We start from the raw sequence: 129,089 nt of genomic DNA on the forward strand, positions 1-129,089 counted from the left end.
TCTCTCTTCTCTTCTCTTCTTTCTCTTCTCTTCTCTTCTTTCTCTTCTCTTCTCTTCTCTTCTTTCTCTTCTCTTCTTTCTCTTCTCTTCTCTTCTTTCTCTTCTCTTCTCTTCTCTTCTCTTCTTTCTCTTCTCTTCTTTCTCTTCTCTTCTTTCTCTTCTCTTCTCTTCTCTTCTCTTCTTTCTCTTCTCTTCTTTCTCTTCTCTTCTCTTCTTTCTCTTCTGTTCTCTTCTTTCTCTTCTCTTCTCTTCTCTTCTTTCTCTTCTCTTCTCTTCTTTCTCTTCTCTTCTCTTCTTTCTCTTCTCTTCTCTTCTTTCTCTTCTGTTCTGTTCTCTTCTCTTCTTTCTCTTCTCTTCTCTTCTTTCTCTTCTCTTCTCTTCTTTCTCTTCTCTTCTCTTCTTTCTCTTCTCTTCTTTCTCTTCTCTTCTCTTCTCTTCTTTCTCTTCTCTTCTCTTCTTTCTCTTCTCTTCTCTTCTCTTCTCTTCTCTTCTCTTCTCTTCTTTCTCTTCTCTTCTCTTCTTTCTCTTCTCTTCTCTTCTTTCTCTTCTCTTCTCTTCTCTTCTTTCTCTTCTCTTCTCTTCTCTTCTCTTCTTTCTCTTCTCTTCTCTTCTTTCTCTTCTCTTCTCTTCTCTTCTTTTCTCTTCTTTCTCTTCTCTTCTCTTCTCTTCTTTCTCTTCTCTTCTCTTCTTTCTCTTCTCTTCTCTTCTCTTCTCTTCTCTTCTTTCTCTTCTCTTCTCTTCTCTTTTTTCTCTTCTCTTCTCTTCCTCTTCTCTTCTCTTCTCTTCTTTCTCTTCTCTTCTCTTCTCTTCTTTCTCTTCTCTTCTCTTCCTCTTCTCTTCTTTCTCTTCTCTTCTCTTCTCTTCTCTTCTTTCTCTTCTCTTCTCTTTTTTCTCTTCTCTTCTCTTTCTCTTCTCTTCTCTTCTCTTCTCTTCTCTTCTTTCTCTTCTCTTCTCTTCTCTTCAGACAGGGTCTTGTTCTATTGCCTAGGCTAGACTGCAATGGCATTATCATAGCTCACTGCAACCTCATACACTCATGAGCTATAGTGATCCTTGTGCCTCAGTCCCCCAAATAGCTGGAATTATAGGTGCACACCACCATTCCCAGCTAATTTTTCTATATTTTGCAGAGACTGGGTCTTGCTATGTTGTGCAGGCTGGTCTTAATTCCCAGCCTCAAGTGATCCTTCCACCTCAGCCTCCCAAAATACTGGGATTACAGACATGAGCCACCATGCCTAGCCCTCCATTAATGATTTAATGGTCTCCTCTCCATGCCACCCCCTAATAGGGCCTTGTAGTGTGGGACAGTCAGCACCTGGACTCCAGGAAAGGCCCTCTGTGAAGATAACGAGGAGTGGTGGGGGCTGTGTTATGGACGGCTGTGTCCCTCATAGGCCTAGCCCAGGATCTTGCCTCATTTGCCACATCGTGGCCACCTGAAATTTCTGTGGGTCCTCCAAGTTGCCTTCTGAACACTCCGAGATCATGTGGCCAGCTCCCAGAATTCTTTTTCATGACTTCTGATTTCACCTGGAGCCCATGGACTCAGAAAAATGAAGAGAGAAGAGCAAAGGCTCAGGAGCAGTGAGCAAGCTAGGGGAGTGAATCTCAGAAGTCACAAATCCATTCCATGGGAATATGCCTCTCTCCTCCCAATCTTACAGCCCAGATAGGGCCACAGGCACTATCTGAAAACAGTAACGGTGTCTGGAGGGATGGAATTTGAGTAGCCACTGAGCCATCAAGGCTCTTTAAAATCTCATTCCAGTGCAAATGTCCTTATGATAAAATGATTTTTGTTTTCTTCTGGGTAGATGCCTAGTAATGGGATTGCAGGATCAAATGGGAGGTCTATCGTAGCTCAGTTGACAATCCTCAAAATGTGGAAACAACCTAAATGGCCGCCAACCCAGGAATTGATTAATAAGCTATGGTATATGTTTACCATGGAATACTATTTACCCATAAAAAGAGGAAGACTTTATCAGTGGTTCTCAACCTTCTTAATGCCTTATAATGCTGCGACCCTTTAATACAGTTCCTCATGTTGTGGTGACCCTCAACCATAAAATTATTTTCATTGCTACTTCATAACTGTAATTTTGCTACTGTTATGAATCGTTATGTAAATAGCTGATATGCAGGATGTATTTTCATTGTTACAAAGGGGTCATGACCCACAGTTTGAGAACCACTGCTTTATATCTTTTCTATTAACCTGGATGGAGTTGGAACATATCTTCTTACTAAAGTATCACAAGAATGGAGAAGCAAAAATCCAGTGTATTCAAAACTAATGTAAAGCCAATGATCTGATAAATGCCCACATAAGCGGAAAACTCAAATCAATTCAAAGTGGGAGGTGAAAGAATGAGGCAGAGGTCGTACGGCACAATGTCAGGGTGTATGGCACAACTCTTGAGGGTGGGACATAATTATAAGAGGGATTCTACCTAACAAATGCAAACACTATAACTCAATTCTTTGTACCCTCAAATTAACCTGAAACACTAAAAAAAATCTCACTCCAACTTTCATGTTTGTCCAAGCTTCCACTGTTGTTCCAGCTCCCTCTGTGCTGAGCCCAGACTGGACCTCACAGGAAGAGGCAAGTTGAGGGATGGGAAAAGCATGGGTTTCAGGGGTCCCACAGGAGTGGGGCTGAATGCCACCTCCATTCTTAGGAGCTATGACTTTCCCTTGCAGGGCTTCTGCCATGATTAAAAGAGATAATAGATGAACATGTGCCAGCACACACAGTAGATGCTCAGTACAGGACAGTGGTTTGTTTTGATTCGTATGATTACGAATCCTGAACACCCCTGTGCTGGTACCATGCTGGTGACATCCTACCCATCTGTCCAGTCCTAGGTTAACTGATAAGAAGGTAAGATGACTGATAAGAACCTAGAAAGTTCCAGGTTAACTTTCTGCTCCTCCAGGAAACAGCCCTTGATTTCCAAGCCAAATAAGACATCACATATGGAAATATAACCCTGCTATTTCTCTGTTCAAAACCACTAGGTGATTTTCCATTGCCTAGAGAACGAACTCAAAGTCTCCTTAGTGAGAACAACAGGGCTCTTTCTGATCTAACCCTTGCCCCTATTTCTTCCCCCAAACCCGTTTTGCATTCCAACTACACGTGTCTACTGTGCTTTCCTGAATGTAGCCAGCTCCCTTCTAATGGCCTACTGCAGGGGGCTGCACCATCAGACTTAGGTGGCTGAACCTACTTGCCCTTGCTTTTCTGAAATGCAAAGGACTGGTGCTGACTATGCCTATTCATCAGCAGCCTGGTGTCAGGGAGAAGGCATCCCTTCCATGGATCAATCAGAAAGCAAGGGCTCTGCCATCACCCTGTGTAGGGTACCAGGTAAGAGAGTGATCGTTGGACAGAATCAAACTTGGCCCAAACCTGTCTTATCACTTACCAGCAATGTGAACTTGGCCATGTCTCTGAACCCCCATTTCTTTATCTGTGGGAGGAGAATGATAATGATACCTCAAATTGTTATGGGAAGAAGTATTGGCATATAACAAGTGCTCAATAAATATCTACTATTATTAGAACTTCTGGAAGTAGCAGGCAATGGTGCCTCTGAAATACCACTGGACTATATTAAACAAGAATTTTGGTGGTGTTTTATGCAGTATCTGAAGAGACTGATTCATGCACCTTGGTTACATTTATAGCTCAACATTAAAAGGTCAAGGTCATGTCTTCCACTCTCATCCTTCCCCTCCAGAACCATCTCTGTGGATATGACAGAGTCTGGTCAGACGTTTTTCTGGAGGGAAGCTTTTCTATACTCAGAGAACATGTTCATAAATTCTGCCTCTGCAACCTTGACTCTGCAGGGCTAATAATACGATATGTGGATTACAGTATGGAAAGATCCAAGAACCTGGAGGGTGAGGACCTGGATTTCAATCCTGGGTCCTAACCTTGGCCCTGTTGGTTATTAGCTACGTGATTGTGGCCAAGTCACTTAGCCTTTCTGAGCCTCAGATTCCTCATCTGTAACATGGAGTGTCTGCCTCACAATACGATAAAGGGAGAGAAAGCGGCTTATAAACTATGAAGTATGGCTCAGGCCTGAGGTTCTTGAATTTGCTGCTATTTCCTCTTGACCTATTTTATTACAAATTAAAATCTCTTATCTACAATTCCAAAATGCGAGAGGATCTGAAAAGCAATATATTTTGGTAACTCATTTGTTGGAAAACTTGACCTGAATTAACGTGAGTCTATTTATAGATTTTATCCCACTTACGGCGAGTATTCGTATGTTTGAGTGCAGAAATATCATAATAACATTTGGTTTGAGAGTGCTGTCCCAGTTACTTCTGGGGTGTCAAGAAGTGCATGAGATAGTCTGAATTCTGAAGAAGTTACAGACATAGTCTAGGAATATATTCCAAGCTGTAGTCACTCATGTGCTAGTTGCATGCTTTTTGTCATTATTCTTAGAACACCTGTATTATTTCCTTTATACATTTTGACTCAATTTTTTTACTTACTTTTTTTAAATGACTCTATTTTTAAAATGTACATTAAATACCTAATTATATACAAAAATGTTGGCTATGTGAAATCTCAAATCATCCTGGATATCACAGTGAAACACATATGCTCTAACTAACCGTGATCTCAAACGGGCATAAGAGGGTGGCTCTTAAATAGCCAAAACACAAGCAATCTACCTGACGTCTGGGAGGTTTGGACTCATCTCTGAGATTCTCGGTTCTCATAAATAGTCAGCAGTACAATTCCACACAGTGCTGGCTGCATTCCTGCTGTGAAAGGACACCATGCTTAATCACATCAGCTGTGATACTTTGTTGAAAAACCACAACAAAACCACAGCCGAGATGCCCATGAATCTCAACTTCAGAACAGCTTACCTATTAAGTTCTCTCTCACGTTCTTATCTGATTCTCACCTCCACAAATAGGATAGCTAGTATAAATATAATCTAAAACAAAAAGGAAACAGGCCCACACAGATTGAGAGTTTGGCCAGGATCTCACAAGTCCCAGGCAGAGCTGGGAGTAAATTCAGGTCCCTGCTGCTGACCTAGGGGCCTCTTTGTCACATCAAGCCTCAGTGGTAGCTGCTCAGAGCATTGTTTACGCCACTTTCTACCTCTGGTTTATATGTTAATATTCACAAACACTGCTGGGAAGCTGGGCTTTCATAAAACCAGCCTGCTGTCAGACTAAAATAACCCCCAAGGCCTAGTTATTATTTTTTGCCACTTCTTCGTTCAAAGGCTTGGCAGTGGTTGAAGGGATTTAACAAGGCTTTTAGAGGTTTTACACATCTTCAAAATGGACCTAGAATAATTCGTAACTCTCTTAGTATTTTCCCCAAAGTTAGGGGAACAGCAGTTGGTGGAAACAGGATAGGGCCCAGATAATCTCTTCCAAGACCACATATAACATCATAATTTAGCCATTTGGTAATCAAGAATTTCCCAAACTATCAGAAAAAGTAAAGGAAAATCAGAAGTCTCTTCCTCTCTCTTTTTCTCTTTTAACCAGAATTAATTATTTGTGTTCTCAGATATCCTTTTCTCCATGTGGGAGGTCATGAAAACAGGATTGTGCCATGACTTGGGAGGCCTAGTGCTAAGTCCCTCTTTGAGGCCAACTAGTGGTCAGCCCCAGGCAGGCTCTTCTAGAGAGTCGGCCTGCAGAGTGCGCAGAATTCTAGGTGCTGAGGTCTAACAGACATATTTCAATCCTAGCTCTGTCCCTTAGACAGGTTATTTAAATTTCTCTGAGTCCCACTTTCCCCATATGTAAAACTTAGAAGAGGTGTTGATGAGGATTAAAGGACAAAATGGATTAAAACACTGAGCCCCACATGACACAAAATACAAGGTAAATAAATGGGAATTATTGCTGTTATTGCCAACTCAGATAATCTAGGCCTTTGGACCTGGCTATATGAACACGTCTACTGAACAGCTCTTGCCTTCAGTGATAAAGATTTATCACTGAGAACAGAATGGCTGAGGAAATGTCATGCAGCTGGCAGATAAGCTCATTGCAATTTAATTGCCAAATCATGAATTTCTCTAGCTTTGAAAGGCTATTCAAAGAGTGCCTTGAGAAAGAATCAACTAGCATAGCATTAAATACAGCCAGTTCTTGACTGTCAGTGGAAAAGAAAGTCAGGGAAAATGGGGGGGAAAATGACATCAATGAATAATTATGAGTTTAGACCGTACCTTTGACTTCCAGGACAGAACTTTTAACAGTGTTTTCCTGGTTTGAGTTTCACCCAATGACCTTCCCTAGTTGTTCCTTTACTTACTGCAGGGAAATAGCCCAGAGTCAAGCAGCAAGAGCCAAGAGGAGACATGAGGAACTGGGGCCCATATTCCATAAGATGGAGTTGCCTCAACAGTTGCAACATAGTGACCTTTGTGTTAAAATGCACATCTCCTAGCCCCAAATGAATGAGACTATCTGGGGGTTGGGGGTTAAAAATATGCATTCTTAATAAGCATCCCTGATGCAACCCAAACTTTGAAAATCTCTGATGTTAAGCCACATCATAACTGTGCAATCAACGCCCAGTGTCTGTATCACCTCTGTATGACCTCTCTGTCTCCAGTACAAATTCATGGTCTAGGAGGAACAAAAGACAAGCAAGCAAACCACTCTAATAATTGCATAGCCAAATAATAGAAATGAAAACCAAAGAGGGGTGATCGTCCTGCTTGGGAACACGGAGGGACAAGTGTCAGAAAGGTCTTCCCCAAGTGGCGGCTTCACCGGCACATTTTCCAGGTGGGCAAAATGTGTGGAGTTTAGAGGTTAATGGATGGATGGGGAGAGGGAACACAGGCAGAAAGAGTAACGTGGACACCGCGGACAGAAGTGAGAGACCCGGGCTCATCTGAGGGGCTGCGATGACCCTGTAAGTGGCTGGAGGGCAGGCAGCGAGGTTTGGAGGGACAGCAGAAGACTTCTTCTTAGCTACGCAAAATGACAAATTATACTTTTCTTTCTCCAAGAAAGAAAGCAATCTCAAGTTTCTGGCATGGAAAGACATAAACAAATCTCTAGGCTCTACTATCACTTGATTGTTTTTCCCTTCTCCTGATTTTAAAACTCACTCGCATCCCACACTAAATCTCAAGCAGATGTTGGACATAGTCGGCACTTTGAGCCTGCTCCATGCGCTGTGCTGACTTGGTCCTTTTGATTGTGATTTCTGCTCAGAATGTGGCTGAGTTAAGTTAGTCAATTAACTTCAGTCAAACCAAAAGTTTGTTTTTCATAAAAAATGTTTATTCTTATTCTATGAGGTATTGTAATATTTCAGTTACATGCTAAATAATCAACTGCTTTAATAGGGCCAATTTTATCTTCTATTGTTATGTTATAAACCATCCTCAAATTTAATGGCTTAACGTAACTCCTTCGCATTTGCTCACCATCTGCAATACAGACTGGGCTTAGCTGGACAAAGCTTCTGCTGATCTTGGTGTCGGTCACTAGTTGGCTGAGCTCAGAGTGAACTGGCTGGGAGCTGGGCTCAGCTAAGGTATGGGGATGGCAGGACCTTTCTCAGCCTCTTCATATAGTTCCTCTAGCAGAGTAGTTAGACTTTTTCATATGGCGGCTCAGGGAACCCAAAACCACTAAGTTGGAAGTCACTTCTGAAGGCCCAGAAATGGCACAGCATCACTTTTGCTGCATTCAACCAGTTAGAGCAAGTCATAAGCTCAGACCAGATTCATGGGAAGGGAATTATGTAAGGTGTGAATACCAAACAGCATTATTTATTGGAGCCACTGAAAAAACAAAGTGCATAGTTTACTCTCCAGTTTCTCATGGCTCGGAACCCTGCTACATGCAAAATACTCTCAGCCTCTCCCAAGACCCTGAGACTCTCACCCTATTACAGCAGCAGCCTCAGGCTCAAGGTCTAAGATTAAGTCAGATTTAAGTGTATCTGAGGCTCCTTGGGTATGTTTCCTCTGAAACTGAGGACCTAGAACTAAACTGAAGAGACAAATTGCTTCTCCCTGTACACCAGTGAGGAGGAAATAAGATAGTCACAGTAGACACTCCTGTCAAAAAGGACAGTGGAAGTCATTGCTGGCCAATAGCAATTCTGAAATCTATCCAGGGACAATTACACTCCCTGGGAGTGCTTCTCCATGGTCCTTGAACTGTCTTCCGAGCAGTCCTTCTTTTTCCATAAGCAATGGCCTATGCCCCTAGCTGAATAGCTCTCTCATCCTATTTCCTGTTTTAGAAGGACAGTCTAGAGCCCTCTTTATTGTGAATTCTCTGTCCCTTTTAATCCAACTCTTTTTATTTCTGCCAATACAGTTCTTTTCAAAACTATGTAGGATTCCTATAAATCTTATTAAGTTTCGGCCCCTTAAACAGAGCTACACTCACAGATCTCCTTTGACAAGCCTTTCCACACTTTAAGCTGTCAAGTGCTATGGGAAGAGGCCTTGGAAGCACATTTGCCTCACTGTGATGTTCCAGGAGGCTCTACCACAGATCTTTCTGGGGCTCAGTAAGAGTCTTATATACACACCCTTGACTTGATCTGGAGATGTCCCACTTTTCCTTCATACCATTTGGGAACTTTTTCCAGACTGGAAAAGCTATTGTGAGGAAGAGTTTTATTTTCCAACTCAGTAAGTACTAGATTGTAAAGTTTTCCTGTGTTGACACTTTTATTTTTGATCCTTTCCTATTTGCACCTTATCATATGTGGCTAAAAGAACCAGTTGGCATTTTCAACATTCTGCCTGGAAATAGTCTCTTCGTCAGATTCCTAAGTTCTTTAGACGCATTTGCTATCTTCCACAGTCAATATGTTGCCAGACTTCCAATCACTACATAACACAGATTATCTTTTCTCTAGACTCCATTACCAGCTCTTCACTGCACTTCCAGCCTGCACTCACATCACAGTCCCCACAGGCCTCCTCAGCTTCCAAATACCACCCAGGCCAAAAGCCAAAGCCACAAGCTTTATGTTCTTGTTATGGCAGTAACCCACATCCCAGTATTAACTTCTGTCTTAGTTAGCTATTGCTGCATAACAAACCACCCCCAAAATTTAGTGGCTTAAAAATGGCAATCACTTATTTTTCCCACAATTCTGAAATCTAGCTGGGGTTTTAACTAAGCAGTTCTGCTGGTCTGGATATTTATGTGGCTGCCTTTAGTTACAGACCAGCTGGGTCTAAGGACGGCTACTGTTCTCTGCCTCTGTTTCTCTTCCTCTCTCTCCCCCCACCCCACCCCGCCACCTCTTATGTAATCTCAGGGCCTCTCCTTATGTGGATTCATGGGGTGTTCTCTTTAGTGGCAGCCAAACTTGTTCTGTGGCAGCTTAAGATTCCCAAGAGAGCAAGTGCAGAAGTCATTAGGTCTTCTTAAGACTGAGGCCTACCCTGGGCATAGCCCTACTTCTGCCATGATCTACAAGATAAAGCAAGTGAGTCACAGCCTGCCCAAATTCCAGGGGAAGGAACTACACAAGGGAGCCACCAAAGCCAGAAGACACCACAGAGCAATTTTTTAATGTGTAATCTTGAACTTCAGTAGCAATTAGGGACACCTGCCAGGACTTATTTTGGCAAGGGACGCATCTAACAATATTCTTTATTTTCATGCACAGTCGCAGGAGCTGCTTCTTCCCTCTGAGCAACCCACCAACACGCACTAGTTGGTCTGGGCAAACTGACATAGATGTGAATACGAGGTTGGACAATTACATTTGCAGAGTTGTCCTAGAATATCACTACATCACCAGATGGCCTAGAGGTGTACTTCAAAGGTGACTATAGTGATATGTAGCAATGAGATATGCAGCATTTTTTCTAGGGTGAGTTCACGAACTTAATTGTCTGATCTCATAAAGCACTGGGTCCTGCACGTGCTGCTTCTCTTCCTTTTATCTCTCACCAGCCTCTTGAGCACAGGTCAGTCCTGTGACCAACCCATCGGCCCTGGAGTCAGATTGAATTCAAATGCCAGCAAGCTACTTAGCAGCTGTGTAACCATTGTCTGATTTTTGAGCTTTCTAAGCTTCATTTTCCCCACAGATAAAATGGCATGGTGAAAAGTCCTACTTTGCAAGGTTGTAGTCATGGTACGTGTTAAGTGAGCTACTGCACATAGAGGGCTTAGACCAGTGGTCCGTGGGCACTCAGAAGCCATTGGCTTTCGTCATCCTCTCTTCCTGAATGTTCACTGAGCACACCATACTGTCAATTAGGGGCTCCACTCAATACAGAAAGTGCCCAGGTCAGCACTTGACTCTCCCCTCTCCCAAGGGATAAGAAAAGGTTTTGCTATCCCCTGAGCTCAACCTAAAGGCTGAGCAGGAACTTTTCAGGAGGAAAAATGAAATGCCACTCCTCGGGTGGCACCTGTGGCTCAATGGAGTAGGGCGCCAGCCCCATATGCCAGAGGAGGCGGGTTCAAACCCAGCCCCAGCCAAAAAAAAAAAAAAAAAGAAAGGCCACTCCTCCATAAGGAGGTGCAGGGCCAAAGCCCAGGGTATCTTAGGACAACTACAAGAAGACTCATAAACCTTGAACAGGCACAAAGCAAGATTTAGGGAGTCAGGGGACAGGGGAAGCTTGAGGCTGGAGGATGTGACAGGTGGGGACCAGATCACAAAGCACTGAAGCATCGTAATCTGGAATCTGAACATGACCCTGTGAGGCCTTCCTTCTTCAGTTGGCATATGGTGGCATGTTAGGGAATACACAAAGCCATAGCAAGAACAGAACGTGTTTTGGAGTAGACGTTTTACTGCAAGATTCTTGGAGAAGAAACTTTCAACATTCTCACATACCAGTTCGAATATTCTCTGGCCCCAAGCTCCTGATAAGAACATGAGCAGAACAGAACTTGAGTTGCCAATACTACTTTCCCTTCCCTGTGCTCCCTCAGCACAGCCCGCCCAGAAGAACTCTGCCAGGATGGTAAGGAGCAGATTGGGATCCCACGAAGCAGGCTGAATTCGTGGGGAACACCCCCCTGGTTTCTGTCTTCTGATATTAAAACTGTTCACCCTTTGATACTATAAAGGACAGAAACCTTGGTTTGGCTCTTTGTTTGCTGTATTTAGTTGTAAGATCTGTAAAGGAAGACATCACGTCTTGACCTCTTGTAGTCCCCAGTGCAACCTCTCTCCATCCACACTGGTGTTTGAGGCTCTAAGTCCCTCTCCTAATTAGGCCCCAACCTGCTCAGTCATTCTCCTTGTCTGATCCCACTTCTACTCCAAACCTAACTTTTTTTCTTTACCTTAGTCTGCAGGAGAAGGGGCTCCTTTCTTCTCTGGAATGTAAGTCCGCCCACATCCCTCTGTAGTTTGAAGTCTAAACCCATACACTCATGCTGCACACCGGACATCCAAGGTCACCAGGCATCTGCTGTTAGTCTGTCATCGCATCTGGGTATCACTTCCTTTGCTGGTTCTCCCTAATTTGGAGAGTCATTGAGTATTAGGACTGGAAGGGATCTGTGAGGCCATTCAAGGTTAAGTCTCCTTGATTCACTTACATTTTCCATTTGAGATATTTCTTAAACATGGACATTGCTCCATACTTCATCTTGGTTCTCTTAATTGTCTGTACTACCTTATGAGGCAGGGATTATTATGCTTTCTTTACGGATTAGAAAGCCAAAGCACAGAAAGGTTAAGTCACTTGCCCAGTGTTACCTGAGTGATAGAGTCAGATTCGAACTCAGGTCTCTTGGCCCCAAATCTAGTGCTCTTTCCTTTATACTTCCATCCTTACAATCTCTGCACTCATGTGACCAACCTCACTCAACCCAGTGTCCCCAGAGCCCTCAGCTCTGGCTCTTTGCTGCTCCACTCTCTGCCATAATAAATGCACCCATTTGATTCAGTCTACATGTCTTCTCCTCTCTCAAAGCCAGACTCAACAAAATCAGCATGAAAAGTACAGCCATAAACTTGCCCCAGAAGGTCCTCTGTTCTGTATTTATTAAAATACTAACATTTTTGAAACTTCATACTTATATTTTACATCAAGTACCCACGTATGCATCCCCAACAAAACTAGTTAATACTAGTTAAAATCACTGTGAATTACTTTTGCAAGTGGAAGATATTTTCACTCACAGATCTAGCTGTCATTATGTTCTACCCTTTTTCATAATGGGGACATTCTGCTCTGCTACTTCAGTGGATAGGCTGTGAAACCAACATGAGAACTTTTGAGTCTGGCCTGACTTCCCCACCCACCCAGAACTTCCCTGGGACTGAGCAATGGAAGTTGCAATCCAGATTTTATTTTCAGCTTATAACAATGTAAGTTACCAATGTATAGAGAAAGTCAAACTTTAAAAATATTCTGTGTTGATGTATTTTAATTTTTATATCTCCTTCTTTTCAATTTTTCCATCTTTCCTTGGGGCTCTCACTAAAAGATCCCCTCTTTTCAGACCCATCTCAACCTCCATTCTATTATCTTTCACTGACAGTCCCACTTCTGCAGAATTTGGATATTGCCTGTTTCTATAGCTATTCTGTTTTTCTTTCAGCTTCCATGTAATTTTGAAAAATCTACTGAAAAACAATCTATAGAGGGTAGAGAAAGATGGGCTATTTTTATTTAAAGCAAAATCCATCATCAAAACTCCTATCTGAGGTTAATAAAAGACTTTAGGAAGACAAGGTATTTAACTATTTCCATAGCAACAAGAGAATCAGGCATTTCTGTGTGACCCAATAAATGTTTATAGAACTACCAACTCGTAAAACTGGGTTATGAAGCAAAAAGCGTAACATTTAGAGACCAAGGACTTGGTATCAGAGAACCACCTCTGTTGTTTATTGTCTGCAGGCTTCAGGTTTTTGGAATTTAAGTTCCTTGCCTATAAAATAGGGCAAGGGATAAACTGTATACTCAAGCTTATGGTGCTAGTCAATTGGGATAGTCTGCACGGAATGTCTGTGTCAATCAGAGAGCTTTAGACAAACTATGACTGCTGTTTTTGAGCAGAGTGCTGAGGTGTAGGGGTGACAGCATCAAAGGTGAATGATCAAGCAGGGTACACACACACCAACATATGTGTCCATGTGTCCTGGAACATCAAGGGTGGGCAGGAACACAGAGACAGAGCCATCGCAGGTGTGTGAGTCTGTTGTCCATTGCATTCCAACAGCATAGGAGGATCTAGCAGGGCCAAACCTCAAAGACCAAAAGAGAAACCTCAGTCTTTGGGCTGTGAGGCTTTGAAGTCACATGATTGAGAGTACAAGCCCCTCTCAAGGAATGATGGAGGGCTGGGGTCCAGACTTCGTGGCCCCAGTGATATGTGGCAGAACCTTGGCCCCACCTCTATGTTGTCCTCAGCACTCATCAGTCAGTAACATCAAGAGGCTAGATTCAAATCTTGGTGGTTGTGGCTTTATCAGCTTTCAGAACATACACTATTGAGAGGTCCAAATCATTACATTTCAGTGCAGTTATTTTAGGAATGGTAGTGGCAAAAATCTCTTCAAAACTGTGTGTTTGATCTGGGTTATCTTTTAGATGACACTTTAACTTTCATCAAAGATGTGTCTGGTGGAGTGAAAAACCAATACTTAAAATAATTAAATCACACTATAAATGCACAAAGAGAGAGGAAATAGAATGTTTTCTCTTTCCCATTATTCCTCAGGTCAAAATATTCAATAGGCTCCATTTTTTCCTCAAATATTTCATCACCAAATTAAAGAGAGAATGACTCCTAAAAACTACTCTCTCTTTCTTTCTTGCAGTTTTTTGGCTGGGGCTGGGTTTGAACCTGCCACCTCCAATAGATGGGCCGGGTACCCCACTCCTTTGAGCCACAGGAAACTAAAACTACTAAAACTACTCTCTCCACTACCACCTTCTATATGCTGAGCATTTGACCAGGCACTATACACATAGGATCGCAATCTTATAACCCTGTGAGAAGAGCATCATTGTCCCCACTCACAAATGGGGACACTTGGAGAGCTCAGAGCAAAATCTTGTGTGTAAATTCCCACCAAAAGAATTGATTGACCCAGAACTGTTGGACTCCAAATGACAAGTACTTGGAGAGAAGTAAAGTCTTTTTTAGAAAAGCAGAAGACTTCAGCAGAGAAAGTGCTGCACGTGTGGGCTGCCAGGCTCAGCAGCAGCAACCTTTCTCCTCAGAGGCTGAAGGCATAAAAGAGAGCATGGAAGATGGGGGAAATAGTTTAAATCTACCTATTTATTTTAATACGTTTACAACTCTATAATTAAGCCTTCAGAAGTACAAAATTGAAACTGATAGTAATTTTTAACACCACATACATGTAGAAAGATGGATACCTATGATATGGCATTGTGATAAATACTAAGAACACACATTTTCAGAGCTCAGTGTTGGGGCAAACCAGTGTGAACAGTGTGTTAATGGCAAGCCATTATCCACAGGGAGCCATGGAATTGCGAAGAATTTAATTCACTAAACTGAACCAATATCTTGCCCTCCAAGATTGTTGAATTTCGTTGTACATTTCCTGAATTGGAATGATTCAATGTTTTTATTTTAAAAGGTTATTTTTATATTGTCTTACTGCAGAGTGAAGATTAACTAATACAAATATGTCGAATTATGTAAAAAATAAACAAGTGTAACAATGCATTACAAGAACCTGACAGCCACACCATGAACTATGTGGGGTTGTATGTTCAGAACTCCAGAATTCTGGAGTTTGTCAACTACTCCCAAACTGCCATTCTCTCTGACGCCTTGTGATCCTCAAGGAAAAGGAATGGATCTCATGATTCTGGTGATTCTCCTTCCTCATAATTTCGTTCACTGTTGGACTCCAAGCATATAATGGTATAAATGGGTGCAGAAAATAATTGTTCTGAATTGCATTTTTAATTTCTAAATTTTGCAGAGACAAAGAGAAAGGCTGGATCCTAAACTATTTATTAGCTGTGAGTGGGAAGAATATTACAGGAAGATATAAATATAAAACTTGAAAGTGGCCAGGATTCAGCCTAGAGCATTCTTCCTCCTGTTCATAAAATATGCCAAATATGCCAATATCAGATGGCATGCAAAGGGTAATGTTTAATAGCAGATAGACAAAACACTGGCTGCAATTGCTAGAGCAAAGACTAAACCAAGATGCTGTACAGCATACTTTTTCTCTTAAAATCTAAACTGTTCAGATATAGGACTTGCAACAAATGAGGAAAGTTTATTTTAAGACTATGCAGCATTATTCTTCTAAACTTTTTTCTTTTCTATACTGGGAAATATAAATGCTAAAGATGTGGTAGCAACTACCAACATGTTTATTCTGTAAATTTAAAAAACTCTAAATTATCCACCTCTCTATTCAACTCCCTAACATACTACTACCTAGAGTTCTAAAATTTGAAGGGGAGGGGAGAAAGAGCCAGGAATTTGGAATCAGAAGAACTGTATTTAAATATGTGTCTAGCTACTTAAACTACTACTCACCTCTTCTTATTTATAAAATTGGGAATTGTATTGTTCTTACCTTATCTGGCTATAACAATGTTGTTATTAAGATATTCTGACGGCTCACCAATATTTAACCTTTCTTTTGTCTGTTTTAGAGATGAATTTAAATGCTTTGGAATAAATCATTTCTACCCTACCTACACCATGAGGCTTCTTCAACCTTGGGTTTCCTACCTTTTTACTTATCTTTTACTTCTCTTATCATCCAAGAAAACTTCAATACTTATTACATAATCTGCAAGCTCTGTGACAGTACCAAAGGAAATACAAACATGAATAAGATCTGATTCCCAAAAAGTTTGACATAATGGAAGGAATAGTTATGAAAAATGCCCATAAGGCACATTAGAATAGCGATGTCCAGTGAATAATGCCACCCTGTGTCCACATTCCTTTGCAGTATGACACTGCTGTTCTTCACATCAGTAAGGTGGAATCAATTTCTCAATCCCCTTGAATTTGAGCTGATTTTTAAACTTGTTTTGACCAAGAGTTAAAGGTGGAAGAAGTGACAAGGTATATGTTCTGGAGCCCAGACATTATGAGACTTCACACTTCCGCTTTTTCTCACTGGGAACCCAATTGCCACGTAAAGAAGATTAAGTTAAATACATAATATTGTTATCTATGTGTCTGATGTTGTACAGTAGGTCTCTAGGACTTACCTTGCTTAAGTGACTGTGTATCCTTTGATGGACACCTCTCCAATAGATATTCCTTCTCCCTGGCCGCTGGTATTCACCATTCAAGTCTCTGCTTCTATAAGTTTGATGATTTTCACTTCCTATGTGAAATCATGAAGTTATTTGTTCTTCCATGGCTGGCTTACTTCACTTAGAACAATGAATTCCACATTCAACCATGGTGCAGCAAACAGCAGGATTTTCATCTTTTTTAAGGTTGATAATATTCCATTGTATGTTCATAGCACATTTTCTTTATCCATTCACATGGACATTTAGGTTGTTTGCATGCCTTTGCTATTGTGAATAATGCTTCAGTGATCATGGGAGAGAAGATCTCTTTGAGATCCTGATTTCAATTCATTTGGGTATATATTCAAAAGTGTGTTTGGTGTATCATATGGCAGTTCTATTTTTATTTTTTTTAGGAACCACCATACTGTTTTCCATTAGTGGCTCTATAATTTACATCCCTAGCAACAGCATACAAGAGTACCCTAGAAGTGACAGCTAAATTAACGGCATGGCATATGGTGATGGCTTTGCAGGTGTATACTTAACTTCCAACACACCAAGATGTATATATTAAATATGTACAGCTTGACAAATATGACAATCAGACCTCAATAAAAATATTTAAATAAGCAAGCACAGCTATGTTCCAAAGATAATTATAGGTGCTGAAAAAAATATATTCAATTAGACTACAAAATGATGAGACCATGTAGCAGCCTTCCAGACATCTATGCCAAAGCCTCTTCAACTGCACAGCTCAGCATTTTTCAATTTTTTTTTAAATCTCACGGCACACTTGAACCTATATAGTTAAACTTCTGTGGCATACTTAAATTATGTTGGTAAAAAAAAAAATAGTTAAAAAATATATACTTAGTGTGTTTTGAACTTCTTTTGAAAATAATTTAGTTAATGATCTTTAAAAGCAGCACACCTAAGGTCCTGTCGTGACACACTGGTTGAAAATCACCATTATACCTTCTAGCAACTTGCCAGCTGGCTGCAGACCAGCAGAGAAACTGCCCAGCCAATCCACAAAAGTGTGAGAAATAATGTTACTACTACACTTAGTCACTAAGTTTGGGATAATGGATACTTGAGACATCTGATAATAAGAATTAAAAAATTATTTAGGAATAAAGAAAAGTTAGAAATTGTTTTCTGTTCAGAGGATGTGGGGTGATTGCAATAAAGAAAATTTTATACCAGCACGGTTTTTAATGTTTTTCCTCCTTTAAGAATTTTTTTAAAGCTTTATTGCAAATTTAAAGTGTAAAATTTGGTAAATTCTGCACATCTAGCACCTGTGAAACCTTCATCATACTCAAGATAATGAATGAACTCCTAAAAGTTTGTGACCCCTTTATAGTCCCTGCTTGAGCATTGAGACCAGCCTAAGCAAGAGTGAGACCCCATGTCTACTAAAAACAAAACAAAAACAAATTAGCAGGGTTTACTGTTATTTTTAAATAAGTAAATATTTTTGTATTTTGTCAGTTTTCATTTCCAAAATGGTAAATATTTATTTAACTCCCATAGCCAAAAGCTCTTTGGGGACCTCAAGACGGTATTTTTTTCAGAGCGTCAAACTGTCTTGAAGTCCAAAACTTTTAAAATATTTGATTTATATTACTGAAATAATTTGAGCTATAATCACAAATCTGTTTTGTTTGTGAAACACAGGGACAACAGTAAAGTACCACTAATTCCAGAGATGGGCAAATAGAGAGGGTGACAGATGAAAATTATAGATCAATATATTTAATATTAATCCTTAGGGTAAGAAGTAAAAATAAATTAAATAGAATGTAAAGTTGGTAACCATGAGCTCCCAACACGAGTTCACTATGTCAAACCAACGAATAGTTGTTTCCTTGATAATCAGTAGAACAAGGAATGTATATAAATATTACTCTCCATTATTTGATAATCTGTTACAAAACAATGGCCTAGAGAACCGACAGCAGAAGATTAACCAATCGGCCTAAAGCAAAATGTGATATAAGCTCAGAAGTGACATAAAACGTGATAGTGAGCTGACCCTTTAACATGGGTTTTGAACTACATGGGCCCACTTAGACTCTGATTTTTTTTCGATAATTTATTGAAATTTTTTTTTGAGATTTGCAATAATTTGAAAAATCTTGCAAACTGTATGGCCTAGAAATACTGAAAAAAAGTTTTAAAAAGGTATGCTATAAATGCATAAAACACACATGTATACTACTCTATCATTTACTACCATAGAATATACACGAATCTTTTCTGAAGTAAAAATTTACCAAAAATAATGCGCATGCAGTCCACGTATGGCACTGTGTGTGGTTGAAACAAAGCTGTAGTGTTAAACCGTGACTGCAGATTACCTGCTGTACATACTGCACTCCTGCAGTAACTGCATAGTCACCCCCTACTGCTACTGCTGGGAGCTCAAGTGTTGCAAGTATCTGTATCTGCTTAAAATGTAGTGAGATGCTACTTAGCTCCATATGAGCAGTTAGTCTGTCTCTCCAATAAATTCTGTAAACTAATCTCTCAAGGTTCTCACTTATTTTTCATTGTGTTTAGTGCAATACTGGAAAATCGTGGGACCTATGCAAAGTATTACTAAGGCAGGCTAGAAGTGCTTCTAGGAAGGAGGAAAAAGTTATTCATTAAAAAGTTGAATTACTCGATATGTATTGAAGATTGGGCTCTGTAGCTAAAGCTGCCTGCCCATTCAAGACAAATGAATCTATGGCAAGGACCATTGTTAAAAAAAAAAAAAAATCCATGAAGCCATTGGCACAGATATACCAGCAGGCACAAAAACTTTGCACTTTTTGTGGAACACCTTTATCTCATACTGAATATGCAGCTTTTTTGTGGGGGCAGGATTACTATAAGAAAGGAATACCTACAGATTCTAATATGATTTAAGAAAAAATCATTTTACAACAACTTAAAGCAAAAGCAAGCTGAAAGATCTTAAGCTAAAAAATGTAATGCCAGATGCAGAAAAAACATTTGATAAAATCCAGCATCCTTTTCTAATTAGAACACTGAAGAGTATAGGCATAGGTGGCACATTTCTAAAACTGATTGAAGCTATCTATGACAAACCCACAGCCAATATTTTACTGAATGGAGTAAAACTGAAAGCTTTTCCTCTTAGAACTGGAACCAGACAAGGTTGTCCTCTGTCACCTTTACTGTTCAACGTAGTGCTGGAAGTTCTAGCCAATACAATTAGGCAAGACAAGGAAATAAAGGGAATCCAAATGGGAGCAGAGGAGGTCAAACTCTCCCTCTTTGCTGACGACATGATCTTATACTTAGAGAACCCCAAAGACTCAACCACAAGACTCCTAGAAGTCATCAAAAAATACAGTAATGTTTCAGGATATAAAATCAATGTCCACAAGTCAGTAGCCTTTGTGTACACCAATAACAGTCAAGATGAGAAGCTAATTAAGGACACAACTCCCTTCACCATAGTCTCAAAGAAAATGAAATACCTAGGAATATACCTAATGAAGGAGGTGAATGACCTCTATAAAGAAAACTATGAAATCCTCAGAAAGGAAATAGCAGAGGATATTAACAAATGGAAGAACATACCATGCTCATGGATGGGAAGAATCAACATTGTTAAAATGTCTATACTTCCCAAAGCAATCTACCCATTCAATGCCATTCCTATCAAAATACCAACATCGTACTTTCAAGATTTGGAAAAAATGATTCTGCGTTTTGTATGGAACCGGAAAAAAACCCGTATAGCTAAGGCAGTTCTCTGTAACAAAAATAAAGCTGGGGGCATCAGCATACCAGATTTTAGTCTGTACTACAAAGCCATAGTGCTCAAGACAGCATGGTACTGGCGCAAAAACAGAGACATAGACACTTGGAATCGAATTGAAAACCAAGAAATGAAACTAACATTTTACAACCACCTAATCTTTGATAAACCAAACAAGAACATACCTTGGGGGAAAGACTCCCTATTCAATAAATGGTGTTGGGAGAACTGGATGTCTACATGTAAAAGACTGAAACTGGACCCACACCTTTCCCCACTCACAAAAATTGATTCAAGATGGATAAAGAACTTAAATTTAAGGCACGAAACAATAAAAATCCTCCAAGAAAGCATAGGAAAAACACTGGAAGATATTGGCCTGGGGAAAGACTTCATGAAGAAGACTGCCATGGCAATTGCAACAACAACAAAAATAAACAAATGGGACTTCATTAAACTGAAAAGCTTCTGTACAGCTAAGGAGACAATAACCAAAGCAAAGAGACAACCTACACAATGGGAAAGGATATTTGCATATTTTCAATCAGACAAAAGCTTGATAACTAGGATCTATAGAGAACTCAAATTAATCCACATGAAAAAAGCCAACAATCCCTTATATCAATGGGCAAGAGACATGAATAGAACTTTCTCTAAAGATGACAGACGAATGGCTAACAAACACATGAAAAAATGTTCATCATCTCTATATATTAGAGAAATGCAAATCAAAACAACCCTGAGAAATCATCTAACCCCAGTGAGAATGGCCCACATCACAAAATCTCAAAACTGCAGATGCTGGCGTGGATGTGGAGAGAAGGGAACACTTTTACACTGCTGGTGGGACTGCAAACTAGTACAACCTTTCTGGAAGGAAGTATGGAGAAACCTCAAAGCACTCAAGCTAGACCTCCCATTTGATCCTGCAATCCCATTACTGGGCATCTACCCAGAAGGAAAAAAATCCTTTCATCATAAGGACACTCGTATTAGACTGTTTACTGCAGCTCAATTTACAATCGCCAAAATGTGGAAACAGCCTAAATGCCCACCAACCCAGGAATGGATTAACAAGCTGTGGTATATGTATACCATGGAATACTATTCAGCCATTGAAAAAAATGGAGACTTTACATCCTTTGTATTAACCTGGATGGAAGTGGAAGACATTATTCTTAGTAAAGCATCACAAGAATGGAGAAGCATGAATCCTATGTACTCAATTTTGATATGAGGACAATTAATGACAGTTATGGTTATGGGGGGAAACAGAAAGAGGGACGGAGGGAGGGGGGTGGGGCCTTGGTGTGTGTCACACTTTATGGGGGCAAGACATGATTGCAAGAGGGACTTTACCTAACAATTGCAATCAGTGTAACCTGGCTTATTGTACCCTCAATGAATCCCCAACAATAATTAAAAAAAAAAAAAATGTAATGCCAGCAAAGGATGGCTTGATTATTTTAGAAAGAGGTTTGGTATAAAAAAATGTCAAGATGATAGTAAAATTTCTTCCAAGTTCTCAGTCACTATGAAGAAAATCATTAAAGAAAAAGTATGTCTACCTAAATAGTTTTTTGATGCAGAAGAAAGGATCCTACTTGGGGGGGAGAAAAGTCCAGAAATAACTTTTATTACTAAGGACGAGAAGTGAGCACTAGTATTTAAGGCAGGAAAGGATAGGCTAACTCTAGTGTTTTATGCAAACACAGTTAGGTTTATGATCAAGACAACCTTTATCTACAAAGTTGCTAAACTCAAAGCCTTGAAGGGAAAAAAATAAACACATACTGCCAGTCTTTTGGTTGTGCAAGGTGGCCTGGATGAGAACATTTTTTCTGTATTAATTCCATTAGTGTTTTACCTCCAAAGTCAGGAAATACCTTGCCAGCAAGGCACTGCTTCTTAACATTCTTTTGATACTGGACAATCCCCTTGGGCACCTACTCAGAACCCCTGAGTTTTAGCACCGAAGGCATCAAGATGGTTGACTTGCCCACACACACGATGTCTGTAATTCAGCCTCTACATTAGAGGGTCACAAGCACCTCTCAGGCTCATTATGGAAAGGACTGTCAACACTATGGCAAAAAACTCTTTATAGAACACCATAAAATCTGGATTACACCAATGAAAATGTCATTGGTTGTCATAGAAAAAGCTATGAAAGCCATCCAGTCCGAAACAATAATCCCGTGGAAGGAAACTGTCCAGATGTTATGCATGACTTTATAGAATTTATAACAGAGCCAATGAAGGAAATCATAAAAGAGATCACAGATGTGACAAAAAGAAGTAGGTGTGAAGGGTTTCAAGACACAGATTTCAAGAGCTAAAAGACACCACCCCAGAGAAGTTAACAGAAGACAACTTGATGGAGATGACTGTGTCCAAACCAGAACTGAAAGACAGGAAAGACACAGAAGCAGCAGGGCCAGAAAACACACCCACGTTAGACAATCTGGCAGAGGGGTTCATTCAAGACTGCTTCTGACTTCTTTACAGCATGAACCCTTCTGTGCTACAGGCACTGACACAAGCAAACAGTGTGGGAGGCCTGGGACCACATAGAAACATCCTTGGACAATAAAAAGGTAAATGTCAAACAAATTGTGACTTCTTTTTGTAAAGTTACACCAAGTGTACTTGCCCCTCCTGACGCCCCTTCTACCTCCTCCACCTCTTCTGCCACCCCAGACACTAAGACCCACTCTGCCTCTTCAGCTTACTTCATTTGAAAACCACAAGGCTGAAGACCTGTATGACAGTTCCACTTAACCAACAGTAAATGTTCTCTCTTCCTGATTTTAATAATATTTTCTCTCATTTACTTTATTGTAAGAATACAGCATGTAACACATAAAATATGGATTGACTGCTTATGACATCAGAAAGGTTTTTGGTCAAGAAGTAGGCTATTATTAGTTAAGTTTGGGGGGAAGTCAAACTATATATGTGGCTTTCAACTAGAAAGGGGTTGATGTTCTTAACTCCTGTGTTGTTCAAGGGTCAAATATAAATTATTTGCTAATGAATTATCCACAGGCTTTCTGATTTTCAGGGTTGCTTCCCCATCCTTCTGGATTATTTCCTTCTACTGCTTTTAAATATGCAAAGAGTAAATATTAATCTTAACATGTAGGTGTTAATCTTTAGTCTTAATCCAGACATTAGTAACATGAAATAAACAAGACAGCATTTTACAATGCATTCCGAAGTGTGATATAATTTGTATGTCGGAGATTTTCTTAACACCGAGTTTCTAGAACATAGCACAACACCTTCTCTTCCTAGATTTCTGTTATTGTTTATGCTCTTGCTTCTTTCAGGTCTTCCCTGACCATCCTCACTCATGACTGGCACCTTCTATGCCCCTTACCTTGTTTCATTTATTTCTACAAAATCATCTGATATGAAAAATACTTAAGTTCATTTTTGCTTTTCCCCTACCAATGACCTTCACAGAATAAGCTTCATGAGAGTAGGGACGTTCTGGTTATTCCCTCAATGCCTTAAACAGTTCCCAGCATATAGTATACAATCAAAACCATAAAGTTTGTTAAATAAATCTTGAAATTAGGAATATAATTCCCTTACATTAGAGATATGAAAATGACCCCATAAATCTGGAGGTAAAAAGGAACCTAAGAACCCATGTTATCAAGTCCACGCGATTAATGTCCCTATTGCATAGTAGTTAAGAAAATAGAGTTCTACACATGGACAAAGAGTTGGATTCCAGTCCACTTATTAGTGACACAGGGGACAAACTAACCTCTCCATGCCTTAATTTACCCACTATAAAAAATAAGGATAATGATAGCATCAACTTAATGTTGTTATAAAGATGATTAAACCAATACTGTGTGTAAAATACTACAGTATCCGGCAACAAGTATTTAATAAAAGGGGGCTAATACTATCATTATTATTATTACTATCATCATCATCATCTCACTCAGGCTCCACAACCTATTTTCTAATATTTCCCAAACAAGAGCAACCAAAAAGAAAAAGGAAAATGAAAACTATAAAAACTAGATTCCCAAGGTACTACATTACAGCACAATAACAATGTCCATAAAGACGGTGCTCAGCCACCAAGAAAGGGATTACATTATATTATTGTATTTATTATACTGTTTTAAGACGGCAAGAATTATTCTAAAATTAGGAAAATTCACTTCAAAATGGCTGATACAAACTTTTGTGTAAAAGGTAAACTTTCATTACCTTCAAAATTTACTCTCAGAGAAAAAGAATAAAGTAGACGAGGCTTTATCTGTAAAGCTTGAATATCTCTGCTGTAAATACTCATCAGTGTGACTTACGACACTGAATCTCTCTCTCTAATGACGTTTTCCTCTGAGATCACTTTTCTGTCATACTCCAATGTTGTATCTCAAGTGTGCATTTCAGGGAGGTGGTAAATAGTTCCGTTTACTGTCTTATGACATTGTTACTACCTCATAATAAATCTGCATTTATTCATCTTATTTCCTTTAATAACAGAATAACCAAGGCCCTCTGTAAGAAAATCAAATTTCAAAATGAAAAACACATTCCAAATTACTTAAAAGATATTTTTTGTTCAGTTCCTTTGTAAAAACATTGGTCACCATTGAACATACAGTGGCAACAAAATACGCCCAATTTACATGCAGAACAAGTCAGTAAATCGTAATACATGGACAACACAAATTTCAAACGAACAGTACTAAAGTAATTCATGTTGCATTGAACTATAGTTCTTGTGCTCCTAATAAAGAATTAGCTAATACAAGAAACAAAGAGTTCCAGTTTCAACGTGAAATAAAGTCCTTTGTGGCAAGTGATATAAAACAATGATCATAAAGTTTTTATCATAAAGGGAACTATTCTTCAGAAATCACTTTGTTCAAAGGTCTGTACTAGTATAGAACAAAATGTTGAAAGAATCTATACCTTTGGTTAGGACAGACAGGTTTCATTTTTTGAAAATTAATTAGCTTAATAATTCAAATTTTTATTGTGTCCATAAATTAAAATACTATATGTACTATAAATTAAAATATATTCCATATTTTGAAATCTTAAAAATAATCCTGCAGATGTTCAATTAAAATGACAATTCTCCTTGACTGGATTATTTTCAAAAGCAAAAAAAGAAAACTAGTAATCAAAAGCCCTTTCTAAACTCACAGGCAAGGTTTCTGACATGGGGTTTAATTATAAGAAGAAAAGTTAAGCACCACAATAAAATACTTTTTGAGAAAAGAGAAAGCACTGCTATCAATATACAAAAGAGGGACAAAAGTGCTTACACATTTACCAAAACAAAACAACATTCTAATTCTATCAATCTGAATTTTTTTTTAAAGATTATTTTGGTGTCTGTATGTAGTATTATATTGACAATTCAGTTTAAGATACCAAGTTGTATAATTCTGATTTGATCCAACAAGAATATTACATTACTTGTGTATAATAAGATTGTTATAAGGGCCAGGCATGGTGGCTCATGCCTGTAATCCCAGCACTTGGGAGGCGGAGGCAGGTGGATTGCCTAAGCTTACAGGTTTGAGACCAGCCTGAGCCAGAGCAAGACCTCGTCTCTAAAAACAGCCAGGTGTTGTGGCGGGTGCCTGTAGTCCCAGGTACTTGGGAGGCTGGGGCAAGAGAATTGCTTCAACCCAGGAGTTTGAGGTTGCTGTGAGCTATGATGCCACAGCACTCTACCAAGGGTGACAAAGTGAGACTCTGTCTCAAAAACAAACAAAAAAAGATTGTTATATATTTATTTTTACAGTGTACAAAATATTTTCTTTTTTCCCTCAAAATCTATGAGTAAAGGACAGCACTTAATCATTCTCAAGTGCAAAAGAGAATTTATAATAAACTACCTTGTACACTTGTTTTCTTCGGCATATATTTAGCAACATAATTTCAAATACCCAAAATATTATTTTCATTTTCATTTCATTTTCTCTCCTTCAAGATGTGTTTTTATTACTCTGTTACAAGAGTAACTTTTTAGCATGTGTAACAGGCCATAGGCTAAAAAATTTAAAGGGTTCAGAAAACTAAAATTTATAATCCATACATAGTTATACTTAAGTTAGATATACAACACTAAAAGTAATTCAACCTAGAATATGCTTTAAACACCACTAAATAAGACAAAAGATCACAAAAGGGAGAAAAGATTTCCTTTCATGTAACTTTTGACTAGACTATGTAACAAAAAAGCAAAATATTAAATATTTTTCACTTCAAAAGAAATTAGCAAGAAATAAAATACACTAAAAAAGATATAAACAGATTAGGATCATGAGCATGGAACATTCAGACTCATCACATTCAGATGTAAAATTGATACTTCAGAGGAAAAAAAATCTTTCTTAAACGCTACAGTTTGTATTTTATTAACCTACATCACTTCAACTTCACCACTTATACCATAAACCTTCTTAACAGTTCCCTTTTTCTGCTTCTCTTAAAAAAAAATGTTTTAGCCTCTTAATTTCCAAGTGTCACATCAAATCCCTTAGTTCACCCTAATTCCACAATACCCATTTAAAAGATACTAAAATAACCGTCTTCTTCCCCTCAGGAGGCACAATCAACCATGTAAATATCCGAAATTGGAAAATTAAAGGTTAAAAAAAATCAACTGGAAGTAAGCACACTTGTTAGCATATATGGTTTTATGCAGTAAGGAGACAACATAATTGCTCTGATTAACCTCTGCCTCTTAAGACAGTAAGGTCAGAAAATTAAAATGGGAAATGTATACTCAAAATACTTAAAATCTCTCTCTGCATCTATTATGAATAGATGTGAGAGTTAAGAAGATAACTAAAATTATATGATTGTAAATGTTTACTGTGAAACAGTACAAAATTGGTGTCTAAAAGAGAGTAAGAAAATCTTAAGTATCTTCAGGAATTTGGAAAAATCCCAAGGTTGAATTGTAATCATCAGGGAACAACAATAACAAAAACGCTTTCATGCATATACACATATTAGGTAATAAATAAGCAAACCCTAAGTCAATACAGTACATGAATGACCAATACTTAAATAATATATTGATATATAAAGAGAAAGAAAAAATAAAATGTTGACTGCCACTGATGAAAAAGCATTTCAACAATTTACACAAAATGATACCAAACATTTGTTTAAAAAAGATGTCCCAAGAAGATCAAGCCACAATAAGTTAGTGTTTTCCATAATACATGCTGAGTTATTTGATCCCATATCTATACACTGTTACTGTCTTAATTCCTAAATGTTCAGACAGCATATTTTAATAACTGAGGTACATTAGTTTACATCTTTTTATAGGTATTCTAAGAGGATTAATTTTTCTTTTCCAGTTTTTCATCATCTTCTCCTCCTCCAAAGAAAATCAAAGGAAACATTCCTAGAATGCAGCCAATAGTCACTCCAACAGCTTTGCCCTAAGAACAGAAGAGAACATTTTTTAATAGTTACTTTGTCTCTGAAAGAGGTATCCTTGAGTAAGTATCCATGATAACAGACAATTACTATATATTTTAAAATTCAACATGACTGTATTTCTTTTGATAGTAAGAATAGTAATTTAAATATAAAAGTATGCTATAAAAATATTATAAAACAAATAATATTTAAGGTTCAAAGGTTCATATTTGAGGCAATAAAAATATCAAAGAAATATCCAAACAAAAAACTTTTAAAAAATTGTACATATATTTTAATGTCAGAAGAGATAGGCAAGAAAAAAATCTCACTACCTGCTCTCAATATATGTGGATTTGCTATCCTTTGTATATACATGTATTCTTTTTCATGTTTTACATTCAATAATAAAAACTGTTATTTTCGTTGTGCCTAAAACTCCTCCAGAATTTTAATAAGCAGAAATTTTCTTCATTCCAGATATTGATAAAGTTAATCCTAGAGTCGAATTTTGCCTGTAACATGTTTATTCATTTGTATATACATAGAGAAATTATCTTCTATTTAATTTCTATTAGACTCTATTAGATTCCTGACTTTCCCACATCTGTGAAATGACTACTGCTAATGAGCCCCACTTCCACTTCCTGCCCATGCTGTTAGAATACCTGTGATAATGGTGCATGGCAAGCAAGGCTTTCCTCCTCCCTCACTTTAGGACTGGCAGTCAGTGAGTTCTGAGCCAATTATCTTAATGAGATCTTCCCTGATCCAGGACCTAAAACGTTTTTTCATTGTAAAAACCATTAATTACATATTATTATGAGGTCTTAAGATACTCTAGACCCCATAGTTGAACACTGGGGCCAAAATAAAAGCTTGAGGCCATCTGTAATATTGTTTTTAAAGAACATGTTTTTCCAAGTTTCAAACAACCAATTTGCAAATGAGGTTTTCTTTCTTTTTTTTCTTTTTTTTGTAGAGACAGAGTCTCACTTTATGGCCCTCGGTAGAGTGCCATGGCCTCACACGGCTCACAGCAACCTCAAACTCCTGGGCTTAAGTGATTCTCTTGCCTCAGCCTCCCGAGTAGCTGGGACTACAGGCGCCCGCCACAACGCCCAGCTATTTTTTTGGTTGCAGTTTGGCCGGGGCCGGGTTTGAACCCGCCACCCTCGGTATATGGGGCCGGCGCCCTACCGACTGAGCCACAGGCGCCGCCCCGCAAATGAGGTTTTCAAACATGGCTATCTATGTAAACTGGAACCTACATGGATATTTATGTGTATACATATTCTACTAAGAATAAATTTCAGAGTTAAATTATGTCATGAATATCTGGCTGATCACGAACTTCAAATACTTCAGGCTGTGTGTAATCAAAATGTTCTGTTACAGAGCAGAAGATGTTATCCTAACATAAAACAAGCAGAATCAACAGTTAAGAAATAGAATAGCTGCTTCTATATGCTGGTGGGAGATTTATCAATACACACATAACAAATATGTAAATACTAGTTTAGTAATTGAGGTGCTTTTATCATAGAAGAAAGGAAATGAATCTGTTTATGATACAGAAAGAAGAACTATCAATTATGTGAAAAGACCCAGAAAAATTAATTTCTCTTGATTTCAACTATAATGCTAAAATTTTAAGACAAATTGATCGATGTTAGAACATATTCCCTAAAGCCACTTTAATTTACCTACAGATTACAGGATAGGGACACACAGAAACTAAAAGAAAAAGTCCAAAATTAACATTCTACTTCTTAAAAGGCTTTTTATCTTTTATAAAGTAAAAATCATAACAAACACATAGGTACTCATTTTGTTTCTACACATTCCTCCTATATTTCAGTTGAAAAATAATACTTCCCCTGGGCAGCACCTGTGGCTCAAAGGAATAGGGCGCTGGCCCCATATGCCGGAGGTGGCAGGTTCAAACCCAGCCCTGGCCAAAAAGGGCAAAAACGAAAAAAAAAAAGAAAGAAAGAAAAATAACACTTCCTGGCAGTACCTGTGGCTCAGTGGGTAGGGCAGCAGCCACATACACTGAGGCTGGTGAGTTGGAACCCTGTCCAGGACTGCTAAAATCAACAATGACAACTATAACAAAAAAATAGCCAGGTGTTATGGCGGGCACCTGTAGTCCCAGCTACTTGGTAGACTGAGGCAAAAGAATCGCTTAAGCCCAAGAGTTTGAGGTAGCTGTGAGCTGTGACACCACAATACTCTACTGAGGGCAAAATAGTGAGACTCTGCCTCCAAGAAAGAAAAAGAAAAGAAAAGAAAAAAAGAAAAAGAACACTTCCCTAGTATTTTAGTCATCCTTCTATTACTCTTATTTCAAAGGGCAGTAATTATTGAACATTTCAAATTTAAAAAATGCCAAATATTCTCCTTTAAGACAAATAATTACTATCACTAGCAATTCAAAAGCAACAAGAGTCTCAAAACTGTAAATAATATCTGAAACGAAGAACTTTAATATTGTTCAACATAAGTGATTAAAATAAAATACAAAGTATTACAGTATTTATAATATCAAAAATGCTATTTAGGAATTGTCTTTATTTTATTTATTTTATTTTTTTTATTAAATCATAGCTGTGTACATTAATGTGATCATGGGGGACCATACACTAGTTTCATAGACGGTTTAAATGTTCTGTTACACATTAAAGTGATGAGTTATAAATTTAATTCCATTTGTTCAAATTTCTATATTCTGTGAAGATATTTTTCATTTCTATTTACTTCTAACAAAGAAATTGATTTTACTATCTTCACTAAAACAAAGATAGTCTAAGTGAATTTAAAGAAATTAATTTTATATTTTACTCTTCTTCCTCGTCTATTAATGTTTCAATTGATTGCTACTTGATTTTTCCTCTCCTGAAGTCCAATAAGCAACTATATACCAAATTTAAAAAACAACTTCTTAGAAACTTTACTTGATTTCTTTATATCAACAGAAACTGATCATCATCCACTGGTTCTTAAATCTTTTTCCTTGCAAGCTTTCTTAAGACCATGAGCTCTTAATTCTACACATGCCCTCTGGACCGACAGCTTTTGAATTTTAGAATGGAACAGATTTAAAATACAAATTGTAGGTCCCATCTCTGGCATTTCTGATTCTGTACACATGCAGCAGACAGATTTTTTTTTTTTTTTTTTCAACAGACAGATTTTTACGGTGTCTCCCATGATCCTTTCCTCCTGGTATTTGTGCCTTTACATAACCTCTTCCCCTTAAAAGTGGGTAGGGAGCTCTAACTGCTTCTACCAATAAGAAAGGTGATGAGTCTCTGTAATTCTATTACATTACCTAAAGACTCCATCTTGCCAGCAGACTCCTCTCTCTCCTTTGCTGGCTCTGAAGAAGCATGTTGCTGTGTTGTAAGGGGGCCTAATGAGAGGGCCACATGGCAAGGAACTGGAGGTCTAGGTGGTGAGGGAGGCTTCTAGAAGATGACAAGCGGCCTCTGGCCAATGGCAAACCAGAAGCTGGGTCCCTCACAGCCACAAGAAAATTAATTTGCCAAAGACCTGAGTGAGCCTGCAAGCAAATCCATCACTGGATGAGCCTCCAGACAAGAACCAAGTCCTAGCTAGACACGGAGTGCAGCCCTCCAAAGGACCCACCTAAGCTACACCTGGTCTCCTGACCCAAATAAAATGATACATAATAAATCAGTGTTGTTTTTTTTTTTTTCTTTTTTGTAGAGACAGAGTTTCACTTTATTGCCCTCGGTAGAGTGCCGTGGTGTCACACAGCTCACAGCAACCTCCAACTCCTGGGCTTAGGCGATTCTCCTGCCTCAGCCTCCCGAGTAGGTGGGACTACAGGCGCCCGCCACAACGCCCAGCTATTTTTTTGTTGCAGTTCGGCCGGGGCTGGGTTTGAACCCACCACCCTCGGTATATGGGGCTGGCGCCCTGCTCACTGAGCCACAAGCCCCGCCCTAAATCGGTGTTGTTTTAGGCCGCCAAATAATTTTTTAAACAACAATAGTTAGGTCTAAGAGAGTTTGCATTTCTACTAAGTTCCCAGATAACATTTATCTTGCCTGTCCTAGCACTACATTTTGAGAACCACTGCCTTATACAATCTTACTTTCTTCCATGGTTTTAACTAGTACCTGCCTTTCCAGTTAGGCCTACAGTGCTCTTCCTGTTTAATATTTTAATCTAACTCCATTCTGGCACTCCTACCTTTTCCACCTCTGCATTCTCTTTTTATTTCCATAATACTTAAGAACTTCAAGTATAATATAATAAACACCTTCACTTATCAGTTTTGTCTGTCTCTCTGCTGCTGAAATAAAAGATCCACCAGAAAAAAAAAATCTTTTTATTAACCAACATATTCAAAACTCTAAGATCTGTACTTGACACACAGTACGTAAACGATAAAATAACAATACCCATCATCTCTAATTCAGACCTCTTTAACTCTTCATCTTTAATCTAAATGCCTACTAAGTGTCACTACTTGAATGTCCTACCAGCATCTCAAATTCAGTGTGTCTAAAACAGAATTCATTGTCTTCCCTCTTGACTTAATTAGCTGCATCATGATCCACCAAGTTTCCTTTCTATTTAAGACTCTTTCTAGGCTTCCCATTAGGTAGGTCTGAGGCTCAAGCTCCTTAGCATACATAGCACATACAATGCCTTTCCTGTCTGACCCATGCTTACTTCTCCATTTGCTACTTAGTATACTTGGAATTCCCTTATTCATCTAGTGCATGCCTCATCAGTAATTCAAAAATCAGATTCGATCCAAAGAAATCTCTACACAAAAAGAAATTTCTTCCCACAAAGTGTTAAATTCCTTTACTTGTATCATTGTTATATCCTGCATATAATTCTATTACTACATATATCATACTAAGTTATAATTTGTTTATATGTCTGGTTTTCTACCTCAAGGATAACTATACTTGATTATTCATTTTATGTCCTTCCATCTCTAGTACCTAGCAGATATTTAATAGTAAATGATTTGTGTAAAGATTTTTTAAAAAATCAATATACCTACAAAAAATGAGTCAGTAACACAAATTATTGTTCTGAAAAATGAAAAGGCCTAGACAATTTTTGTTAATAACTCCATTCAAATTAACTTTATCCTCAACTTTCTAAAGGGCTTGAACTACACAATGTCTTACTCTGGCTACCAAAATTCATTATCACAAACCATATAAATTACTTACCAAATGTGTACTAACACGTGTTTGCCACATATCAACTTGCTTTGGTGTGAGATCAGGAATTGACAGGCCTAACCTGGAAGCCAACGCTTCGACATAGCCTGCAAGTCTTTAAAAAGAACAGGACAGAATATGAGTTTTTAAAAAGACATGCAAATGTCCTCAGATGGTGAAAAACTAATTATTACAAAGAGAAACAAGATAATTTTACACCTATACTTACTAGCATTCTAGAAATGATGTAAACATTTTTAAACTTTTAATTCTTATTGTATATAAATATATCATTTTAAAATATTTTCATATTGTATTTAATACAAAGATAAATTGACTTAGATCAATTATTCTCTATTATTACTTTAAAAAGAATTAAAGATGTATAAAACATTTTCACAAATGATTACAATTTCATCACTTATTCCAAATTCAAAACAAAGCATTTTAACATACAATATAAACTAATAACTGTCATCAGAAAGCAATAGTTTCCAAAATGCATCAGATTGATAAACTAAGAAAAGAATTTCCAGGCCAATCTCAAGTATTTTAACAATTCTAAGTTGCCATCATTTCCTGGATGCGATCTTACTTTATGAACTGTAAGAAAAAAAATTTTGCCAATTAAACTAGCTATATACTAGCTAGCTATTAAACTAGCTATACAACTATCTAACAACCGTAAGATAACTCCACTATCAGATGTATTAAGCATCCATGAAGAATAGGTAAATGAGAATCCATAAAATGTGGTATTTGTTATTTAATGATACCAAAAAAAAGGAAGAGAAATGGTCCTTAAATATAATGACTCCCACCAAAATCTTCATCTTTAATCAAAAATAATTGTCTTATGCTGTAATCTAAAACTAAATGGCTTTAAAATCCATTAGATCATTTGGTTCTACTACACATAACAAAAAGCTAAACAGTACTTATAATCTTATTAATTACCTTAATGTTGGAAACTGGGAAATAGAATTTTTAAGAACTGATACCATGATAGATTTATGACAGGAAATCTAAGAATATAAAACGCCTGCCAAGGTTGGAAAGCACAGAATCTCTACTTTTAACAGTGGCTTTGGCCTCAAACTCCAGTGCCTAGTCTAATACGGAAGATTAGATCACTTATAAAGCTGTCTTGTCTATTGCATAAGGCTAAGCCCAAATTCTCATCTCAAAACATACCACTAAACTAAGCCATAGTAGGAAGAAATGAAGTCAAAGAGCAAGAGAAAGCATGTTTATCATAATAATTAATGTCAACTTAGTCTAATTTATATTCCCAAGCCTTCTTCAAGCTCAGGAAGCAGTCCAGGCCATCTGCCACTTGGAAGAGAGAATGTAAAGAGAGAGAGAGAAATGGCTGGCCTTTTCTAAATAGACATCCATGTTGTTTCTAAATAAACATCCCTTTGTATCATCACTCCTGCCAATAACAAAAAGACAGCAAAGCCATATATGCTTTGGCCTTTATTTCTTTTGAAAGTTCCACTCTCTAGAAAACATGCTCAGTCAGTATCCTCAAATCTGAGCCATATCCCTTCTGTCTGGGCTCCGTGGAGGGATGGTGAGGTAGAATAATGCAGAGGTTCTTGCTTTTAATCCTGTCTTACCCCTGGAGATGTCTATAAAACGCATATAAATACTTCAGCAAATGCAAATTCCTTTTGCTTACATTATGGTAGTTTCAGAATAAATTTCTGCATATACCAGAATCTCTTATAAAAATTATTCAACACAAATGCCAGGGCCTCCTTACCAGAGACACTAATTCTGTATGGCTGGGGTACAACTCAGGTATCTATGTTTGATATGCATCGAAGATTTAGTACTACTGATTTAGAAACAATAAATTTAAAAATTTAGTTCTAGCACACAAAGAAAATTAAGTGTCCCTTTTTTATGTTTCTCGATTAAAGGAGAATGGAGAAAAGAGAGTAAGTGGATAAATAAATGAACCTACCCAAGTCCAGCTAAATCTGACACGAGATTTCCCAAAGCAGCAGCTAAATATTTGAAAAATAGACAAATAGATTGTTACATACGTCACAAAAATCATTCCAATACATCACTATGTAGAAATCATTCCAATACATCACTATGTAGTCAATAAAGCACTGGTCTGGAACCGTGCTCACATTTTGCAAACTATAACAACTATATCCAAAGTAACTCACTGAATAACTCTTAATTTCAACATTTCAAAATAGAATTCAATTCTGAAACTAAAATATTCTTTCCCTATTAAGGTAGTAGGCTTTTTCAGTTATGGCAGCCAATTTCCATTTTAGTTTCAATATTAAAACACCCACACAACATTTTATAGTTGCATCTTTGATATAATATTTAAGGAAATTTGGATATTTGGAAGTTTATGAGTAGAGACATATGCTCTCAAATTCAAGAAAATCAAGAAGAAGAAATATTTCTTTCATTAACCCATCTACCTCATGTTTTCTATACAATAAACACAAAAAAGAACCATCCCTAATTTCATTTTGATGAAAACAGAGTGATAAATGGGGGAGAGAAAGGTAAGATTTTTAATCTCATATTTTCTTTCTTTGGATTTTTTTCCTACCCAACTAGGAAATTAATAGAGACAAATGATAGAAAGGATTGTGAGTAACACTGAATTACCAGAAAAACTTATTTTAACATAGTCAATTTAGCAGAGGATTGTTACTCATTAATTAACATAAAGTGCCTAAAATTCTCAGAAAAAAAAGTGCTATATATAGTAACTAAGAATCAGAAGAATAAGATTAAAGAGAAAAAGCAATAGACATTTCAATGAGAAAACTCATTCAAATAATTTATCCTCCTCTAAAACTAATCTACTGAAATGTTTTATAAATATATAGACAATGGGATAAAAACATTTACTATTATTAAATACCTGCCATAGTAGAAATCCCGAAAATAATTCCAATAGACATCTCAATTTGGGTTCCCTAAAAAATAATTACAAAGAAACTAATCTTAAAAATTAAAGCTAACGTGACTATAAAAGAATAGTCAAGCATTAATAAAAATAGATAAATAGTTAAATCAGCATGTTAGTGCTACAAAGCCACATACATTAAATATGCAGATATTTGCACATATAATGTAATAATTCAATTTTTAAATACATACATTCCTAGTGAAATAACATCAATAACATTTATTAAAATTAGGCTTTTATAAAAATGAAAATAGCAATATATATAAGACATACAATGCATAATTAAGAATCTAGAATGTCTATTTTCCTACCACAGAGAAAGATAAAGTTCCCTGAACACAAAGATCAACTCACATAATTTTAAACCATGAATGACACATCTATATTACTCTTACTTAGTCTGTCAAAAGATTAAAAGGACAGTCTAAACCAATTTCTAGGGAAACTGGGAGTTGGAAAATTATCCTTATAACACATAGTTCTTCAACTAGTAAGTAGTGGAACTGTATGAGTCATTTATAAGCAACAAGAGCATTTAGCACAATAGATCTATAGTAAAAATGAGGCTCCACTGTATTTCACCTAAATTTATTTGTTGAGAGAATTTAATATTTCTATTTCTATATCATGATTCCTCTGAAGAAAAGAGGGGCTCACAGTTTTGCTTCCATTTTAAAGAGAAGGAACTAAAGAAATAAAATTAAACTATTCTAATGTGTTATTACATAGAATAAAGAAGAAATCCTAGGATCCATTGCATTAATTTGGTTCTCATTCCTGAGCAAAGCTGTCATAACAATACCTAATTTTCAAGAGCTCTCTTGAATAATGATGCTTAAAAATGTATTAAAAAATCTTCAAGTCTCAATGATATTTGTAGAAAAACAAGAATGTCCTATTATGCAGAAATACTGCACTATTCGTCAATTATTTACAGAACTGAAAAGAAACTGGGTTAAGTTTTCCTCAATTTTCTTTTCCTGCTTGTTCCATCCCTTTAATATATAATTGTTCTTGGATACGAACCAAAGAGCCTGATAGACAAAAGTCTAAAAGTCTTTTGTTATGAAGCACAAAAGTTAAACATAAGATTGAAAAAGTATCCCAAGAAACAGATTTCAGAAGAAAAAAAGAGAAAGAAAAGGAAAAAATAGGCACAGAGAAAAAAATGAAGATGTGCATCTTTATATATGAATGTTAAAACAAAACAAAACAAACAAACAAACAAAAAAAACGGGAGCACCAATATAGAAGAGAGGCACCTGAGAGCTGCAGTCCATAGAAAATAAGTAACACTGTCTTTAACAGCATAGAATCACTGGCAACGACCCAAAAAGAATCTCTTGCAACGTAAGTATTTAAAAGGTAGTTAGGTGCTTAATCATTTGGTTGAATTTAAGGTACTTCAATGTCCTTTTAACAGCATAAAAAGCTTCCTATAAGGTCAAAAATGGTCTGAGGGCAATGAACTATCTTCTTCTTTACTGTGTTCCATAGTTATGTCAAACAGGCAAGGTAGAAATTATAAATAAATTGAATATTAGTTGTCTTGAAGTTATACCTGATTTATCACCTTATCACGATTAATCTACTCTATAATTCTAATAAATTCTATCCTAATTAAATTGTAAGAAAAGTAATCCACAACAACCACTAAAATATAAGTTATAAAAAGCAATCCAATAATATAAAAATATAATTAAAAAGTATAAAACCAAAGGCTTAGTATGAACAGCAACCAACATAAAGGTCAAGTCTGCTCTAAGCAGTTTCACAGGCATTTGTCTTTATGCCTACAGCTGGCATAGCAGCCAGGAGAGTACAGCCAGCAAGAAGGGATAAACACAAAGGGCTACAATACCAGAGAAAAGAAGAGTCAATTAGCTCCTTAACTTATATCTTAAAACAGTCTTTCTTAACTGTCCCACAGTATGAGGAGGCAATCAGTATTTTTTAAAAAAATTAAAAGGCGAAAAGGTTCTTAAAATAATAGTCACTTATTTCTCTTTAAGTGGTTTAGTCTCAGCAGTCTATTACAAATCCTCACTGGAAAATTTCACTATCTCTGAATTAGTGTGCACTTATCACAGAAAAGTATTTTTGCCACACTTGTTACTCCTAATCAGGTATTGAAGTCAGCAGTTTGAACATTTATTTCAGTGTTATATAAATAAAAACTGGCAACAAGTCCTTGAAACTGGATTTTACTGTAAATAGAATAACAAGTATCATTAATAAAGAGTATTACTAACTCCTGAGATGGCATCAACTATCTCAGACTCAGAAAAATAGTGCATTCTCAGTTTTACTAATAATGAGGCACAGACCTGGGTGACATAAACAGCAGACAATACGACAAAAATCTGACTCCAGAATATGGGTGTTTGGTTTGGTCTGATCACTACATTTAAGCGCAGATAATGTTATTGTAGACATTTATTTCAAAGAAATGATAAGACCATACCGTGATGGTCTTTTCAGGATCTAGGAAGCTATCCAGTTTCTCTACTCTCATCTCCCTCCAAAATCTCCCTGTACCTCTCTTTTTGCAAAATATATTATCTCATACTTCTTTGTAGCAAAGGACAGTGGTTCATCATTTGAATATCTAAGGTCTGCCCTACTGAAGTGAAAACAAATGGTTAAGATGGTAGTACAGGTATATACAGTCATAAAGAGGATCTAAAGTGTTGAGTGAAACTCGGCAAAATTAGAAGTATTTCTCAGAGAAGCTTTAATTTAAAAAAATCTATTCAAGAACACATCAAGTCTCTACAGCTTATAAATTCATAATGGAGTTTTCATTGGAATTAGATCTGATTTACATTAATTAATCTAGCCAACTCAGATTTTAGTAGTTTTAAAAAAGGTAGTGTGGTTCTAACAGTTGAATATGTTTCTTATACTCACAGCTAGATTAAGTTGTCCAATTTTATTTGTATATGCATATTAAGAAGATGCCATAATCAGTCAAAAAACTAGCATTCTGAAATTATATTTTAGGGCCACTCATTTAATTTATGTCAACTTTAGAGATCTGACCTTTCCAGACTACTCTGCTAAAGAATTCTCCAATGGTGCTTTCGCCTTCAAGTTTTGCGTGTATGCAAGCTAAAGCATCTTCTATGACTGTTCACATAGCAGGATGTACCTTCTTGTTGTGTGAACCCTGTCAGTTTCCTCAACCAGGTCAATGACTAGACTTTCTGGATATGTGATCTTTATCAATTCAGACATACCGCTAGACAAAAAAAAAAAAAATCCGAATAAACCAAAATTGAATGAACCAATTTTAGATATTCCTTAAGTAAATTTCATAACCTATTCAATGTAAATTACTTTTATATCCCTGTTTTGAATCAAATCCTCTGTCAATTTGTAGTACATATGATCTCCAAAACATCAAGGGAAAAAAAAAAAGAAAAACCCTGATTCTCTCATATGTATTTTTCTCACATTCAACAATCCTAAGATCACTCAGGATGGGGAGGGTGCGTTAAGCAGTCTTCTAAATTAAGCTATCATTTATAGATTTTTTTTTTTTTTTGAAACAGAGTCTCATTATGTTGCCCTCAGTAGAGTGCTCTGGCATCATAGCTCACAGCAACCTCAAACTCTAAGGCTTAAGCGATTTTCTTGCCTCAGCCTCCCAGGTAGCTGGGTCTACGGTTGCCAGCCACAATGCCCCACTATTTTTTTTTTTTTTTTAATAGTTGTCATTGTTGTTTGGCAGACCCAGGCTGAGTTCAAACCCGCCAGCCCCAGTATATGTGGCCCGGCCCCCTAGCCGCTGAGCTACACCGCTGAGCCCATTTATAGAATTTTTTTAAAAAATTAGTTAGTAAAGCTGACAACAAACCAAGTCACACTGTGATTTTCTCAAACAAGTTTCCATAAAGACCCCCATGTGAGAAGTCATATAGTAGTATTCAAAGTATTTGGTATGTTTTTCTTCTCCAAGAATATAGGTACTATCCCTTCAATCCACTTACTGATAATATCTGAAAAGAATAACTTCACATAAAGTACTCTAAAAATATATTCTGAAAGTCAGTAATTGCCTTCTTAATTGGACTATGATCAACTTATTTTACTTCAACAAAATAAAAGAGAAGTAGATGGGTTTTTGGCATTTTCCTAATTTGCATGTAAGAATAAAACTGATCAATTTACCTATCTGTGAACATGAGAATCTTACTCAACTATTTAGATCCATACTGCTTTGTCTGAAACTACCCAAACCTGAACTGGCTAGATAATTTAAACAGTTCATGTAAATGAAATCTAATTGTAATGAAAATCCAATTATGATAAATTTATTAGCTGTATTTAAAATCAGATGGGTTCTTGAAAGTGGGTATAGCACTGAGGAGTTTTAGAAAACTTGTATTTTAATCATGGATCTATTCGACCTTAGAATATGGACCCAATATTGGCATCCATTAACAAAAGGTGTCATTTAATAAGACAAGTAAATCAGCCATCCCTGAGATTAAATAACATTTTTAACATTTTAACACATTTAAACAACATATTTTAACTTTAAAATGACTACAGCAGAGAGGAACTTTTTTCCCTTAACATTACAATGGAACAAGAGCAAAACAGGGCTAAATTCAGTGTTTTAAATTGAAACTCACAACATCTTTGGGTTAAATGCTAGACAGAAACCTAGACTGTATCAAAATACCTTTTGTAACATTTTCACATGGAAAAATTAAAGAACTAATCAAATAACCTATATATGATAGCTGCCATGAAAATTAAAGAGCATCAGAAAATTTGCATACTTTTTTCGTTAATAAGAATGTTAAAACTGGAACAGCATAATATAGATCCTGGATGTTTGGTTTAAACACTTTTATCAAAAAACTGTCTAAATGCTTTACCAAAAATCTTAGTGATTAATACATACAATGCCTTACATTGACCTATTATCTAATTAACATGAAATACAGTAAAAAATAGCTTTGTTCATTATGTATGATATTAACTAAAACTTTAGTTACAATATGCAAGTTATTAGGAAAATGTAGACCACATTAATAGCTACATTAACTCAAAATAGAAGCGGTGAGAGAAAGAACTTACTGCAACAATCATAATTGCATTATCCAAAAAGCCAAACCCTATGAAAGGTATCGCATTGTGGATGAATACTGAAAAACATCAAAAACAGAAAAATACATTTTAAGATTCTATAACTTTAGAATGACAAAAGTAGACCATATGATCAAAGTCTCCTAAATTGACTTGATAAGATTCAATTCTAGAGCTAGATTTGCTTTCAATTCCCCATAGCCAATTGATCCTGCTACTGCTATAAGTTTAACTGACAGAAACTGGGAAAAACAAAACACATTTTAAAAATATATAACACTTAAAGATAATTGTGTTAGGTTTTTGTGGGGTTTTTTTACTGACAACACACACACAAATATATATACATATATATTAACAGCAGATCAAATTAGTAAACGTATAGGAGTACCATGTTTTACCTGATTATTGCTACTGACATCAATCTCTTTTTCTCTTATGCCTAAAGACTGGCATTGTAAAATTAATTTCTGTATTAGAAATAACGAAAAATGCACTACATCAAATTTCAGGGAAGGTATTTGGTTGCTCTTAGTTACTACTCAATTTTTTAAAGCAATATTAGAAAAAGATGATTACCTAGTCTGTATTAGACATCTATGTGCAGTCATTTTCCCTCCTCACAATTCATCAGTATCCCTAAATGTTACTGCAAACTATAAACAATCATATTTGATTTAAATCAAACTGCACCTTTGTCCCTTTGTGCCAAAAGTGCATCTTACCTCATCTATCTGGTACATAATCTGAATGATCTGAGATATTAGAATTATAACTAGGAAGAACTAATACCTATATATTTGATGCATTTAGCCTCAATTTTTTTCATATTTATGTCTTCAGGAGAATACTTAGGGCATAGTAGATGCTCAATTAGTTAGTTAATTAAGTTGAGGACTACTAATCTGGAAAGGAAGAGAATTCCAGATTCAGAGAATTGAAGGCAGACTGTGAAACAGATTAAAAGCTGGGAATTGGTAGAAGACTTTATTCTAATTAATCTATAAAATTGCCAATGTAGAGTCAACATCAGTTCAACCGAGGACTTTTTTCAACAAATATTAAAACCCCGAGTTTTATAGTACATCCCAAACACAATCCCTTAAAACCAATGATCATATGTGTTCACTGATTTTAATCTTTTTTTCTTTTAATGCAGGTAAATCCACAAAAAGTATAATTAAAATATAATCTAGAAATTATAAAAGTTTGTTATATTAGTCTTTCCCTACCTCCAGGAGGTCATAAACACTCATTAAGTCTTGGGAGGTTTAAACATTCACTAAGTAAAGAATAGGCTTTGTTAGTCTTTCTCTACCTTGGGTGGGTCTAAAACCAACGATTTTTCAACTGGTGTGCCATGTGAGAGGATCTTAGGTGTGCCACGAAAATTTATAAAGACCATTAACTAAATTATTTCTGAAAGAAGTTCAAAGCACAATAAGCATTTTCTTTTTTATTCTTTTTGTTTTTGATAAACATAATTTAAGTAGGCTACAGAAGTTCAACTACAGGTTGAAGTGTGCCAAGAGATAGAAAAAGTTGAAAAACACTGGGCTAGACGTTCATTCATAGGACTTGCTGTGTTTCTTCTGGTTCTGTTAAACTTCCTTCCAGGTTGTACAAGATTCACAGCAGAGAACCCTTCTATAAGGCCTCTGGCAGATGACCTTTGATCTCTGTCATAGCCAACCTGCAACCTCCAGAGCTAAGATGAACTACACCCTGAGTTGCTTTAAAAGAGGTCCCTTACCCAGTGCTGTCGCCCTTTTCCATTTTCAGTGGCAGCCCATCTGCTTGTAGGTGCTCTTAAATAAATCTCTGCAATTAACTCTACTCAGTCTGCTTCTATGCTGCACCTTTCCACCTTTTGAAATCTAACAATTACTACATTAGCTTTGTACCAATCAGGAAAGGCTTACAAGCAGTTAAAAAAAAAAAAATCACTTCTACTCACAACCACTATCAAAGACTAACATCAAGAGAAAATAGTAAAAACAGAAAAACAGTATATACACTATAATAATATATACTATCATATGTAATATTTTTATAATTATACAATTTTGTATAAAACAATACATAATAGGTATATAATAGGTCTTTTCAGATTCCTTCTTGTTTTAAGTACGAATGTTCTTAAGAACAGGGTTGTTCAAGATCAAGGATGACAACTTTAATTACAAAGAATTTTACTTAAAAGCTATTGAAGATGATAAAAATCAAATAGCACATTAATGAAATAGGATTTTTCAATTATGAACCTGCCCTTAGTTCTTAACTTATTAAAATTTTATAAGAAACAAATTCTAAATCCTATGCACAATACAGATTTAATAGATTAAAAGAATATAATGAAATTTTAAAAATTCAGTAAATGAAACATGAAGAGAAAGCTACTACATACAGCAAAATAATGATGAAACCAGTTGGAATCACTTAGCATTTTGAGGTCAATTTGATGGCAACTCTAAAATTGGCTACTTACAAATATCTTAATATTAGGTGCTTAGGCCATAAAATTAAGATTGCTAATTGCTATCTTCATAACAACATGGTCAATTAAAAAAGCACATTGCTATAATAATCACTTTGGACTATATTTTTAATGTTTATACCTTAAAAAAAATCCTGTAAATAAAAATGTATTTTAATCCAAAGGAAAACAAAATAATTTTTTAAAAAGTTAAATATGTATTGGGCTCTCTAATGGGCACTTGAGGTACAAAGATAAATAAGACTTGGTTCCCAGGGCTCAAGGATAACACAGTCCTGTAAACAGTTAATTTCAATATGACCTACAAAAACTGATAGTAGTAGTATACAGTGCTACAGAACAATCTAAGCAGGGAGAATCAGGAAAGATTACTTGGGAAGAAGACTTTCAAAGAATTCATAAATTGCTTCTGTACTTGAGGAAAGTCATTAATTTCTAATATAAATTACATTCTACCTCTGAAAGAAAAAAAGGACTAAATAGTTTTTTAAATTGTATAAATTTGCTCTCCAGTACGTAATCATCTCCTACTAATTTGTGCTTTCTTAGATTTCCTTTGGGAAACACTGTAACTCAGCAGTTGTTAGCAAATCACATTTAATATTTACGTTTAATTTACAACCTATTCAAATTTGCTACACTGTTAAATAATTCACTTCTTACTGTCTTTATAAGATCCCAAATTGTTTTACATCATTTCAGTGTTAGTCCTTGAATATTTATTCTCATCATAATAGAGAAAAGAAAGAGAAGCAGTAGCTGCACAAGGCTCTTTTTTCTGGTGGTTTTAAATTAACTACTTTTTTCAGTAAACAGTTCAACCTAACCTTGAGCCTAGAAATTCTAATTCTGCAGTCATTCAACCAAAATTCAAACTAAAGTAAATACATTCTTTTTCCTGAGAATTAAGAAAACTTCTATCATGAGTGTCATTCTATTTCTAGATGGTAATATTTTAACAATATTAGATAGTCTATAGCTTTGTGTTATATATTAAGTTTTTAAACTTTGTGCTTCAATAGAATGGATTGGATAATCCACTGTATCTGGAAAGATTTAATTATTGACTCTTCTGTGCTATCAATGAGTGATACAGTTATTTCAAGTCCAAAACAAAGATGCATATATATTTAATAATCATAGAACCATTACCATATCTCAGCTGTCCTGGGGTGGGTGGTGGAGCTTCCAATTTTTCTAAAGGGGAAAAAAAGGGTGTGGGGCAAGAATTAGTTACTATGGCATAATTTTGTTTTTCCTACAATGAAGAAAATACTGCAGATTTACAAAGTAGGGGAATACCTCAGAGTTAATTCATAAGTTATTTTTAGGTTAATGGACCAGTTATCCATGCTAAAAATATTAATTGGTATGGATTAAATCACAAAGCTAGCAAATAAAACTGAGCTTAGTTACAAGCCTACCACGGACTCTGTAGCTCTGGTTAAATCATTTGCTTTTTAGTTTTGATTTTTTTTAAGTTCTTGCATATATATGTAAACCAGGTTGCATTGATTACAGTAGAGAAACAGTCAGAAATATAGCTACTCTTCTCTAAGATGACACCCCTAGATGACTTAAGAAAGATATATACACAAACTTCATTGATAGTAGAAAAAAAGAATATTCAAATAGACCTATATATCCTTTAAAAAGAGGAAAATATCAATCAGTATAACCTGGCTTACTGTACCCTCAGTGAATCCACAACAATAAAAAAAAAAAAAAAGAGAAAAATATTTTTAAAGCAATGTATTAAGTATAATGACTTCACTGGATTATGCTGTGGTCCTTAATCTCCATTGATAACACATTGAAATTTTTCAAAAGCTATTCTGCTGGATAATATTCTACAACTGAAAAAGAGAGTAGGGTGTTATTCTAAATCATAAGTAACAATATACTATTTATAATACATGTCATAAATACACAAAGTTTTCCCAAGTATAAACCAGGGTATCTTTAAATGTCAATTAAATAATTAATACAAGAAACAAGCAATCTGATCTCATAAAAATAACCACCCCACCATTTCTGTAAATACAAGAGTAAACTATGGGAAAGAAGTAGAGAATTCTACCTTCTTTGTCATCAACCAAACCAACAGAATTAACGGGTAACATGTAGAGAAGAACCAATATGTGTATAATGGATCACTCTAATTTAGTACAAACAGATTATTAAGAAACACATTAAAACTGGATATATATAGATCTTCTGAAGTATTTACTTATAATTTACGACAACACAAGAACTAAAGAACTTAGCGTAAAGGCAAATAAATCTCCCTTGATAATCTGGTCCACATTTGTGATTGGTATTTTACTTAAAAAGCACATAGTACCATAATGATTTTATAATAAAAAATACATTAAAACCTATAGTTTTATTGACTATCATGGTACTCACAAAATTCTAAGAATTCAGGTTTAAGTTTTGTTTTTCCCTTTTTAGAAGAGTTAAGGAATGAAGATACACTATCTGTGTAGAACTTCACATCTGAGTAAAATACATTCTCCATACTTTCATTAGCACTATTATTCCCAAATTTACTTTGAAAGCATGCAAGTGGTTTTCTAAATTTCTAACTAGGAATACAGGATACCACTACACGTAGAAAATTTTCTGGGTAAGTAAACGTGCAAAGTGATTACATACCAGAACTACGTGTTAGCTGCACTCTCATCATCACTACATTTCTGACACTGTGAGGAGAAGTCCTCGTCAGTCGACTGGAACATCTTGAAATACCTAAAAATTCAACAAGCAGGACCTTCCCAATAGAATGAGAGTATAGAGTCCCTGCTTTACCTTCTTAAAATTCCTAACACACTGGGCGAAATATTAAAAATATTCTACGATGCTTAAGAAGAAAGGATAAAGGCTAAGCATACAGAAAATGTGTAGTAGTAACAAGAAAAAAAATCAAATAATCAATAATTTTAACCTTCCTTTTCTACTACACATAAAAATTAAAGGTAATGAAAGAAACCTCAGGAAAAAAATACAAAATAAAGGAGACAAAAAAAAAAAAAAATAAAAAAATAAAGGAGACAGAGTAGGGACGTAAACCACCGGCACAGAGATGAAAGTAAAATCAAAGCATAGATTCTGCCACCTGCTTCACAGAGAACCTAAGGAGTTACAAGGGGAATTATGAAAGAAACATTTCCTAGAAAGTGGAAATTTTATTGGAAAGTATCCACCAAAACGTTTTAAATGAGAAACTATTTTCTTCATTATATTAACAACCAAAACAAAGCAAACATCAGAAGTAAAAAATTAGTTTTATCATATACAACAGAATTTGAAAATACATCTAGATTTCTGCAATCTATACAGCTTTTAAAACTATGAAGCTAAATTATAGCTTTCACATGAAGACTATAACCCAACTATAGCACAAGACTATGGGGAAAGGGCCAAGGAAGGGGAAGGGAGGGGGGAGGTTTTGGTGGAGGGAGGGTAATGGGTGGGGCCACATCTATGGTGCATCTTAGAATGGGTACAGGCGATTGCACTAATGTACACAGCTATGATTTAACAATTAAAAAAAATAAAATAAAATAAATGTAATTGCTGCTAATATAACATCCCTGAAAATAGTCACAATGAACCCTAGAAGCTTTATTTCCTCACATACCTATCTTGACTTTAAGAATTTTCTTTTGGCACCTGGTACACTACCTACACTTATATTAGAAATGTGTTTTACGCTAATGTTTTATTAATTAGACTGTGGAGCTTAAAAAATACCAGTTCTTTGCATTACTCTCTGTGTGTGTGTGTGCGCGCGCGTGCATGTATGTGTATTACTTACATCATACTTTCTTCCTTTTCTGGACATTGTTAAATAATGAGCTGACCATTAGGATTGTACTTTACTGCACCTATTTTCCCCATTACAGCTGAGTGATCTCTTATCACACTAACTCCCCTGCATAGAAGAACTATTATGTAAACTATAATGAACAGTTTGATGAGAATATTTCAGATTGTATATGAAACCCACACAATGTACCCCTTGATTGCACTAATGTACACAGCTATGACTTAACAATAAAAATAAATAAATTTAAAAAATAAAAAAATAAAAAATAAAAAAAAATAAAAAAATATATATATAAAATAAGCAAGACCTGAAAGCACTGGACAATGATAGAAAACAAGTTGATTCTGGAAGGGAATCGATATTTAGAAGAAAAAAATGGTACTTTGAGATTTACTCTATTGTTTTTTGCAATTTTTAGCCTAAGGGCAAGCCCCAATCATAACATGCAGGGCAACTAAAGCTCTGACAAAAATTCTTCAGTCTTTCTGTCTAAAGTACCACAGGACAGGGTGCCAGGTAACCAAAGCAACTAGAAGGTGAAGGAAGAATCCTAGAAAGGATAAAGTCAGAAAGGAGTAGCTCTAAATTATTTGTATACATTTAGTTCAAATCTATAGCTGACATGGGTGTGAACTGTACATATGGAGGGGAAACTCAAAAAATACCAGCTTAGGAGCAAAACAAATATTTGCGGGCAATCTATTAATTGCTAAAACAAGCAAAAATCAACACTTTTCAGAAGAATTAAATGGAATCTAGACCCTCAACAGCATAAGCAGGATATAATCAAAACTACTTCACAAACAAAAAGGAAAATGTGACCCATTTTCAAGAAAAAAGGTAATAGACTGAGACTTATCCCAAAGTGACTCAAATATTAGAATTATGAGGCAAAACTCTTAATGGAGCAATTAAAGTTATATTCACAGACGTAAACAAAAATATTGCTTAAATGAATGACAAGACAGGAAATCTCAGCAGAGAACCAGGAAGTATTGCAAAGAACAAAAAGGTTTTAGAACTAAAAAAATACATTATCTGAAATTATAAGACTAACTGGATAGGCTTAAAAGTAGAATGAGGGTAACAGAAGAAAGAGTTAGTGAACAGAACATCAATAAAAATTATTCAAACTGAACAACAGAAAATAAAAGTATTGAAAATAATAGACATGGCTTAGTATCAATAGGTCTAATATGTATAATGTTGGAGATATAGAAGGCAAGGAGAGAAAATAGGAACAAAAATTTTGAATAAATAATAGGTAAAAATTTCCCAAATTTGGAGCAAGGCAAATATTTCAAGACATCCAAGAAGTTCAGTAAATCCCTAGTAGGATAAATATAAAGAAAATTAATTGGGCTGCGCCTGTGGCTCAGTGGGTAGGGTGCCGACTCCACATAACGAGGGTGGTGGGTTCAAACCTGGCCCCAGTCTAACTATAACAAAAAAATAGCCGGGCATGTGGTGGGCACCTGTAGTCCCAGCTACTTGGGAGGGTGAGGTAAGGGAATCACCTAAGCCCAGGAGTTGGAGGTTGCTGTGAGCTGTGTGATGCCACGGCACTCTACCGAGGGCAATAAAGTAAAACTCTGTCTCTACAAAAAGAAAATTAATCATAAATTTAAAATATTAAAAATAGATTAAAAAAAGACAAATGTCAAATTAAATGTAAAAAAATACCAATATGCAGAAAGAAGAAAGAAATTGCCAGTCCAGATTCCATATCTAGAAAAATTATCCTTCAAAAATGAAGGAAAATGCCTGGGCATAAAGGCTCACACCTATAATCTTAGGACTCTGGAAGGCCATGATGGGAGGATCCCTTGAGCTGAGGTGTTTGAGACCAGCCTGAGCAAGATCAAGACCCCAAGTCTACTAAAAATAGGAAAACAAAAAATTAACCAGGCATTGTGGCAGGCACCTGTAGCCTCAGCTACTTGGAAGGCTGAGGCAGAAGATCCAGGAGTCTGAGGTTGCTGTGAACTAGGCTGACACCAGGGCATTGTAGCCTGGAGCAAGAGTGACACTCTGTCTCAAAAAAAAAAAAAGAAGAAGGAGAAGAAGAATGAAAAGTATAATTCAACTAAGAATGCATAGAATAATCCCTAGAACAATCACACATGCAGACAAAATGAAAAGAAAATATAGTTAAAAACCTAAAAAATAACCTGAAGGAGAATTCTACAAAAATATTCAATTAAGCTAAAAGAATGCAGGAAAGGAGAACAAAGAAACAAGAAAGTCAAAAAGAAACCAAAGAGTAAAATACTAACCGTATATCCAACTATATCAATAATTCTATTCAATGTTAATGGACTAAAAACTCCAATTAAAAGGCAGAGACTATCAAAATGAATTAATAATGCTAGCTACAACTATATGACATCCATAAAATTACACTTTAATAGGTTGAAAATAAATTTGTAGTTTTATATATATACACACACACACATATATGCTACACAAAGCATAAGCTTATAAAGGCTAGAGTGGCTATACCAATATCTGATAAAGTAGACTTAAAGAAATTCCCAGGTTTTGCTGTAGGCCACAGGGCTAAATGTTTCTGTACCTCTGGCTATGTTCTCAAAGTTTATTTTTAAATAAATTACTGATGTATTACTCCCTACCCCCTTTTTTTAACCTAAAGGGGCATTTAGGTGGGTGAAGAAACTGGCCAACTGTAGGGTTTTTTTTTTTTTTTTGGAGACAGAGTCTCACTATATCACCCTTGGTAGAGTACTGTAGCATCACAGCTCATAGCAACCTCAAACTCTTGGGCTTAAGCGATTCTTTTGCCTTAGCCTCCCAAGTAGCTGGGACTAGCACCTGCCACAACGCCCGGCTACCAACCATAGATTTTAATAAGCTGATTTCTTTTTCTTTTTTTTTTTCCATAGTGGAAGGTAACCAAGAATAGTTTTTCCTTTTATTGACACATAATAATTGTACATATTGTACACATAATAATTGTACATATTTATGGAATACAATATGATACTCCAATGTTCGTATACAGAGAAGTTTTTTGATCGGTAATATTAAATAGCAGCTTTTCCAAAGACACATACTTAGGACAATAATTTTAGAATTGAGCCTACAATGCTTCGATGACTGTAGGTGCTCTAACCGTATAAGAATTAATATTTCCATTTTAAAGCTCACATTTGGTTTAATCCTGAGATATTCCTACTACGTTTTACCAAAATATATTTTAGAATACTTCATAACTAAAGTGTGACATATACTAAAAGGTTTACTGGTGCTATAAGCATACTAAAATTTATCCATTTTATTAAAGCTTAGAATAAAGCAGAAAATTCTTTTAAATTATACTTTCTAGGAACACAGAACAAGCAAGTTTTAGAACAGAATCTCTGGGAACAGAACTACCTGCCGCCTAGTCATACAATGCCTTGTGCTAGTTCATATGTGTATTAGTAGCTATTTTTTTGTGCAAGTGAACATTTATTCATTTATTTACTTATTTTTAGGGACTCCCCCATCTAACTTTGGGGGTGGGGATACATAATAGTTGCATATATTTTGGGAGCAGTTGTAGCCATTTTTAACTGCACTCTTCTCCCCCTTAAAATTTTGTTTGGCCAATTCATTTTATCATTTCACTAGGATACAATTGACACAAAGTACTTGTTACTGGAGATGGTGGGATCATTATCATCATAATCCCAGATGATAATGATCTGGGATTATCATTTGTGATAGACCGTTTAAGAGCAATTTGGTAAAATGATAATTAAAATCTTATTGTCAATCACCACTACAATATTTTGTGAGGAAAAAAATATGTACTACCTGCTTCTTTGAGAAGAGTAAACAACAGAATTGAAAGATAAAGAAATTTTTCAGATTCTAAGTGACTTTCCACTGGACAATTTACCTATAAGAAAACGAACTAAAAACAACTATCCCTCTAATAAGAATCTACTTGCAGTAGCAAACACCATGTCAGGCTCTAGGCTTAGTGCTTATTTTCTGGCAAGGAGATGGGACAGAAACTTGCCAAATTTTGAGATATTATTTCCCCTCTCAAGAGGAAGAACTCAAACCACTCTGCATCCCCCACCAAAGAACTGTTTTAGAAAATTCTCAAATTAAACATACATATGTACACACACACATAGATTCATGTCTGGTTGTTAGAGACACAGGCTCTGATCTTTGTTATAACTGACTTTGATCTGTGGTCATTCCATTTCTGTGTAATTGTTTTCCTTATTGGTGAATAACATTTACCTCACTTACAATATGTATTTCATATAACACTTAGCTGTATCATTTATACAGAATTGTTGTATGTATACAGCATACAATATATGCTGTAATACATTTAACTTGTTTTATTTATGGCATCTGATATATCGCATTTCCAAATACTATTTTTTCCCCTTTAAGTCAGCCCACTAATATTTTCTACTTTTCAGTAGAGACAGGGTCTGGCTCTTGCTCAGGCTGGTCTCAAACTCCTGATCTCGAGCCTCCGGCCTCGGCCACCTACAGTGCTAGGATTACAAATGTAAACCATCATGCCTGGCCTTAAAAGTCCTTTTTCATAACTATTATTCAAAAGCTTTAGCCATCTGGACAGGAAATTTCATTCCATTGGCCAGAAAAAACAATTTGGATCCAGATATTCTTCAGTGTGTTAGTGAGTTCTGTATTATTACACCTAGAATATGGCTAAAATTTTTAAATGAAAACTTTAAGATCTGTTTCTGCTCAAATGTTTACATATGTCTATGTTAGATATGTATGTTTTTTATTTCCTTATGATATTGCCAAATTAAATTGTAAAAGAGCTCTATTAAATTCACTTTTTAAAAAAAACACTTAGGGCGGTGCCTGTGGCTCAAAGGAGTAGGGTGCTGGCCCCATATGCCAGAGGTGACAGTTGGTTCAAACCCAGCCCCAGCCAAAAAAAAAAAAAAAAAAAACCACTTAGATAAGTAAAATATTTTCTCAGAAAAATAAGAACTAATCCAACTGCTTTTCAAGTTCATATGACTTGGACAATCCTTGATAAATAAAAATAGTTTGATTAAAACAGGCATATCTTCATAGTTAGCATTAAATATAACACAGATGCATGATTTTTCCCACCTGGGTTTACGTGAGATAAGCTCAAGTTATCTCTTGAGGATTTTCTTCTACCTTTTAGGTAACTGGCCTACAAAACAAAGATCCTGTGTTTTACGAAGGATTTCTTATGTTCCATGTTGCTTTTATCAGGTTTTTGATCACTTAAGAAAATTGACTCTTCCCTATTAAAAGAACTAAGTTTTTGTTTGTTTGTTTGTTTTCCTGAGACAGAGCCTCACCATGTCACCCTCGGCAGAGTGTGCCATGGTGTCACAGCCCATAGCAACCTCAAACTCCTGGGTCCAAGCAATTCTCCTGCCTCAGCCTCCCCAGCCAGGACCACAGGCACCCTCCCCAATGCCCAGCCATCTTTTTGTTGTTGTTGTTGCAGTTGTCATTTTTGTTTTAGCAGGCCCGGGCTGGGTTCAAACCCACCAGCTTCAGTGCATGTGGCTGGCACCCCAACCAATTTTTATATACCTAGGCACCTTTCTATGTTTGCCTTTGAAGTCCTTTAATTTTCACTTTGGATAAATGAATGACTATTGTTCACATTGACCTGTGATCCTATTTTGATCAGGTGTTTTTAACCTTTGATATTTTTAACATACTTCCCAAAATCAAATTCTTAATAAACTTTTTTCTTGACCTTAAATTAAATTTAGGAGTTTTCTAGACAGGCTCTTGAAACATCTCAAAAGGATACCTTTCCCTATATAAAGAGAGATATTAAACCCATCTGGACCTTGAAAGCTTGTTTAGAGGTTCTAGCAGGGTAGAGCATCTACTCATATACCCTTGACCAAAGAAGGGTCCTCCTCTATCGGGGAAGGTCATCCTCTTCGACTAAGCACGCAACTTTGGGAGGGATGCACCTGGAGCAGTGAGGGAGGAAGAGACCCGCCTAACCTGCCTGATCAGCTGAATCAACCCTGGCGATCAATGGGGTGACAGATGTTACAGCCAGATCGTCCTCACATCCTAATTTGGCTTATTTGACAATTTATATAGGAAATACTGTCATTATTAAATAATAAGTAATGCTAAACCTTCTTTGAGGTATATCTGTATGGATGTGTTACTAATGATGTACTTATTATATGAAATTATATGAAATTCACAACAATCTAATAGTATTGAGGTAACTCTATTAGTCATAATTCTAGCTATTATCCTAAAATGTTGTATGCAACAGAAATAACCGAATTTCCTTGTCAATTGTGCCACTACTGTAATGAACTCTCAACAGATCTTTAACCATTGGCCATTGTCATTCAACAACAATTAACTACTTGTTCTGGCACTTTCCTAAGCAACTATAAGCTCAAAGTGTATCATCTTCTAGGTGATGTATCGAAAAGACTCTGAGGAGTACAAATTTCTCATAAATTTAAGATCATACCATTAGACTAAGAACTCCCAGAACTCTAATGAAAAATATGATTGGTTCATAAAACTACTAACCCAACATTAAACAGAAGAAGAATTAAATACTAAGTAAATAAATGCTTCCATAGATTTTCACAGGTCAGCCAGTACTCAGATTGTTAAGATGAACAATTTGAATGAATTCCTTAAGAGTGATCCAAGTCAAATTACCTATGACAGCTTAAACCTAAGATAATTTATTTTTTATGTATCCTAGGTCCATTGACCTATTTAATGAACAAGTGTATGCACCTGAGTTAGAAAAATAAAATTGGTATTTAGAAGGGCATGGACTCATAGAGAATCCAGACAGGTTCCTGGTCCCTCTTGAGCCCTGAAAGCTTCCATTACTAAAAGCTCTATACTGCGTGACAGAGATAAAATGATCCAAATTATGATGGAAAAAATTAGTTGAGTGACTGTTCTCAGATAGCTCAAGTAGTTTATAACCAATGTTTTAACCAATGTTTGGCTTGTCAAACAGACTGATGTGATAAAACAATAAAAAAAAAAACAACTGAGGTGATACATTTTCAGCACCTCAGCACCTGGTAGATCATTTGAACATGTACAGATGAACTTCATTCAATTGCCACCTTTAATGAATGTTATCTGACTATACAAGTACAGAAGTTTTTTCATACGTGGTGGCTAATGTTACGATAGTAACTAAAAGGTTATTAGAAAATATATTTTTCTTATGGGGCATTCCTGGAGAAATTTCCAGTGATACAGATATACTCATTTTACTGGACAAGTTATAAAACACTTAAATAAAGTATCACAAATGCAATGGCATTAAGCAAAGCTAACTGCATCGACTAAACTGCCTTGGTCAAAGATATTACTGATTGATGGAAATCAGATCCACTCCAACATATATTGATCCCTTTTGAAATAGTTACTGGAAAGCCTATGCTCCTGAGAAGACAAACTTATCTATTTCCCACTCTCACAAATACTGATACGTCTCAATATAATCACAAGGCTTAAATGCATCAGGTCAAAGTGTATTTTCATCAGGTAGAAGAAGCTCTTTATGACCCACCAACTGATGACAACCACACCTTTCAAGATCTAAAACCTGGATATTGGGCCTTTTGGAAAAACTCTATAGAAAGTCCACCCTGACTTCCACTGGAAGGGATAACAAATTCTTCTCTACGCAAAACTGAGGGCCTTGAGTCTTGGATCCACATCTCCAACTCGAGAGTGCCCCTTTAGACTCTTAGGACTGTATACACATTGCAGATCTCAAGGCAAAGCTGGGCAGGATCCTGCATAGAAACAACTTTTCCAAGTTCACAGATGGAAACTTCTCTTCTCTGTCACCATGAAATTTTTGTATCCCCTTTCCTCTTTTGCCTATGTTGCTTTTCTGCTTATATGTGCCAAAATAATGCAGTAATTAAGACTTCATAATCAATAACTTCTGCAGGGAACTTTGTTGAATGTTGGATATGTCATGTTCCTAACAACAGACAAAAACTATAGTGAAGGTTTTATAGTTAAATTAGACCAGAAATTGCATAAGAAAACCAAAGAAAAGAGAATTCCACAGATTGTGTACATATTTATAAGCTTAATCCCTTCATTGTTGGAAGCCTCAAACTACACAATGATTCAATAGTGGAGCTTTAGATAAATATTACTAGTCTTTCCCTAATAGTGACCCCTAACATACAAAGCATCCCAGGAAGCTGCCTGTTGTGCCCCTCCAGAATATATTTTTATGTGTTCAGGATTCAACAATCAACCGTATGAATAACTCCATGTATCAAATAAATGGAAAATAAATGGCTAATGCAGATTAGAGATTTTGTACCACTTGTCACTCCATAACCAACTAGAAACTGAACATTGGTCTATACCTCTTAATTTGTGCTAGGGAACAAAGGAATTTTCCAGCAGGTATAAATTCCTCTAAATGGGTATCTTTTGGTAAAATGCTCCATCCCTGACTTGGCATATATGTAAATGAGGTTGTGATTAAAAATGTGTCTCAAACATTAGGTACTACAGCTTACTGTACTTAAAGACTATAAGTGCCAAAAGAATTTCTTCAAATTCTCTTGCTCAAACTACTTCAGATAACATGATTGCTTTGGACTACCTGTTGGCTGAACCGGAAGAGTGTGTCTAAGAGCTAATACCTCCTGCTGCACATGGATAAATATATCTGATATCATAGAAAATCAGTTGCCAGAAATCAACCAACAAGCTACTTGGTTAAAACAAGCAGATTCCGCTTCCAGATCATTTTTGATATGTTTGAGTTTGACTGGTTCAATTCATGGAAGATCCTGTTAGAAAGTATACCTCAGTCCCTTAGTATTATCCTTCTGAAAGCCATCATAATAGTCTCCCTGGTGCACCACATCCTCTCAAGAGTCCTAAGTGCTCATATGCAGCCATCATCACACGTCAAATGGTTCTGTAACAGTTAGAATAATGAAAACACAAAGAGAACATAAACATTTAACTAACATGACATTGAGAACTGTGAATTCCATACTGAGACCAAAGAAGTCCATTATGATGGGGCCAAAGAGTGGCGTCAATACCCCAAATTCTGATCAATTTTTCAAAATTGAGAGTCTGACCAAAAGAAGAAAATGATTAAATTAAATCTGGCCTAAAGCTGTCTCCCTATACAGCAAACTGCAACCTAACTTAGTAAATAAACAAACTGCAACAAAACTTAAGGGGATATCGTCAGCCAATCGCAGTAGCTGAGCTTTCGGCTTATCATGGGCTGAAAACTGCTCAGACACAATCAAATAAGGCAAATACCATGCTACACGTATAAGTAAAAAGGCTACTTCTGTATGTCCACTTCTTTTTTTGGTCTATAAACACTGCCTGTCTACTTGCTGTATGGAGCTCTCTAAACCTTTATGTATTTAAGGCACTGCCTGATTCATGAGTCGTTTCTTTGCTCAATTAAACTCTGTTAAATTCAATTTGTCTAAAGTTTGTCTTGTAATAGTACTAAGAGATCCATCTTAAATTGAAAATCAAAAGATTTTGGTAGAAGAAACGTTAAGTAAAACAGCTATAGTTGCTACATTTTAGTCTCCATTATAAAATTATAAAACACAGGGCAGTGCCTGTGGCTCAAGGAGTAGGGCGCCAGTCCCATATGCCGGAGGTGGTGGGTTCAAACCCAGCCCTGGCCAAAAACAACAACAACAACAACAAAAAAAAAAAAAAACAAACAAACAAATAAAATTATAAAACACGTTTATAACAGTGTTGATGCTAGAAAACAGAAATAGGCTCCATGGTCCCATAGGGAGTGATTTATATTATTTTATTTAATAGAAACTACAACTTGTCATTTTCAGTGTTGAATGTTCCATTAAATTTAACTGGACTTTACGAGATATAAATCTAAACTTGAAATAAAAGAAAATCTAAAAAACAAAAAGAAGAGTATTATTTCCTAGACTATTTTCTATTACACTTTAATTGTAATAATTCTTAATATGATAATTTATGGATTTAAAATCTACATAAAGTTACAAATCAATGGAAAAATTCAAAATCATTTATAATAAACTTAATAAAAATACCAAAGCAGCTTTGCTCTGAGATGAAATAAAAGGAACAGTTAAACACACACTCTATTCCTTTATTAAAAATAATTCAATAATCTTTCAGTATCTGATTATCTGGTTTCTGATATTTGATCAGAAACAACCACCCCGGAATTATTCTCAAGAAAGTACAGAAGTAGTTTGGCAGCACAAATCACATTCAGCATTAACAAGAGCTCTATGAAAAGAACAGAGGTGAAACTAGCATGTTTAAGCAACAATCTGGGGACCAAGAGTCATGTTTACCCACACTTCTGAATATTATAACTGCTTAGTCTTTTCATAGAACCAAAAGTTCAAATAGATAAGGTGAAATTTACAATAAATACATAACACATTAAAGAATATAAACTTAAAATGAAACCATGCTGTATGCAAAATAATTTAAGTAAATCACATTAAATGCCAAAAGGTTTAACAATCAAGAAAAGGGATTTATAAAGTTACATGGCAAAAATTTTTTAGAAGAAACAAATTAATATGGCTAAGTAACATACTTACAAAAACCGACTTTCAAAACTGAATAATGAGAACTCTTTAGAAACAGTAAACAATTTAACTTTTCTTTTTTTTGAGACAAAGAGTCCCACCATGTCGCCCTCAGTAGAGAGCCATGGTGTCACAGATCACAACAACCTCAAACTCTTGGGTTGAAGCGATTCTCTTGCCTCAGCCTTCCAAGTAGCTGGGACTACAGGCACCAGCCAATTGCACCAGCAATTTTTTTTGTTGTAGTTGTCACTGTTGTTTTAGCAGGCCCAGGTCAGGTTCAAACCTGCCAGCTCTGGTGTATGTGGACAGCACCCTAACCACTGAGCTACAGGCACCAAGCCTAATTAATAGGTCTTTTTAGATAAAAACCTTAATTGTAAAAGGATTTCTTATTTTAAAAAATATATGCCTTATGTAAAACTCATAAAAATGTTTGAGTGTGATCTTGTAATTTTATTTAGCATTGAAAAGCATATTACTTAGAAAAGAAATTTCCATTTACATCCTTTAAGAACCAATATTCTCACCTCACTAACCTGCAAAACTCATTGTGTGACCTGGGATTTCATTGAGGCGTAGATCATTATTAAAGAAAATTACAGGAAGCCATTGTTTTGAACCGAGCTCATGCACTAGACCCCAAAAGACCAAACCGAAATGGAGTCATTCATGCTAAATGCAACACAAGCAAACTAATACTTTTAGGAAATAGATAAATCCTAAAACAGACCAGGTTTTGTTTCTCCCCAAAACAGAAGATTCCAATGCAAGTAAGTCCCCTTTACTCTAACCTTACCCCCCCAAAATAAATAAATAAACAATATCTTAAGTCCTTGTTTCCACCTTACTTTTAAAACCCAGCTTTGCTTTTCCCATTATGATTTAAGAACAAATAAGTCCGTTTATGATGGTGCCAGAGTAAACATCAATGCCTAAAGTTTTGGTCAATCATTCACAATTGAGATGTTGACTAAAAGTAGGGAATTGTTAGATTAAGTTTAACCTAAAGCTGCCTGCTTACTATTTTAATTCAGCCTGAAGGTTTCTCTGTCTATAGTGAACTGTAACCTATCTGGATGTGTAAACAAGTTGTAACCCATTCCAATGCAAATCACCAAATTTTGGCCAAAGATGGCCAACTATTCAAATCATGTTCAAATAAGGCAAACACTAAGCGGTAACCAAGGCCTATTTCTTTACCTCACTTTCATTTTCTGTATGTCACTTTCCACTTTCTGTCCATAAATCTCTGACTATGTGGCAAAGCTGGGGTACCTCTGAACCTATTCTGCTTTGGAGACTACCCAATTTGCAAATCATTCTTTACTCCATTAAACACTGTTAAACTCAATTTGTTTAAGGTTTTTCTTCTAACACTGCTATGGAGAGGCAACTAATGAAGGTCAGTAGCATGACAGGTGAGGACAGGAGTTGGATAATAGTAATGATGGAGAAAACTATAGTGTTCAATTAATTATCACATTAATATACTACACCATTGATTGTTTAACTCTGACTTATTAGTAAATACTAGAGGTACAATAATTTATTCTTATTTTATTTCATTGTGTTTTAAGATAACCAAACACTGGCTTTCTTCAAATCTCACGTATGTACTTAAAATAATTACATATACTACTTAAGGAAATTACATTTCTGCTTTCATGCTGGGAAAGATGGTCAAAGAAAATAATTATATAATTACTTTATAATTACATTAATTATAATTAATAAATTTATATTACATTATAAAATTACTTTATATAATGATTACTATATGATAAACTAGAATTTCATTCATAAAAAAGATTCTTGCATTAATGTTTAACTTCTACATACAAAATGAGATTTAAATTTTTAACTTTAGAACTGCATTAGAACAGACAAAGTAGAGTATCATAGGGGATTTTTGCAGACCAGGTACTAATATGTCAATATATGTGTGTGTATGTAATACTTCTACACTTCCCTGAAGTTCTTAACAGCTTACGTTTGGTTTGGTTTGGTTTTTGAGACAGAGTCTCGCTATGTCACTCTCAGTAGAGTGTCATGGCATTACAGCTCACAGCAACCTCAAACTCTTGGACTTAAGCGATTCCCTTGCCTCAGCCTCCCAAGTAGCTAGGACTACAGGCTCCGCCACAATGCCTGGCTATCTTTTGTTGTGGTTGTCATTGTTTTCTTTTTTTTTTTTCACCTGGCCCGGGTCAGGTTGGAACCTGCCAGCCTCAGTGTATGTGGCTGGCACCGTAACCACTGTGCTACAGGCACCAAGTCTTAGGGTTTTGCTTTTGACACCATACATACAGTTCAGTTATTTAATACTTACAATATTTTATGGACAGTCTCGTCTATAAAATAGTTCAGATTCCTTTTCATACACTGTTATACTTCTTAGGCAATGTATTACATAGTAATCAGAAATAAACAAAATGGAGACAGGGACAAAAAAAAAAAATAAGAGACAGGGACATATTTATTTTAATCTTTCTCTCTCTCTCCCCTCTCCACACTTTGACATTCTCTCTTTCTACCCTCTTTTACAATTCTGTCACCACCTCAGTATGCAACCTGAGTTAGATACCAACCTTTATGAAGGATGAATGTAAAACATTTTCATAATGGCCTTAAAATGAACTTATATAAGGCTTTGAAACTATTTAAGAATATATTTTTAAATACTGAATGCTTCCTAAAGTTCAATTACTAAAATATAGTTTCTCTGCAATATTCTGAAAGTTTCCCTGTAGGAGGTCCTTTCATCCCACTCGTTTATCCTAAAGAAATTCAGTCTTTGTTACATCTTAGTGTTTCACTTGGTCTGGTTATTTCAATAATTTTTATAATATGTTTATTATAAAATATAATATTATAAATGTATACTATTTAAATATAATTAAATATAAATGAGTTTGTCTTTTCCTAAGGCCATCAATTTAATCCTTCAGTTAGTTAAGCATGCAATTATTGTTCTATGATATAGACAAGTGTAAAACACTACCGCACAAAAGATTTTTAAAAAGCACTGTTTCAAACAAGCAAGAAGTTCTGTTAGATAGATGCCTTGCTGTTTGTAGTAAACATATAACAAACAAAACTGTAAGACCGAACTGTACCAAAAGTATCAGGAGTCTCTGCTGATGATACCGCCTTTGCACGCTTCACAATGGCAATCTCAGGTTTGGGATATCTGCATGCTAAAAATATTTAAAAATCAAAATGTATTCAACTGATAAAGTAAATAAAACATATATAAATAAAAATGTAAATAAAACTTAGAAGTGCAACATGCTGGTATATAGGCAGTCCTGCTTTGCACAGTAGTGTGGGGCCATAAAATCAACAATACAAGTTTAAACTGTGCAAAGTGGTTTTAATAACCAATGGGAAAAACTAACAATTATTTGTAACCTTTAAAATTTTTGTTAAAACTATTAAAAACTCTCTGACAGGTATAAATGTCAAGGGAAATTCTGAAAATAGTAAAACTAAAATGTATTTAATATATTGTAATTTAAAACACCAGAAATACTGATAATATGTTTTGTTTCTTCAAAAAAAAGTTGATCTAAAATAGTTTCAACAGTGCTAGTCTTCTCATATAACTTACAATATAAAGCAAACATCTTTCTATATCTGCGTGAACTGCGCATACTCCTTTCTAAGTTTGGATTATCTTACAATTTTATCCTTTGCATTTTCAATGTCATGAAATATCTCCAAGAGCTCTTTTAATGTGAACTTTATGCCAGGGTCACTTCCTCTGCAACATCTTCATCTCTTCATTACAATCTCCTCACTCTCCTCATTTATGCCCATAAATTCACTTTTCTTAAGCTCCTCCTGGATGCAGATCTGGAGACCCTCAAATGGCAGCAGTTCAATGGCAATGTCTACATTCCAGCAGTCAGCTATCTCTTCTGTATTTTCCATTTATATCTGATTGGAATTTCACTTCGGCATTCTCACTTTTCATTTCTTGGCTGCATTTGCATCTTTTTTGGTCAATTCCATTCATGTACTTTTGTAAAGCATTACTTTGGTTTATCACTGGGAGAAAGGAAGGAAACACAACTACAGGCTTTGTTGTCTATGTGTGAACTGAGTAACTGATGCACAGTGTCCAGCTACCAGCGGACCATGGAAGAAGTAATGTGATTGGCCATGATCATGATGTGTATCTGTGTTTACACAGTGATTTATGGACTAAGGCTAGCAGCAAAGTTTGTACTTTATGCAATTACTCAAAGTTAATATTCTGTGGCAAATGAAATTTGAACCAAGTAGTTATGGAATGGTGTTATTTAACTAAAATATGGTTACTGAGACTCGTGTACAGGAATTATTCAAAGCAGGGACTGCCTATGATAATAAAAAATTATTTAATCACATAAATTCAAAAATATAACAGAATATTAGAATGTAATACATATATTTTTCTAAAAATTAATGGAAAATAAAAGGGAAGAAGATTCATTCCCTAAAGTGTTTTCCACTTAAAAACCTTGAATTTATTATCATTCAGCTATAAAACAAAGAGTAGCTTACCTACAATGAACAGATAATTTAATAATGATTAAATTTTGTGTTTAAAAATTTTTTAAATGTTACCATAGATCAACTGTTTTTTTTTTTTTAATCTGCCTTTGCATTTGTTACTGGAAAACAAAAAACTTTTTAAAGTTTATTTTTCCTTTTAATTTGGAGAATATAGTGCCTGATCTCAAAAGGTTACATAGAGTCAGTGGAACGTATTATATAAAAGACATGAGATGATTAGAGAACAAAAAAATACTGTGTAAGTTTCCAGAAGGGAGAAATTATGTCCCTAAGAAGTAAAAGACAGGCTCCAAGAAGAAGTAGAATTTGGCCTTAAAACATTGCAAGATTTTAAAAAGTGGGGGCTGGGGAGGTTTCCCTTCTCCATCCCATAAAATTCAGTCTAAAAGCCCTGAGGTGAGATTGAGTGAAATGGGCAACTGTGTAGGGAAACCACAGCACCCTAGAACAAGGTTTCAGAGCTCCACACAGCGGGGTCAGTCTGGCAAAAGGTTTCAGAACCCACTGGGTTGAAAAATGCTTCCACATGGTAGGAGGGAGAGAAGTGTGGTTCAGGGTGTTCAGTGCCCAGGCTGGAGTACGAAGGACATCCACATAGGAATGTGTCAGCAGTAGTGCAGACAGGATATGGGTGACACAGAGGAGTAGCGATCAAAAAATAAATATATTAAGGGTAATAAGATCCAGGTATTTCTCCATCAGAGAATGGAGTTAGAAATACAGAAAGAAAGAAAACTAGAACGTACCCTGTGGTACTACATTGGTATTAGAAAAATTGTTATGAACTCTTATTTTACAATATATATATAGATATGGAAATATAAATGACATATATTATGTATATAAATAGATTATATTCATTTATTCACCAACTGTGTACACTGTGAGGGCCTGGGAATGGCAACAGCTAATAGCTATGAGCACACCTAATGCCGAGATCTTGGTTTCTTTTTTCTTTTTTTTTTTTCTGAGACAGAGTCTCAAGTTGTCACCCTGGGTGGAGTGCTGAGTGCTGTGGCATCATAGCTCATAGCAACCTCCAACTCTGGGGCTCAAGAGATCTTCTTGCCTCAGTTTTTCTATTTTTAGTAGAGACGGGGGTCTCACTTTTTGCTCAGGCTGGTCTTGAACTCATGAGCTCAAGCAATCCACCCTCCTCAGCCTACCAGAGTGCTAGGATCACAGGTCTGAGACACCGCACCCAGCCCCAGATCTTGCTTTCTAAATACCACTCTACACTGAAAGAAACAAGAGCTCCTTGTATAAATGACTGATTCCAGGGCTAGTACAGGTAGTACTCAAAAAGTAATGGAGATACATCAAAAAGATACAGAGGCCAGCTTAACGGAGTTTCCACTGGTCAAACACAGGATAGTTGGAAGACCAAAATAACAGTAATGAATTATAGTCTAGTAAATAGCATAGGCATCCATTAGTATATATTGATATAAACTAATAAAATGAATGATTGATGAGGATGGCATAGTTCACAGACTCAAAGTACTGCTTCACAAAATACAAATAAAATTACAAAAGGAAAATAGCAACTTTGTATATCAGACAGATGCCATGTTAGTCAAATATTCTAAGTTAACATCACCACAGGCAAATTGAAATCATAGGCCAAATGACAGGATGAAAAAGAAGAACATAACATCACATCTATGATATTCTTGCTGAAGATACATAACTGGAATATATTCATGAGGAAAAAGGGAAATGCAAATTCAAAGACATGTTAAAAAATAACTTGTCTATAATATCCAAAAGTGTCAAGGTCATGCAAGTCAAGAGGAAGACTGAGGAACTGTTCCAAATGAAAAGAAATTAAGGGCATGTAACAACTAAATGAATGCATGATTCTGGTCTGAGTCTTTTTGCTCTACAGGAGCATTACTGGGACACTGGTGAAATTTGAATGACATCACTGTATTAGATGGTAGTAATGAGCCCATGTAATACTGTGGCTACAATGGAATATGTTCTTGTCTGTACTGGTTGTACCATATACTGTACCATCTCATCATGGTATTGGTGGACCCTGGTGCTGCCAGAAGTCCTAATAAAAGCCTCAGCAATCAGTCATCTCAGAGGACCTGCTCAGCTGAAGAATGCTGCCTCACTCCATGTTCTGCACCCTATCCAGGGCAATCCACATCCAATGCTCAAATCCAGTCCTCTAACTCAACTCAGGACAACACTGAAGTGTCACTCCAGCTCCAAAATTCCCAACAGGATGAGCTGAGGCTTCTGCTGAAACTGTATCACAACTTTACTTTTACCTCTGTCCAAATCCACTTCCTTTCCCTTCCTGGGGTGAGAATTCTAACAGTACTACTTGATAAATTTACTTGCATGTTAATCTTTGTCTCAGAGACTGCTTCCCAAGGAACTAAATCTGGGGCAAAGATAATAGGGCATCATATCAGAAACTTACTCTCTTATGATTCAAGAGAGAAGAAAAAAGTTTATTGTACTATACTTAAAACATTCCTATAAATTTGAGATTGTTTCAAGATTTGAAAAGTAATTAAAAAATTAAGTAGGAGAAAACATAGAAGAACAGCATGAATATAGGCAGAAGAGAAAAAAGTATGACTAGGGCACAGTTCACTTAAGAAATCAGATAACAAGAGGGACTTTACCTAACAATTGCAATCAGAGTAACCTGGCTTATTGTACCCTTAATGAATCCCCAACAATAAAAAAAAAAAAAAAAAAATTCCAGGGGGAAAAAAAAAAAAAAGAAATCAGATAACTAATGGATGGTATATTGTAGGCAATAACGGGAACTAAAAGAAGATCAAGAAAAGGGGGCATACATCTACTACACTGCATTTATCTCTCAAAAGTGATTGTTGTATAACATAAAATCAGTGTTAACAATTCGTCTTTTTAAAAATGTTAGTAAGTGGCTCACCTGTAATCCTAGCACTCTGGGAGGCCAAGGCAGGTGGATTACTTGAGCTCACGAGTTCAAGACTAGCTTGAGCAAAAGCAAGACCACTTCTCTACTAAAAACAGAAAAACTGAGGCAAGAGGATCACTTGAGCCAAAGTTGGAGGTTGCTATGAGCTATGATGCCACAACACTCTACCCAGGGCGACAGCTTGAGAGTGTCTCAAAAAAAAAAAAAAAAAAGGCCCTTTGAGCAGACTAGGATAATGCTTTTTAAACCATAAGATCATTCACACAAATATTAAATTTGGCCAGTTCACAAAATCCACCATTATCTTATATTATCACTATCACATTTTAACATTAGCCTGTTTCCTTTCACAATTCAAGTATGCCTGAGTTTATTATCTCTGTGACTTTAATACTTTCCCACTTAAAAATAAAAACAAAAATACCCTCTATGACCTTGCTATACAAAATGTGGTCCCTAGACCTGCAGCACTGCCGTCCCTGGGAACTTATTAGAAATGCAGAATCTGGAGCCCCATCTCAAATTCAATGAAACAATCTGCATTTCAGATGATATACATACATTCCATTTGGAGAAGCAGGATTCCAGTTTCTACTGAGTGACACAGAGAATAACAAGGAACATTGTCCCACACCCTTACAATGAAACAAAGTAATCAATTCAAATTCTCGACTTATATAGAACCCATAAGAGAAGTGAAGTCATAGGGAAAAAAACTGACCCAAAATCAAAAGGAAAGCAGGCACCTGCTGGGACAGAGGGAACATTAACACTTGCTTACCTGGGATAGATACAACTGGACACCACAAGAGCCTGGCTAGAATAGCAGGTAAGCAGGAGAAGGCGGGGTAAGGTTGTGAGACAGTATGAAAGCACTAGGGTCACATACATTAAGGAAGTTCACATCTTTTTGCAAGTTCTTTGCCAAAAGGCCCACCAGCACAAAAAAGATTATAGAAGAGAGCCTTAGAGGGTGTCCACTGTGTTGGAAAAGTAGAGGAGGGGAATAGCAGCCACATAGCAGGAACATGAAATTCTAAATGAATCCTTTTCTCAATCTCTCCTATGAGTCCGTGAGAAGAATAAAAATATTGTCATCCCCTAGGGCAGACAGGGTGACCTACCCAGGACTGTCTCCGATTTCAGTACGTAGAAAGTCTTACAACCCAGGACACTCTTCCCTTTGATACAAAAAGTTCTTTTTTAGGTGATGGGTGCAGAAGGTTGTGGGAAAAGTATAAAGCCCATACAATAGGCCTCAAAATAGGGACTAAATGCAACACTGCTTTTAGTCTTAAATGGATCTGGCATAGATAATCTCCATTCCTTAATTGCTATCACTTTTTTTCCTTGACCATTGATGTTGACAACTATGATTTGCAGTTCACAATTATAAGCCATCCATTGTTATATCACTTCTAGTATGCCACTTAAGTGCACAACAACTTAAGTACACTGTCATTGTGAACATTAGCAATCTGGCTTTGACTTTGGTTGTGGGCTAATTGTTGTGCTTTGTATTGAGACAGTACTACTTTATATTCAACACTGTAAACACTGTGACCCTGTTTTCCTTGAGTTTAGATAATGAAAATAAGAATGACCAAAACAGCACTGACACAGAAGGTTAAACACCATTTTATTTTTATGACCAATGGTAGAACATGTGTGACTAGATTTGAGAGGTATAAATAACCAAAGTAGAGCATGCTGTATAATAAGCAGAAAAAAAAAGTTAGATCAGGCATGTGAAAAAGATGATGTGAAAACACATATGGAGAATGAATATTACAAATCCAGAATTAGACAGGTAAACACTTCTAACTCATTAATTCTGTCCCTCAAAAGAATTAACTAGATCCCTCTTATCTCCCTCTTCCCATCTAAAATGAGGCTATATAAGTTATCTGGCTCCGTTAGGATATTGGGTAATCACTCTGTAATTTCCCTTATGCAGGCTAATAAAATCGTTTCTCCTATTAATCTGCCTTTTGCCAGCAAATCTCTAGAGCACAAAGGGGAAATTTTACCTTGGTCTACACTGGTAACATACACATATACTTAAAATAAGTTCAAACTTATTCTAACCTGTGAGTAAAGAGATAACCTCAGCTAAAATCAAGCCACTGCTCATTATCTCCCTTTTATATCCAAAGATTCCATTAGAAAGTTGAATTTTTCCTTATTGATACTCCTTTCTCGGTCAACTAAAATCTGGCTTCTCTCCACACAATTATCATAAAACTGTTCTGACAAAGACATCTATCTCTTTTGTGTTATTAAATCCAATGGCTCCCTTGCCCCTCTGCCCCAGTATTCTTCTTACTTAGCCCATCTACAGCATCAGATCACTTCCTCCCTCTTCCTTGAAATGCCCTCTTCTTGGCTTAGCTTCTGGGATGCATTATTCTTGTTATTTTTCCTGTCTCTCTGGACACTGATCATCGTTCTCTATTTCTGGTTTTTCTTCCTTTTCTTTCTCAATAAACACTGGTGTTTTTTAGTGTTCGCTCCTGGGATCTTCTCCTCTTACTCTGCTCACACTGCCTGGTCTTGGTTACTACCCACATGGATAGGATTCCCAAACTTGAATCCATATATTCAATTAACTATCAGATATCTTCATATAGCTATCACAAGCATTCAATACCCAGAAGCTAAAAACGAACTCAAAGTTTGGAAAACTTTCCTATGCATTATAAGTTAGACTTTTTTAAAAAAAAATCATTCAAAAATCTAAAGGAAAATTAAGAGTAAAAACTGGAGATTTATGAAATTTATAAGTTCCAAATACTAGTTTTCTGACTTCTCCAAACTTTTTATACAACATATTAACTTTTTTGCATAATGATTTCTGTTATTTTCAAAGTAGCAATGCCATATTTGCTTTTGTATTAAATGTTGTATATTGTACAAACACAGTGAAGGCAGGCTGGATATGCTACTAGCATGTTTGACTTTTACTGAGCACGTGTTGCTATTTTCCACACATGTGCTTAAAATCCCAGGTATAAGTATCCAGAGAAGTGCCTGGTAATAAGAATAGACATTTTAACTAAGTTATTAATTCTACTCTTAAACACATGTGAGGGATGTTGGGCAATCTTCTTAATCTATTAAGAGATAATTCCTTCTCCCTCCAAGATATTTTATTTACTAATAAAATAATTACACGAAAACTCAACTCAGTACATCTCATATATAGCAAGTATTCAATAATCGATAAGTAATGGCAGTGTTAAATGTAGCCGAAAGCTTCCTCCTCATGTAGTGTAAGTTTAGCCTACGAGTTTCTCCATACATAGTGAACTGTAACCTAACTGGATATGTAAAAAAGACCTACACATTTAACAAGTAGTTGAGTCTTAACCAATTACAGCAACCATATTTCAACCATTCATAGGCAGCCAACCGTTCAAATTGTGTTCAAATTAGGTGACTTCCAAGCTATAACCAACTCCGTTGTTTCTGTACCTCATTTCTGGGTTTTGTAAATAACTTTTTCTCTTTCCATAAATTCTCTCCAACCCCACAACAAAGCCAGAGTTGCTCTAAACCTATTCAGTTTGGGGTACTGCCTGATACACAAATCACTCTTTGTTCAATCAAACTCAGTTAAATTTGTATGAAGTTTTTCTTTTAATAAAAGGTGTCAGAAGTGGGATCCAAAGTAGAGCCTTCAGCCACCTCCAGGAGCACTGAGTGACCAAGCAAGGTACCTACAGGGCTCACTGTGTCCACTGCTCTTTCATAACAACTAGGGACTGTGGGCAAGTTCTCTTTCAGATTCTGAAGCTCCAGGGATTTGTGTTTTGAACTATCCTCGTCTGTTTGAGCAAATGTTTGATCCAAACTGGGGTCAGAAGTTGAGACAAACTGGACTAGATCCAGGACAAGACTGGATCTGATAATTAACTGGCTTGAATCCAGTTAGAGGCTTCAGATGTCTGATTGGGTCAGACAAAAACCAGCAGTAAATGGCAATACTGCAGGTAGTGTGAACATCAACTTTCAGAAACTCACACAGATTTTTATGTTCTATCCCTTTGTTTCTTTTTCCTTGCACAGTTAGGTAGGGGGAAAAATTTAGCTAATTTAATCAAGGGAACCTGAGTGCCAAAGATAAGATTCAACATAAAAAAGGAATCTTTCATTTCTGAAGAACTGAATACTTTGTGGATATGCCTGCCTATACTTGTATAAATATTAGGCCCCAGAAGCAATAACACTTGCAGAAATGGCAAAATCTTATTGAAAGTAATTTAAAATTACAGTAAAATGTTCCAAATGAACAGCACTACACTTTAAGAAATGCCTTTAAAAATAAGCACTCTCAAATTAGGCTTATCCAGGGATACATACTGATGTTCAGAAGCTTCTAAAAGTATTTCAATTTTTTATAGCCTCTTTTAAAAGACTCTTTATAAAAGGCAAATAAAGAAGCTTATGTGACTAATTGATAAGAAAAATGAAATCTGCTACCCTTTTGGTTTAGCTACTATCCCATCCTAAAGACTAAAAGAAAGCTACCGTGAATGGTATTTATAAAAGGTAGGCCCTCAATTAAGTTAGTAGGCTTCTTTTTCAGAGCTGTACATGCTAAGTTCAGAGAAGGCATAGAGAATACTTTCTTTGCCCTATTCTTTAATAGACTCCACATTAAACTCAGAAATTTTAGCTAAGAAACAGTAGCTAAGTTTCAAAGACTGCCTATTGAACTGAATCAGTCTCTAAAATACCCACTTCTGGAATTCAGCTATTTTGAAATCCTTTGATAAAATAAATTTACTTCTATAAAGTAAATCTCCATTTGTGTGTCTGCCTCTGTGCACCCAGAAGAGAGGAAGAACTGAATCACTAGAAACTCTTACCATTGGTTTAAGTTTACATATCTTAACTTTTTCTTGCCATCTTGTATTAACTGGGCCTTTACCTATAGACCCTTCCGTTTACATATCTTAACTTTTTCTTGCCATCTTGTATTAACTGGGCCTTTACCTATAGACCCTTCTTTCTTGGATAGGGCAAATGATGGTACAATATTTAGGCCCAGAGTCTCAGCTCTGTGCTTCTGAGATACTGTTTTCTACCTTGTTTCATCTAAGACTCATCCCTTTAAAAACACAAATTTAAGGTTGCTAACAATTGTTTAGGGCAATGAAAAAGGTAACTGGACGATTAATAGTCTGTATGGGGAAAAGAAAGCTATTTGAAAAACAGTAAATGAGAATTCTTTATAAAAGCCTTAAGATCTGCTTCTATGTGTCTATTTGTCGATGTGATATTTGCTAAATAAAGCTAGTTTTTAAAGTTATTGATAAAATAAATTAGGAATAGCTTCAGAATTGTCAGCTAAATACAATTCAGACATTTTTGCCTGAGTCTCCTGGTCAGCTCAGTTTGTGATGCCCTTGCTATATTTTTTAAGGTCATCAAACTGCTTCTTCTAAGTTAAAATACAATATTTAATTTCCACCTTTTACTTGATTTGCCCATGAGAAGTGCACAGGAGACTCAAACCTAATATGGCCCCTTCCTCCTCCCCTACCTTTACCTCCGGTCATGCTGAGAAGACTTGGTTCTTTCAGGCATCCTCTTTACAGCTTTGTCCTTTGTCTTGAGCTCTGTATCTGGTGTGTAAATTCAGAACCCAGAAAGACTCTGATCTTAATAGCTATCTTCGGTACTACACGGGTATTCAGAACCCAGAACTAATAAGACATCAGGAAGGGTACCTGTGTCATAGTTTCAAAATTCTTTTAAATAATTTATAAATCTTTAAATCATGTTATGTTAAATTAAGTAATATGTGGCCAGGTGCAGTGACTCATGCTTGTAATCATAGCACTACAAGCAGCCAAGACAAGAGGATCACTTGGACGTCAGGAGTTCATGACAAGCCTGAGCAAGAGCAAGACCCTATCTCTATCAAAAAAAATAGGCAAAATAAGCTGGGTTTGGTGGCATGTGCCAAGTCTCAGCTACTCAGGGGGCTGAGGTAGGAGGATCGCTTCAGCCCAGGAGTTTGAGGTTGCAGTGAGCTATGGATGATACACTGCAATGTACCAGAGGTGACAGACTGAGGCTCAGTCTCAAAAAGGAAAAAAAAAAAATTAAGTAATAGGTAATCATAAAATGTCTGTGTCATTTTTAAGTTAAAATACAGAAATATTAATTATTTAGCCTAAGTTTATATACTTTGGCATCTTTATTATAAATGGTCTAGAAAAGCTAAACATATTTACATCTGTTAATAAACCAGAAAAAACAGAGGAAACGTATCTTTATAAAAAGCTATGAAATGGTTTTCATTGCCAAATAACTGAAATAAAACAGTTCAAATTAATCCATAGGTCTCACTAGAAATAAGAGTCACTAAGATATAAAATTGTAATATATTCATTAAAACTACTAGACGGAGAGAAATAATTCTGTACACATACAATATAAAGAAAAGCAAGATATGTTTTTTGTAAGAAAATTGTAAAGGCACAATCTGTTTTTCTTTCCAGCTAACCAGTCACAACTATCACCACAAAAAGTTACCGTCTAGTTTAGAAATCATTTTAAAGTTGTTTCAAACTGAAGGAATTAAAAATAGATAAACAATTAATATAGAAAGTTGGAAAAAGAAATACAAAAAATTGTAAGAGATTATAAAAGACTTATGCAACATTTATGTGGACAAAAAAAGCTGAGATTGGATGGATTTCTTTCTTTCTTTTTTTTTTTTGTTGTAGAGACAGTCTCACTGTACCGCCCTGGGGTAGAGTGCCATGACGTCACATGGCTCACAGCAACCTCTAACGCTTGGGCTTACGCGATTCTCTTGCCTCATTTTTAGTACTGATAAAATACTAATACAAAAATAAAATTCGGCTATCTCTTTTGAACAGAATTTCATGTATTAATAAGAGATGCTGTAATATTTTTGTTCACCTTTTGAGAAAACTCCAACACAAAGAAAAGAGGTGAGAAGAGCGAGGGATTGCATCGCATGCTGTCTTTACCAGATCTTTCAGCTGCTCAAAAATCTGAATCTCTTCTCTATCAAAGAAAAAGGTTATTTTCTCTTTCAAACTTTTTTTTTTGTTTGTTTGTTTGCAGTTTTTGGCCAGGGCCAGGTTTGAACCCGCCACCTCCAGTATATGGGGCCAGTCCCCTACTCCTTTGAGCCACAGGCGGTGCCCTCTCTTTAAAACTTTTTTGGCCAGCCCCCGGCCAAAAAAAAAACTTTTAAAATATCACCCTGGCTAAATGAATGTTACTTTACAGTAATCTGTGATCCTATTTTGATTAAGCTTTTGTAAACTTTTGACATAGTTGAAAGGCTTCCCCAAATCAAATTTCATATTCAAAATTAAGTCTTTTGACCACAAGCTAACCTTGGGATGTTATAAAAGCATCCAAGAGATAAAAAAGCAGGCTTACCTGATACATGGGAAGCACTGCCAAACAGAAAATGATGCTTAACCTTCAAGCTATATTTTATGGATATGTTATTAATATGCTTCAAAATTGTTTGAGAATTTTAAAATTCTGATGTGTCTTAGAATGTTATTAGTTCTAACTACAGTTATTATGTTAAATTAATACAGGCCACAGAAATGTCCAAATTTTGTCAACTGTGTTTTTAACCATGACCATTTTAAGGCGTTTCCATGGTTAATCACTTAGTTCTGATGCATTTTCAACCAAGCAGCTTGTTCATTAATCCCCTGCTACTGCATATAATAGCCAATGTATTCATTCACCTGCGACAAGAAGTGTCAGCAACTGCACAAATTCTTCCCTGTTAAGCAGTAGGTAATCTAGAGCAATTCTATTACTGATATAACTTTTGCAAGAAAATTTAAAAAATTCTGTTATACAACTATAGCCTTTAACAGTATAATCAGCTTTACAGCCTATTATAGAGATTTAACACAAGAAAGAACTTTAATGTGAGAGCTGAAGAATAAAAGACCAGTAACAATGCCACAGATGCAACTGGTTTGCGGAAAAGACAAAGAGTAGTGGTTCCTGAAGTATCTATTAATATTAAACTATTAAGAATTATGGGAGAGGGGAGAAGAGTCTAAAAAATGGAGAAAATGAAAGAAAAATAAAATTAAAAACACTATGGAAGAGTAACAAATAGCAGAAGAAAAGTCATTACAAATACTGAATGCCAAAAAGCTGACATCTTTACACAATTTTAAACCAAAAAAAATTTACCACAACCACGAGGAATGAATGAGAATAGAGAATAGTCTGAGAACACTAAGGGGTGGCGGGGAGAGGGGTAGACCAAGCACCACACATTTCACTACCCCTATGACAGAATCTAAAAAGCATGTCAAATGAAACAGCACAGTGTTCTGGAGGCATTTGGTATAATGACTATTATGTCTACAAACAGAAGTCTCTCCAAGGAAAATCATTGTATTAAAATATAGAATATAAGGACTCTGACATCTAGTAGAAGCTAAATTGCACTTACCATACCTTTAGCAAGGCAGAGAAAAATGCAATTACGTCCAAATAACACTATCAAAAGCCATCAAAGTAAATGTTTCAAAGGATAAGGACAGTAACATGCAAAGTCTTTTGTCTGCAAGAGCCTCTCATTTACCAGATTATGTGTGTGGTAATTTTTTTTAACATGTAACTATTTGTTTTTATGACATCTTCCTTATCTTAAAGCATATACAAACCTGTGAGTCAAAGACAAGGTAGAGTCCTATAAAGCTACAAACTAACTAATGTAGCTGATTTGAGCAAGATGCTAATAAAGTCTGCACTCAGGGATTTAGTCCCTGTTTGTTCCAGTTATTTTATACTCAAACACACCAAAGGGAGGCAGATAAAAATGTTGTTATGCATGCTTATTACTATTTTTTGAAAAACTAAAATAATCTCTACTAATAATGGTTCAGTATCAGGTCATCCCAAACATTCCAACTTATCCATTATCTTTAGTTCCACCTAATGCTCTGGCTGACCCTATAAATTACTGATTTCATATTATTTCAATTTTCCTATCCCATCAATTTGTTTATAAAAATACAGTCGCCACAGCTGCTATAAAAAAGCACTAAGAGACTACTGAGACAAAAAAGACCAACTTAATTATTGGTGAATTAAACAACATATAGATAGCAGTGTTTGACATATCTGTGAGCCAGTCTTTTCTAAATTTCTAATATTTAGCATTTAGTCAAGAACTTAGAAGTGAAGAGTTAACACAATCAAGGAAAACAGTTACCACAAAGTTTATTTATTTGATGGAGAGGAGTCTGACAGCTTTAGTGACTTACTTGACCAATAATATGCAGCAGAAATGATGTTCTGGGACTTCCAAGGCTGGGTCATAACAAATCTGTGCTAGGCTAAACAATAGCCCCCAGAGATAATCATATACTACTATCCCAACCTGTGAATATAGCAAAAGAGACTCTGCCGGTGTGATTAAAATGAATTTTAGGAGGATGGGATTATCCTGGATTATTCTGCAGGCCCTAAATGTAAACATGAGAGTCCTTATAAGAGAGAGTCAAAAAGGTCAATGAGGAAGAAGATGATGGGACAACTGAAGCAGAGATTTGAGTGATATGGGTCAGCTACCAAGGAATGCCAAAAGATGGAAGAAGCAAAAAATATATTCTCCCCTAGAGCCTACAGAAGGACAGAGCCTTGCTGACGCTTTGATTTTAGCACCTAAAACTCATTTTGGACTCAAATTCCATAACTCGTAAGAGAGTAAGTTTGTGTTGTTTTAAGCCACTAACTTTGTGGTACTGTGTTACGGTAGCAATAGAAAACTTAATGCAAAGTCTTACAGCTTCTGCCTAGTCCCCCTGGAGCATTTTCACTGGGAACCAGGACCTATCATCTAAGTATTACCACCATTCTGAGATTGTCATGGTTGTGGGGCCATCTACCTCTGCTTGGCTCAACAGTTCCAAAGATGTAAATAAACCCATCTTTGACCTTCTGACCAACCCATCAACCAGTTGAAGTTTATGGAATGACCTCTGTAGATACCACATGAAATAGCATCCAGCTGAGTCCTGCCTATATTACTGATGCACAAAATTATGAGATACAGTAGAGTGCTTATTTTAAGTCACACATAAGTCTGGACATCAAGTTATATGTAAGTGATGATTAAAGACTTAAATAGCACATTATCTCTTTTGCAATAAAAAAAAGAAACTCTATTTGATAATCTGTCTTCTAATAGCAGCAAGCCCTAGTAATAAGGCCACTCCATTATACCCTGTAACTATAAGAATTCAGAATTAAACGTGCTAGAATATAATGCTGTAATTAGGTTCTTTCCATACTGGTAAAACAACTGATTGCAGCAAAGCTTTATGTAACCTTTCCAGGCCAAGATATACAAGATCTCGGCTTATTAGAGGTTTCTCACTCCCCTTGCCTCAATTCATACTCGATATCCTCATTCTCGTTCTTCCTTTCTTGCTGGGCCTAGACGGGCTATAGCTTATTGTTCTTTTGGTATCTCAATCAAGCCACTAAAGTATCTTTATTTACATATCTTAATTTGGAGTATGAAATGTTTTTCTTGCTCTTTTTCTAATTCCTTTTGAATAAAAGCCAACATTATTCCTAATCCATTCTGGAGGCTAAGAGCTTAAAAGAATTCCTACTTTCTAACACAATCAGACCAAGGGACTGAAAAAAAAAAAAATGGGGATAATCTTGTTAAAGCTCCAAGATTCCTAGTGGAAAAGGACTCTATTACAAATCTTAATTTGTTTTTAAGTATTCTAGATATCCAACTTAGTATCAGCTCTTTTTCATTTTGTCAAAGCCCATGTTACATGGCAAGTACTCAAAGCTCTTCATCCTACTTTAAAGTAAGCAATCACAAAAAGTTGGGGGGGAAGGCCCCTACAAGATTAAAGTTTAGACTTATATTGTTAACATTTACAGATGTAGATAAATGGTGAAAGCAAAATTAAAAGTACACAATTACCACTTACACAGAGACCTCTGTAGATAGCAAAGATAACAAAGTTTGCAAGCTAATTAAAATCTAACGCTGACAGAAAAACTGTTCACCTCAGTATATTTCTTATGTGCTATATGTAAAAAGAATCTCATTTTTTAAATATCTTAACTACATATTTAGAAAAAAATATTTCTAAGAAGTTCCTTTTTTCTAAAGTATATCTTGCATTGCACCTCCTTAATACAACACTTTAAAATGTGGAAGTCAACCTCTAACAAGGTCCCCAAGGATTCCCATTTTTGGTGTTCATACTGTGTAGTACACTCCCACAATGTGTCAGGGCAAAAGAGATAGACTATCACTTTTAAGACTGGGTTATAATGGGTGGTGTCCACAGCACAGTGGGTAGAGGGCCAGCCACGTACACCATACAGAGGCTGGCGGGTTCTAACCCAGCCTCGGCCAGCTAAAAGCAACAATGACAACTGCAACAAAAAATAGCCGGGTGTTGTGGCAGGTGCCTGTAGTCCCAGCTACTTAGAAAGCAGAGGCAAGAGAATCGCTGAAGCCGAAGAGTCTGAGATTGCTGTGAGCTGTGATGCCACGCACTCTACCAAGGGTGACAAAGTGAGACTGTCTCAAAAAAAAAAAAAAGAAAGAAAGAAAGAAAAGACTGTGGCGTGGTGGCTCACACCTGTAATCCTTGTACTCTGGGAGGCCGAGGCTGGTGGACTGCTTGAGTTCATAGGTTCGAGACAAGCCTTAGCAAGAGCAAGAACCCCGTCTTTAAAAATAGCCGGGAGTTGGGCAGCGCCTGTGGCTCAGTCGGTAAGGCACCGGCCCCATATACTGAGGGTGACAGGTTCAAACCCGGCCCCGGCCAAACTGCAACCAAAAAATAGCCGGGCGTTGTGGCAGGCACCTGTAGTCCCAGCTACTCAGGAGGCTGAGGCAAGAGAATCCCTTAAGCCCAGGAGTTGGAGGTTGCTGTGAGCTGTGTGAGGCCACGGCACTCTACCGAGGGCCATAAAGTGAGACTCTGTTTCTACAAAAAAAAAAAAAAATAGCCAGGAGTTGTGATGGGCATTTTGTAGTCCCAACTACTCAGGAGGCTGAGGCAAGAGGATCACTTGACCCTAGGAGTTTGATGTTGCTGTGAGCTGACACCACAGCACTCTACCCAGGGGGACAAGAGTGAGACTCTGTCTCAAAAAAAAAAAAAAAAAAAAAAAGAGCATGGCATCCAGCTTAGATGCTCATGCACACTCTCACTCTTGCTCTGGAAACTCACTGACATTCAGGCAACCCTGTGGAGAAGACCACATGTAAAGAATTTGAGACTTTTAGCCTATGAGTAAGCCTTCTTAGAAATGGACTCGCCAGCCCCAGTCAGAACTGCAGATGACGTACCCCAGCTAAAAGCTTGATTTCAACTCTACTAAGGACTCAGAAATACTGAACTAGGCAGCTCCAGGACTTCTAAGCCTCAGAAATTGTGAACTAATACATGCTTGTTTTAAGACACTTGTGTTTGGAGATAATTTGTTATACCACAAATAGATAAATGATACAATGAGCTTTGTCCATCTTTCAAAACAAAATTGCTGTATTTTGAAAGTTTTTTAAAAAGTTAAAAATAGAAATACTAATTACAAATACTGGGAAGAAAATTTTTAAAAATCTTGGCTAACTAAAAGGCAACTGTAATGTCAGCTTCCAGTACTACTTGTAAAAACATGAACCAACAATGTACTATCAGCAGAATATGGCCTGTTTGGGGAAAAGAAAGATTAGGTTGAGCAGGTAAATGGAAAGCACAACATCGACTTCTTTAAAATTGGGAAGGAAATCAGTGCATAATTTAAAAATCACGTACCCTATTTAACTATGATAAAAGACATGCCACAAAGTCTGCTTTATCTGTTACAAACTGGTTCTAAAACTTTTATCTCATCGCAGACTATATCACATGCCTAATGATAGAAAGACATGTAAGAAAGATAAGGGCAAAAACACCAAATTTCAACAGCAGATTCCACTGCCATATCAAAGCATGGATGATTTTTCTTCCATGAAGTTTTCAGACCAAAGCCAAAACATTTCATTAGATCATACAAGTACCCTGTCCAAGGACACATATTATTTCCTATAAGAAACAGCCCTTTTAGCAGAGAATTACTTTCATTAGAAAGTGTACTTAACACACACACATTTTGTACATTAGTTGTGTATTTGAAAATATTATTCAAAAAGCAACAATAAGCCGGGCATGGTAGTTCACACCTTTAACCCTAGCACTTGGGAGACCAAGGTGGGTGGATTGCCTGAGCTCACAGGTTTGAGACCAGCCTGAGCCACAGCAAGACTCATCTCTAAAAATAGCCAGTTGTGGCAGGCACCTGTTGTCCCAGCTACTTGGAAGGTGGAGGCAAGAGAATCACTGGAGCCCAAGAGTTTGAGGTTGCTGTGAGCTATGATGCTAGAGCACTCTACTGAGGGCAACAAAGACTCTGTCTCAAAAAAAAAAAAAGGTGGGGGGGAGTTTTTCATTTTTTGGGGGAGAGGAATGTTGATTTCAGCAGGAAATATGCATTCCCTACATGGTAAAATCCTTTTAAGCTCAATGGCTAATGTATAAGGTAATATCCTAAGTGATGATTCTAGTTAATTCCACGAAACTGTACATACTGATATTGAAAACAATAAATGAACACTAGCACTTACTAAGAATTGAAGCAGCAGCATCTGTGCCATTTGATTCAAAGTGCAGTAAGTTAGTCATCAACATGGGCAAAAATAGCTGATTTAATTTTTGACATTCTTTAACTTACAAACAGGAGAGATAAGCATTTGACTACCATTATTTCCTATATCCTTGCTTGTTTCTCCTGAATGAACAAGACAATTTAAATTACTAACTTCTCTATCCAGTAAGTTACATAATTAAGTTTCACTGATGTTAATGATCTTCATTGACTAAAGTTTTTAGTTCCTTTCCAGAATATTTGAAAACATATTAAATTAAAAAATATTATCTTTATTGGAAAATGTGGCATTTCTACTGCTGGTGTGTGCAAAACCACCAATGTATGTGATAAATTTATCCGGTCATATTCAGGACATGCTTTTCAAGAAATGCCGTAAGACTATGGTCACAGAGCCCTCCAATCTTGTAACACGTTGACAATGCACAATTTTCAAGAAATTACTTTAAAAAGGCAACAATGTATGTTCAAATAATCTTGCCGATGGATAAAGATTTGAAAATTAATGTTCTAGTATATGACTGCCTATAGTGTTTTCGAAGAAGCACATTTTTAGAGTTGAGTATCTCTAAAACCATACACTGAGAGCACACATAGATCACAACTATGTTAGTATTCTATCATAATTTCGTATAACATGATTACAAATTTAATAACTGAATTGATTATGGTGCTGCATTTCCTGTAAAAGCATTGTTGGTAGACAATGTCTGGAATCAATCAGCCAAAACTATAAACTCATCCACAATTCCCTGCACTGAGAAGAAAACTGCGTAAAGGGTCCCGACAAGTTTTTAAAGTAGTACAGACAAGTCATGCTTACACGAGGCAGATAATTCTTTCCTCCATTCCTGCACACAGGCCAAAGATACACTTTCAAGTACCTCTGGCAAATCAAATGCCATGTTCCAAATCAATGTGCTCTAAATGTAGGAATCTATGGGATGTTTATGTACCTACCAACTTAGGGAAGGGCAATAAACTTTTTTAAAACTTTCAAACACAACAGAATACAAATCGAAGCAATGCATTTTGTTTATATAACCGAATTTAAATGTCACAAATATTTTCGGTCGTTTGCTCCTTTCATCCGTTTGATTTTCTGAACTTTCTTTTTTTTTTTTTTTTAATTTTTATTTATTTATTTGGCCGGGGCTGGGTTTGAACCCGCCACCTCCAGCATATGGGACCGGCGCCCTACTCCTTGAGCCACAGGCGCCGCCCTTGATTTTCTGAACTTTCAATCTTTCCACCTAGACTCAAATTCTGACCTACCACATTCTGCACTTGTTTTAAAAAATATCCTATTTTAACATGTTAGCTTAAAATAGCTTTGTTTTCAACGTTCCAAACTACTTTTGAGAAGTATGCTCTTGATTGTAGAGCCACAGGTTCAAAACAATAACAACAACAACAATAATAATAATTCCTTCTTATTTATTCCATTCTTCCAACCTCCGGGGAAACAAAAACTGGACTTTAACTTGAACCAATTTTCTTTTCATTTTCCAGGAAAATGTTTCCTCCAGCTGCTTACATGAATACAGTCAGAGGTGTTTGGAAACAGCAACTGAGAGCATCCCTGCCTTAGGAAGCTACACCCCTTCTTTTGGCCTCCCAACACCTTCGTTTGATAACCCTTGAGGAAAGTTTCTTCCTGCCTGCCTGCCAGGTTGGCAGCACTTTCTCCGAGCCGGCACAGCATGCCACCTGCAAGGGTGCGCGCCGCATGTTCGCAAGACAGCAGCAAGGGCTCGGGACAGGAGGGCGGGCGTCAGCGGCACACGGCCAATGAAAAGAAAATCCTAACTGGCATTTTTAGGCTGAAGCTTCGTATTCTGAGACTGGGGAGCAACCAACCAGGCGCTGGCCTCGGCTGCGCGGCACGATCCGCGCCTGTCCTACCTGCCTCGGGGACACTCCAGAGGCAGAAAGTCCCCCCCGCCCGCAGCCGTCCCAGGCGCGGGGCCAGGCGGGCAAGGGAGGCGGGCGGGTGGGGCAGCAGAGGGGGGTCCGACGCCGAGGGCCCAGGAGGGCTCCCGCGCGCTGGCGGCGAGGAGGGGGGCGCCGGGGCCCCCGGGCTTGCCCCACCCGTCCCCGTACCTTGGGCGATGGCAATGGACTCGAAGCGGTGCAGCTCCTTGAGCAGGCAGCTCCTTTCGGTGGAGTGCAGGCTGTAGATGAAGTCGCGCGCGCCCTGGGCCGTGTTCAGCGCCTCCATGGGCTCCTTCTTGGGGTGGGTGCCCAGCAGCCGGGGCCCGGCGGGGGCCGCGAGCGCCAGCAGCCCCCGCCCGCAGCAGCACCAGGACGGCGGGTGGGGCGCGGCGGCCGGGCCCGGCCGCAGGCTGCGCGCGGTCCGGCCCCTCAGCAGCGGCAGCAGGCGGGACATGGCGAGCTGAGGAGCGGGGACCCCGCGGCAGTCTGGGCGGGCGACTTCTGGCGAGGCTGAGCGGAGAAGGAGCTGGGCTCAGCCCGACCCCGCCCCGAGGTCCTCCCGACCCGCAGCCGAGGCGCCGAGCACCATGCACTCCGCGGGCCCGCGCGCTGTCGCCTCCTCTTCCGTTCCCCTTTCCTTCCCAAAGGCCCGCGACGGTTCCAGAGCCTCCGACAAGGAAAACTTTCTCTGAGCCGGCCGGGCCCCGAGAGCTGCCGGGGAGGGCGGGCGGGTGGTGCGAGCGGGCGGGCGCCTCCCGGCTGAGGAGGAGCGGCGCGGTCGGGCGGGATCAGCAAACGTCTGTGTCTGTCAGTCTGATCTTCCAGAGCGATGAGTCAGCCAAGCGCCGCCCTCCTCCAGCGCCGCCCTCTTCTCCCGCCGGCTTTCTCACCCTCTTGCCTCCCCACGTCCCCACTCCGTAGGGTTCCTGAGCCCTCAAAACAGTCGCGCTCTCGGCGGCAGCCGCCGCCGCTACCCCTAGCGGCAGGGGAAGGGGTAGAGGGGCGGGGCGTGAGCCGGCCTGCGCAGGCGTAGTCCTCAGGGGGCGGAGCGCGGCTCCGCGTCCCCACCCCCACTGGAGCGTGAAGGTGGAGGAAGAAGGGTCCTTACCTGCTCTGTTGGCCTCCGCAGGCGTTAACTCCGCGCTTGGGGCGGGGAGAAAGCTTTGGAACCCCGGCTCGGCCGCATAGAGCAGCTGCCCCTCGGACCACACCTGGAGCTCGTTCCGTAAGGTGCCCAGGTGCGGCCTCGCTCGCCCGGCTTTGAACTGGCGCTGAGCTGCTCTGCCGCCCGAAGCTTGCGGGGTCCCGGCGCTCGGCTCAAGAATGAAGCGCCCGGGCCGCGCCCCTTGCCGGGTCAGCGCCAGCAGCAGCCTCGGCCAGACATCCAGCTCTGAGGCTCCGGCTCTGGAGGCTCCCCGGAGAAGGGAAGCCAGTTTTACTCCTCCCCAGGAAGGAGTGCGTGAGTCTGACATCTTGACACCGATATGGTCCTCACCCTTCTGATGCCAGCGGGGATGGAAATTGTTAATACTAGAGCCGGAGACAGGAATGTCACAGACTTCTCCGGGTGGTTGCTTGTGATCCCCCCAAAGTCAAAGTGGAAAGAATTCTGCCATTCTGCGTGACTTCCATGTGTCCAGATCCTAAGCATCTTTCAAGGCCCAGGTCAAAGGGGCTCCTGCTTCATAAGAGATAAGCTTTTTCGGCTTTACCTCAACCTGTTTAATGACACTTAGTCACCCTGTCTTAGAGAACAAATCCACTTAGAGAATAAATCTGCTCAAGTGTAGTCAAGATCGAAATCCCATCCTTATCCACTGCTGCAGCCAGCCCAGAACTTTGTAGTAAATGTCTTATACGTCAGTATAACATGTAACTATGAGTAAAGGGAATGTTACCACTAAAACCTATTTCTCTAACTCTGCGTCTCAAAGTGTATCGCCTAGCTTGTTAGACACGTGAAGTTGTGGACATCAAACCTCCTGAATCAGAACCTGGGTTTGAACCCAATTATCTGAATTTTAACAAGCCCTCCAGGTAATGATACATTAAAAAAAAAAAAAAATGAGAATCACTGCTGTAACTTAAACATGAAAAGCCAATGCTGGGTTTGTTTTAATTTTGTTTGTTTTTTGTTGATTTCAGGGCAATGCCTCTGTGGTATAATGGCAATTAAGAATGCTCTTTGTTTATATAACATAATGTTAAGGTTAAATTGTAGAAAACAAAAAAAAATTATGTATTAAATGCTGTGTTTTGAATGAGTCCCCCAAAATGTATATGCTAAAAGTTAATCACCAGTGTTAAAGTATTAAGAGGTAGGGCCTCTAGGGGTGAATAAATTGTGAGGGTAGAACCCTCACAAATAGGATAACACCCTTATAAAAGGTCCAAGGGAGCGGCCTCTCTTTACCCTTCCTTCTCACCTGCCATGTGAGGACACAGCATTCTAGGCACCATCTTAGAAGCAGAGACCAGGGCCCTCGTTGGACACCAAATCTTCCAGTGGTTTGATCATAGACTTCCCAGCCTCTAGAACTGGGAGAAATAAATTCCAAATATTTATAATTAAAAAAAAAAAGAAGAATGCCTTTTGTAGACAATGAAAGCTTTGTGAGTGCAGAAACTTTATCTTTCTTGCCTCCTAATGAGCACTGGGAAGCCTCTACAGGGTTATTTCAGTCTGTTTCTTGAGATTACCACTCCACCTGCGCACAATATCCCTTACCTCTAAGAGATTCTGATTCACTGGGCCTGGGGTGGTGCCTAGGAAGTAAAAGTTTGAAAAAGCTCTTCAATAAAAACCTATTCCCGATAGCCTCTAAGATAGTAGTTTAGTGTGTGGACTCCAGAGACAGATTGCTGAAAACTTAGTCCCTGGATCAACTGTTTAGTTGTTAGTGATAGATTGTTACAGTAGTGATCCAAAATGAATTACACCCTCTGTTAACCTCTCCCTGTGTAGTCCACTTCCACATTGACTGCAGACTTGGCCATTTGACTTGTTTTGGCCAATAAATAGAACATCACAAACCTGATCTGATAAGTGCTTGCTCACTGGGGCTTGCTGTATTGCCTTTACTATATTATTTTAGCATATTCAATTCTGTTATAAAACAATAAGAAACAAATGTAGAAACAAGTAGCTTATGAGACATGTTACAAGTAGAATAAATGAATATATGTTGAACATAGATTAAAAAAGATGGAACAGGGCCAGGCACAGTGGCTCTCACCAGTAATACTAACAATCTGGGAGATAGAAGCCTGTGGATCGCCTGAACTCAGGAGTTCAAGACCAGCCTAAGTAAGAGTGAGACCCCCGTCTCTACTAAAAATAGCCAAGAGTTGTAGCAGGTGCCCCATAGTTACTCTGGAAACTGCGGAAAGAGAATCACTTGACCCCAAGAGTTTGAGGTTGCTGTGAGCTGTGATGCCACGGTACTCTACCCAGGGCAACAGAGTGAAACTCTGTCTAAAAAAAAGAAAAGAAGAAGAAGATGGAACAAATGAGAGTGCTACTTAGATAGAAAAGGGTGGATAGATAAAGTGAACTTTAAATATTAATAAGGTATGATTATACTACCTTTGTATTGGCTATGTCATCCCTAAATTGGATACCTACTGGTAATATGCATTGTAACTCTATTACGTACCTCATGTAATAACTGACCAAGAAAAAAAAAGCAGATAAACCCCAGCTAGTCAACCAACTAATGGTTAGCTGCAGTTATAACCAGACATACTTGCTCCTCACCTCTTGAACAGAATGGGTGTATATTGGGTCCAGGTCCCTATAATCTGCTGAATCACCTTGCTTACCTTCCACTCTATTCCTTATAACCAAACTGTCTGCAGAGAAAACTGGCATGGTGGACAGGGATAAGTCATACAAACATTGCATAAAACAGAATTTAGGCATTATGGTCCTTCAGCCTATCCTAAACTTATTACCCTACCTCTTCCCCCTTCGGTTTTATATTGGTTGGTAAACTGTTGAGGTGACTATTGCTACTCTTTGTGTGACCATGTTATCTTGAAACTCAGTGCTTTAAATAGCCAATTTATTTTGCTCCTGAGTTTGTGGCTCTGAAATTTGGGAAGGACATGCTTAGGCAGTTCTTTTCACTAAAATCTTTTAGGCCAGTAGTTCTCAACCTTCCTGATGCTGCGACCATTAAATACGGTTCCTCATGTTGTGGTGACCCCCAACCCAACCATAACATTATTTTCATTGCTAGTTCGTAACTGTACGAAGTTTGCTACTGTTATGAATTGTAATGTAAATATCTGATATGCAGGATGATTCTTAAGCGACCCCTGTGAAAGGGTCATTTGACCCCCAAAGGGGTTGCGACCCACAGTTCGAGAACCACTATCTTAGGCAGTGGCAATCAGATGTCAACACTGCTACTGTCATTTGAAGATTCAGCTGGGCTGGACATCCAAGATACCTCACTCGTGTGCTTGAAAGTTGATGCTGTCAGTTGGCTGGATGGAAACTCAGATGGAGCTGTGAACCAGAACACCTTCACACAGGCATTCTAGCATGGTGAACTCACCTATAGCTGGCTTCCCCCAAAGTGAATGTCTGAAAAGAACTCACGTATGGCCTTTTCTACCTATCCTTGGAAGTCACTCAGCATCACTTCCACTATATTTTATTGACTATAATGAGCAACCACTAAGACCAATACAGATTCAAGGAAGGGGATATAAGCCCCACCTCTCAATGGGAGTAATGCCAAAGAATTTGAGGATGTGTTTTAAAAGTGCTATATAAACGATGTGATTCAGGCTTATTAATTTGGTCTATAAGACCAAATTTTTGTGACTTAAGAAACAACCTGTCCAGTAGTATGCTTGTAGGCTACCATTGCATTAAGGTAATATTCTACATGACATTTGCTCTCTTGAAATCCAGATGGTACATAAAGGAGTCTAAGATATCCTGCTGGAAAGACCAAACGGAGGAGGAGGTCCCAGCCAACTGCCCCACATAACTGCCTGCTAACTCACATGCATGAGGCCATCTTGGACCACCCAGCCCCAATCGAGCCTCAGATGACAGCATTGCAAAGTGATTGGAAGCATTAGCTCTAGACCTACACTCCCTAAATTTCAGTCCTTTCACTACCATTGATTAGCTATATAACCTTGGACTAATGAATCAACCTTTCCATGGTTGTTCATCTGTTTGATGGGAATGAGGACATGTCACTCAGTTTGCCTATCTGTGAAATGGAGATTAGGGCATCTGCTTTATGCAGATATAATGAAACCAAATAAATTAGCACACAGAAAGCATTTTAAACAGTACCTGAAATGCAACTGCTCAATAAATATTAACTGTTATTTATTTAAATCCCCATGGATCTCTCAAGCACCTAGGATTATATCTTTGGACTTCATTTGAAAAATACCTTCTGGCTATCTTTTAATACGTAGATGTATATTAATTGGATCCCCTATCCACTTCCTTCTCTGAACACCTGACTATCCTAAATATGAATAAATGGAAGAGATGAGGAGGAGGAGGATTTGGAGTCTGTTTATGGCACCGTGGAAAAGTAAAGGATAAGGCAGATTTTGATGTGGGTGGCAAAGGGGAGGATTTGAGGAAATATGAAGGGTGCTAAAGAGGTGGCACTAGCAGGCTGAAGAGGGTTACAAAATGGAAGACAGGCATGGAGGGCCCAGAGGCAAATTTGGCCTGGGCTCATCCCAGTCTGCTTTTCACTTTTAAGATGACAAACATCATACCTCAGTTAAGAATCACAGTTCTCCTCTTCATGAGAAATTGCTGCTGACTCATCAGTCCATGGTTAGCTGCATTGTGTAACTACTCTCCAGATTCCTGGCATTTCTGCTGCTGGCAGGGCACAAGATTGTTTGCACCTACTATTTATGATATGTTATGCACCCAGCTATTGCCTTCCACTTTAAAATTCTTGAAAATGTTGCATTACTTAGTAGAACCTTTAATCATGTCTTCTGCCCACGCTTTTTGCAGTTTAGTTGTGCTTTTCATCCATCAAGTTCTTGACTTTATTCTTGTTTTTTTTTGTTTAGTTTAGTTTAGTTTGAGACAGGGTCTCACTTTGTCACCCTTGGTAAAGTTCTGTGGCATCATAGCTCACAGCAACCTCAAACTCTTGAGCTCAAGTAATCCTCTTGCCTCAGCCTCCTGAGTAGCTTGGACTACAGGCACCCACTACAATGCCTGGCTGTTTTTAGAGATGGGGGTCTCAAACTCCTGAGCTCAAGCGATCTACACACCTGGGCCACAAGCGAGAGCCACTGCACCCTACCCTCTTGACTTTATTCTGACCCCCAAAAGGCCCCTTCTCTATTAAGGTTGTGGCAAATATATTGCTGCTTCACGAGAAAACCACAAAATCTTATTAGAAAAATAAAAGAATATTTAAATAAGTGGAGAGAAATGCCAACTCAAGTTTACAGAACTCAATAGTAGAAGATGTCAGTTCAGCTAGGTACAGTGGCTCACACCTATAATCCCAACACTTTGGGAAACTGAGGCAGGAGGATGGCTTGAGGCCAGGAATTTCAAACCAGCCTGGGCAACATAGTGAGACCTCACATCTACAAAATTTTAAAAAGTAGCCAGGTGTGGGCAATGCACACCTGTAGTCCCAGCTACTCAGGAGGTGGAGGCAAGAGAATCACTTGAGCCCAGGAGTTTGAGGTTGCTGTGAGCTATGATCACACCACTGTACCCCAGAGTGAAACCATGTCTCTTAAAAGATGTGTGTTCTCTCCAAATGTGTTAGGGTTTTCCAGAGAGACACAACCAATAGGATATGTAGATATATATACAGAAAGAAAATTATTATGCAGAATTGGCTCACATGATTATGGATGCTGAGAAGTCCCACTGTTAGTGTAGGTAGGAAAGTGAGATATGAGCAGAGGAGGTAAAGAACAGGCCACGTAAATAAGCAGGATACACACTGCGTACAGGTAGGTGTCACAAAATGTTAGCATAAGAAAAGTGAGGCGTGAGCAGAAAACAATGACAGCAAACAACATAAACAAATGGGCCCTGAGTAAGAGAACATACTGTAACATTGACAAGATGAGGGTAACCACAACCATGGCAGGAAACAACACAGGCACATTATACATTACAAGTTTCCTCTTCCCCAGTTGGCTTTGGACACAACACATCCGGGCCTATATCGGTTGGAAAACTTGCCCACCCAACAGCAGGTAGGAGACAACATTCCTATAGGTCAAGAAAAACAAGAAAAGGAGATAATGTCACGAAGGAGGGAAGGCCAAATGAGAGAAAGGGATGACACAGAGACCCCAGAGCCACTTTCTGCTGGTATGTATGCCTGTTCCTACCCAACGCCCCCCTCCCCGCCCCCAACCTTCTGAAGTGTACAATCACTTGCTAATCTTTCTTGGCAGTCAGCCTCCATGTCTGGAGGTGTACTTGCTTAATGAACATTGCTGCTTTCCCCTTCAAAATGGTCTTTTGCTTTCATTCTTCAATTGCAAGAAGGCAAAAACAGAGGAGTTCAACAGCCAATACGACCATGATCTGCTATCTGCAAGCAGAAGGCCCAGGAAAGCTGGTAGTGTAAGAACCAAGGGACAAAAAGGGTGATCTCCTAGTTCAAGTCCAAAGGCCTGAAAACCAGGGGCACCAATGTCCAAGGGTAAGAGAAGACAGATGCCCCAGCTCATGCACAGCATATTCGTCCTTCTGTTGCTTCCTGTTACCAGTCTGGCCTTCCACTATGTGCACCTACATTGGTGAGGGTGATCTTTCTTTTTTCTTTTTTTTTTTTTCTTTGCAGTTTTTGGCCCAGGCCAGGCTTGAACCCACCACCTTGGCGTATGGGGCCGGCACCCTACTCGTTTGAACCACAGGTGCTGCCCATGAAGGTGATCTTTCTTTCTTTCTTTTTTTTTTTTTTTTATTAAATCATAGCTGTGTACATTAATGCGATCATGGGGCACCATACACTGGTTTTATAGACCATTTGACATATTTTCATCACACTGGTTAACATAGCCTTCCTGGCATTTTCTTAGTCATTGTGTTAAGACATTTATATTCTACATTTACTAAGTTTCACGTGTATCCTTGTAAGATGCACGACGGGTGTAATCCCACCAATCACCCTCCCTCCACCCATCCCCCTCCCTCCCCTCCTTCTCCCCCTTCCCCATATTCTTAGATTATAACTGGGTTATAGCTTTCATATAAAAGCCATAAATTAGTTTCAAGGTGATCTTTCTTACTCAGTCTACCAATTCATATGCTAATCTCTTCCAGAAATATCCTCACAGACACACCCAGAAATAATGTTTTGCCAGCTATCTGGGGAGAACTTAGCCCAGTAAAATAGACACATGAAATTAACCATTACACTAAACTAATCTGTCAATTCAATGCGATCTCAATCAAAACCCAAGCTGGATTTGTGTGTCTATATGTGCGTGTACAGAAATTGTCCAACCAATAACTAAAATTCATATTGAAATACAAATGGTTACAGCACACCAGAAATAGCATGTCCCCCCCACCCCCAGCTCAAATCTGAACTCTAACATCTACTAGCTATGTCAATTTGGACATGTTGCTCATCACTCTGAGCCTTAGTTTTTTGATTTTTGTTTTGATTAGATTTTTCTTAAAATCTACCCCACAGAATTGCACAAAAAAATGAGACAATGTACATAAAAAAAACACAATACCTAACATGAAGTAGATGCTCAAGAAATGATAGGTAGTATTAATAATGATCATGATTTAAAAATTCGTATCAGTGAAATTAATGTTAGTGGTAAACAGTATACTTAGAAGTAGAAAGACTTATGGAATTTTATTTTTTTATTTTAATTTTTTGAGACAGAGTCTCAAGCTGTCACCTTGGGTAGAGTGCCATGGCATCATCATAGCTCACAGCAACCTCCAACTCTTGGGCTCAAGCAATCCTCTTGCTTCAGTTCTTTTCTATTTTTAGTAGAGCTGGGGTCTCGCTTTTTGCTCAGGCTGGTCTCAAACTCATGAACTCAAGCATATCACATTCCTTGGCCTCCCAGTGTGCTAGGATTACAGGCATGAGCCACCGTGCCTGGTCTTAGGTAATTTTAAAATTGAAAGAAAGTGGGTGGTGCCTGTGGCTCAAAGGAGTAGGTCGCTGGCCCCATATGCAGGAGGTGGCGGGTTCAAGCCCAGCCCTGGCCAAAAACTGAAAAAAAAAATAAATAAATAAATAAAATTGAAAGAAAGAATCCAATTAGAGTCTCTATTTTCTCAAATTTCCTTCACTCTCCTGCTGTTTAGCTGTCCAATTTCCAAGGAACAAGTCCAGATATTGAAGTATGGCAGTCTTCAGCATTCAGGTATCTTTTTTAAAGTGGTCAAGTTCCCATTGGGGTAAGGATAGAGATGAAGAGAGATTGGAAGAGGAAGAGGAAGCAGCAAGGTAGGAGGAAAACCAGAGAACGGGGGTGTTTATTGTCCTCCATTGTATCACTAGAGGTCCTGGAATGATGTCATTAATACTGGTCATTTTTGTTGCTGAAATATTGGATGATTCTCGTACCTTTCTCCTTTGCACATTTCTCTTGCCTGTATTGTTTACGGTAAGTGTATAGAATTTAAACAAAACAAAAAAAGGAAATTTAGAATGCTTTGTGATATAAAAACACTTGAGAAATCCTAAATAAATCCCAAAGGAATGATCTCCTTTTTTGAATCCTTTGCAGGCTGCTGTACCAGTCATTCAACACTGCTTCTCATCATCACCTTTGGGAAAATGCCCAATCGCATGGCAAGAAATAATATCTCACGAAAAAAGATGGGAAATATAAGAAAGGGGCTATCTGTTGAAGCTGAAAACACCTGTGCTCAAGTTGATATTCCATGAGGCTCATATTTATCTGCCCATAATATCACACCTATATGAAACATTTATAATAACACCCACTGTGGCAAGACTGCAAATGTCCCACACCCAACATGAAGGTCCACATATGTGCAAATACACACACATACACACGCATACATGCATGTACAAACACATGTACACACACACCCCTACCTGACTCTTTTGAGGCAATATTTTGTAACTTTTTTCCCCTTTCAGGCTCACCTTTGTGTTTGAGGTTGAACAAGGATTTTGATTAGGGTAAATATAAAGGCTATGAAATACCTTCTCTTCAAACTTTCAACTTGAATTGTTAGTGAGGCTTTGAAATATTTCAATGTCACAAGAACTACTTCTGAAAAATGACTCTGTTGTTGAGCCCAATAGAAAGGTCGGTGTTGGAAGATATTGAATATTCCTGTGTGTGTTGGAAGGAAAGTAAGATGTTGATTCAGATTCTCTAAACACCTTCTCAAAGAGACTTTGCCAAATCATCTTTAAAACATCTGAATTCAACATATTGACTCCCAGTCTGTACCAAATATCAAGCTAGGTACTGGGAACATAAAAATAAAAAGACACTTTGTTTAAGGCCAATTTTTTACTTAAAGCCTGATATTTTTCAATGTTATGAATTACTGCCATTCAACAGTATCCAGTTCTCAGGGTCCAAGAAAATTACTCTTCCCTACTCCCTTGAAGTTACAGGTGGCTTTGGGCAATGAACAGAGACCTGATATACTTCATATGTTACTTCCGGAGTCTGCGCTCAACTATACAGCACTCTCATCTCCTGCCATGCTGAGATTCATAATGTGTTGAAATTAAAGGTCCATGAAATTGAAGAGACTTATAATAGTGAGCCAATATAGAACTGCAGCTCTTCTTGCCCCAACCCCAGCAGATTTTTCATGACAAAGAAGTAAACTTTTTGTGTCATCAGTGTGATTTGGGGATTTATTGTTACTGCAGCAAAACCTCACATGTGATTGATAATGGTCTTCCTTGGCTGTTTGTTGCTTTTATAAAACTGAATGCCTTCCATCACTCCTGCTATTTCCCTTTATCGAAAAGGAGGACCTATCTTGTTCTAGAATGTTTGTTTGGCCTCATTAGGAGACAGGAAGACAAGGTCCTCTATTCATTTATTTTGTGTCTGATCTTAATATGCGTCTAGAGCCACAGACATAGATTGGGGAGTTCAAATATACCATCAAGGAGGTAGTTAAATCTAAGCAAGAGGATGACATTTAAAAGTATGTAAATGAAAGCATAAGAGGACTTAAGACAGAGACCTGGGAAACAGCAACATTTAAGGAATAAGCAGTGAAAGAAAGTGAGATGATATATTAAGAGAAAAAAAATACTGCAGCCACGAAGCAAAAGGATGATAAAGTTTTGAAAATGAGTGGTCTAAAGTTTCAAAGTTGCAACAAAATCAAGCAAATCAAGGATAGGAAATGTTCATTAGAAATGGTGGACTGGACACATATAATTATGGCCATCTTGTAATAAAATCACGTACGTGATTTTTAAAAAGATTTTAAAAAGGGATGTACGTGGGTTTTAAAAAGACATAGCCTCTCAAGCACAGAGTTAATAGGATACTAGGTTATAGCAACCTATAAATGTAAAATAGAAAGCTGATGTAGGAGTGGTAATGAATTTGGTGGACCAGAGAATGGTAAAAACTGGGCTGGAATGTAATAACATACAAAAAGTTAATTTTAGCAAAGCCTCAAAAGAGTGCAGGAATTGGTGACCTCAGGTACCTCTGAAGGTGGTGATAAAATTGAACTAATGACAAAAAGACTAGTTGAAAATATTTAAAAGAAAGAGTTAGAAACCCAGATCCCCTGCCTTCATCCATGCAGTTGGAAGATGGCCCCTTCCTTACCCAGACAGAAATCTAGAAATTTACTAGTAGATAGACATTGCTCTTGGTGCACCAGAACCATCTCAAAGCAAAGGAGGCAGGACCAAGAAAGAAAACAAGGCCACATACTGATTCATTTCTGATCATGTTTCTGCTCTGCCTCAAGGACACTTGTACCCATGCCATTAAAAGATTCTTTTCTGAGCATACAATAAAAGAGTTCAGCCAGATCACCCTACAATGAAGCCAATCAATTAATCACTCCTACCAATTACAGTTTCCCAACAGCTTTCTGCTGTCTTATTCTTGAACCAAAAAATGTGAGCCTAGAACTTAAAATTACTAGACAATGGAAGAAAGCTTTCAAGATAGAAAGCCAAAAACCAAATAGCCAATATTATTTTGAAAAAAGAAACCCTAGGGTGGCGCCTGTGGCTCAATGAGTAGGGCATCAGCCCCATATACTGGAGGTGGTGGGTTCAAACCCTGCTCCGGCCAAAAACTGCCAAAAAAAAAAAGAAAAAGAAAGAAAAAAGAAACCCTAAGGACAGAGGGAACAAACTAAAACTTTTGAAAATGCATAGCAATTTAGTGTGAAGAATCTCAGAAGTAAAAACATAAAATGAGTGACACAAGCATCTTTGCAAAATAAGAAAAAAGGTAAATCGGTGAAAAACACATGTCTATAAGAGTAGGAACAGCCAGAAAACGAAAAAGATTTCCCAAAAATTACAAATGTGACAATCAAAATGAAAACTCCAGCAAAAGGATTAAAAGATAAAATTGAGGAAGATTATTTTAAGAGCGGAGGATAGATAATATAAGAAATCGAAAATAAATGAAACGTAAGAGAATCCGGTCAGGAAGTGTAAGATAGTTGGAGAAGATAAAAGAGTTTTGAAAATGTAAGGGAGAAAATTGTCAAATGTTTGAAGGAAAGTTTCCAAAAGTGAAGGTCATTTTTTCCCAGATTAAAAAGGTCTGTTGAGAGATCAGAAAATTGGGTGATAAAAGGACTCAGGCTAACGCATGTCACGATGGCATTTCAGATCACTGGGGACAAAGAAAAAATTCTGTGTTTCCAGCAAGAAAGTTGATGACGGGAGTCAGGTGAGTGTCAAGAGAAGTTCGTGTAAAAAGGACCCCTTTCAGAAAGGTTTTATGCATCTCAACAGCAATGCTGGACTCCAGAAGACAATGGAATCTAGAATTCTGTCTCTAGTCGTCTGGCATGAGGGCAGATGATAATGCTTTCATATGTCAAAGTCTCAAGATATTTATGTCCCATGCTTCATTTCAGGAAGAAACTAGATGATGTGATCCATCAAATTGAAGGAATAAGCTAAGAAATCCAGGAAATGAGATGCAACACAGGAGTGAAGCAAAAGAATGGGCAGCAAAAGAGAAGGACAGGGTGACTGGGGTGGAGAGACCAGCCGGTCTACATGGGAGCAGGTGATGGAGGGCTGGAGAGGCGTGCCTCTAACAAAGAGGTGGACTTCATACATTCATCTGATGTGTTTGAAAATATTGAATAGAGAGTTACATTCTGGGAGACGAGTCTGAGGATGGATTAGTGACAGGTACTTAGAAAATTAAGCAAACAACAACTGGGGCAATTATTAACACCAGTAAATAAAAATTGGTACTTAGAAAATTAAGCAAACAACAACTGGGGCAATTATTAACACCAGTAAATAAAAATTCCATTAGAGAGGAAACAGAATGCATTAAAAGGTCACAAGCAAGTATTATTTACAAGACCGCAATAACACAGAATATTGATTTAACAAAAAAACTATGATACATCTAAACTAGGCAGATGGGAAAAAGAAAGCATCTCAGTTTTCTATTCTTTTCTATTACCTTTCTTGGGTAATAATATACAGATACTTGGTGTAATACAATACCTACACTTGGTGGCTTAAGCAATGGAAATTTATTTCTCAGTATTCTGGAGGCTGAGCTTCCCAGAAGGTACATATGAGGAGGAGCTTATAGGTAGCCGCCATCTCTCTGGGTGACCTCATTTTTATGGGGGTTGGAGAGATAGCAAGTCCCTGTTATCTCCTCCTGTATGGGCTCTAATGCCAGCGGACCGGGCTTCATGACCTCATTTAACTCTAATTAAAGCCCCAAAGCCCCATCTCCAAATGCCATCGCACTGAGAGTGGGGGCTTCAACATATGGATTTGGCAGGTGCACATTCTGTCCATAACTAGAAGTGGAAGTGAGTGAGTGTGTGTATTTGTTGTGGGAAAGGAAGTGAGAGTCAGAAAACTAAATCCTTATCTTCTATAAGAAGCATACCAGTCAGGGGCCCAACAGCACACAGATGGGGGTGCACTCTAAATAGGATCATTTGGAAAGGACTTATTTCCAAAAGGATCAAATTAGAAAGGTGTGGGTGTATGGGGAGCCACGAGAGAGGGCAGTAACCCAGAGCTTAGTGGTTAGTATTGTGCTGCTGCTACCAACCCTAGGCTCAAAGGGATAAGTGGACTGCGCGATGACCATAATCTAGAATAAGAGTCAAGTAGACCATAGTCCCCAACCTTTTTGGCACCGGGGACTCGTTTCATGGAAAGACAACTCTTCCATGGACTGGGGGAGGGGTTGGGGGTGGGAGTAGAGGTAGTTTGGGGACACTTCAAGTGCATTACATTTATTATGCACTTTGTTTCTATTATTATCACATTGCAATATATATCACCATAATGCACATTCAGTGGGAGCCCTGAGCTTGTGTTCTTTCAACTAGACAATCCCCCTGGGGTGATGGGAGGCGGTGACACCTGAAGTGTGTTGCTCATGTCCAGTCTACTCCGTAATCTCGTTTTGGTTGCCGTCACTGCAGAAAACCCTATTTCACAAAGACAGGATGCTGGAAATGGAAGTAGGCTTTTCAGTGCTTCTGTGGCAATATCAGGATATTCCTCCTTGACTTTAACCCAGAATGTATGGAGATGCGAAGTGTCTCAAACAGACTTTTAAGGCAGTGTGTGATCTCAAGCAGTTGATCCTCTTCTAGCATGGACAAAGTTGACTGCCCTGGCTTACCCACAGATGGGTTATGGATCCATTCCTTCCCTCTTCAGGGTCTTTTGTGGTTGGGAAGTAATGCTCAAACTCTTCTGTAAGCTAAGATAGGTGATCAGGCATCAGCTGGCAGAAAGAAGGTTCTGGCTTAGTCTCTTTCAAAATCTCTGCTAATGTTTGAAACGTGTCAAAATCCCATTGTTCACTTGTTGCCCCTGTAATTCCAGTTTGCCTTTGAATGCAGTCACTTTATCTGCTGACTTGAACACAGTTGTCACTCCCCTAAAGTGACAAATTGAGTTCATTGAGCAGGTTGAATCTGTCACACAAGTAAGCAAGTTTTGCAACCCATTCTGTGTCACTGAAATGTGCTGCCAGTGGTGACTGTCTTTCTAAAAGAAATCTCTGGAGTGGCTTACATAACTCAATAACTCTACCAGTGATCTACTTTTAGACAGCCATCTCACTTGTGTGTATAAGAGAAGATGTGGTGTGCTCTGCGTCCATCTCCTCACAGAGCTGAGTGAACAGATGTGTGTTAAGGTCGAGTACTTTAATGTAGTTGATAATTTGTGGGGGTCTTGAGACAAAGTCTCACTCTGTTGCCCCAGGCTAGAGTATTGGGGCACCAGACTAGTTCACAGCAACCACAAACTCCTGACTCAAGCAATCCTCCTGCCTCAACCCCCCCAAGTAGCTGGGACTACCGGTACCCGCCACAATGCCCAACTAATTTTTCTATTTTTAATAGAGACAGGGTCTCACTTTTGCTCAGGCTGGTCTTGAACTCCTACACCCAAGCAATTGTCCTGCCTCAGCTTCCCAGAGTGCTAGGATTACAGGTCACCGTACTCACATCCTACAAAATGTGGTTAATTCAGATGACAGTTTTTGGCTAGCCAGCATTTCCCTATGAATGACACAGTGCATTAGACTCACATCAGAAGTGACCTCCTTGATCTAAGAAGTGAAACCAGAAAGGCATCGAGTGGTGGCAGTGGCTCCATCTGTGCGTATACTGACACAAAATGACCATTTCCATTTTCTTGATGTGTAATCATTCAAAGACTTGGATAGTTCTACAGCTGTGGTGTCGGTTGGCAGCAAGAGTGCACATACCACATCCTCAGGTACATCCTCCTGAAATATGTCACACAAAGACAAGCATCGTTGCCTTGTCAATATCAGTACACTTGTTAACCTTGACTACATACCATGGGGACTCATTAATCCTCCCTAACAATTGTGCCTCGATATCCTCTATTTCATCAATGCATCAGTTATAGCGCTAGCTGAAAGAGGAACACGTGCCACCTTTTGAACTACATCCTCTCCTAAAAGTTCACAGCAAATGTTGTTAGCAGCAGGTAGGATCCACTCTTCACCAGCAGTAAAGGGCTTCTTAGCTTTAGCAATGCAGTTAGCCATGAAGAACGATGCTCTCAGGGCAGTCACATTTCATGAGGCCATGGCCATCGCTAATTGCTTCTGTTCTTTGTGTTCATGTTTTTGTTCTTTTGAAAAATCCCAAAGTCTTGTCTTTTAATTCAGGGTGCTTGGTCTCCATGTGGCAAAGCAGTTTTGCAGGTATCCTGGCTTTACTGAATAGCCAGTCACCAGCTAGTATACAAAAGGAGTGTGGAGAAGGTGAATCACCTGTTGCAATGAACCTGTAATTTAAGTAGGACTCTCGGTATTTTCTTTCAGATGCAGCTTTCATTTTGTTGGCAGCCTTACAGTCATCTGCTGTCTCATCATTGGGTCTTTCCCCCTTTTGAAAGAAGCTCTCCAGTGATTTTTTTTTTTTACTCATTTTTGCTCGGGTTAGCTTGTGGGCTTACCAAAACTGTGACTGAGACAAGTGCACAGTGTGGGAAGGAGGTGCGAATGGAAGTGGTAAATAAAATACTGGGCAGGCCACATGTGGACTAAACTAAGTGTCAGATTCTGACTTAAAGCCTGCCACAATTATCACTTGCCACTCACTGTAGAGTTTTGATATGAATCTGCAAGCAATTGATTTATCATGGTCTCTGTGCAGTCAAACTTCTCCCCAGCGCTACCACCACGGCCTCAGCTCCACCCCAGATCATCAGGCATTAGGTTCTCATAAGGAGAGCACAACCAATCTCTCATGTGCACAATTTGTAGTAGGGTTCATGTTCCTATGAGAATAATGGTGATTCGATGGGAGGCAGAGCTCAGGTGGTGACGCCAGCGACGGCAAGTGGCTGTAAATACAGAGGAAGGTTCCCTTGCTCACCCACCACTCACCTTCTGCGGGGCAGACTGATGCCACAACCGTGGGGATGGGGACTGCAGAAGTAGAGTTGAAGACTTTACCTTTAGTTGAAGACACAGCCCGCTAGAGTAGACCATTAGGGAGGGAGCTAGAGTAATAAATATCCTGATCTCCGTGTATGTGTCTGGCTGGGTGGCTCTCTCTTTCTCTCTCTCTATTTCCCTCTGATATCCTCTCTAGAAGGGGTCCATGATGTGGTCCAGACATGTGAATCGCCTTTAACAGAGAGCAATGAGAAGGGTAAAGAATAGACCCAAAAGATAATGAAAGCTATCCAATACTCAGAACAATAAGAAAATTTACAAAATGAAGAAATAGACATAATCCTGTTTTTGTCAAGAAGAAAGTTGTAAAAAGAGTTAATAATAGTTGGCCTTGTGAAGTGAAAATTGGAAATAGAGAGACACAGTGTTGGGAACTTTTTTTTTTTAGTACAATAAACCTGCAGAACGATTTGACTTTTATAATTACGTACAACTTTGATAAAAAATAATGGTAAGTATTCTTAGAATGTTGAAGGAGAAAATCACTGATGACCTTTTGCCATGCAATTTTAGTTAAAAGATGGGAGTTGAGGTCAGATTATAACGGATTTAAAAAAGAGAAGCTGAGATGAATAAGAAATGAATTCTAAAAGACAGCCAAATTTTGTTAATCTAGTGCTTAATTAATGTCTTTAATAGCTGGTCTATTCGTTTGGATAGGTGACAGAAATGCTGCCTGTGATCTATGTTTTAATGAGCTCTGCGTGTATATTTCTACGTAGGGCCTGCATGTGTACTCCACGTGTCCAGTATGCACATGCAGAGCTTCAGGATTCAGTTTTCAGATTTAATTATTATGATAGTTTCTGGCTATTATTTTTCACCCTATCCCCCAAATACCATCTCGCCTCTGACACTTTCTCTCCTGCTATATTTCCTTTGTACATCTGCCAAACTCAAATTCAAAGTTTGGACAATCTTTGACCTCTTCTTTCATCTCTAAGCAAATGTATACATTTGATCTATTGAATGTGATTTAACTTCTATTTCCTCCTTTCCTTCTGGCTGGCCTTGACAGAGTTTAACCACCATCACTTGCCGAGTGGACTGTCACGGTGGCCTAACTGCCTCCCTGTGCCTCTGAACTATCTGTCCACCTGCTCCCCTTATTAACGAATAGACTTCATGAGCTGATTGGACACTGCCTTTCCAGCCCCATTTCTTGTGAGTTTTTCTTTCTTGAGCCAAATACTGCCTCACCTGCAGCACCACCATCCTCATCTCCTACATGTTCAATCTTTCCCATTCTTTGGGGCCCAGATCAAATGCTTTCTCATTCCTGAGGTGGCTTGTGGAGATGTTTTCTAGGAGAGATGAGCTATTTTTTGAACCCCACCCCCACTCTCTCTGAACCTTTCCCTTGCTTTCTAGTACACAAGGTGCCTCACGTATAAGCAATCTGAAGACAACTTCCCTGTCTAATTCGTCTCAGTTTCCCCTTAGCAGCCAGCATTGTATCCTGTACACATATACACTCAATACACTTGCTGAATTTTTAAATTATATGGCCAACCAATATTTCATTTTGTGGCATAGTATCATTTGAAAGGTAAAAAGAGCAGTAATTTCAGGGAATTATGACTGTAATAAAACTATCTAACTTTGCCCCAGATCCCAACAAGATAAGAAAACATGATTTTTAAGAGGCAACTGAAAAGTTCTGTTAAAATTGAGAACCTATAACCCAATATTCTATCATGGTATAAATAAAGGTTAAGAACAGAGGCATCATGGTCAGACTAACTTGAGCTCAAGACTTACCTCTACCCCTTACAAGCTGCTTATTCTTGGACCAATTAACCACTTTTTTTTTTTCTTTAGAAACAGAGTCTAACTTTATTGCCCTTGGTAGAGTGCTGTGGCATCACAGCTCACAGCAACCTCCAACTCCTGGGCTTAGGCGATTCTCTTGCCTCAGCCTCTCAAGTAGCTGGGACTACAGGCACCTGCTACAACGCTTGGCTATTTTTGGTTGCAGTTTGGCTGGGGCCGGGTTCCAACCTGCCACCCTTGGTATATGGGGCTGGCGCCCTACTCACTGAGCCACAGGCGTCACCCCCAATTAACCTCTTTGATCCTCAGTTTCTCTCTTGGAAAAAATTAGGCAATAATGGGAGCTATCTCCCAAACCTGCTTATATACAAACATGCATTACTTAATGATGTGGCTATGCTGTGAGAAATGCATCCTTGGATGATTCTGTCATTGTGCAAACATCGTAGACAGTACTTACATGAAATCTAGATGGTACGGCCTACTACACATCTGGGTGATATATTACAGCCCACTGGTGCAGGGCTACAAACCTGCACAGTACTGAATACTACAGACAATTGTAACACAATGGTAAGGATCTGATTATCAAACCATATCTAAGCATAAAAAGCAGTATAAATACAGCATAAAAGATAAAAGAATGGCTCACCTGTATAGGGCACTTACCATGAATGAAGCTTGCAGGACTGGAAGTTGCTCTGAGCGAGTCCGTGAGTTGTGAATGACTTTGAAGGCCGATGTTATTATTGTCCACTTGTGTAGACTCTACAAACACTGTACACATCAGCTGCACTAACTTTATAAAAAATTCTTCAATAATAAATTAACCTAGGCTTAGTGTAACCTTTTGACTTTATAAACTTTTACATTTTTTTCAACTTTTGACTCTTTTGTAATAACACTTAGCTTAACACACACATTGTACAGCTGTACAAAAATATTTTCTTCATATTCTCATTCTAGAAGTCATTTTCTATTTTTAACATTTTTTATTTCTTTTTTACTTTTTAAGCTTTTTGTTAAAAATTAAGACACACACATTAGCCTAGGCCTACACAGAGTCTGTCCCATCAGTGTCACTGACTTCCACATCCACATCTTGCCCCACTTGTCCCACTAGAAGGTCTTCAGGGACAGTAGCACACATGGGGCTGTCACCTCCTATGATAACAGAGCCTTCTTCTGGGTACTCCCTGAGGATCTGCCTGAGGCTGTTTAACAGCTGACTTTTTTTCTTCTAAGTAGGAATAAACCCTAAAATAATGACAAAATAGTATGGTAAGCACATGAACCAGTAACAGCCATTTATAAGTGTTATTATGTATTTTGTACTGTACATAATTGCATGTGCTATACTTTCATACCACCAGCAGGACAGTCGGTTCCTTTATACCAACGTCACTGCAAATAAGTGAAGTAATGCATTGCGCTATGTTATGACGGCTGTGACATCACTAGATATTAGGAATTGTTCGACTCCATTATAACCTTTTTTTTTTTTTTTGAGACAGAGTCTCACTCTGTTGCCCAGGCTAGAGTGCTGTGGCACCAGACCATCTCACAGCAACCTCAAACTCCTGGGTTTAAGCGATCCTCCTGCCTCAGCCTCCCATGTAGCTGGGACTACACCTGCCTAATTTTTTTATTTTTGATAGAGACAGGGTCTCTCTCTTGCTCAGGCTGGTCTTGAACTCCTGAGCTCAAGCAATTCTCTTGCCTCAGCCTCCAGAGTGTTAGGATTATAGGTGTGGGCATTATAATCTTATAAGAACACAGTCATGTATGTGGTCTGTCAGACCTCACTGCAACCTCAAACTCTTCAGCTGAAGCAATCCTCTTGTTTCAGCTTCCCAAGTAGCTGGGAGTACAGGTGCCTGCCACAACACTCAGCTATTTTTTTTTAGAGACAAGGTCTTGCTTTTGCTCAGGCTGGTCTTGAACTCCTGAGCTCAGGCAATCCACCGGCCTCAGCCTCCCAAAGTGCTGGGATTGCAGACATAAACCACCACATCCAGCCCTACCCAGTTTTTTTTTTTTTTTTTAAACCAGAGTCAATGCAGACCTACCCAGTTTTTCTTAGATGAGAAAGTAGAAGTTCAGACAGGTTAAGTAACTTGCTTAAGGTCACACAGCTCATAAATGAAGGACAGGAGTCAAACCTCTGGCCTCTGGCTCCAGAGCTCAAGCTTTTTCCCATCAAGCTTTTTCCTAAGCTTGACTCCCCACAGCCAAGCCCAAGCACTGACACATTTTTATGTCTGACAAATGAGTCACTGCAACCTTGCCTTTACATGAGTTTCAAGGTTTCTCAAAATCAAAAGTGTAGTTTTCCTCTTCAGAGCTCCAGTGGCAACTTCCCCCAATAAATTGTAATATATGGTTGCCTGAATAGTTCCATATTTAATGACTTCGTTCATCTCCAGTTTGAAATTTCCCTTATCACTACCCTTTTTAACTATCCAAAATGATTTGTTCATATCATGTTTCCCTGAATGATTGGAAAACATATCATTTTAGGAAAAGTTATATAAGATAATATACTAAACACAAGGTTCATTAAGACCAACCAAAACACAATGAATGTTAGAAAGGATTAGTGTATTTCCATCTTTTTCACTTGTGACTATGATTATTTATTGGCAAACTTCTGTTTGCCTAGGACTGTGCTAAGCCCCTGATTGCCAGGTCTGATGACTTCCTGTCCCTCCAAGGATCCTTTACTCCCCCTCACTTCAGCCACTTATCCCCAGGGTCATCATAAATAATCCCAGCACCTCAATATTCAATTATAGCACCATACTCTGATGACCACTTCCTATCCTTCTGGACCACTTATTCTTACCCTGTAATTATTTGACCTTGTCAGGATCTCTAATCCAGGGGTCTATCACTTTTTCCCTGTCCATCAATGCTTTTATGCCCTCCCCTCCCTTTGAACCCAGCCTAAGTTCCATCATGATGACTACCTTTGGAACACTATTAACTAACTTGCCTTTCTTTCTCTCTCCTAGTTTTCTAGCAAAAAGTGTTTGGCTACACTCAAATACTGGCCAAATATGCACTCCTATTCCTAAGCAGAATGTGACTGGAGGACATCATAAGCTTCCTTAGCACAACTTTCTGTCCCCCCACCCCCCACAGGGCCTTCTCTCCCTTTATAAGAGAAAAAGCCATCCTGTTATCAGAGGCCCTAAATTCAAGGACTAGTGTCCTTATAAGAGTCACCCAGAGGAGAGACAGAGAAAGATGAAGGCAGAGACTGGAATAAAGCAACCACACTCCAGGAATTCCTGGGGCCACCAGCAGCTGGAGAGGCACAGAAGGAATCTCCCCTGGAGCCTTCTGAGTCAGGCCCGGCTGACACCTTCATTTTGGACTCTGGCCTCCAAAACAGTGAGAGAGTAAATTCCTGTTTTAAGCCACCAAATTTATGGTACGTTATTATAGCAGCCCTAGAAAAGTAATACACTAAGCCTGGGGTAGGGGAGAAATGGAGAATGACTGTTAATGGCTCTGACATTTCTCTTTGGAGTGATAAAATGTTTTAAAATGAGTTTATGGTAATAGATGCACTCTTAAATATACCAAAAACCATTCAAATGAACACTCAACGGGTGAATTTTAAGGCATGTGTATTTTTTAACTTTTATAGATTTAGGGGACACGTGCAGATTTGTTACATGGATATATTGCGTAGTGATGAAGACTGCGTTTTCTGGGTAACCCTCGCCAAGTTAGTATATACAGCACCCGTTACTCCTCCCTACTCTCCCACCTTCCAGGTCTGCAGCATCTGTTATCCTGCTCTGTGTGTCCATGAGTACTCATTATTTAGCTCCCCCTTAGAAGTGAGAACATGCTCAATGAATCCCCAACACTAAAAGTACTTTGAGTGCTATTAAAAAAAAAAGAAGTGAGAACATGCAGTATTTTTTTGTTTCTGAGTTATTTCACTTACGATAATGGCCTCCAGATCCATCGATTGTGCTGCAAAAGGCATGATTTCATTCTTTTGTATGGCTGAGTGGTATTTCTTGGTGTGTGTATGTATACCACATTTCCTTTGTCCAGTCATCCACTGATAGACACTTAGGTTGATTCTGTATTTTTGTTATTGTAAATAGCGCCGTAACAAACATATAAGTGCAGGTATCTTTTTGAAATAATGATATCACTTTCTTTTCCTTGGGGTAGAGACCCATTAGTGGGATTGCTGGATCAAATGGTGGATCTATTTTTAGTCCTTCGAGAAATCTCCATTCTGTTTTCTATAAAAGTTGTACTAATTTACTTTTCTACCAACAATATATAAGCATTCCCTTTTTTTCCATATCCTCATCAACTTCTGTTAGTTTTTGACTTTTTAATAATGGCCATTCTGACTGGTATAAGATGGTATCTCATTGTGCTTTTCATTTGCATTACCACTGATAATTAGTGTTATTATGTGTTGTTGTTTTTTTGTTTGTTGGCTATTTGTATTTCTTCTTTTGAAAAATGTCTGCTCATGTTCTTTATCCACCTTTTGATGGTTTTTTTGTTGTGTTGAATTGTTTGAGTTCCTTGTAGATTCTGGATACTAGTCCTTTTACAGATGCATGGCTTGCGAATATTTTCTCCCATTTTGCAGATTGTCTATTTAATCTTTTGATTATCTCTTTCACTGTGTAGAAGCTTTGTAGTTTAAGTCCCGTTTGTCTATTTTTGCTTTTGAGGTCTTAGTCATAATTCTTTGCCTAGGTTTTCTAATAGAATTTTTATAGTTTCAGGTCTTATATTTAAGTCTTTCATCCATCTTGAGTATGGTGAAAGATATGGGTCAGTTTCATTCTTCTGCATGTGACTATCTAGTTTCCCCATTTATTGAAAAGAGTATCCTTTCCCCAGTGTATATTTTTGCCTTCTTTGTTGAGGATCAGTTGGTTGTAGGTATATGACTTTATTTCTGGGTTCTTTATTCTGTTCCATTGACCTATGTATCTATTTTTATACCAAGACCATGCTATTTTGGTTACCATAGCCTTCTGGTATAATTTACAGTCAGAGAATCTGATGCCTCCAGCTTTGTTCCTTTGGCTTAGGATTCCTTTGACTATTGGGGCTCTTTCTTTATTCCATGTGAATTTTAGCATTATTTTTCTTAATTCTGTGAGAAATGACATTAGTATTTTGACAGGATTTCTTTGAATCTGTAGATAACTTTGGGCAGTATGGTCCTTTTAACAATATTAATTCTTCTGATCCCATGAGCCTGGGATGTTTTTTCCATATTTGTATCATTTATGATTTCTTCCATCAGAAGGAGCTGTGGGGACCTGCTTAGACCACTCACAGTGTTTTCCCAGTAGAGGTCTTTCACTTCCTTGGCTAAATATATTCCTAAGCATTTTATTGGTTTTTTTTTTGTTTGTTTGTTTTTGTAGCTACCATAAAAGGGATTGAGTTCTTGATTTGGATCGTTATTGTTTTATTTCTACACCAATGGTATGCTACTGATGTCAGCATGTTGATTTTGTATCCTGAGACTTTACTGAATTCACTTATCAAATCTAGGAGTTTTTTGCAAGAGTCTTTAGGGTTTTCTAGGTATAAAATCATGTTGTCAACAATTAGAGATAATCTAACTTCCTCTTTTCCAATTTGGATGAGTATATAAGTTATTATGTGTCAATAAAATTCAAAAATAAAACTCCTAAAAATTATATTTTAACCTCTCTTTTCTTTATTCTTGCTTTTAAATCCAGAAGTTCAAGTCTTTCAGGCTTTCCTCGAAAACATGTACCAAGTCTGACTGATTCTGTTTTTGAGACAGAGTCTCAAGCTGCTGCCCTAGGTAGAGTGTCATGGTGTCACAGCTCACAGCAACCTCAAACTCTAGAACTTAAATGATTCTCTTGCCTCAGCCTCCCAAGTTGCTGGGACTACAGGCGCCTGCCACAACACCAGGCTATTTTTTGGTAGTAGTTGCTCACTGTTGTTTGGCAGGCCCAGGCTGGATTCGAACCCGCTAGCTCTGGTGTATGTGGCTGGCGCCCTAGCCACTTGAGTAACAGGCGCCGAGCCCTGAATGATTCTCTTCAGCTCTTCCGACGTTGCCCTAAGGTCCAGGACCATCTTCTCTTATCTGCACAACCACAATGACATTAGTATTTTGATAGGATTTCTTTGAATCTGTAGATCACTTTAGGCAGGATGGTCATTTTAACAATATTAATTCTTAATATCATTATTAATAATAACTGATATTTCTGCTCCTGTTTGAGCCTCATTCAAATCCACACTCCCTAAAAATGATAAAGTGGGGTGGCGCCTGTGGCTCAGAGGAGTAGAGCCCCAGCTCTACCAGGAGTAGAGGTGGCGGGTTCAAACCCAGGCCCAGCCAAAAACTGGAAAAAAAAAAAATGATAAAGCAATTATCTTAAAACTTAAGCCAGATCATGCCACTCCCTTGTTAACCCTCTCCCATGCCTTCTACCCTAATGGCTTTTCCTTTGCACTGTGAATAAAATCAGAACTCCTCACCAAGTTTTACTGGGCTTTACATGACCTATCTGACCCCTGTCCACATCTGAGGTTCATCTCCTTACACTTTAGCCACACAGAGCTTCCTCTGTTTCTGGGACACACCAAATCTTTCCTCCTCTCAGGGCCTTTGTCCCTGATCTTCCTTCTGCATTTAGCACTCTGTTTCTCAAACTCCCCAAGGTTGTCCTCTTGTCGAAACCTTTTCTGAACAGTCTATATTGAGTTGCTTCTCCCACATTTAGTCTTGATAATGCCATTTTGCTTTATTGTTTAATAGCAATGCTCATTATCTAAAATTATCTTATTTGTATCTTTTATACAAATAAATGAGATATAAGCTCTATGAAGCTATAACTGTTGTCTGTTCTGCTAACTTCCCGCTTCTACAACAATGCCTGACAAAAGAGATTCACTGCATATATTGCATACAGAAATAAATGAAGGACACTAATCATAAAGCACAGTCTTCCTGCCCTTAAGAAGCTTGTAGTCTATTGGAAGTACATGACATAATTGCTCTGTCATTAAACATCAAACAATAACATGAGACAGAATAAGAACTGCCAATGTGTAAATAGAATAGTCTTCACCAAGAACAAATCTAATGGCCATCCCATGGTGAGAAGCTCCCAGGGAAGGATGCATTTTCTCCCAAGTCTATGCTGGGTTGTCATCTGGGGTGACTGAAGGGGGAGTGAGGCCCATGAGTTATATAGGTGCTCATGACCTCGGATGACCTCTGCTAGGATGAAAAAGCAAATTCAGAGAGCTGTGATTCTCTGGGCAGTGCCCCCAGACCAATTTCCATTTCTTCATAACCAGTGTTCCTCATTTTTGTCCTTCTTGGCCTTCAGATTCAAGTCTCTTCTCTGCAACTGCATGCCTTTGACCAATAGTCTTTGTGGCATGTTTAGATGTCTCTTCTGCTTGACCTTGTCCTCTGCACAACCCTGACTGTCCTCTCCTTTGAATTCCAGAGCAAAAAATTCTCACCCACAGCTCTGACCTCCCAGACCCTACATCATCCCCCCATACAAACCTTTTCACCTGAAATCTCCACTCTCCACCACATTTATATACTCTTTATCTTCATTATACAAATAATTGACATCAAGATTAACCAAGATACGGTATAATAGAAAAGAAGTATGAGACTTGCTATCAAAAAAACAGTGCAAATCCCTGTCCACCACATACTCTTTGAGTAACCTTGAGCAAGTTACTAAGTAAGCCTCACTTCCTTCCGCTATAAAACCTTCAGAGTAATGCCTACCATACAGTCTAGTCGTGTTAAGAAGGAAAAACTTTTCCTCTACTCTCTTGGGCTCAGCATTCAGAGCCCTGCAAATTAAACTGACAAAGGATAGATTAATAGGAAAAAACCTTCAAAGTTTCTTTATTCATATGCATATAGAAGCACAAAAGATGTAGCTCTCTAAACAGCTGAAGATGGGGGCTTCTGTATATAATTTAGTAAGAGGGAGAGGAGAGAAAAGGCTCCTACAAAGGCCTTTGTAGGGGAAGAAATGAGAAGAGGTAAAGTTTGTGATGATGTTTGTTTATGCAAGTGTGAGTGGTCTTGTTTTTTTGTTTTTTGTTTTTCATTACCTTAAAACTCCCCTGGAAAGAGAGAGGGTTTGGTAGCCTCATTCCCAGAAGTTTCTGCTTGTGTGAGATAAGGGAAGCTCTGAAAAGGCTTCTTTCTGTGTCTGGTTGACTCAGCGATCTAAGTGGGCTCCTACAGTTGCAATGATAAGTAAGGAAAAGGCATCTCTTTATACCTCTTTCTCTCACTTCCTCTTCCAGTGGTTTCTATATCATCGAACTACATTGTTATTATTCACCCAGCTGCTCAAGCCAGAGCCTTGCAGGGTTGTCTTTAAAAATTTCTCTTTGGAGAAATTTGGGGGAAACTTCTGCTTCCCCAAAGCCAAGGCTACTCAGGTCCACTTATTTTCTTTTCACAGCCATTTCTGCAGTCTAAACAATCATGTCTCACTTGGAATACAAATTTTCTAACTAGTCTCCCAAAACTTGGGCCTGTTCTCTGCAGCAGCCCAAATGATTTCTGAAATGCACATTGAAGTATGTCACGCACGTCTTTAAACCTAAACAACGGCTTCCCATTGCTAGGAGGTAAGGCGCACAGTCTTTGCTACGCCGCCCACAACCCTGGATCGCCCGCCTCTGCCTCGGCTGCTTCTGTCCCCTTTACTCCTCTCCTGGAACCCTCCAGCCCCATCCTGCATTAGACACTCTCCCATGCACTCTTTCCTTTGCTAGACCCCTCTCCTTTGCTCTCCGCCTTGCTGCTTTGTCTACCTACTATACTTTTACACATCCTCAGTTAAAACATCACTGCCACCTCAAAGGCTTCCCTTAACACTCTCCTCCCTCCAACCTGAGTGGATCCCCCATGAGGTGCCTCATCTCCCTGAGTCTCACACACATAAACACAGCCCTCATCACACTTTTAATTACATGATCAGAACTTTATTCTCAGCTATACCTATGCTCTGTGAAGCAGGAACTGTGCCTGGTTTGTAGCACTGGGTTTCTGGTGCATGGTCGTATATATATATATAATAGATGCACAACAAATGCTTATCAAATTAAGGAAAAGTAAGCTTACTATAAACTGTGAAGAGGCTGTAAAAACAGCAAGTTTCACTTTTCACCATAGCCACATAGTTAGAATGTTACGATCCTAGCTTTCAGCCTTTAACCACCATCATAGAGGCTACAACTATAACATCTTTGGGTTCCCGGCTATTTGATCCTAGTCCAAATGACTGTGAACACTTCCGACACTTATAAACTCTTTATCTTTATTCTACAGTTTTCTTTAACAGGTAATCTTAATGGGAAAAAAGCACCCTGCGCCACCATTGTACCCCTTATGTGTAGACTGTAGGCACATACTACCTGCTCATTGAATACTTTCCTAACGAGTAAATCAGCTCAGATTTAATGTAACAGTTAAAATGAAACACACCTATTACCAATAACACATACTTGGAGCATCCCAAACTCAGATTTGCAATGTCAATATTATACTATGTGAATAAGTAGATGGCATTTTAATAGGAAGAAAAACCGCTGGGAGAGTCCTCAGGGAGGAACACAGGTAAATCGATTTCCTTATTGAAAACATTAGGTGGGTTCCTTTCATTATAAAATTTTGCCACTATGGTTATATGTTTGGTATTTGTCATAACAGGTGTCTGAGCATACTGGGAAGTGATAAGGTTCACAGGACACTGGTGTCATCGACACCCCACCTCAATATTGACTTTTCCCAGGGCATTAGCTAGGACTTTGCGCTAATTCTTTCCAAGCTCAATGATTAGAAAACTCACGTTAATAGATAGCTGTGGCTTAAGAGAAGTTTTTCAAAGAAACTCCACAGGAGGTCCTGAATTCTTCCTCAAAAATACCAGCTTTAGATGGAGAAGCCAAGAACGGGAATAGAAAGAATGCTGGTTCTGAGGCCAGAATTGGGACAGGTCTCAGCTCCACCCACACTGCGTCTGTGACTATGAATTCCTGTGAGATTGAGTTTTTCTTCATATTTAGGTAAAATGTTTACCAGGTAATGTCTAAAATCCCTTCAAGTTCTGAAAAACTGCAATCTAAGATATTGTAAAAGTTTATAAACATGAGCGTGTTATCCCTATGCTTTAAGATTCCCAATGTTTCCCATTGTACTTAAAATCAAACCCAGTCTCCTTAGACCAGCCTGATCTCTTGCATCACCTGCCCCCTGCTTACTTCCCCACCTGTCTTTAGGATGTGCCTGGTGTGTTGCTGCAACAGGATGGAATGTGTACTACTCCCCCTCCCTGGGTTATTCTGCCTCCAGATCTTTCCATCACTGGCTCCTTTCTATCATTCACATGCAGTGCAGTCCTGAACACTCCATCTGAAGTAGTCTCCACCCCCAGCAATCATCCTCTCTGTGACTTCATCCTTGGCTGATTTCCTCCAGGGCACTTATTACAATGCAAAGCTACCTTGCCCAGTTGTGTGAGAACATGTTATTTGAGAGTTACATCCTACAGCATATCACTACCTGAAAGCAGAAACTTACATCTGTCCAATACCCCCATTGCATCCCCAGTATGGAGCCCAGTGCCGGCCACCAAAATAGACAGATTCTCCAGAAATACTGACTTCAGACTCAGGATCAAGTGCAGTAGTTCTCACGGCATCCCTTTTATATAATCAAAATAGTAGGTCCCCCAATACAAAATATTTTTGGAAAGATGAAAAACTGGAAGAAGTTGGGTGGCGCCTGTGGCTCAAAGGAGTAAAGCGCCAGCCCCATATGCTGGAGGTGGTGGGTTCAAACACAGCCCCAGCCAAAAAAAAGAAAAACTGGAGGAAGTCAAGTTAGCTTTATGAATAATCACTAAAGTGAATAGTTTGGGACTTGCAATTGCAAGCGATGGGTGTCACCAGGTATTCAAAATAGAAATCTTCGGCTCGGTGCTCATAGCTCAGTGATTAGGGCGCCAGCCACATACATCGAGGCTGGCGGGTTTGAACCCGGCCGGCACCTGCTAAACAACAATGACAGCTATAATAAAAAAGAATAGCCTGGCGTTGTGGCAGGTGCCTGTAGACCCAGCTATTTGGGAGGCTGAGCCAAGAGCCAAGAGAATCACTTGAGCCTAAGAGTTTGAAGTTGCTGTGAGCTGTGGCGCCACGGCACTCTACCGAGGGCAACATAGTCTTGTCTCAAAACCCCCGCTCCCAAAACAAAATAGTAACCTTCAGTAGAAAGCAGGAAAAGGATTAGATAGGTATTATTTATTTATATTCTAATACAATGTTTCACTATCATTCAATATAACTGGCTTTCTTTTGTAATCCTACGCATTTTTATTTTACAGTTTTAAAATACTTCAGCTCTTCCACTTACTAGCTATATAATCTGGAGGCAATTATTTTTCCTGTTTCCTTATCTATAAAATGGGTATTTAAAAATTCCACATCACAAGGTTGTGAATATTCAGTGAGACCGTTTGCATAAAGATCCACAGAACACCAGGTCACCTTTTCCCCATAGCCTGTCTCCCCAAACTCTGATGTTTATGGACTTCTTAGTGAATTTCACGATAATAATCAGCATATGACATTATGACATTTTCCAGATCTGAGCAAAGTTGTTAAATCTTAATTGTAGCTCATGCTAAAAATATCTAAGACCAGTTGCTCAATCTGACTTTGACCTTGGCATATTTAAATACTGAGAGGGTGTTTGGAGGCCTAATGCCAGTTTTGACTAGTATTTTCTGAATAGCTTTGAATAAATAATTTATTATTTCTATTTATAACATTGCTCCCTTCCCTTTGAATAACCTTCAGTATAAAAGTTAGAATATAATTTATAATTAACATAATGATTAACAAGAATAAAGAGATAAAGTGTTTTCTTAGAAAGCATGTGCAATAAATATTGTTGTCTTAATGACTAAATTGTACTTGATGAACCACATTCTGCCAGAGTCTGGAGTCGTCTCTTATTAATTAGAACAACATTTGAAATCTTTACCCTTCGGGCGTCCATTTGATATTAGGAAGGTGTATATAAACTGACTAGATTATCTAAGCCCCAAAGACCAGTGCATTGTACATCACCAGGTACTTACCTAATTCCTACTTTTTTAAAATTCCTTGAGGACAAGGACCATGTATTTTTCATTTTTCTCATTTGTATGCCACAGCTAATTGGAACATATTAAATAAGTGACTTATCTTCAGGCATTTAAAAGCAAGATAACAAAACCCAAATTACAGTTTTTTCTACACAAATGTTTCCCTTTTCTTTATCGTTTTCTATAGAAATGTGTGCATATGTGTGTTTCTTTAAACATATTTGAATGAAAAATATTAGTAATATACACTATAATATATACTTATGAATATACATTATATTAAATATATAATACGTCATGTTTATAAACTAGTGTCTAAACTCCCAGTGAGTATGTAATGAATAAAACCACCAGACTGCTGCTTTCTTTTGAACATCACTGCATGTATTTTAATATATGAGAAGGATATTACTAGGCTATTTTTCCCTCCAGGATGAGCCTGCTTCACACCCGCTGCCTAAACTCCATGCAGGAAATTGAGCCTGGATTGGGGCAGAAGAAGAGAGAGACCCACAGGCAGAGGGAGCCCCACAAATGGGGACCAAGAGACTTGGTTGGCACTCATCTGGCTTCCAGAAAATAATATGAGTAATAAGCTCTGCCAAAGTGAGTGTTCGTGATGTATTATGCAGTTTCATGTACATCGGGTATGTATGACCTGGGTCTGTGGGATGTTTTGTGGATCCATGGAAAGAGTTCTTAGAGGTCAGTGCCTGTGGCTCAGTGAGTAGGGTGCTGGCCCCACATACCGAGGGTGGTGGATTCAAATCTGACCCTGGCCAAACTGCAACAAAAAAATAGCCAGGTGTTGTGACAGGCGCCTGTAGTCCCAGCTATTCAGGAGGCTGAGGCAAGAGAATCACCTAAGCCCAAGAGCTAGAGGTTGCTGTGAGCTGTGATGCCATGGCACTCTACCGAGGGTGACAAAGTGAGACTCTGTCTCAAAAAAAAAAAAAAAAAGAGTTCTTAGAGTTCAGGAGCAACTGCCCCGAAATTGTAGGCGAAGCACATATTGCATTTCTGTTTTATTCTCAAAGGGCTCTGTGAGCCAAACAAGTTAAGAGCCCAAGAGATATGGTTTCATTTGCCCCCATGACCACTTGGTGAGGGCGTAGTATAAGGATTATTACCTCTGGACCCTGCCCTAAACACAGGTTGGGGTAACAGGTGGCCCCACAGAGTCCACCAACCAGCCTAGGTAGCAAGAATGAAAGTGCACAGAGAAATGATCCCTTTCCCCCTCCCCCTGACAGAAGAATGACCATCTTTGAGGACTTGATGAGCCTCCAGGAGGTGAAGTGTGGGTCACCCCTACGGCTGGATACCCCTGGAGTCCCTGACTCAGAGTTGTCCACACTGAGCAATTACAGTTTAGGTTTTTCTAACCTAGCACTGGTCCCCACAAGGTTTCTGCTCTGCTGTGATCAGAGGATCAGAATGAAGTCACATGTCCAATGCTGCAGATTATACCGGTGTTTGCAAAAGCTGGTATTAAACATCATATCTGGCTGGGTGCGGAGGCTTATGCCTGTAATTCCAGCACTCTGATAAGCCAAGGTGGGTGGATTGCTTGAGCTCAGGAGTTGAAGACCAGCCTGAGCAATAGCGAGACTCCATCTCTAAAACTAGCTGGGCATTGTGGCAGGTCCCCGTAGTCCCAGCTACTTGGGAGGCTGAGGCAAGAGGACCTCTTGAGCCCAAAGAGTTTGAGGTTGCTGTGAGCTACAATGCCATGGCACTCTACGTGGGGGCAACTGAGTGAAACTCTATCTCAAAAAAAAGAAAATAAAACAGATCTGCTGCTGGCTGAGAAGGGGAGGATAAGAGGGAATGAGAAATAAGGTGAAGAGAATTCTCACACAGTCACATTATGAGAGAGGGTAAAAGGAGAAATAGGAGCTCAGGTGGAATCGAAGATGTGACATTGTGACATGATAAGAAATATGTATTTGTTCTTTGCCCCTAGTTCCTGCCACAGAGCCCCCTAAGTCATTTGCTGAGCAATGGAGGTGCTAGGTGTACCTTTGTTCTAATGCTTGGCTTTTGACCCTGGTTCCCTGACACTGAGCTCCTAAATTTCCTGGAATTTCCCGGGTGACAGAAGCATCTTTTGTTCTAATGGGGTGACTCTCAAGCTCCCAGATGGAAACCAGTCACCACCAAGTTATGATTAGAACCTTGGAGCTTCTAGCCTCACTCCCCATTCTCTGGGAAGAGGAAAGGGGATGGCGGTGGGGATGGAGTGAATAATTGATCATGCCTATGAGATGAAGTCTCCACAAATATCTCTGAACTATGGCCTTCCAGGCTGCTGAACAGGTGGAAGTGCCTGGAGGGTGGGACACCTGGGGAGGGCATGAAAACAAACTCGGCACGTACTTTGTCCTGTGGACCTCATCATCGGGCTGTTCAACTGTATGCTTCTTAATATTCTATATAGTAAATGAGTAAATATAAATAGTTTCCCTGACTTCTGTGAGCTGTGCTAGCAAATTATCAAACCTAAGGTGGGAGTCTTTGGAACCTAATTCATAGCCAGCTGGTCAAAAATATCAAAGGCCCAGACTTGCGATTGGCCTCTGACATCCAAAATCCACACCCTTGGATACTGGACATTGAAAATCCCAGGGATGGTTGCTGAAGAGCAGAGCTTCCCAGGAGAGGCACTAGCCAGCGCAGGAAAGCTAACCACGGGTCCCACAACAAGCATGAAACTAATTCCATTCCACAATCAGTAAACAGCTGATGGTTTGGCAAGGACCTAGCATCAGAATGAAAAATTTGGTGTTTAGGAATTTAAAGTAAACATTAAAGATAACCATGGAATATGGTAAGGTGGACCAGAGCTTTGACAGCAGTCACCTGTGCCTGATGGATACTGGGTGGGTGTCTGTCCAACATTCATGAGTGTCCAAGACACGTTCCAGCCACAGACATGAAACACTGATGGGATGGCTGACCCTGGGGACAGACCGAAGTTTCATATGCCAGGAGCCTGAGTGCCCATTAAGGAAAGTCTTTTCAATTATTATCTTTTAACTCTATGACTCTTAATTTTTCACCAGACCCTACAAGCTGTCTTTTACCTAAGATACTAGGTTCGTGATATAGCCTTCCACAGTTGCAGACAACATGCTTCCCACAAAACTCATTTGACAGAAAATCTGCCACTTTAAGCATCTTTAACCATTCCTCTCTGGTGTTCAGAATGGCTGCAAGCTCTTCACTGTCAATGGCCACAGTGACTGACTCATGAACTTCTGTGACATCCCCCCATAGACAGAAAGGGCAAATAGTCAGTAGGCCACTGGGAAAGTTACCCCATCCTAGTCAGTCAACCAGGCAGCCAGTGTTCTGATTCCTATTACCATAAATCAGGTTTGCCCGTTGTAGAACTTTGCATAAATGGTATGTTGAATATATGTTATTTTCTTGTCTGGCTTTTTCACTCATCATTATATTCTCTGATACTTGCCCATGTTGTTGTGTCAGTAGCTCATCCTTTTTATTGTTGACCAGGATGCCTTTGAATTAATATACCACAGTTTGTTTATCCATTCTCCTGTGGATGGATTTTTCCAAATTTTGGCAGTTGCAAAGAAAGTAGGTATGAACATTCTTATACTAGGATTTTGTGGACATATGCACTTTATTTCTCTTGTGTAAACACATGAAAGCTACTTAGTGGGATCACAGGGTAGATGTTTATCTAGCTTTATAAGAAACTGCCAAATAGTTTTCTAGATGGGTTATACAGTTTTCTTTTTTGAGACAGAGTTTCACTATGTCACCCTCAGTAGAGTGCTGTGGCGTCACAGCTCACAGCAACCTCAAACTTGGGCTTTAGCAATTCACTTGCCTCAGTCTCCCAAGTAGCTGGGACTACAGGCGTCCACAACAATGCCTGGCTACTTTTTAGAGATGAGTTCTCGCTCTGGCTCAGGCTGAGCTCAGGCAATCCATCCACCTCGACCTCCCAGAGTGCTAGGATAACAGCGTGAGCCACCGTGCCTGGCCTGTATGAGAGTTTCTATTGCTCCTATCCTTGCCAATATTTGGTGTTGTCAGTATTTTTAATTTTAGCCATTCTAATGCATGTGTACTATTGTCTCATGATTTTAAATGTGCATTTTGCATAACAAAAATGATATTGAGCACTTTTTAAGTGTTTGTTAACCATTTATACATTTTTTGTGATAGGCCTATTCAGGTTTTTCACTATTTTTTTTTTATGTCTTTCCATTACTGATTTATCAGAGAACTTTACATATGCATGGCAAATATTTCTCCTCATCCATGACTTGTCTATTATTGCTACTTTTTTTTTTTTTTGAGACAGAGTCTCACCGTGTAGAGTGAGACTGGGTAGAGTGCTGTGGCTCACAGCTCACAGCAACCTCCAACTCTTGGGCTTAAGTGATTCTCTTGCCTCAGCCTCCCAAGTAGCTGGCACTACAGGATGTCTATTATTTTTTGATGAGCAAAAACTTTTAATTTTTACTAATTTCAGTTTATCAATTTTTTTTTCTGTTATGGTTAGTGTTTTTTTGTGTTCTCACTAAGAAATATTTGTCTACACCAAGTTACAAAAATAATTTATGTTTAGGTTATAGTCCATCCTTTTCTTTTAAAGAAAACATTAACTTTGTGTCTTTCTATTTCAAAACATTAAGGGAATAAAATCTTTTTTGTTACATGAGTGAATTATATAATGTTGAAGTGAGAGCTTTTAGTGTGCCTATCACCAAAATAGTGTTGATTATACCCAATAGGGAAGTGTTTAATCTCTCACTGCCCTACCCAACCTTCCCCAGTCTTGGTTTCCAATGTCCTTTATATCTCTTTGTGCCTCTGTGTGCCCCTTGTTTAATTCCCACTTATTAGTGAGAACGTGTGGTGTTTGTTTTCTCATTGCTGGGACACTTCACTTAGGATACTGGTCTCCGGTTCTAACCAAGTTGCTTCAAACAGCATTATTTCATTCCTTTTTATGGCTGAGTAATATTCCTCTGTGTGTGTGTGTGTGTGTGTGAGTGTGTATCACATTTTCTTTATCCATTCATCAATTGATGAACACTTAGGTTGATTCTATATCTTTGTAATAGTGAATTTTACTACAATAAACATTCAAATGCAGGTATCTTTTTTAATAAAATTACCTTATCAATAAGTGGGCAAAATACATAAACACAGTTTCTCAAAAGAAGATAGACAAATGGCCAACAAGCGTATGGAAAAAATGCTCAAAATCACTAATCATTAGAGAAATGCAAAATAAAAGCCTAGTAAAATACTACCTTACTCCGGTAAGAATGGTTATTATCAAAAAATTAAAAAAAAAAAAATAGGCTCAGCGCCTGTGGCTCAAGCAGGTAAGGCGCCAACCACATACACCTGAGCTGGCGGGTTCGAATCCAGCCCGGGGCCGTCAAACAACAATGATGGCTGCAACCAAAAAATAGCTGGGCATTGTGGTAGGTGCCTGTAGTCCCAGCTACTCGGGAGGAGGAGGCAGGAGAATCGCTTGAGCCCAGGAGTTGGAAGTTGTTGTGAGCTGTGATGCCGCAGCACTCTACCCAGAGTAACAGCTTGAGGCTCTGTCTCAAAAAAAAAAAAAAATAGATAATGATCTATCTTGAATTATTTTTTTCTATATCATGCATGGTAGAGATTAAGGCTTATATTTCCATATGAATATCCAGGTTTTCTTTCTTTCCTTTTTTCTTCCTTCAAAGGAATGACAGAGTGACAGTCTCACTCTGCCACCCTGCGTAGAGTGCCATGACATCACAGCTCACAACAGCCTCCAACTCTTGGGCTTGAGATCCTTTTGCCTCAACCTCCAGAGTAGCTGGGACTACAGGCACCCACCACAACTCCTGGCTAGTTTTTCTATTTTTAGTAGAAACGGTCTCACTCTTGCTCCGGCTGGTCTTGAACTCCTGAGCTTGGCCTCCCAGAGTGGTAGGATTATAGGCGTGAGCCACCACACCTAGGCTGAATATCTAGTTGTTGAAGTATTGTTTATTGAGCCAGGTGCAGTAGCTCACACCTCTAATCCCAGCACTTTGTTTGCAGTTCTTGGCGGGGACCGGGTTTGAACACACCACCTCTGGTATATGGGGCCAGTGCCCTACTCCTTGAGCCACAGGCGCCACCCTAATCCCAGCACTTTGGAAAGCCCAGGAGGGAGGATTGCTTGAGGCTAGGAGTTTGACACCTGCCTGAGCAACATAATGAGACCCTGTCTCTACGGAAAAAAAAAAAAAAAAAAAAGAAAGAAAGAAAAAGAAAAACTTACCCAAAGGATCACTTGACCCCAGGAGTTTGAGGTTGAAGAGAAATACAACGCCATTGCACTCTAGCCCAGGAGACAGAGCAAGACCTGGTCCCGGTGTCAAAAATCAATTAGCTGTATATGTACCTTTCTATTTCTGGACTCAATTCATTTCCACAGTTCTATTTTTTCATGCTCAGACCAATTTCAGACTATCTTTATGGCAGTAAAGGTAGCAAGTCCTCCAACTATGTTTGAGAACTCTTAAGCTCTTGTACCAGTTTGCATTTACACATATATTTTAGAACTAACCTATCAATTTCTACCAAAAGCCCATTAAGATTCTACAAGGATGGCACAGAATCTAAAGAACAATTCGAGAGAGCTGACATCTTAACAATATTGCACCTTCAAATTCATGGCCACCTTTCCATTTCTCTAAGTTTCCTTTAATTTCTCAGTAATGTTTTCTGGTGTTCAAAGTAGATATCTTACATATCCTCCATTAGATTTATCCCAAAGTATTTTGTGTTTCTGATGCAATTACAAATTACTTTCTAAATTTATATAACAATTAGATACATTTCCCTTCTCCTCTTTTTAAATATAACTATCTTATATATTTTCTCTACATATATTTAGCATCATGTTAGGTGTGTATGACACTCTCAAATCTAGACTCTTAAAACTTGAGGCTTGGGGCCCATAGCACAGTGGTTATGGCGCCAGCCACATACACCAAGGCTGGCGGGTTCGAACCTGGCCAGTGCCAACTAAACAATGACAACTCCAACAAAAAATAGCCCGGGTGTTGTGGCAGGCGCCTGTTGTCTCAGCTACTTGGGAGGCTGAGGCAAGAGAATCACTTAAGCTCAAGAGTTGGAGGTTGCTGTGAGCTGTGAGGCCATGGTATACTGAGGGTGAAATAGTGAGACTCTGTCTCAAAAAAAAAAAAAAAAAGAAAGAAAGAGAAGAAAAGAATAAAAAAAACTTGAGATGTGAGTCTGTGTTGCTACAATGAAGAAAGTGGGGAGGAAATCATTGCCAGCAAATCACAGTTTGAAAACATTAACCCCCATATTATGACCATAATTTTTGTGTTAGGCATGAAATCAGAAGATTTTGCATCAGAATATAGTTGATTTTATGATATTGCTTAGCAATAAGATATATGACTAAGAATATACTGTACTCTTGTATGACAGATTTTTTCCCCAAGTAGAAAAAAAAACTGATATATCAAACTTAATTTTGCCACTGACAACCATTACATAATGGAGACACAGTTCTTCAAAAATACTTCAGTTTGGGGCCGGGTGCAGTGGCTCATGCCTGTAATCCCAGCACTTGGGAGGCTGGGGTGGGTAGATTGCCTGAGATGATCACAGGCTCTAGACCAGCCTGAGCCAGAGCAAGATCTTGTCTCTAAAAACAGCCAGGTGTTGTGGCGGGTACCTGTAGTTCTAGCTACTTGGGAGGCTGACGCAAGAGAATTGCTTAAGCCCAGGAGTTTGAGGTTGCTGTGAGCTATGACACCATGGCACTCTAAAAAGAAAGAAAGAAAAAAAAAACAAACTTCGGTTTTCAAAAAAGTATCTCAAGAATGAAAGAAAAAATATCCAGTGTACTCAGTACTATTATTAAACCAATTTACAATCACTCACACTTTCATATGAAGAATAGATCACAACTATGGCCCAGGATGATGGAGAGAAGGTGGAGGGATGGGGAGGAAGGAGGTCAAATTGAGGGAGGGTGAATGGTGGGATCCCACCTATGGTGCATAATGCAAGGGTACCTGTCAGATCTACTAAGTATAGAGTATCAATGTCTTCACACAATAATTAAGTAAACGAGATGAGGTTTATATTAAACAGTGTGATGTAAGCATTCCTAATTCTATATGAAATCAGCACATTGTACCCCATAAATGCATTAATGTATACATGATCTGTGTTTATGATTTAATAAAAAAATAAAAAAATAATAAATATTCTTTAAGCATTCAAAAGGCAAATTAATAGCATTATCATATAATTTAAATAATATAAAAATAAAACAAAGTTAAAATCTAAATGGCCGACTTATTTCAGAAGGTGATTAGAAAAAAACAAGGTATATATGTAGATGCTAATTGCCTACTTGAGATCCATTCTTCTCTGGTTCCTAATGAATATAGTTCCAATTAGTTTGGTTGTCAATATTCCCAGTTAGAAAACTTACCTCCCTGGACTCCCTGGCAGCTGTTGGTGGCCAGAAACCCCTGGCCTATGAGAAACGAGTGGAACTTGCTGGGTGGAGATTCTAAGGAACCATATTAAAGGTGGCAGACTCAAGGCCAGGCCTGTTGACTCTCTCCTTTTCTCTTTTCCATGTTTACTTTCCCAGAATGTAGCTCAGTGCTTAGAGATGAAGCAGCCATTTTGAGAGCATAAGAATGAAAATACATGAGAAAGCCGGAAAGATCTCTGGTCTCTGATGCTTCATGAAGCTGTTATGACCACCCTAGTTTACCTACTTCCAGACCTCTTGCTATGAAAACAGAAATAAGACCCCCTTTTAGTTAATCCCCTCTTGGGGGTAGGTGCCTTCACCACCAAGGCTTCTGATGAGTGGATTCGAGGTAGGGTGCAGGAACCTACATCTTTAACATGAGCCCCAGATGACTCTCACGCTAGCAATCCAAGGAGGATCCTAGAGAAACTCTGCTTTGGTAGGTGTAAATAGAAAATTTAGTGATCACTGGGGCAGCGGAGAGGATCATAAACTGGAGGAGGGACAGTAGGTCAAGTAATACATTTTCAGTGGCATATAAAAGTTTATAAATGACTGACTTGGGGTTTACATTCTGATAGACCAACATGATGCTTGAACTTCTAAAATATGAGATATCAGAGAAAAGAGAGCTGATGGTAAAACTAGAAATCACTTGTACCAGATTCAGTCACCTCAATACTGGTTTAGCTGTATTATTAAATCCTACTGAATAACTGAAAAGAGAGGATTTTCTTCCTGAGAATAGCTGTTCTCTTAAATATTGACTTGGACGACCTGTACTATGAAATATAAGACTTATTTGATTCACAGAAGTGCAATTCTTTCTATACTATTCTAATAAAGACTGTATTTATTACACTAAATATAATAAATGGATGCTACCTCACTTTAAATATATAAGTGATTTTAATTGTCAGCATCAGTGCAAAAAATATTCTAATTAGTTTTTTCCAAATATTATCTTATTTACAGACGTTAGCCCTAGTTCTGTTTTTTAACCATGGCAGATGCCTCATCAAAACAAATCTAACATATTTGTGTCTGTTGTTAGACAAAAGATCCACTTACGCTATGATTCCTTTTCTTTATAAACCAGCAATCTTCCCTAATGAATTTTAAATTAGACTTTATTGAGACATAGCACCAGAATTCTTATGCTGAAAAGCTTTGCAAAGTGTATATAACAGACATAAAATAAGTATGACTTTTGTCTTATGCAGGAGTCAGACGTGAAAGTATACCCTTAACTCTTAGGTATGGACAGAAATTAATTGACTTTGGAAAGCTCTTAAATTATACACATAGTATAATACCAATAGTAGTCATTGCTGGCCTTCAGTGTTATGAATGCTTGAATACAGAATCCATACTTAGATACTTTCAGAGCTGAAGAGGAAATAAGAAGAACTGATGAAGTAGCAGGTTCAAACTATTCATATCTGCCAGAGGCAGGAGATTCAGAGGAAAAGAGAGACATTACGGCCCACAGCAGTGCAGTGGTGGTGGGGAAGACAGGCCTGCAAGCAAATAATTACAGAGGCTGCATCACAGGCCCACAGAAGAGCGAGCTCTGAGCTTCACTTGAGCTGTGACTGAGCCATGGAAAAAGGGAGATGGCCCGGCAAGACATCAGAGAGAGGTGTTATCATTGGAGCCAATTTTTAAAGGGTGACTTCAAAAACAAGTCTGTGTGTGCTCCCAGTTGGAGGAAGCAGCAGGCACATGGTATGGTGGCGGGAATGCACAGGACGTGGTGGAGGGGTCGTTTCCCACAGTTGAACCACAAAGGCTAGGTAGCCAGGCCCTAGCACAAAATGCCTCAAACACAATGCCAAGGAATTTTAGCTTTATTCTGGACTTAATGGGCAGTGAGCAGGAAAATGCACTGACCATACATGTGTTAGGTTTACTCTGATTATATTCTGTTGTTTTGGTAATTTCTATAAAGCAGTCAGTATAAGAACTTTGGCTGAACACCTTTTGGGGGCAAGACACGATTACAAGAGGGACTTTGTCTAACAAATGCAATCAGTGTAATCTGGTTTATTGTACCCTCAATGAATCCCCAATGATAAAAAAAAAGTCTAATAAACTAGACTTTATCAAAAATTAAAAAAAAAAAGAACTTTGGCTGAGAACTTTTACCCCCTAAAATGACCACTCTGAGTTCTTTATTATTTTCCCTGAAATTTGCGTGGAAAAATAAGGATGACTTTCCATGCATCTCTATGTAATTTTTCTGATTTTCCTTCCTTTGGGCCATTATGACCCTGAAGGCTCCTGTCTGAATACAGAAGAACAACATAAAAAATAATTAAATAACAACTATTCACTTGTTTTCATTTATTATCTCCAAGGCCAGTTTTTAAGTGGATCTATATAGAGAAAATGTTACTATGGGAATCCACTGTGTACTCTAAATGCAAATGATGACAACTAATGATGAAAACAATAAAAAATAAGCCCAAATCTCTTGTCATTGCTATATGACACTGATTCCTATGTAGAGGAAATTCAGAACGAAACCCAGTTATAAAAGAACATGTCTGAAGAATATAAGTCCTGAACAATTGTCCCATCTACTCACAGGCTAGATAGGAAGACAGCCTGTTCATTTATATTTGCTTACCAGATAAATATGCGCGTGTTTACTGAATGTAAGGCCACAAATAGAAATAGTCTCTAAACTAGACATACTTGGAGATACAATTCAAAATTCAAAGAGTAGCTCATACCATAATTCATTTCTGTTAATTTTCTATACAGCATAGTGCCATTGTTCCAAAAGCAAGCTACAGAACCAGACTACCAGGGTGAAAAATCCCAGCTCTGTCTTATCCCAGCTGTGCTTGGGCAATTCCTTGAACTTTCCTATGAAAGTTCATAGAAACTTATCTATGAAAAATAGGGATAATGATTAGTACCTCTTTACAGGGTTGTTATGATGATCAAATGAGTACATAGATGCAGAGTTCTTAGAACAATCTGGATAAGTAGTATTATCTACTTTATTTAAAAGTCTAAAACTATTTACTTATAATTTCTATGTATAAGATTATTTTCCCAATTTTTCTTTAGCATAAACCAAGAAAATTCACTTGGATAAAAATATAATAAATCCAGAAAACCCTAATTCTTGGTGCTATTTAATAATCTTTGATGAAATGAATTTGGTGTCCACACATATTTCAAAATAACTACTAGTTCTTCTAGTTCTGGAGGACAGCGCCATCTGGTGGTACTTAGCACTACCAAAGTCTACTTTGTTGTCCATCACCATATTCTCTGGCCACCCACATCACCCCTGTTTATTCACAAACTGCTTGTGAATAAATGAAAACAGGTTATTTTTTTATGAAAACAGTTTTGTGTATATTTATACTGGTGTTCAATGAAAGATCGTAGGATTACAGGTCTAAGTGCCTGCTCTACAGCCTGCTAGACAAATGAACATAATAGGATACAGAATTTTTTTTTAATTTTTACTTTTCTAAGCTATCTAAGGCAATCACTAAGTCATACTAGCTGCTTGCCTACAATTGTGAGTACTGAGTATTTGTATAGTCACATCTAAAATTTCCATTAATTAGCGCCCGCTGAGACCTCTATAAGAGCTGCGCCATGACTGTGATGGGTGCCCACTGGGACCTCTGTAACAGCTGCACCGCGACTGTGATTGGCGCCCCCCCCGGACCTCGGTAAGAGCTGTGCTGTGACCCCTGACCCATGACCCGCGCCTGCCGGGCCTCCCCAAACCCTGACCAGGAACTCCGGGAGACACGCAACCCTGCGTCCTCCCTCCTGTACCCTCCCTGCCTCCACACTGGCCCAGCATGACTCAACCCAAATAAGACATCCCCCAGACACATCATAATGAATTTCACTTAAATTAATATGAAGGAGAAAATTCTGAAAGCAGCCAGACAAAAGAAAACTATCACCTACGAGGGCAAGAATATTAGAATAAATGCAGATCTCTCTGCTGAAACCTTTCAATCTAGAAGAGGATGGTCATCGACTTTTAATCTCCTAAAACAAAATAACTTTCAACCCAGGATCCTGTACCCAGCTAAACTGAGTTTCATTTATGATGGAGAAATTAAATACTTTAATGACATTCACATGTTGAAGAAATTTGCCATAACTAAACCAGCTCTACAGGATATTCTCAGACCTATCCTTTATAAAGACCAGAGTAACCCTCCACCACAAAAGTAAACCCACCCAGAAAATTTTGATCAAATTCCAACTTCAACAGTCGCAAAAGGATTAAAAATGTCCACCAGACTCTCGAAAGGCTTATCAATATTCTCAATTAATGTGAATGGTTTAAATTGTCCTCTAAAGAGGCACAGGTTGGCTGACTGGATACAAAAACTCAAGCCAGATATCTGCTGCATACAAGAATCTCATCTTACATTAAAAGAAAAATATAGAGTCAAGGTGAAGGGGTGGTCATCTATACTCCAGGCAAATGGAAAGCAGAAAAAAGCAGGTGTTGCAATCCTATTAGAGACACAATAGGCTTTAAACCAACCAAAATAAGGAAGGATAAGGATGGAGACTTCATATTTGTTAAAGGTAATACTCAATATGATGAGATTTCAATTATTAATATTTATGCACCCAACCAGAATGCACCTCAATTTATAAGAGAAACTCTTAACATACATGAGCAACTCAATTTTCTCCACTTCCATAGTAGTTGGAGATTTTAACACCCCTTTAGCAGTGCTGGATAGATCCTCCAAAAAGAAGCTAAGCAAAGAGATTTTAGATTTAAACTTAACCATTCAATATCTGGACTTAACAGACATCTACAGAACATTTCATCCCAACAAAACTGAATACACATTCTTCTCATCAGCCCACAGAACATACTCCAAAATCAACCACATCCTAGGCCACAAATCTAACCTTAGCAAATATAAAAAAAAAAAATAGAAATTATTCCTTGCATCTTCTCAGACCATCATGGAAAAAAATTGAACTCAATAACAACAGGAATCTGTATACCCATACAAAAACATGGAAGCTAAACAACCTTATGCTGAAGAATAGATGGGTTATAGACAAGATTAAGAAGGAAATCACCAGCCCAGCGCTGCGGATGCCGCCACCTTCGCTGCAGCCTCCTGTTTCTCCTGCTGGCGTACAGGGGCTGTGCCTGACGGTGGCTTGGTCCCAGGTGGGCGGCACAGCCAGGTCCTCGCCTGCACCGCGCTGTGACAGGTGCAGAGTCTGGGCTGAGAACCCACCTGCAGTCGGCACTGCCATGCCCTGTTAAAAAAAAAAAAAAAGAGGGAAATCACCAAATTTTCGGAACAAAACAATAATGAAGACCCGAATTATCAGAACCTCTGGATTTACTTTTTTTTTTTTTTTTGTAGAAACAGAGTTTCACTTTACTGCCCTCGGTAGAGTGCCGTGGCCTCACACAGCTCACAGCAACCTCCAACTCCTGTGCTTAGGTGATTCTCCTGCCTCAGCCTCCTGAGTAGCTGGGACTACAGGCACCCGCCACAATGCCCGGCTATTTTTTTGTTGCAATTTGGCTGGGGCTGGGTTTGAACCCACCACCCTCGGTATGTGGGGCCGGCGCCCTGCTGACTGAGCCACAGGCGCCGCCCAGAACCTCTGGGATACTGCAAAGGCAGTCCTAAGAGAGAAATTTATAGCACTGCAAGCCTTCCTCAAGAAAACGGAAAGAGAGGACGTTAATAACTTAATGGAACATCTCAAGCAACTGGAGAAGGAAGACCATTCCAACCCCAAACCCAGCAGGAGAAAAGAAATAACCAAAATGCAAGCAGAATTAAATGAAATTGAAAACAAAAGAATTTTACAAAAGATCAATAAATCCAAAAGTTGGTTTTTTGAAAAGACCAATAAAATAGATAAACCTTTGGCCAACCTAACCAGGAAAAAAACGAGTAAAATCTCTAATTTCATCAATCAGAAATGGTAATGATAAAATAACAACAGATCCCTCAGAAATTCAAAAAATCCTTAATGAATACTACAAGAAACTCTACTCTCAGAAATATGAAAATCTGAAAGAAATCGACCAATACCTGGAAGTACGCCACATACCAAGACTTAGCCAGAACTAAGTGGAAATGTTGAACAGGCCTATATCAAGTTCTGAAATAGCATCAACTATACAAAATCTCCCTAAAAAGAAAAGCCCAGGACCAGATGGCTTTATGTCAGAATTCTACAAAGCCTTTAAAGAAGAACTAGTACCTATATTACTAAACCTCTTCCAAAATATAGAAAAAGAAGGAATATTACCCAACACATTCTATGAAGCAAACATCACCTTGATCCCTAAACCAGGGAAAGACCCAACAACAAAAGAAAATTATAGACCAATATCACTAATGAATATTGATGCAAAAATACTCAATAAGATCCTAACAAACAGAATCCAACAACACATACAAAAAATTATACACCATGACCAAGTGGGATTTATCCCAATGTTTCAAAGCTGGTTCAATATACATAAATCTATAAATATAGTTCAGCTCATTACTGAATGGGTGGGGCCAAACCTACCGTGCATCTTAGAATGGGTACATGTGAAACTTACTAAATGCAGAACACAAATGTCTACACACAATAACTAAGAAAATGCCATGAAGGCTACATCGAACAGTTTGATGAGAATATTATATGAAACCAGGACATTGTACCCCCTCGATTGTGCTAATGTACACAGCACTATTATTTTATGATTTAACAATAAAAAAATAACAAAATAAAAAAATAAAATTTCCATTAATTATAATGAATTTATATAATCATATAACTAATATTAATAATTATATTAAGTTATATTATGTTTGGACTTCCGTTACAGATGTCTAAAATTGTTCAAACATGTGCACTTCTGCCATTAAAATTGAGAAGACCCCAATATATCTATATTCACTATTTTTTTTAATTTTTTTATTTTTTGAGGTAGAGCCTCAAGCTGTCACCCTGGGTAGAGTACTGTGGAGTCACAACTCACAGCAATCTCCAACTCTTGGGTTTAAGTGATTCTCTTGCCTCAGCCTCCCTAGTCGCTGGGACTACAGGTGCCTGCCACAATGCCGGCTATTTTTTGGTTGTAGTTGTCATTGTTGTTTGGCAAGCCTGGGCTGGATTCGAACCTGCTAGCTCTAGTGTATGTGGCTGGCGCCTTAGCCGCTTGAGCTCCAGGCACTGAACCTATAGTCACTATTTTTTAAAATGCATATATGCATATTATTGTTACTACATTATGCACAGGTGGAACATCTCAAATCAAAACATCCAAAATCTCAGATCTGAAATTTTTTGAGGGACAACATGATGCCCAAAGGAAATGCTTACTGAAGCATTTCAGGTTTAGGTTTTTCAGATTTGGGATGCTCGGCGGTAAGTGTTCCCAAATCAAAAGATAATATCCAGAACCCAAATCACTTCTGATCCCCAGCATTTTGGATAAGTAATATTCCACCTGTATAAGCATACACAAAAATGGAACTTTAACAGGAATGAATTCAAATATTTGTTAGAGATCTGTATTAGTTTATTACTGTTGTAACGAATTACCACAATCTAGAGGCTTAAAACAAGGCAAATTTGTTCTTCCAGTTCTGGAGGACAGCGCCCTCTGGTGGTACTTAGGACTAGCAGAGTCCACTTTGTTACCCATCGCCCATACTGTCTGGCCACCTGCACCACCCTGCACATGTTGCTTTTCCCTCTGCCTCTGGCAAACGAACCTTGTCTACCAACAAACTTTTAAATAATCTAGTCTACCCCACTGATTTAGTAAAACATGCCCTCAGATGATGTGTTCTCCTCTCCCCTTTTATGACATGCACGCAGCCACTGCAGCTGCGGTCCGTGTGTTCTCCAGGCCTTTGCCAGTGCCCTCTCCCACACAGGCACGAAGAATGACTGGGTGTGTGGATGCACAGGAACTGACTAAGCAATGTTGATAGATTTTATTTTATTTTTTGTTTGTTTTTTTAGGCAGCGTCTCACTCTGTTGCCCTGGGTAGAGGGCTGTGGCATCATAGCTCACAGCAACCACAAACTCTTGGGCTCGAGGGATCCTCTTACCTCAGCCTCCCAAGTAGCTGGGACTATAGGCACCTGCAATAATGTCCAGCTATTTTTTCTATTTTTTAGTAGAGACCGGAGTCTTGCTTGAGCTCAGGCTGGTCTCTAACTCCTAAGCTCAAACAATCCACCCGCCTCAGCCTCTCAGAGTCTTAGGATTACAGAAATCAGCCACTGCACCCAGCCAACAGTTTTTATATTACAGAAGATTGTGTTAGCTTCCCAAGGCACATTACAAATTGCTGCAAATTTAGGGACTTAAAACATAAATTTATTTTCTCATAGTTCCAGAGACAAGAAGTCTGAAATCAAGGTGCAGGCAGGGCCATGCTCTCTTTCAAGCCTCTAAGGAAGGGTCCTTCTTTGCCTCTTCCTGGCTTCTGATGGCTCTGGAGACACTGGGGCTTCCTTGGATTGTGGCTGCATTGTTCTAATCTCTGGCTCCATGGTCGCACAGCATCCTTCCCTCTGTATGTATCTGTC

At 38.2% G+C, this 129,089-nt stretch overlaps 1 protein-coding gene across 3 annotated transcripts; it reads right to left on the reverse strand.

Annotated features, from left to right (window-relative positions):
• Positions 1-24,597: 24,597 nt before the first annotated feature.
• On the reverse strand, positions 24,598-81,797 carry TMEM65 (transmembrane protein 65). 3 transcript variants are annotated; one of them, XM_053559097.1, is made up of 9 exons: positions 80,991-81,797; positions 60,790-60,870; positions 45,878-45,970; positions 44,372-44,416; positions 40,714-40,781; positions 35,575-35,629; positions 34,639-34,681; positions 32,676-32,781; positions 24,598-27,470 (listed from the first exon to the last, which is right to left on the reverse strand). In XM_053559097.1, the coding sequence occupies exons 1-9, from the start codon at positions 81,274-81,276 to the stop codon at positions 27,369-27,371; spliced, it is 879 nt and encodes a 292-aa protein (XP_053415072.1). In that variant the 5' UTR covers positions 81,277-81,797; the 3' UTR covers positions 24,598-27,368. The 3 variants fall into 3 exon arrangements, with proteins under 3 accessions (XP_053415072.1, XP_053415073.1, XP_053415074.1); XM_053559098.1 differs by lacking the exon at positions 45,878-45,970; XM_053559099.1 differs by lacking the exons at positions 45,878-45,970; positions 60,790-60,870.
• Between the last annotated feature and the right edge of the window lie 47,292 nt (positions 81,798-129,089).

Source organism: Nycticebus coucang, chromosome 13 (genome assembly GCF_027406575.1).
Source record: "Nycticebus coucang isolate mNycCou1 chromosome 13, mNycCou1.pri, whole genome shotgun sequence".
NCBI lineage: Eukaryota > Metazoa > Chordata > Mammalia > Primates > Lorisidae > Nycticebus > Nycticebus coucang.

What these genes read in the sequence shown, in the direction of transcription:
- TMEM65 (XM_053559097.1), bottom strand. Translation starts at nt 81,276, where the DNA reads ATGTCCCGCCTGCTGCCGCTGCTGAGGGGCCGGACCGCGCGCAGCCTG. An exon ending in ATGCAATTATGATTGTTGCA is followed by an intron (nt 35,630 to 40,713) that starts GTAAGTTCTTTC and finishes ATTATTTTTTAG; the next exon opens with GGAACCCAAATTGAGATGTC. An exon ending in CACGTGTTAGTACACATTTG is followed by an intron (nt 27,471 to 32,675) that starts GTAAGTAATTTA and finishes TTCTGTTCTTAG; the next exon opens with GGCAAAGCTGTTGGAGTGAC.